Source organism: Lycorma delicatula, chromosome 12 (assembly GCF_047948215.1).
Source record: "Lycorma delicatula isolate Av1 chromosome 12, ASM4794821v1, whole genome shotgun sequence".
NCBI lineage: Eukaryota > Metazoa > Arthropoda > Insecta > Hemiptera > Fulgoridae > Lycorma > Lycorma delicatula.
Window position 1 is genome coordinate 28898957 of NC_134466.1, and position 106447 is coordinate 29005403.

General features: G+C 29.4%; 2 protein-coding genes across 6 annotated transcripts; one reads left to right on the plus strand and one right to left on the minus strand.

Annotated features, from left to right (window-relative positions):
* Positions 1-11286: 11286 nt before the first annotated feature.
* upSET (SET domain-containing protein upSET) lies at positions 11287-102710 on the minus strand. 5 transcript variants are annotated; one of them, XM_075379282.1, is made up of 23 exons: positions 102496-102710; positions 79375-79470; positions 69963-70287; positions 66156-66546; positions 65170-65374; positions 63247-63397; positions 62571-62618; positions 58580-58782; positions 53317-53504; positions 51337-51759; positions 45899-46144; positions 44053-44303; positions 41753-42524; positions 39425-39657; positions 38285-38564; positions 34834-35076; positions 34001-34157; positions 26420-26541; positions 23558-23635; positions 21297-21602; positions 16645-16891; positions 13740-13874; positions 11287-11668 (listed from the first exon to the last, which is right to left on the minus strand). In XM_075379282.1, exons 3-23 carry the CDS (start codon positions 70109-70111, stop codon positions 11304-11306), a joined length of 5193 nt encoding a protein of 1730 aa, XP_075235397.1. In that variant the 5' UTR covers positions 70112-70287; positions 79375-79470; positions 102496-102710; the 3' UTR covers positions 11287-11303. The 5 variants fall into 5 exon arrangements, with proteins under 5 accessions (XP_075235397.1, XP_075235395.1, XP_075235394.1 ...); XM_075379280.1 differs by having other exon boundaries at positions 79364-79470; XM_075379279.1 differs by lacking the exon at positions 79375-79470.
* A 457-nt stretch (positions 102711-103167) lies between these two features.
* Positions 103168-104472, plus strand: PQBP1 (poly-glutamine tract binding protein 1). Its single transcript, XM_075379738.1, has one exon. It carries the CDS (start codon positions 103329-103331, stop codon positions 104274-104276), a length of 948 nt encoding a protein of 315 aa, XP_075235853.1. The 5' UTR covers positions 103168-103328; the 3' UTR covers positions 104277-104472.
* The last annotated feature ends 1975 nt before the right edge of the window (positions 104473-106447 follow it).

Here is a 106447-nt window from a genome sequence, read left to right on the forward strand (position 1 = left end):
CTATCTCTATAGGTGATGAAACTTTTTCATGTCTTAAAATTTTCCATCTTTAAAAAGATATGAAGATATTTACGCACTATTAGTTTCATACATAATAATTAAACCATACAATAATTAATCTAAAGTATAGGTGTGACTTATATCTTAATGTAGTTTGTGAAGCAAGACATAAGCTTTGAGATATATAAATAAAATTGGTGGGTTGGCGTTCATGTTACTTCACTTTGTAGGTACACCCTAGAAAAAATAAATATATTTATTTATCAGCAACTAATCAATAACAGTATTTAAATTATAACAATTTTATAAATGACATGATATTTTTAGGAGGAAAAAGCACATGATATTCCACAATCAACCAAGCTCAAATTGAAAAAGTTTCACTTTTTATAAAACTGCAAAAAAAGTAGTTTCCAGATAACAAAACATTCCAGTCCAAGATACGGTTGCTATATTTACTTGTTATGGTACTTTAAATAATTACATTTATATTATTGAGGTTTTAATTATGTTACACATTATTTATAAAGTTAGTTGATTCACTCAAAACTTATGTCAAACTTCATATTTTTTGTTTACTGTTTAACAATAATAAATTTTATATAGGATATATTTTATTTGACTCAATTAATGATCAATATGATATAGTAACACATATTATGGCACTTAAAACATATAATTACATGCTAATTAAAAAAAAATTGGTGTACAAATTTAACTTTTTTGTATAAATAAAACAATAGAAAATACTTATATTAAAAATTATACAAGAACCTTTTTTTAAACTAAAATATCTTTAGAAGTTGCACTTTTAATTAAAAAAAAATTGAAAAAATTTGATAAGTATCAGAATACAATTTGAACACTTGTGAACTTCATACATTATAAATTTGTCTTCTTTCTTCATTACTGCAAAAAGATATTATAAAGATTATAAAGAACTTCAATTGTAATTTAGGTAAAGTTAATAGTATAGTTATTTTATTTAAAAACTTAATTTTAAAAAATACTTATCTTTTACAAAAATTAACATTTAGCCATGAAAAAAAAATATGTACTTTATTTAAGCTGCTCGTAATCAGTAGATTTATAACACACTACTTTTTCTAACTTATACTTCTCAAAACTATAATGCTACAGGATGATAAATGCAACATAGTATATATTTATCAATATTGAACAACTAATAAAACTGACAGATAGTTTTCCTTTTTATGTTATATATAGAAGTAAATTAACTCTTATATTATGATTGTCAGGTGAACCCTACATTGAATGTTTATTAAAACTGTTGTCAACAGGTAAAGGATAAAATTAGCCCTTCAATGCATGAAGTTGCCACTTGGCTACTGCATATTTAAGATGTTTTCCTGTCATTTTCCCTGATAATGTAACCATTGGCTACTTCATGCATTAAGGAACAAAAATCATTCCTTTACAATGAATTTACAACCTCACATGTAAGTTATGTCACAGTTTGATTATTTTTGTTTGGTGAATTCTATGCTACTTTATTTAGTTTAAAACAAATTACTGTATTGACCCGAATAAAAGACTATGTAGCTCGAGGTCAAAACTAAACCGACATTTTTCTAACTTTGTCATTGATAGGTTTGTTCAGACAAGCATGAATTAATTCCAAGCATTATTTCTTCTTTTTTAATGCACATATCAGCATATATGAATTTTGCAACAATGGATTTACCAGATTTGTGACGTTTTAATTTATTATAACATCATAGTCATGTGATGTACACAATTTGTTCATAACTCTGAGTGCATGTGCACTCGTACTCTGTTAATTACCACACCAGTAGGCGGCCAATAGTTTTTTCTGCCATGATAGGTACCATGGCAGAAAGTGTTGTTGAAAGGACAGCGTTTTTGCTATTGCAGATAAAAAAAGGAGAGAAGAGAAGTTATGATGTAAACTTCAAATCGTGTTTTATGTGAGGCAAAACGTACTAATAATGTACTAGCTTCAAAAAAGTTTGGCGTTTCTGAATGCAATATTCAACATTAGCAGAAAGAAGAAAGGCTTCAAAATGCCGGTGCAACATGAAAGGCATTCAGAGAACCAAAAAATGGGAAATTTGACGCAATTAATAAGCATGTTTTTTATATGTGGAGGAGAAACAAAATGAAGGCCAGTAAATCACGAAGTGATTCGAATGAAAGGGTTGGAGGTGGCATGTGAATTAAGTATTCCAGTAGCTCAATTTAAGGCAGGCTTGGGCTGGTGCAAATGACTGACGTGCTGTACAACTCCTGCTCAGCGTCTACTGGGAGATAAGTTGATCACCTATCAGCATTACATAATTAAGCTGAGGAAAGTACATAATTATCTTATTTGCCAGAAGACAAATGCTGACCAAATCCCAGTTTTTTTTTTGACATGTCATCAAATGTTACTGTAGACAAGAAGGGTGCAAAAACAGTATTGTTAGACATACGAGCAATGAAAAGTCATGCTAGTTCTGGATTCATTTCATCGGCACACACAAAAAGCAGGTTGCTGAAATGAACACAGATTTGTGGTTCCTGAGGAAATGACTTCCCAACTTCAGGTCCTTGATGTTGTCAATAAACATTTCAAGGATCATCTTCGGAAGGAATACAATGCCTGGCTGCTTGAAGGGGACCATGCGTTGACTCCAACAGGCAAGTTGAAAAAAAAAATCAAGCCTACAGCTATTGGCCAAATGGATAACCACAGCTTGGCGTGCAATAAAATGTGAAACAATCATCTTGGAGTTTAAGAAGTGTTGTGTTTCTAATAAGATTGATGGTACTGAAGATGAAAAACTGTGGAAAGATTCTAGCTCTGAATCTAATTCCAGAAGTGAAGATGAACTGGGGGAGGAGGAGGAGGTTGATGACTGAAAATGATACCTACGATCTGGACTGGGAATGATACCTACATTCTATGTTAAAATAGAATGTGTTGATTTTTAATTTTACTTTAAGGTATGTTCATTATTTAGTTATATATGAAATTTCAATGTGTTTTGACTAAATATATGTGAAAGAAGTCTTAAAGGTGACTATTTCATTTTCTCTAGTAAACAACCCTCAAAAACTCAGGGTTGTCTTATAATCGAGCCAATACAGTAAATTATTATTTTAAAATAAGATTTTAGTCAAATTTTATGATGAATATGGATGATAATGAAGAGAGAAAATTGCAATTATTGATGCTATATGATATTTTAGATGTAAGTATATAATGTGATAGGAAAGATGAAAATACTGATAACAAAAATGAACCACAGTTTGATGAAAATGCCTTGTTTGACCAAACTAGATTTAGATGAAATTGTACAACAATGCCACGAAATCATAGTAGAGAATATAAAAGTAAGTAATCTTCGAAATCAACCAATTACTATTAAGCCTACCAGCAATGATGCTGTATCTGAAAAATATATTAATAAACTTAAATTTACCTGAAAACAGGGAAATCTCCAACCCCCAAAATGAATTTTACTGGAAATGTTGAGCTCCTTGAAGAAATTAAGTCACCAATATCTCCATACGACTTTTTTTCTTTCTTTTTTGACAAAGAAATAATTTAATTAATAACTGAACAAAGTACATTGTATAGTGCACAAACTGCCCCATATAAACTGTATAATGTTACAGGCAGTGATATTTAAAAAATTATTAATTTGTTTAATAACTTCTATAGTTAACATTAAAAATGTTCATTACTACTGGAATAAAGTACTAACTATCTAGGCTTATTATCAGTGCTAGACATACTGATGGTTAATGAATTTGAAAATATAATGAGTTCATTTTAATGAAAATTCTAAAGATGTACCTAAAAGCCAACAAGGCCATGTTAAGCTATTTAAATTGTGTCCAATTATAGATCATTTGGTAAAAGGTTTGAAACCCTACCGTTTGAAGTATCCTTATCAGTAAATGAATAAGTTTGACCTACAAAGGCACATCATCACTTAAAACAGTTTATGGCAATAAGCCCCATTGATATGGTTTTAAATTATTTTTATTGAGTGGTGTATCAGGATACATTTACAACTTTGAAATATATTCTGGACAGGAAAATAACCAACATAGGAAACCAGATTTAGGGCCATCTAGTACTGTAATTGTGAGGCTTACTTGCTCAGTCCCTGATAACCACAATCGTACGATTTATTTTAATTATTATACTGGTACAATTTGAGATTCATTTAGACCTAACTGACCACTGGTTTGCTGCACACAGAGTACAACAGAAGTGTAAAATTTTATCATGTAAGGGGCTTACCAAAGGCAAATGCAGCAAGTGTTCAGTGTATTTGTGCTTTAATGAACAAAACAATTCCTTCTTAAAATACCATACAGAAAAAGAAGTATAGTTTAGTTAATAATATTCAAAGAAGCATAATTATGGTGCCAAGTTTAAATAGTGTTATGTGGATTTGATAAATCAAATTTATTATAGTATTTTAGTGCATAGTATAAAAATATAATTTATTTTAAGTTTCTAGTATTTAATTTAAAATAAAGTTATTTAATAATGAAATACAGAAATTAGCCTATTAGATAAAAACAACTGTAATATTGTAATCATGAAGTCAATATTCACTGAAATTGAGGAGTTATCAGCAATAAGTTTACTGTACCTTCATGCATGAAGTAGCCATTTGGCAACCAGAAGAAAAACAGTTTAACTACTTTTCCCTTTTTATAATTTAATTGTCTTTTTAAAGTGAAAAAAACTATTTTTTGAAAATATATTACAATCATGGACTGAAGGGTTAAGGTCTTTAAGGATTATGTCTTTATCATGAAAGTAATTTCATGAAATCCCACATCCTGTCATGATTACCTAATTATATTGCATATTAAAATTCAGGATGCAGGATCCTGGGAAAGTACTTAGATGATAAAATTAAAGTAAGATACTATCTAAATATTCTATACTAGATAGTTTATACATCTTTATACTATAGATGATCTATACTTCAGATAAATTTATATTCACAAATTTCAATGTCAAAAACCAAAAAAAATGGATTTTTTTTGTTGATAAATTTCCTTTCTAGATATCACAGATTAATTTTACATTAATATAAAAATTTTCTTTAATTTTGTTTATCAAAATCGTCTGTTAAAAGATAATTATAATTGCATTTAAGAAGTTAATTATAATGACATGTGGTCTATTGTCTTGAAGCAAAATGTAACATTGTACGTAATTTAGAGCTTCCTTGTTTGTTGCATTGCTTATGCAGCAAGTCATTGTTAAGTGTTATTTTATGAAATTAGTGAAACTTGAATAAAGATTTACCAAAATACATGCTCATGAACACAACTGTTTATAATTTACACCACATTACAATGATTTAAATTAATTTAAATAGAATGTGAATTGGTTAATGAGGTATGTAGTCAGGAAGACCATCTCCAAAAAGAAAAAAATAAACGCCTCTTATATCAGAAGAATCAATGATGTTTAAAAAGATGACAAGCAAATTGTAAGAGAAATGTCTAAACTTTAGTGAGATAAGTTTTATTACTACACCATGATAATGCACCTTTGAATCTGAGAGGATATTAATGATTTTCTACAGCCTAAAAATGAATCTTGTTCCCCTAAAACAAGAAAAGAAACCTTCTTCAAATTTTTCTAATAAAATTAAAACCGGACTGTAGAAACATTTAATTAAAACAAGACCATTCAGCAATTTTTGATTTGCTCAAACAGATCTTACTTGCAACATGTGAATATTAAAAGAAACTGATCAATAGTTAACCAAACAAGAGAAAATTTTTCTCATACAATGAATTGGAGCTGGACTCCACATCTATCTATTCAGGATGATTAGTTGAAAGTGAATCAAGAAATAAAATAATACAAGTTAATATTACAGAAACTATTAATACTTTCTGTTGAAATGATTTGACAAACATTTATGAGAGCCTTCTGGATCTAAATGCCATTAGTATAACTTTAAAAAAAAAAAAGGTTATAGAAATATAAAGTAAATAAGAAGTTTTTACACCATTTACAAAATGAAAAAATATATTTAAAAAGCTTATTTTAACTAAACCAAAATAATTTTTATCATAAATAGGCAATCCTTTTCATTACTGTTAAATAATTTGTAATTGTCAATACAAAAACAAAAATTAAAACTGAATAAAACAATTATGGAGTTAGAATTTATGTCAAGAGAGATGAAAATAACTCAGAATATTTTTCTCCTCTTCTAACTTGTGAGTTAACATACAAGATGTTTAAAATAAAGCAATACAGCTTTCATATTAAAAATATATTAAAGGAAGCTCTTTTATTATTATTTATTATGATAATTAATAACTAAATATGTAAACAATACAGATTTCTATATTTTAAAAATTTATGTCCAACTGACCACAAGTCATAAAATAAATAACAATGCCTTCTAATATGCTTCAAAAATATTCTTATTTCATTAAAAAAAAAGATTATTTAGTACTTAGAAATAAAAAATTTTTTGTTAATACATTCTTTAATAAAAAGACAATCAAACAAATTTTAAGTATACGTATTGTTACAGTTTTTCCTTCAATAAATGGAAATTATTAAAATTTAAAAATAAGCTTTCTAAATATTCACTATTGCAACGGAAGCAAGGTATTATTAAATAATAAACTATCAACTTAAAAACAAATGAATATTTTTTAACATATACAATATATTCCCAACTTTTTCACTTTTTAACCCTCTAATGACATTAGGTTAAATAAATTCCACACGTTTTCTCTCATTCAATTTTTTCAAATTGTGACAGTAATCTGCAACATGTGCTTTATTTATTTCACCAATCAATAGACTATCACGTTCTTTTATTTTTTGTATATATTAATTAATAATTTATTTAAATTAAACTTTTTGTAGTCCATATCTCCTTTGTAAAAATTTAAAACATTGTTAATATTTAAAATTTTTCTTATAACCTGTTATCTGTATTAATACAATACTATACTCCTGAACTGTACAGTACTATACTGTTATCTGTGTTAATATATAGATAACATGTTATAAGAAATATTTTAAATATTAATAACATTTTAAATTAAAAAAAAAAAAAAAAATATTGAGTGAACAAATATTTGTTCTATAGATTTTAATGTGTAAATGTAGAGAAAGAAAATTTTTTTAAAGAAAACATTACTGAAGATGAGGGCTTATGCTTGAAAGCACTATAATGATTAAAAAAAAAATTAAAGGTAACAATGTTCTTTAATTGTGTAAAAAAATATTATATTATATGATTAGCTGCTAATATTCATGAAATCTTTATACAAATACAAAAAAAAAAAAATTAATTATAACTGAAGGTAATTAATTATGAATTTTATCAAGTTGTATATGACAAATGTTGAACCTCTTTAAATGAATCTGTGACAATTTTTTCAATTACCTGTCACTGAAAAGGTTAATTTAATATCAGAAAAATTCTATAATCATTAAAATTCTAATGTTATCAATGTACTTATGTTTTTTTTTTGTTTTATAGTTAATTTCCTAGTAGTACACCGATAGGAATATCACATGTAGCATTCACATCAGTGGCATCTTGACTGAGGCAAAAACAAGGCTGAGAGATGCCTTTTGCCGAGGTTTTGAAGATTACCTTCTGTAAAACAATAAGGGCAGATATTGAGGGGGTGGCGTGGCGACTGTAACTATCACAAGGTGGGTGCTTCCCCTATGGGTTCAGGATGTACTTATATACACTAAAATTGAACTTATTAAGTTATAACATTTTTCAAACTTAAAACTTGTTAAATTATAAAACTAAGAATATATTATTATCAAGTAATAAAAATAAACATTTATTAAAAAAAGAATTGAGAAGAAAAAATGTGTAAATAAAAAAAGTGAAGGAAGGAAGGCAAAGGGAATTATTAAATAACAAAATAATTTTCCGTTCTAGTCAATTAAAAAATATTATCATATTGCCAACTTAAAAATATAACATATTTATTCTTAAATTAAAAAAAAACAAGCAAAAAATCAAGTAAATGCTGGTTAGTGAAACAATCACTATAAACACATTTTGTAATGCTGCCGAGCCGAGTTACTTTATTCAAATATCAATCTATATACAGATTTTGATGTCAAATTGTAATTATAACTTAATTATTATTTTTTTTAAGTTGACAAATATAAATAAGTTAAGGGGATCAATAAAATGAGGGGAGAGGAAAAGATGGAAAAAACTATTCTGAATTACATAAGAAACTGAATAAAAAAATATGAATTAATTTTTTATAATACATAAAATAAAATAAAAACAAAACTATATAAAAATATTTTATTTAAAAAAAAATCATATACAGCATAAAAAAAAGACTTTGCTTTACAATCAACGTTTAAAAATAAATCCAATTTTACCTTCCTCCTACAAAATAATAAATCTACAGAATGAGAGCAGCTTATACGGAAGAGTAAATATAGAATGCTAATCTTAAGTGGTGAATGATTCTTTAGTGAGGAAATAATCAACCCCTAAAATTATTTAAGCATTCTAATTTGTATTCCTAACAATATAATTGATGTAAGAACACAGAAGATATAAAATTATGAATTTTATAATACAGCATGTTTTTATAAATGTTTCTCAACTTAGAACAGATTTTACACTTGAAAAGTTTGCATCTTCATTATTTTATGGAATCAAATCAATCTAAACAAGCCAGTCAAACCATTGAAGTAAATAATGGATGTTAATTAAAATTTTAAAGAGATCAACTCACTTCTAAAAACTTATCTAAAAAAAAAAACTAACTGGAAGCAGTTAAATGATTTAAATTTTCTTTTTATATAGCAGATACGAGTTTTTTATTCCTTCATTTACAGAAAAGAAATTAAAAGACAAAGTAAACAACCAATTTAAAATAAAATATACATGAAAAATTTTCAGCTATTCAATTCTACAAAGTGTGATTATTAATTAAATATTAAAATATGCATGAAACTGATATAATGAAAAAAAGAGTTGGTTTTAGCACATCATATTAAATGTATGAGAATTATAGGCTAAGTTAAATAACTCAAAAAGATCATTGCAATAGAATTAGACCATATCTAAGATTTATGAATGAACAATCATGAATTTTAGGAAGATTTTATTCAGAAATCTTTCATAAAAGATTACTTTTATGGCAAATCACTTTTAACTAATTTTTAATGTGCTGTTTGTAATTTGTACATACCTTTTTAATCTTTTTAGTTTTGATTAAACAGCTATGAAACCATAAAAACAATTAAGAATTAAGATTTTATTTTTAAAAATTTTTCACTAAAATCAAACAATGGAGAATTGACAGAAAATTTTTACATACAATCTTTAATTGATTATGCCATTTAATTCAGCCCTAAACTTCAGTCAACAATGCTATTTGAATTGACATTTATATATATATATATATATATATATATATATATATATATATATACGTAGAAGACAAAATAATTAAGCTAAACTATGAAAATAAAAATAAATCTAATGAAAGAAAAACATTTGCAGCTGGATAAAATTTATATACATCACATGTCTGAAGAGGATGGGAAAAAATTATTTACTGTTAATGTAAACATGTAAGCAGAAATATCAAACAAATAATAAAAAATAAACAAACCAACACTTATAATGTATTTAAAAATGGGAAATAGGTTACATATAAGTTAATTGTACATTAAATTAACTTATCATTAATAATAATAATAATAATAATAAATCAAAAATATATATAGTACATAAATATATATATATATCACTTGGTTAATGTATTTTTAACAGTTTTATATATATATTTTTAGCTTTTCATACAATACTCTACAATTAAGAATATTTAATAGAAGAAAAAAAAATTTAAAATATCATTACAAGTTTATTTTTGTTTTGTACTCGCATGGCATTACTGCAGTTTTATGATACAAGTATTATAATACATATCTGAATACTTATTACCACTTAAAAAGAAATTGAATTAGTTCCATTAAAATGAAGATTCTTTATCCCTCTTTTTAACATCAACCAATCAATGAAATGTATGCAACACGCATTATAAACTATTTTCTCTCTTGAAAAAAAATAAAAAATGAGATGTAAAAAAAAGAAGAGGATATTTTGATTACATTAGATGAATTTCGGTTATTAACCACTGGTTTTCTCTATTTCACGAAAGGTCTTTCTTCATAGGCGATTCTGAAAGAGATAAAAATATGCTCTTGACAAAATTCACAAATTGCCCTGAAATAAATAAAAAAAGAATTATCTGTATTATCTAACAAAAAAGTTTTTTAGAAAATGTTAGCATATAAAGTATAAATTTTGTACTAAGTCAATAAGCTTCTTTAAGTATATAAAGCAGAATGCGACTCATAGGAATCAAAATATCTTCTTACTGGCAAGGGAGTTAGTGATCCCGCTGAGAATCAGAAAGTTTATTGTATTATAGGTGCTACTCTCAGTGACTGAAAGTATAAACATGACTGATAAACTAAACCTATGATTTCATAGGAGAGAATTTTAAGGGTGTCTAAACATCTTTCCCATGCTTTATGATCTTGCTTTTCATGAACAGTAAATAAAAAAATTCATGAGTATGAGTATTCTGCTACTGTAATTATTGAATACAAGGTAATTACAATATACAAATTGTAAATATCAAGTACATGGTAATTCCGCTAATTCAGAACAACTAAGAACTTACCTATCTTCAAACAGGACTTTGCACTATGCAATAATCCAACAAAGAGACAATTAACCAAAAGAGAAAAAAGTTCTAAAATAAAGAAATAAAATGAAATTTTCCTACTTAGAATCAAAGAGATAATCGACAAATGAAGATCAAGGGGAAGAAATAAATTCATTTAAGTTTCATTATAGTAAATTTTTTCTTGTAAAGATAAATTGAAAAAAATAAAAATTGTAATGGGGTATTTGTTTCATTCTGTCTTTCTCATATCATAACATGTTCATCTCCTTGTCAACAAAATGGTGATATTTTTAATTTATTAAGCTCCAATTTTCTTCCATTCAAATTTACTCAGTCATTTATTTTCATATAATATAACCAATATTTTCATTTATTTGCCATTAATAAATTTTATTTTCTTGTTATATTTTCCAAAATTTACCCTGAATTCCATAAAATTACTTGGTGGTCCATTAACACACTATTTACAAGTAAGTTGTTCCACACGGGTCTAAGAATCACTTAAGTAAGGGAAGGATGGGTTGATAGTTTCATCAATTTATTTTAAAATTTACTCACCACTAATCCACAAACATTTAATGAGAATGAGGAAGCTGTCCATAATATGTATTTGGTGGCCCATAATATGGTGCTGTTGAACCAACATTCACAGGTTCTAATGCCGGTGGAGGTGGGGGTGGTATTCCATAATGAGGAGGGTAGACTGGTGGGCCACGCACACCTGGTGGATAGCTGTGAAACATTGAATATCCTGGTGGTGGAGGACCAGGTACTGGAAGCGGAGGAGGTGGTGGAGGAGGGGGCTTTTTTCTCTTCTCTTTTTCCCCAACATTCCCGATTGACATCTCCTTTTTTTCTGCTGCCGTTATAGTTGATGTTCCTGCCGTTGTGACCACTGTTGACAGCTGTAAAGGTTGTAACTGAATTTCATTGCTTAAAGCTGTAAATCGAAAAATAAGTAAATGAATAAATTTCTTAAATTATAAAAAATGCTAAATACAAAAAATAAAAAAGATTAATTAGACAGTTTTACATCACCACCACCACCGTACGATTAATTCTTTCAATTATTTTAACTCTTTCTACTCTATACAATTTGAATACCAAACATTACCATAAAAATTAAGGGTTTCCTTTAAAAATCCTTATACCAAAATAGTTCTTTTACTATTATATAACAACCTATTGCAATTTTGTTAAATTAGTCTTTAATTAGATTTAAAAATCTCAAACACTTTCACATCTTAATTTGTTTGTGTATATGTGCATGTAAACTCATCATCACTGTCTACCAAAACCAACTGTCTCTATCTGCTAAAAAATTAGCTGAAATGATCAGAAATATCGTATATTTTGTTACACAAATGTGTCGTGGATGACAAACCATCATTTTCAAACACAGACATAAAAATTTAAATAGGCAATTCCCACAATATTAATGATGCAATATTTTTTAACAAGACTTGACAAAATTATAAAACCACTCATAAATATTCTAAAAACTTCTAATATAAGTACCTCTTGCCATATAATCTAGCTATCTATATATATATTTAATTAATTACTTGAATAATTACTCCATTTGGATTAACAGTAGATTAACACAAAATATGATGCAATATAAAAATTATCAGTAAAATAAGAGATAAAAATATGATTCTGTAGTGTAATTTCATATTAAATCTGTTATAATAATTAACCAGCTTATAGACATTTGAGAAATATCAGAATATTTCTAATGTGTAAGCAAATATATGTGCAGACAAAATAAAAATCAATTAATTAATATAAATCCAGCTTGAGAAAACAAAGAAAAATCAAGTACAGTGAAACTAGGATGGTTTAAAGTTGTTGAATTCACAATAAAATTTGAATCAGAATGTTTTAACTTATTAACTTTAAATGCGTTGTAATACAATGACAACTTATCTCTTGTTTTGGCCACCTATTTCCCTCAGAAAAAACTCAGTGTAACCCTAAAAAAATCCTTAAAATTAAAATGATTGCGGACCAGATTTTGATAAAATTACTGCAAATTATATTTATTTTCATTATAGAAAACCAAAATATAAAACTACAGTAAAACTAATTATGAAAAAACCAAACCTGGTTAAGGTTACCATGCCCTGCCTAATATATAATTAACCTTTTGAAATAAAAAGAATGTTGATGTATAAATTTTATACAAAATAAAGCAATCGCACATGAACATGTACAAAGCAGGTTAGCAAACTTTTGAAGTTTTTCATAAATCTAAATCTATTAACAACTAAATAAAAAAATATGTTTATAGCATCAAAACACAAAAAAAACAAAATTTCAATGTAGCATAAATTTTAATTATTATCAGATATATGAGTATTTGAAACTTGTTAAACTATAACAACCAATTTAAAATGCAATGAGAGTTGAATTTGGCAAAGTTGATGTGTGCATTACAGTCAAAAAGAAGTGGAGAGCAATTTACACTCATAGTGACCATCAATCATCAAAGTTAACCGTATGGGTTAATTAAACAAACCACAGTAGCAGCAGACTGCCATGATCTTTTAGACTGAATTATCCAGTATCATTAAATAATTTGCAAGATCATTTTAACTGGATCGTTTTTAGTAATATGCATTACAAGACATATGCCACATAAACTTCATATCTGAATTTAATTAAAACTGGAAGCCACTTTTTTTACAGAAACTATCAACACTGAACCTTTACAATGTCATAAATGTTCCCGACAAGACATTTTGAAACTTCAATATCTCTCAGGCGTGTCATTTATTTTACATACTACAAAATTCTATATCCATATTCTGTATACCACTACTACATTTTTTGTATTTATGTATTTGTTTGCTTGTATGTGTTTGTACTTTTTTTTGTATTCTTTCATGTATACCATAACTATACAGGAAAAAATACAAATAATGGCAAAACCAACAACTTTTTTTTCAATTTGAGAAAATATAATTTTTTTCTAAAAAGAGAAAAAAAAGAAAACTGTCAAAACATACACTGTCTACGGGCAGCCATGTTTTCCTCATCATCACTTAAAAATAGGCCAAATTCTCTACGTAGACGTTCAGTAAGATTTTCACGTTGCCTTTCCACCAAAGTTGGAGCACAACTGAATCTAGACACACCTGTACCTGAAATTTTAAATATGTTTTTATGAAAAAATGTTTTCAAATTTAAAAAGCTGGTAAATAAAATTATTATAAAAAAGAAGAAAACTACAATATATAAACAAAACATATTTTAAAAGATTACTGCTGTGAAATTACAGAATCAACAGAATTACTCTTTATTTATTGATAATTGACAAAATAAACATCTAATTTAGTCATGAGAAGAAAAAATTAAAAACTGTTCAAAATCATTGTCATTAATGACAATGGTTCACCATCTTATGAGGAGTGGACAGCGGCTCATTCTTAGAGTCAATTCTAAACTGTCTTAACCCTACACCCCCTTATAATTATACTATTATTAAAATTAGAATGGTATTGACAATTGTATAAAAATTGTATAAACCACCAGACATCGTGGTTTATTTCCTATATTTATTTTTAAATATATATATATTAATAAATATATATTTATTTAATTTATTTGTTAATACAGTACAACTTAATAATCTTCAAATAAAATCTAGCACGATGTAGGTTTACATTCCAATACATTCTTTTTTAGAAAGAAAGTAAATACTTAACACTAAATCAAAACATAATTAAACTACATCAGAAGTAACTAAAAAGTGGAATTAGAAACACAGCTCCGTTAATGTAAATCAGATAATTTTATACTAATTCAAAAGGAATGCATTCAATAATTACTTTTTCATAATGTAACATTTCTCGCAACCCTGTGCATTACTTATTGTTTGTATATTGAGGGTTATTCCTTTTCAGTAAAATGTAGCAAGTCTACAAACTGTCTAATTGCCAAAACCATTTTGATTTTAAAGCTAATATAGATAGTAATTACACCATATTCTGTAGTATAGCGGTTAGCACCCGGCTTCTTAATCAGCCTGGTGTGCAGTTCAATTACTGGCAATTCAGAAATTTTTCTCACTTCTCTACCTAACTCCTTTCTCTCATTAAAATATAAAAAACGTCAAAATAGTTAAGTAAAATAACTAAAGTAGGAGAATGTATAATTCTGAACTTTTTTTGTTATGTTTGTCCGCTATTTGACATCTCACTTTCATTTCTAATTTGTATCCAATCTGGAAAATTTTTTCAATAAAACTACTTTTTAAAACTAGATCTTGGCCATATTTTAAGATCTAACTATGACCAAATAATTCTCAAAACACTGTGATCATTTTATTAACAGTATGACAGGAGGTGCAAACATATTAAAATATCTTTACACGATGGCAGGTGATTTTACACCAAACACCAAATTTCCATGTGAACATGAAAGTGTTTATGATAAATAAGATTTATTTTACGATTTTTTAATAACTATAAGGACTTTCTTTGGTAGCTCTGAAAGTAATAGTTAATAGTCTAATCCGTGAGGACAACTTAAATAGTTAGTCAAAATGCTTTCATATTCTCAAAAATTTCTGATAACATCTGATGGTCAACCTGGACCCTTTTGATGCCATTCACTCCTAGTCTTTGAGTCTAGAGAAATTTCAACTGCCATTGATAAATTCAATAACAGCTCAGAGAGTTGCATCATTTGTGTAACACGTTGCTTATATTTATGCAACTAAAAATATTGATTTACATTTGATGTTTCCTCATGCACATATTCAAAATTTGTTTTTAAAAGAATATACAAAATATTTTTTCATCAATTGAAAATCAATAGTCAAAGTTTAGTTGTGATAAAAAACAATATATATTAAGCTGATGATAATATTCATCAACTTAACTGAATTTAATCATAGGCGACTAAATAATATAAGAGAAATCCTTCCTAGCTCAATGACATTTTATTTGAATTGGAGAAGCAGTTTTTGATAAGATTAAAAATCAGCGTAGATCTTACGCCTACAATAAGATTATAATTTTAAAATGAAATAAAAATGTATACATTACAAACAAAAAAAGCTTCGCATTTTCTGGGGTAAATAAAAAAAGTAAGAACCGCATAACCAAAACCAAATTCAAGTAGAAAATATTCTATAATTAATATTATTTATGGTACGAAAAGACAATAATTGCTTAAATCCTTTTGGTGTCATCTCAGTTTCATAAATAAATATTGCCTTATAGGAGGACAGATTACTGCAAGCAATCTAATGCAACAAAATTTGCCATTTTTTCACATTTTTAAAATATATAATTTAAAAGAATTATATATATAGATTAACTAATTAGAATATTTTTTTTTAATTTAAGTTAAAATTAAAAAAGTCTTAATTAACTATACCCATTATTTTAAGGATATCTATTACTTCGATTAAGAGATAACTTCATCAATACAACATATCTTACACCTTCTTAGCTCAATTGACACAATTAATCTTTTTTATTTCAGTGAACAACCATCATTCATTCAAGATTACAAATAAAAGCATAATAAGTTAGTGGATAAAGCCCACATACACATTAACAATAGAGTCACTTTCATTCTTCATTTCTCTAATGATAAATCAAAACGCTAACTGTAAACAATCAATAATTTAACAAAATTACATAATTTTACCTGCATAAGAAAGTAGCTGAAATGTGATCTGTTAGTTAAGCAAAACTTACAGTGAATGAGCCAAACAGCTTATCTCATCATAGCAGTCCAATAAAAAAGTTAATTTCTGTTACATTTATTCATTTTAGTGCATTTTTAGCACTTAAATAATAGATTTTATCCAACAATTTAACACAATGCTATCATCTAAGAGAAAGAGAATTACTCTAAAAAAGTTTATTACTATATAAAATAAATAATCAAATAACAAACCAGATTTTTGAGCAGTTGCATTTGTTTCCAACAGCAAAGATTTTGTTATTATACTATTTGAATTAACATCTTCCTCATCGGACGAACTCATAGAAGAAGAGTCTGATGTATGAGGCCTTGGCGATGAAGTCACCATATTAACATGATTACCTCCAATATCTGTGCAGTCATCTTCACCATCAACATCACCATCATGACTTTCTCTACCACCTTGTCTCTTTCGCTGACGGTATTCAGATATTGATAACTGTAAATAACAAGAAAATTTTTTTTTAAATATTAAAAGCAATTTTGATTAAATGCATAATTTAAATATATTTATGATAATAGTAAATAAACTGCATTCCTAAATACCAAATGATTCCATGACAACTGGAACAATTCAGGGAGCAGAGTCCTTGAAAAAATTAATGGTAGCAAGGCAAGTATATAAGATGTTAATGTGACCCAAGCTATATTGAATAAACCAGTTTGCTCTAAAATGATGGTAAATGTAATCATTTTTATTTGGATTAACTAACTGGCTTTACCGTCACAAGAAACAAAGTGTTTTCTTGAAGCCTCTTACAGAGAGAAAAAAACTGTTTTGTCATATTAAAACTTTATTCTTGCATTAACTATTAATGCAGGAATAAATTTTTAATTTACAGTTGAATAGTTTTAAAGTTTGATAGTTACCAGTTTAAATAAAGAAAAAAAAACTGTAGGAATTACAGAAAAATTATTTATAGTTACCCGATTTTTTATCTTTTCTTTATAGTTCAATTTTACAGTTACATAATTTTTAAAAGATTATATATAATATATGAACTCAAATAACAATAAAATAACCACCAAACACAGTAACAGAAACTAAAAAAAAAAAAACCAATACCAAAGTTGACATTCACAGGATCCCGCATCATCAGTCTGTATAAATTCCAAAATTACATCAAACAAAAAATAAATAAAATAAAAAATTAGAAAACATAACCCTAATTACCACAAAACTTGAATAACATCAATAATAGCTTTTATTAATAGCATTCATATGAGAGGTGGATAAAAATTACCGTGTTCTTGAACTGAAAGGGATATATTGTCTTGTGTTGGCAGCACTGGTTATGTTGTCTCATGCTCCCCCAGCGCAATTCTGTGTGGCATTCAGTACATGTGTAGAGTTGTCAATACAGCGTGTCCTCTAGAAGTTTCGTTCAGCACAGTAGTGCGTTCAGTATTTTATGAGCAAAAAATGACAATTATGAAATTCATCGCCAAAATGTTGAGGTATATGGTGAGAACACAATATCGCATCCCATCATCACAAAATGGTGCCAAATGTTCAGAAACAGAAGAATAAATGTGAGTGACGAACTGCACTGCTCTGTGTCCAACTGCAAAAATGATGGCTAACGCAGAAAACATGAATGAAATGATCTTGTGCAACCGGCACATTAAAATTAGAGAGACTGAAAGCGAACTTGCAGTCTCTCAGTTTATCGTTTGATCAATATCAGTTATGGTAGTGTGTTTACGATTATTCACAATCAGCTTGGTAAGATGTGTGTCACATCTGTGGACCAACAACCACAAACATCAATGTTTTGCATCTGCTCTTTCTTTTCTTCAATGTTATTCCAGGACTGGTTCACAGTTTTTGAAACAAATCATCATAGGGGATGCGAGCTGGGTGCTTCATTACACTCCTGAGACTAAACAAGCATCATATGAGACATAAAAATTCACCACAGCCAAAAAAAGTGAAAACATCAATGTTTGAAAGGTTATGCTGACAGTCTTTTTTTATTCTTAGAGTTGTTTACAGTGAATTTATGCCCCGAGGTACAACAACCAACGCCAAATCTTACTGTGAGACTTTAAAAAAATTGTGTAAAGCCATTAAAGATTGAAGACCCGGAAGATTGAGTGATGGGGTTGTTTTTCTTCACAACAATATTCCTCAATCAGCTCATGTGACAAAGGAGTTATTGCAAAAATTCAAGTAGGAAGGGTGGTCTCATCCGCATCAGTAATGCTCATTATGTTGGAGCAATTGGTGCACCCCTCCACTGCGCAATGCATAATTATAAAATTTCTTGCTCTTGAGAGAGTTCAAGTGATGGAAATTTCCCAGATATTGACCACACAGTTCGGGGACCAAAAATTGTCAAGGACTCATGGTGTTTACCTGGCATAGAGAATTCAAACAAGTGCAAAAATGAATGGAAAATCAGGAACATGATCGCCATCCTAGAACCAGCATTACAAATGAAAACATTCACACGGTTCAAGACGATCGATGGGTGAGAGTATCAGAAATTGCAGAAGAGGTCGAATAAGTTATGGGAGCTGTCAACGATCATCACAAATGACCTACAGTTCCGTCAAGTGTACGTGGACGTACACTTGACGGCCTTAGTGTAGCCACAGTGTAGTGGACGTGGGTCCATCACTACACTCCCCAGTTGAAACAAGCCAGTATGGAGTGGCGGAGCAAAAATGAGGCAGCCCCAGTGAAAGCCAAGACTCGACTGTAGCTGACAAGGTTCTTCCAACTGTTTTTTGATCGGCGAGGCATTTTGCTCATTGATTTTTTGCATCAGTAATGCACAATCAATGCTGCTTACTACTGCTAAGCCCTTGAACAAGGTGAGGGCTGCATATTGTCGCAAAAGACGAGACCAACCGATTCGAGAGACCATCCTCCTCCTCCTCCACAACACCAGGGCCCATACTGCAGCTCTAATGGTTATAAAACTAGAAGAAATGCACTGGACACAACTTGATCATCCTCCCTACAGCCTGCACCTATCACCCTGCGATTTTCATTTGTTTGGGCTGCTTAAACAAGCTCTAGGAGGACAACAATTTGAGGATGATGAGGGCATGGAAGGATTTGTGTGCAATTGGCTCCTGATGAACCAGCTTCATTCTATGATGCTGCGATAAAAAAACTTCCTTCTTGCTGGAAAAAATGTATTTCTAAAGCAGGAGACTATGTAGAAAAATAAGTTATATTTGCTTTTTATTTTTATAAATAAATCTTATTTATTGAAAATGGAAGTATGGAAAAAAGTTGAAAAAAAAGAAAATTTTCATTTAAACTGTTGGGGATATCTGTTATATTGTTAGAAGAGTACAGCCACTTTATGTAAATGTACCAAATGTATGTACACCTTGTATTTGTTTGTATGACTGTTTTGCTGCGCATACAATTTGCTTAACAGAGTTATGCGAATGAAGTTATGGAACAATGAAACAAACAAAAATAGGCATAAACAGGATATTTTCCTGTCTAGATAGTGCTGTAACTCTTGGAGGGAAAGTATGATCAGTCTAGTTTAGGCATTTGTGGTTTTCACTGGACCTTGACATTTTTACACCTAAGGAACCCAAAAAACCAGATGTAAATTTTCCAGATGTTTATGTACGTATGTACATGTGTGTTAGGTGTTGGCCTCTAAATCATCTCATATCTCCAGAACTACTGAACCGATTTTGACCAAACTTTGTGAGATTACTTCTTCCTATATATGGAACATTGATGCTATTATTTTTAACTTAAAGGTCAAGAGGAAGACTGTGACTGTAGAGCAATGTCACTCAGTTCCTTGATACTTTGCCTAATTAAGGCCATATTTTAACAATTAAAAGAACAATAATTGCAAAAAAAATCTGTTTGCACCCCCACCCCAAAAAATGCTGTTGTAATTTGCTATATTGTGATGTCTCAGGTGAGCGGTCGAATTAAATAAATAATATTTAAAGTATAAAAAAGTAAATCGGTCTGGTTGGTTTTCAAACTTAATTGCCTGGTCGACTCAGTAACTCATGCATTAAGCCTCACAGCAATAACAGTCTGCCGACCATATAAACAAAATTTGTTCTATATAAGTTGTGAAATTACATTAGTTAGTGCGGACCATCGCCGCTAGTACTGCCACACCCTAGCAAATTAAATACAGTATATTCACGCGCTTTAAAGTCATTGAAATGAATAAATAAAATATTATATTAAGTTGTGTGTGTAAGCCATGCATCAGAAACAATCCACAGTTGTACGGCATTACCAGAATGAGGTTTAGCTGCGTGATGGGAAAGTCCTACAACTGTGTTGCCAGCTTTTTTATAATAATTATGCTTAATTTCTATATAATTTTTTAAAAATATAATGTAATTCACATCAACAGATACAAAATTTAATTAAGAAAATTACTTTTTTAAACTGAATTATTTTTTTTAACAGGTGACTAAGAAATGTAACTTTTCAAAGGTAAGCTTTTTTTTTCTGTGGCAATGTATAACTATATTTCTTGCTTTTAGCAGTGTAAAGTTAACAAATACCATCAAAAATCACAATTTTTTACATAATACAACGGTTTCTTTCATTAAAGCTAAGCCACATCCATTGTTGGAACGGGTTAAGATTAAAGTTTTAATAAGACTATCGCTGACAAAATAGAATTTGAATTATATATTTCATAAAATTTGATTATTTTTTGCTTTCCTTTTGTTAAATATCTGTCAGACTGTACAAATCATTCAGAAACAATCTTTTTTTAATAATTGTTTGTAATAAACATTAACAGAGAATTATGAGTTGAATGTATTTTCCTCCCTTACAGGAAGATATATTTTTAATAAGTACAGGCAAACAAACAAATGCCACTGACCACTTTTTTACGAGCAGGTGTATTCATTTTCTTCTCCTTTTTCTCATGATGATCACTAAGATTTATGCATTCACTCTCATTTTTAATCTCCTCTTTTATAACTGCTGCCAATGACACATCATTAGATTCCACTTCATCTAAATTCCCATTCTCGTCTTCCTCTTTTATTAAAATTTCTTTTTTTATAAAATTTTTAATATCTTCTTTATTATTAAATGAATCGACTTCAGATCTCGGTTCGGGACCGACAGGTGTCCTCGGGCCAGCTGGCGAGTCTACATCTGATTCGACAGTGCTGCTTCCTGCCTGTATAATAATTAAACAAAAGTTGAATGTAGCCGGTACTAATTCTTTAAAATAAATAAATAATATAACATTTCAATGATTCTGTTATATAACAAGACTATACTCTGTTAATCAAAATATAAAATCAAACTATTCTACAGAGACTATTTCTACTTGAATTGATTTAGTCTTGTAGATGTTCTTTAAAACTATTTAACCTGAAGTGTTAAAGTAGACTATCTAAAATTAAACAATAAATGTTTTAGAAGAATCCAATATCAGAATAATCAGTGTGCTTAACTATCCCTGACTGGATGGATATCGTATAAAATAATATCTCAGCATCCCATGCAGTAATTAGATAAAATCACCATTATCTGTCTCAGGAAACATATACCCTCCTTAAATTTACTCAAATAGATGTGTCTGCCTTGTGCTGTACTCAAATTCATACAATGATAAAACATGCAATACATATTAAATATATTTTTTTCTTGCAGACAATACTTTTTTTAATGTATTTATTTCACTTAGTAATGCACTATGTTAGATTATTTATTAAAATGATATACCAAGATTCGCTTTTCTCAATGCTTGTCAATTAATGTGAATTAAAAACTCTACACAACATAGATTTAATTTATTTTTGTGAACTTCTCTCATAAAATAAAATAATAAATCATGCGTTATAAAAATAAATCTTCTATGATACCTACAGATATAATAATGTAATTCTACACATAATACTACTTGACTAAAATTCAATCATATTTTATATTGAACATTTTCTTTTAATTGAATGAAATCATTCTCACTGAAATGCTTACTTTATCAATATATAGTACGCACCTTATCAATATTTCTTTTTTAACTTGAGTTCTGTATTTTCCTTACACAATGGCAGAATGTCTATAACGTACAACAATATTTTCAGCCATATCAGGCATACATTTCAAACCTGACAGCCAAGTAATTAGGATAATTAGGACATATTTTATTCTGAATGGGAAAATAATAGAACAAAGGATTTGCATTTAAATTTTGCTTTAAAAATGGAATAAAGTGCAGTGAAGTGGTGAAGATGTTAGAGAATGCTTTTGGTGTGTGAAATGAGTAGCAGTAATGTTCCAAAACGGTTGAATTTTCAACAAAAACATCACATCAAGTGCTAGCCGAGACTCAGATTACTGAAATGTCATAAAAGGTGACAAAAACATGGATGTATAGTTATGGTATTAAAAAAAGGGTCCGATCAACCTAATGGAAGCTTTCTGAAAATAAGACCAACCATAAGATTGTAAGGTCAACAAACAGTATTACTTAGCATTTTTATTATGCTTTTACATGAAGCAATCTGAAGAAAACCACCACAAATATGGGTAAATAATTCTTGGATTTTGCACCACTATAATGCTCCAGCTCAACTTCACTATTAATTTGAGATAATTTATAACATTGTACTGATGCCATATAGCCTCCATATTCTCCAGACATGGCACCATGAGACTTTTCTTGTTCTTATTGAGAACATTAAAATATGGCAATAAATGAAATAAAGAAAAAAAATTGTCAACTGAACTCTCGGCTACACCAAAGGTTTTGCTTTCTATAAATGATTAGTGGACTGGAAAAAACACAACATAAATGTATCACATTTTAAAGGGGCAATATTAATATAAAAGTAATTCTTTTTGAGAAAAATGAAAATTTTTTGTTATTCTATCACATCTCATATATTTGTTTCTCAACTGTTGATAAAAAATTTTTTTTGTACATGAATATACCACACTACAAACTGCTTCAATTAAAACTACAGAAATGGCATGTGTTTAAGCAGACAGATCTAAATTATGTTATGCAGTAGATCTAAACCTACCGCAATTCTGCAGCAAGTGAATGCTACTGTCTGTTACAAGCTGACAAAGTAGGATTAAGAACAGATTCCTAAAATTGAAAACATAAAAAAATTTACTTACATCATTTTCATCATATTCTATCTTCAATTTGTCAGTAACAGGAACATACGGTTCCTCTTCCTCATCTTCATAATTCATCTAAAGCAAAAAATAAAAAAAAAAATATTTATATAAGTAAATAAATAATAATCAAATTATTTGAAAGGAATTATATATCAATAGATATGTCATATATGAACTAGGTGGAAATTTCTGTGTGATCTTCAATTAGGAAACAAACTTAAGTCCTTGAACAGTACAAGTGTATAGGGTCTGTACTTTATACTAAGTTGCTGCTCTGCTGGTTATCAGAAGGAACCAATACACCTGACTGAACTACCATGGCAGTCATCCAACTAAGAACAGCTAAACAGTAAGAAAAGGAAATGGATGACCATCTTGCCAAAAACTGGGTAAGGTCCTTGAGGAAGGACCTTATCTGGGAAATGTAATCTAAAAGGGAATTATAATCTAGTTACAATTAATGTGGATTTGACTAAAATGAATAGAATTCAAAGTAACATGATACTGAAATACAGAGAGAGTTAATTTATATAAACATTGAAATGCTAAAATTAGAGTAGAAGATCAAGAAAAATATTCTGATGCAAAAAGGAAGAAGGCAAGAATGTAGCATCTCTATTAATTATAAATTAACTTACACGTGGAAGAGGCAATAAAAAAAAATTAGGGAAGAAGAATATAAGCTAAAAACTTCAATGAAATTGTTTTTATAGTTGAAACTAAAAATGAGAATAAATAAAGAGTAAAAACAAAAATAATAAAATTTAAAAACAAATAATATCGGAACTAATATTAAAACAAGAATAACTACAGTAGGGCCTCTCTTAATGAGGTAATTGAGGGTGCTGTTAGCTCAGATAATGGAATCTGCATTTAACAGACTTACATTTCATTCTTGAATTCGGATAAACCATATTAATATCAAATTGGTAGCAGAATAAGCCACAAATTAAAAATGATTATAACAATATTATTATTTTTATTTTACTGTATTTATTAAAATATAATTAATAGTCACTATTCACTCTTGCATCAGTAATGTCTGTCACCTTTTGTCTTAACTGAGTAACATGGTTAAGTGAAGGATAGAAATATTGTTTCATTGTATCTGGACCATTCAATTTTTTGTTAAGTTGAACAGCCTTTTCTTGCAAAATAGGGCCAGATACTGTTACCATAAGGATCTTTGTTGCCTGAACCACAAGAAAACTGCATCATATAAAGCATACTGGACACTTTTGAATCGTATTCTCAAATTTATTTTTTCTTCAGTTTCAAATTGCGGATGGTTGTTTCTCTATCACCAAACTTAAACAATTTTCTTAATCAATTCTCCGGCATTCAATCTATTAATTTATTGTCCACTGACACTACCACCCATTAACATTTTGTATTAGTAATATCTTTGCTACAAATAGCCACAATACAGTTTATAGAAATAAACAACAACACACTACAGCTACTACACTGTATTACAGTACAGCAGATACAATCTCACAAAGTATACACCGATCTTTGGGTGTTATAATCATCAGAATCCACGTGATAACAGAAACTACAGAGAATTTATTGCTCTTCTTTACTGCCACGCGCTGTAAATATACAATATTAGTTACTACGCAATAGTAATTATGTACGAGTAATCTTCAGTAATAAGCTGTAATAGAATTCATCCATGGAATTAACGGAATCTCAGTTAATTTTTTTTTACTTTTACTGTACTTAAGACTTTTTATTCCCAAGGCTAATTATGGATTTAATGAAAAATTTATAGCACAGTGAAAAGATGCCATGCCTTAACAGGATTTGAATCTGCAACCGCCGGATGAAACGCTGAGATGCTACTTGATCACAGCAGTTGGTCATCTCGGTTAATGAAGGCCTTACTATATTTAATATTAAGTTGAAAATACAGAGGAATTCAGGAGAAATAAAAAAAAAAATTACGTTCTGTGTGGAGATTCATGTAAGTTGTGTGGATTTTGTGTTGACTAATATCTGTTGTTCCAATTACTGATGTAACCCCTATGGTGAAATACGCCACATCACTAAAAAACACATTATCCAGCATGCCCATCCCATTACTTTCCACCTGGTTGATAAACTACTGGCAGTACCTTATTTTTTTAACAGTCTGGGGGTTTCAGTACTTGTACACAACATATTTATGTATACAAGTAAATCTAACTTCTTTGTGGCCTTTTGTGCACTCCCATAAGATATTCCAGTCGACGATGATTTACGCAAACTCTTCCTTGGAGACTGTTCAAGTAACACATGTTCCTCTTCTATTTTCCCTTCTGCCAATACTGAAACATGCCTATTCTTTTTTCAGCAATACTCCCAGTCTCGAAAGCGATAGATCCGCATTACTGTTGAGTTGTCTGGAAATCTAACACGAAACTGTTCTTTAACGTAGTCAGATGATTTGCTTTCAAAGCATATCTCTATAACGAACACCTGCTGTGCTATTGAAAACTGCATGATTATTCACAAGGAACATACCACACTACCACAAGTTCTGTAATCACAGAGACCATGTACTCTGTACGCACAAAAATGATTATTGCATACTGCATGCTGATGCCACCTACAAGTAGGTTAGCTAACTACATAGCCAACACCTAGACAAACATCAACTAACTTTCAAAAATTGCTAAAACATGATTACTCAATATCAGTGCGCTCAAGACAAATGATATGTGGGATAAAATGATCACACTGTACAAAACCCACTAATACTGAAATTACTATTTTTATTAACAATTCTATATTTCTCAAAATATTAAAGTAAATACTGTCAGCAAAAAGAGAGCAACATTAATTAATTATGCTGAATCAGATATGCCAATTACTTACTTGATTTACAGGTTCAACAGGCGTTGCAGGAGGTGTAAATGATTGTTCTGAAGATACCGATTCTCTAGCTAACCTTCGTTTCTTTAATGGTGCAACATAATCTGTCGGTGATACAGACATTTCTACAACAAAGATAAGATAAAAATGATTTACATCTATTCACAGCATTTCAATAGATTCCAAAGCAATGGAAATTACCAGCAGCAGTGTAACATGATTTTGAAAATGAATGTAGCATAGTAATCAATTATGTATACAGGAAAAGTATATGAACATTTTCTAATATTTACAAATTTAATACATTAAAAAATCAACACCAGAGTGAAATCAAAGACTTTATTAACAAAACTAAAAAATCTGTTCTACAATCTCTTGTGCTATAATTTTCTTATTAGCAAGCAAGGAAACCAATTCCAAAATTCGCAATGACTTCAACCTTGTGTCTTCCTAATGAAATGTTTCAAAAAAAAAAAATTATAACTCACCTTCTTTTCAGTCCTCTATGCTACCTTTGCACTTCATATGTTTCAACAACATTTTCTGGATGGCCCATTTGTTATCCTTCAAACAATGAAAAATTTACTTCAAATCTTCAAATTTTGTTTCCATTTTACCACCATCTATTTGTCTTATGTTGTTTAATGTTCAGCTAAACACTATCCATTTTCCTTTCATCTGATATTTTCTATAAAATGATCAGTCATGGCTACAAATCATCAGAATTCTACAGCTCCACATAATTCTTTATTTAATAAAAATTTATTTCTTTATCAAACAATCCAACATTCCATTTTACTTCAGTGATAAATTTTTCATCTTAAATTAACAGATTTCTTATACTTAAATTTTCCATCACTTATTGTAAAGTAGTCGCTTCATTACATTTATTCTTTATGTAAATAATATAATTTTTTTCTCAATTGAACTTGCTAGATTCTAGATTGTTAGTGTTCTAGAACTTGCCTAGATTGCTAGGCTTTATCCTGAAAACCTTTATCACTTAACAATTTATATTCTTTTCCTGGATTAATCAAAATTTAACTTCACCTGAGAATTGTTAGAAACCTCAACTATTAAATTCTACGCCCTCGTAATAACAATAGTATTTTTTCTTTTACTTACGAGGGTGCTCAAGAAAGTAACTTACATTTGTGCCTAGCGTGGAGATGGGTGGGTATAGAGCTGCCATCTTGGGATCAAAACGTTTCTACACTCGGTATGAATCAAGCTGTTGTAGCATGTGGATTATGATTTTTCTACTTTGTTCGTTGTGAATTATTGAAATGTGCCTCAATAGAAAATTCCGTGAGTTTTGAAGCGCGTTCAGTGATAAGGATTTTGACTGGCAAAAAACCCCAAACCAATTGAAATTCATCGGCAACTTTGTGAGGTGTACAGAGATGGAATAATGAGTTAAGGTGGAGTGAGGTGCATTCAATTTAAAAATGTCGCACCAATGTTCATGATGAGGACCGCAGTGGTCAGCCTAGCCTTGTGACTGATGAACTGACAATGAAAATCGCTGCATTACGATTATTGAATTCTTGCTTCATTTCCCCCAAATTTCACAAAGTTTACAGCATGAAATTGTATCAAGGAAGGTTGGTTATCACAAGTTTGGTGCAAGATGAGTGCCATAAATCTAAGGTGGCAGATTTCTAAGAGAAGGAATTGAAAAGCTTGTGCACCATTATGATAAGTGCTTCAATTGTATATAATCAAATTTCTATTTTGATTGGTTGATTTTTCTTTCAAAACATCAGTTACTTTCTGGACAGCCCTCACTACTTTTTAACTCATGGTAAGTGATAGAATAAGATCTCCTGCGTAAAATAGTTAATTTTTTCCCCTTAAACTTGGCTGAAAATGCTAAATCCTTGTAGTTCTTATATCATCTTGACATACGTGTAAGTAAAAAAATTTTACCTTCCATATAACCCAGCCTACAAATACCACTTACATTTTTTACTAGCAATATTTACCTTCACTCATTTCATCAATAATAGTTTTTCAGTCAGTTTTTTTTTATTAAAGTTTTTACTTTTTCAAAGTTGCAGTACAATCTGTTACTTTAATATGTCATTCAAACTATCTGTATTTACATTCAATAAAACATTAAATATTCATAAATTTAACAGTTGAATACAACTAATTAACAATAATTTGAACATATGAATATCTTTTATTGTGTTGAATTCAACTGTGTGCTGTTTTTCACATTATCTCTGACAAACTATTTTTAAAACTTGACACAATTCAGATATTCTTCATAAGAAATTCACATACTTTGCACACTTCTTAAAGTTAGTTGCTAAAAAATCTGATGTTGCTAAAACTCAAATAACATGTTAACAGCAGGCAATATTTCTTGTCACTGTTCTTACAGTGAAGTAATAGCAAGATAACCTCAAAATTTTGTTTTGTAAATTTGTAAACATCATGAAAGAACCGCTTTGATTAGCAATGAGCTAACAAAATTTTTGTGTAAATATTATTAACAATACACCTACATTGCTTCAGGAACAATGTAGCATTAGTCTATATTTCATATAGTTTGTTCTATATATTTGCAAAACAACATATCCTTTAAATAATTTTCATTGTAATTCTTAAAAATTTTATGAAATTAATATTTTTCAAATGACAATTTTTTTTATTTATTTAAATTTTTCAATAACACTGTATCTTTCAGCACTCCATATTTGAAAGCACAATAAATATTTTTTAAATTAGTTTTCCATTTTCAAGCTTACATTTAACCATCATAATTTTCTTTCAAACCGATATTGTGTAATAACTGATTTCAATACCTCGATCAATGAACCCAGAAAAACCAGATGAATTTCAGCCCTAAAGATTACACTTTACACAGAAAAATAAATAAAAATATAATTATTAAGACATCGTAGCAACAAAATTAAAAAACTTAGGCTCAATAATAAATTATTTTAATCACACTTTAATAATATCAGAAATAGACAAAAAAAAATAAAAATACAAAACTTACAATGAATGTTTAAAAAAAATCAAAACAAACCAAATTAAAAATAAATAAATATAAATCCCAATGGAATTACAATTCATATCATATATCACTTGATATAAATATACCTAATTCTTTATTTACCTAATTCAATATCAAATTATTGTGAGCTACCATTAAGTAAATATTAGTAATTCATTTTGTAGAATGGTAAAATATTTTTAGGCGACTGATGATTATTTACACACTCATATTTTCACTAAGAAGCAACTAAATTCATAAATTAAAAATGTATTGATAATAAAACCTATTAATTTTTCAAATGCATTCCATTATAAAAAAAATTACTGATTATACTTAGTGATAATCACTTTGGATTCTTTCATGAGTGTACGTTACAGTGCCTTACTTTGTAAACATGAAAGCAACAAAGATAGTGTGATTATATCTTCTTATGGAGATGACACTTATCAAGGAACCTGCTTCAATTAACTGAAATTCAATACTGTTAATTAATAGGGTTGAAATTAACAATAAGGCAACTCATAATTACGTGAACATTTTTATTTTCTTCACATCTCATTAATTTTTCAAGTTAAAATACAAACAACTTAACTTACAAATTATGATAAGTAATTCTGTATTAAGAATTAACACCTATAAAAAGTTGATATGACTAATGCATTAAAGTGACAGTAATAAGTTATTCAGCAAAAAATAATGTATATTATATGTACAAAAAATTGGCTTATGTTTAATTGATAGTGTATGGTTAGTAAATGATTACCATGATTTTAAATCATCCGTTAATGTAATTAATTGTATTAAACATAGTGCCCGCTAAGATTTTTTCATTCTTTTAATTTTTTTTCTCCTGACATATTCAATACGCTCACATATGAAGGTCAATACCACAAGCTTTTTTAGTTACATTTCCACAATTACAAATAATACAATTTCATATTTATACATGTGTAAACTGCATTTAATTACTACCATGGCCCTAAATCCACATAGAATTCACTTCTAATTATACTAAACTTCCATTTTCTGATATATAAATTCCTGATTCACAAATATTTTACACGTTTTAATTGATAGTTTATACATCAATACTCAACTATAACGCCAATGTTGGATAATATTATTCATGTAATGTAATGTACTGTAACATGTTTGTGGTTTGACAAGGATACTGAGAGTGATAGTAGCACACGTAAAATTTTCTTGCAAATACAGTTTATTACTCTTAAATAATTTATAAGGTACAACAATAGCGTTTAAATTAAATACAAAGTAATTTAACAATTAAAATCTAAATACCAAAATAGAATTCCGGTTTACTAAAAACTTAGTAATAACCACTAAAAACTAATATTGAAAAATTGACAATTTATACAATTCACTTTATGCAATTATTATTCATTTTTACTGTTTAGAAAAGAACTACTCTATATATTACTTTATTCCTGTTCACAAATAACTCACCAAACAGCTTGTTTAGCTTGTTTTCAACCACTGTCCAAAATGGAATACTTGTGACGTACTCTTCTCTCATTACCAATCAAACCAAACAGTTACTAAACAATTAATGTGAATGCTACAACACACAGTAATTGTTTTTATCACAGACTAAACTGAACATGAACTTGTAACTGTCACTCAGCTGGTCCTAGCAGCACTTATATTTCTTTACCTGCAATACCAGTACCCAACCTGTCCTTTTGATTAATCAAGCCTAATAATTTTCATTGTCCACACCTTTTACGCTTTTCTATAAGTCCTTTTCTAGAAAGAATCTCTGTTGTTTCTTCTAGAGTCTTCTTCATTTTCTTTCTCTTCTCCTTGCTGGAAGCTTTTTTACTCATTACACTGTCCCTCTCCTTAAATCTGTTCATCCCAAACAGTTGCCTGATAAAAAGCAGGTGGTCCAGAAGAACTATGATCTACATTCTTGGATTGCACTGAATTCTGTAAACCACATCGTTGATTCTGTTCAATAGTGTTCTTTCGTGGAAGGTACAAATTTACCTTGCTTTCATAATAAATAATATGGTCACTGGCATGGCTGATTGCTCAGCGACAAATACTCATTACATGAAGAGAGCAGCCACCAAGCTGTAATGCTATAAAATGCTTTGCTGATAACAGGTAGAGTATTTCCAGTAACAGTACCGATGACATATGGCTGGTCTAGTGATGGAATTAAATGCTCCCAAGTCTACTGTTATCTGGCATAGACGATCTTCTACTAAACCACTGACGATCAGGCTATTGATTTTTTCCTCTTCTTATCATAGAGACGTTCAACAAGAGTTGGCAAGGTGAGATTGATGATTGTGCTGGTACAATCATCAATCTCATTGCTCCTCCAATAAGCAACGCTTCTTAATTTCCTCTTAGTCAATTTTCAAGCGCCCTGTTCCACCAAACTAGTCAAACTTTCTTCGGTTGTGTAGCAGGCACTTTTTATTCCCCCACTGTAATTGTTTTAGTAACTGGTGTCTTTACTGAATTGACTCCTCCTCATTGCACCATACACCAATTCTTCAAGACAAGACAATGTGCTGGCTGTCTCGAATCACAGAGCCTGAGTAAAGTCATCGTTGATGGACTTCACTGACCCGAGAAGTAGGTGTCTCTTGATCCCAACATTCCATAGTCAGTCGAACAAATGTGCTGCCTTCTCCTAGATGTATGCCAGTGGCAACCCACCTAAAGCCCATTTTGGTAGCTGCTCAATAACACTGGGGAGAACTCCATATCTCGTTGGTCTTCTGGACTTATTCCTGCAGCTCACACCTGTAGATTACTGCCAGGTTGTGCTGTTCAAATGGTGCACTCTGAACTTCTGTTACTTGGCCCTGAAGTGCAGTAATCAAGAATGTGGCCTTCTCCGGTGCTGTCCAACCGTTATGACTGGTTGCCACCTTGAACTGCTCCTTGAAGACAGCCCACGATGTCAAACTTGGGTGGCTACACTATCACAGGACATCTCATCAATGCACCTAATGCTTAGTCCTGTGAACTGCTAACACACAACTCCCTGACTAATCTCTATACCTTTATTTACAATAGTTCTTGGATTACTGTTAACAAATCGTTAAACCTTAACATGTTCTGGTTTGACAAAAATATTGAAAGCAATAGACCATAAGTAAAAATCTCTTACATATGTACAAGGTACAACATAGCAATTCAAATTAAATGCAAAATTAATGTAATAATTGAGTTATAAATACCAAATACAATTCCAATTTACTAAAAACTAATATTGAAAAATATACAACTCACTTTATGCGAGTATTATTCATTTTTACTGTTTACAAAAGAACTACACTACACTTTATAAGTGAATAGAATATCACTTTCATTCCTGTTCACAAACAACTCGCCAAACAGTTTTTTATTTTCAACCATCATCCAAAATGGAATACTCATGATGTACCTCTTCTCTCCTTTGTTACCAAACACTTACACCAAATGCTACCACATACTGAAATCATTTTTATCTCATACTGAACTTGCAACAAGTCACTCTGCTGGTCCCCAGCAGTGTTTATATCTCCTAACTTGCAGTACCAGTATCACCAGACCCATCCTTCTGATTGTTCAAATATTATAATTTCCATTTCCCACATCTTCTACACTTTTCTGTAAGTTCTTTTCTATAAAGAATCCACAGTTTCTTCTAGATTTTTCTTTCTTCTTTCTCAAAGCTTCTCTACCTGTTACAGTACCTTCATAAGCGATTCAATTTTGAGTGAATTGGCTCAACGCTGTCCTTTTATTCAGTAAATGTAAACGTTCTGGTAAGTATGTGTGTGTGCTGAAAGTGAACTCAACGAGAATGTTTATGGATATATCTTAATTGAAATAAATTTTAGTGTGCCTAAATAATCAGAGCATAATTTAAAGAAAAACTGAAATCTAATGGTAGACTGATAGATTAATGTCACCTCACCTTACCCAAATTCTACTCTAAAATATTTTACAATCTAGTACATAAATTTAATTTTGATGGATAACATATTCCACACATTAAATGTATAAAATATGAAATCCATCTTAGATATGAAAAATCCCATGATGGATACAATATAATTATATTCTTCCAAACAATTACCAAATTAAACATGAAATAAATTATAAAAATGTTCATTCAACCCATTACTAAGTGACTAGGTTGAAACCATGTCGCTTGTTGGTCTGCAGCTTTAAAATGCGCAAAAAGATTGTTTTCTTATAGTTTAATCAGCAAAGAGACTATCATTATTAACCATTATTAAAAACCAGATTTTATTAACTCATATTATATATACCTGAGTCTTAATTTATATTATCTCATTTACAATTATTTTTTTTAACTTTGAAATTATCGTACGAAAAAAGAAGTCATTAAAAAACATTGACAGAGCTGTTAGTAGAAAAGGAAGAGAAAAAATTGACTTATTGCATGTAATAGTAATTTTGAATTTTATCAAAATTGAGCAGCTGGCTAAAAATGGATGGATCATATACACAGGGAAAACACTTCTTTTTTTTTTATGGATCCATGTTTCTATTAAAAAAAAATAATTGAAGAACTTTAAAATTACCTGGCCTACTGGGCGATTCACATTCTTCACTGATAGCTTGTCTCAACCATCGTTTCTTGCCTGGTCCAGGTCTTGTTGGGGAATCATCGAGTCCAGGAGCCGGAACTGTTGGAGGAGAACCTGGATCTGGAGCTCTGAACCAGTTATTAAGAAGGCCCTGTAAAAAAAAATGAAGAAAAGTTACATAAAAAGCTGAAGTGGTGACAATTTAAAAAACAGAAATTTAATGGTTATTACATATATTGCAAAAACATTAGCTCTTACAAAAAGACTAACACCTTGTGTAGTCAATTTCACAAAATTCCAATTGATACATACATTAGTACTACTGTGTGAAACTAACCTCAAATATAACAGCCAATAGTCAAGAATAATTTGTTCTGAAAAAATTATAATAAAGCAATATCTCTAGGATTGAATTAACTTACTGAAGAAGACAAAAGACTACTCTATTAGAATGGATGTTTGTTCCTGAAATGATTATGCGATTTCTATTTGCCTAATGGCAGATTGTTGACATCCATTTTACTTATGTTCTATATTTTAAACAGCACCTACTGGTTCTGCTTCACTTAACAACAAAGCTTTAAAACAGGGCCTGATGTAATAATGCTTTACACTTACTTTACACATTGAAAGGATGTTACTTCCAAAATATTCCAGGAGTCACAAATCATTTTTATAAAGGAAGCAGTTTACAGACTTCCTTAAATCTCCTAATGTTCTGATAAGAAACTCAACATAGCACCATGCTCAAAAGAGCACGTTTGCTTCTCTTTGAATCATATTATCACAACTACTGATAGACATTAACTTCATAAAATTACAAAAACCTTTTTTGTCTTTGGAAATTTGAACCCAGGAGCAAGAGGTCCAACAGCAGCAGCAACAAGCAAGCATGTGTTTGACAAAGGTGTTGGAGGTGTATCACTACTACTTGTACTGTGCCCACTTGTATTTAATCTTTGCAAAGAACCATCCTCGTCTTCATCCTCTTCTGTATGGTCATCATGATCTTTGCTGTCATTCTGATAAGATGGCTGTCTATTGTAAACACTTCTGTCTTCATTGTGTTCCTTGAAACAAAAAGTCAACAAATAAATTACACAATGTTGTTATAATTAAAAAGAAAATCATACACTTGTTCATAAATGGACAGCATGAATTCTTTTATAGCAGTATAAAAATAACGTCTCATAAAAAATGCTAATAAAGCACTTGAAAAGACAATTTTTATAACTTATCATACTTCTTGTTTTTTCCATTTATTATATTCCTTAATCTTGTAAACATTAGTTGCTTTTATATGAATTTGAATACCAGATAGTGGATACCGTCATACTTTGGTAGTAGAGGTTCAATTAACCACACATCTCAGGAATGGTCTCAAAATGTGACTGTACAAGACTACACCTTATTTACATGTTATACATATCATCCTAATCCCATTGGACCATGGGGGAGTTGCTTACTGTTCACTAGTTGAACAGATTACAACATACACGTAAAGAAAATAAAATAATAATACAAATGTCCCTTTCTTAATATTTAATTTTTTTTATAGCACTTATCCAATTAAGTTGTGATCATTATTAGTGTGCCCATGTATTTATATGAAAATTAAAGAAGTAATAAGTTCTAAAAATAATTTTAATTAGTCAAAAATATCTAATAATACACTACCTAATACAATAGTATATGAAAGTTTCCTCTTACCGGACATTAGAATTTGCTAAAGCTGACAGCAGTTAGTATTACAACAATGAGCTCTAGTTTCTTAAACGTTACTTTCAGGAAAAAAAAACAACATCAAACTTAACTACTTTGTTCTTGTTTGGATTGAGGTTTTTTCATTTACGTTGTTTGTAATTATTTTCCCCAAGATATTTAAATTGCATTATTATTTTGACTTTATTACAGTCTGTTTACTTCTTTTAATTTTGTTGATTTTTTGAACATAATTTCTGTCTTCAAATGATATTTTAAGGGCAATTTTATTTGCAGTGTTATGAAGTTCTTACATTTGTGTTTTAGGTTTGTTGACGTCATTTGCTAGCAGTGCCAAGTTGGCGAAACCAAGGCTGTTGTTTTAATTTTTTGGCCTACTTTTATTTTTGAGGGGCATTTTTTCAGCCACTCTCTCATTACCATTTCCAGAGTGTATTTGAATAGTAGTGGTGAGAATCCATTATCTTGGCACAGTCCTGTTTTGATTTCAAATGGTTCTAAGAGATCACTGAATTTCACTTTTGATTTAAGTGTTTGTGAGGGCCAGTTTTATCATCTTTATTGATATGGAATGTAGTCCAAGGTAATTTTTAATGGGGATTCTCTAAGGATGCATGCAATCGTATGCTTTCTTAAAGTCTACAAACATTATCACCACATCTCTGCTTCTTTTTCTGCAGTAATCCATTATTAGCTTGATACTCACGATCTTGTCTGGACAGCTGCTCCAGGGTCTGAAACCTCTCTGGCAGTCTCCTAGTTCTTTCTTAAGTTGTGAACCGATCCCATTGAGGATGATTCTTGAAAGAATTTTGTATGTTGCCTCTAGACGTGAGATTCACTATAGTGGTTTGGGTATTTTTTGTCTGCTTTTTGTGTAGCAGGTGGATGAGGGCTGTAGTCCATGTTCTGGTAATTCTTTTTTGAACCAGATGTTCATGAAAGGGCGATTTTTGCTGGTCTTCCTGTATGTCTCCAGATCTCTACAAAGATCTGATCTGATCTTCTCCCCCTGCTTTGTAATTCTTCATCTCACCCAGTGCCTGGTAAGACTTCTTTTATTATGGGAAGGTTTGTTGATGTTTTCTGGAGGTATTGTGTTAGGGTGCTGAGTCAAAGTTTATAAGTTCTGTCAGTTCTTCGCAATTTAGTAGTTGCAAATATTTAGCTAGGATTTCTGCATTCTCTTTATTGTTATGGGCTGGATTATGGTTTTCATCCTGCATTAGTAAGATAGGAGGTTTGTATTTTTAGATTGTTTTTTAAAGGTTTTGTGGTAGTCTCTCGACTGAGTTTTGTTGACTTCATATTTAAATTTATATATGTATATCAGTAATCTCTGATATTAACATTTTATAAGCTGCTGCAGCAACTAACAATCAGCTGACTGTTCAGGTGTTACCCACTGTTTTTAAAAAACTAGCTGTATGTTAACTTTCACTTACACACAATATTATCTACAAATACTCTAATGTCTGATTAATAGTAAAGAACTAAATATATAAATAAACAAAAAAAAAACTGCTTTTGTCAATTTTGATTCTGACATTTTAATAAAGTAATCTTGGCCACACAAAATAAAATCCATCTTGAAGGAAAGGATTCTATTATCAGAATTTTCCCCCCCAGTATTATAGTAATTTTCAACACAGCTTTTCAACAGAATAACACATTTATGTAAAAATGATGCAGTTATTAAAAGAAAAAAAGTATTTTACTTTTTAAAATTATGCGTGTAAAATGTAATAATATAAGATACATCCATCCAATAAATAATAGTGTTTTCTCTGAAACAAAAATGCAGTCTAGGAATATTAATTTTCAACATTTGTATCAGAAAAATTATTTATATTGAAAAAACTTTAAGAATCTTCTTATGTGGTAGTCTTCTGATCATATCACTGTGTAACTTGAATTCTATCCTCATTTCCCCAACAAACATCCATGGCCAAACATCAGAATCTTATCATACCACTTAGTAGGACAAAGATTTTTCATAGTTATTTAAATCTTCAGGAACAGCACCAGTTTTGTTTCATAAGCTTATTTGAATCTATGTCCATTACTGTACAACATTAAAGCAAAATAAAACCTATCAATCTAAAAAAATTACAGATAGAATATAGGAAATGCTTTAACACAGAGGACACGGTTTTACAAAATTAGTATACGTTAAACAGGAGTAGCATACAGCAATGCTCATGCTGTGATGTATGCAGTGAGGGGTGTACAATAGATTATCAGCTTTACATACTTGCAAAGCACAAAATTAATTTAATTAACATCAGATACTTAAAAACCTGATAAAAACGATTATAATTCAAAGGGTAACATATTATGAAAACAGGGAGGGGTATTGATGTCTAGTATGTGGAGTATAATTTAAAAATAAAAAATAAATAGTTATTCTGAATACATGATCTAAATACATCTCACATATACATAGAATCTCTACTAATAAATTAAAAATTAATAGCTCAATTATTATTATTGTATAACTTTTAAATAAATGAAACAAAATATATTAATATAAAACAGCTGCCATGGGTCACCTACCTTAACATCTGTAAAATTATTTTGTGCCGACAAGGACATCAAAAGTCCAGCTGCCTGACTGACACCATGCATAGATTGTTTCCTAGGAGATGGTGATTCTTCATCCGCTTCATTGTCGGTTGAATGACCAGAATCTGTATCATCATGATTTTCATTATCACGATTTCGAGAAACCGATCGAGAATTAATCGATGAATTCCTCGATCTTCGTACTGCTCTTCTCGCCCTTGCTCTACTGACTGGTTGATGTACAGGATGAGATCGACCTCTTCCTTTTCGCCTTTGAAAATTAATAAATGAGCAAATCAATATTAATGCAATCAAAACTGATGTAGTTTGAATAAAGTCAAAATATCTTAAAAATTACTCATTTCTGTAATAAGCAGTTTTCATCTTTCACACAACAAAATATTAAATTTGGAAAACCCCACATATTACTTTCAAATATTTCAAAAGTTGTGCCAGCCTTCTTTTTTTTATACAAAAAATTATACGCAAAAAAATATTTATTAGTAATACATGGCTAATATTACTTAGATCTCAGATCGAATGCACAAATTAATAGTTTTTAGATTTTTATTGGTAAAAAAAATCCTTTGCTGATAAAACTTCAAATAAGAATTGCTTATCTGGTAAACTTCTATACTTTGAAATAAGGAAACAATTGAGTGTTTCCTTATTCTAAATGTCTTTTGAAAAGAGCAGACAATATAATTGTTACAATAATTTATTTTTCTTTATGTAAATCATTAAGTACTCATCATAAAGTAGCATTTTCTTATTTCCAAAATGAGGCCAGGCCATAATAGAATTTCTAAACACTTAAAACATTTTAAGTAGTTGAAAATTTTAAAATTCTTCTACAAGTCTCATTTTAAATGTCTATGTTAGAAAATAAAATTTATTTTCAAGCCTTTGCAACAAATGTATTCTTCTACATTTCTGGCAGCTAATTTTCAGGATGGCTTCTAAAATTACCAAATGGGTTATTTTAAACAAAGTGAAAAGTATTATTAAAATAAAAAAATATATATATTCTTTACTTAGGTATTATATTTTAACACATCTTTAGTTATTTACAGTGAACATAAAACAACTAGACTGATCTTATAATCACATTTGTGCAAACACATTAATTACCTTCGTCTCCTGACTGAATTGTTTTTATTTTGTGGACCAGGTTGCTCTTCACGATCTTTCTCCTTGTTATGAGCCATCTTACTTTCTGCTACAATTGATTGTTTCTCTTTATCCATATCAGTCGAATCTTTCCGTTGCTGAGCTTGACGTGCAGCCTCTTGTTTTCTTGCTTGATCTTTTTCCATTCTTTCAAATGCTTTCATTATCGCTTCCATTTTTCTTTCTTCTCTTGTCTATAAAAAAAAGAAGAATAATAATGAACATTTTAGTTTAAAGAAGCAAATTTGTAAATTAAACCGTGAAAATGAATCAAACCTAAAACTATTCTAGTTAACAATTGCTTCTATTCTGTGAAAATGCACCACCAGCATTCAAATTCAACTGAATATGAAATTAGTTACTTTTAAAAGGTAATCAGTTTTGCAGAATAATAAGTAAAATAATATATACATTTTTTTTATATACGTAAAAAAAATGTCTGATTTTATATGACCGCAAGAGCTGTATTTACAATTATTTTGTTCTATGAACAAACTTAAAACTAAATTCTACATTCTGAAATCAATTACTTTCAAACATTCTATATCATATAATCAAAATTATTCTATTTTACCAGCTCAACTTCCATTCATTAAACAAGTCACATTACCTTCTAGCGGTGGGGCAACTTTTTATTTCCATATTAAGTAAAATCACTGAATTATTTGGCCACTATCAATAAATTACTTTTTGAGAAAAGGTATTATTTTAATGGAACATTAAAAAGGAATGTATATTTTAACATTTCGGTTAACTGATTTGTTGCATCACAAGGCAGCTGTTGAATGATGCTGCAGAACTCATCATTGTAGAGATTTAACTAATGGCAAACAAGATTAAATATTATTAAATAAATAATTACTGTTAATTAATAAGCAAAATATATTGTGTAAATTAATGTAAAGTAAAATTATGCAAGTACACAAATGAATGACCACATGCATGTGTACCCAAAGCAAGAAAATAAAATTAATATGCTTTATGTAAGAGTTAACTAAGAGTAAAAATAAAAAGCTCCTTTTCATGCTGGCCAGCTAGTGCTTGTACCTTCTCACATTATATATTCCTTCATCGAGTACACATATATCCCCTCACACTCTTGCTCAGTCACTCACTATCACACACACATTGTTTTTTTTAAAGCCACATAGAATTGGAACAAATTGCTCTATAGTGAAGACATGGCTGGCCACCATGTTTGCACAGGAAGTTCTGACAAAGTTCAATCGCATGAAAATTTAACTACTCAAGACACAACTTTAAATATTTAACAATTTTAAGATTGTTATTACTTAAGGAATAACAATTAAAAAAAAAAAAAAACTGCAATAAATTTTTCAATTCATTCTTAGGTTACAGAGGAACAAAAAGTGCAGTTTTAACTTACTATCTAAAGTACAGTTACATTCTTAAAAACAAAAAAGGATACTTATTACGTTCTAAAAACAAAAAGAACATTTACCAGACATAAAATTCATCATTTTAAATTACAGTAAAGCATTCATTATCCAAATCAATTAACAATTACAATTTCATGAAAACTGCATGGTATATTGGAAAAAATTCATCGTTACAAGGCGTAAAAGATGAAGTTACATGCAATTTACATAAGTTATGTAAAGGTTGCCAAACAATAAAGCTATAAACAGACTGCAGTAAAATTTTATTTTTTTAAATTACTTATACACAAATATTAACTTTACTGTAGAGGTATTGCACTTAATAAAAAAATCAGATTATATGATTGCTATAAGAGAATAATTTGAGTTACTGTGCAATAATATAATAACCTACAGGGCTTCCAGATAAATAAAATTTCACATGCCTAATGTCTGGATAACTCAGACAACTCAGGAATGGTCGGCCTAAGTCTGTACAAGACTATACCTCATATCACATGTCTCAAACATCAACCTCATCGCATCAGGCCATGGAGGGAGGGGTTGCTTAATGCACTAGTTGAATAGATTGCAAGTTGAATTCTTAATGTAGATTGCAATTCTAATGTACTTACACTTGAAGTGAAAGTAAATAATAATAATCACCCCATGAAATAACCTGAGTATTACTATAAGAAACAAACAAAACTAATATATTTCAAACTCAATGCATATTTCAAGGTGATAAAGATGGGATTTAAGACACTACAGAATTTTTTTAAAAGATGGCATAATGACAGAAAGTTCAAGTTAACAGTAGTAATTCACTTTCAGGTAAAAAAAAAAAAGTAGATTAACACCTTCAAATGGAATGTGTATAAGTAAAATTAAACTGAAGTCATAAACTTACCATTTTCTTTTTTTTATCAGATGCTTCCTTTTCATTCTCAGCACTAGCACTATTACTATTATTATTATTATTATTATTGCTGTTGTTATTGCTGCTGCTGTTGTTGTTCATAATTTTCTTATTACCGATAACTTCTTCTTCATTGATAGAATTATTACTGTGAATATTGTTATTACTATTGTTAATATGATGGTGGTTCATTTTACTACTATTATTGTTATTATTAACAACAGTATTATTATTATTATTATTAATATTATTATTATTATTGATAACATTACTACTCGTATTACTGTTATTACTATTAGACATTTTATTTAAATCCTCTTTCTTATTATTGACACTATTACTGTTATTATTGTTATTATTATTACTATTAATATTATTAGCAGACAGTGAACCACCATGCTTCGTTGAACTCGTATTATTATTCGTCACTGATGTTATAGATGATGATGAAAATACAGATGTTGATAACGCCGATGACGATAATGATGTCTTAGTAAGACGTGACCCGCCTGATAGTGCTGAACGTGTCAATGGAGGCAATGAAGGAGGCGATGGTGGTGAGGCCGGTGATTGAGGTTGTTTATCGGAGACAACTGTGACAGAATTTGTCATTAAAGATGATGAAGAAGATGGGTTATTATTATTATGTTTTGATGCATTAGTTTTTTCAACAGTACTATTAGTATTTACACCACGCACTTCTAAAGAATGATTTTCAGATGCCGTTCGTCTTCTACCTCTTCTTCTTTTTTCAACAGTTGATCTATTAACAAAAAAAAATAATTTTATTTAATGGTAATCAATGAATGTATAAACAAAATAAAATCAATGTTTCAACAATGTATGATTATACTTTCTTAAAATATCTATTTTCTTTTTATGTGACACAACTTCAGAAATTTCTGGTAATCTGATCAAGGTCATAAACCATGCAATTTAAAAAAAAAACTCTCCCACCTAGACCACAAGTTAGGACTCAAAATTCAACTGGACAGAAAATTATGGCATATGGCCTATACAATCCAAAACAAGTTTCATATTTAAAAAACAGCAATTCCTTTTGATACTTGTAACTTGCAACAGTCATTTACAATAGCCCAATAAATGTGGTTTGTACAACCAGTTTCCCAGTGAAGTATAGCATTTTTAGTTTATTTTAACACTTAATTTTTTTGGGGAGGGCCGAATCTTTTAACATTTGATAATATAATTAATTTATTTATATAAGAATTTTATTTATTTTTTCTTATATATATTATTTTACTGAAATTAATCTTTTTAAGATTCATATTGTTCCTCTGTATTGTTAAATTATATTGTAAATTCTATAATATTAACCACCTAGTACAGAATATTGAAATAAGACGTTATCTTACCTAATTTTATCGAGAAAATACTTTCACAGGATTGTATCCTCAGTCATGACAGAATTATTTTTAATTAAATTACATACTAAACATTAAAAATACTAAAATAAACTATTCATTCTGTAACATTTTTTACATTACTGTAACAATAAAAAGAAAATTGCATATTAATCTATTATGAATACTGTTATTTCCTGTAGTTTTTATAAGACTGATTCCCTCAAACACTGTCTGATGGTTTATCTAAATGAAATTTTGTTGGTATTTATACGTGTAATATTTTTCTAATATATTAAATTTTTTGATGTGTTTAGAAGTTGTAATATTTCTAAATTTGCTTAATATCAAAAATAGAATGTTTTATTGTTTATGATATTACTGTTATTATAATGTTTATATAAATTAAAAAAATAAAACAACGATCAAAAACACAATAACAGAACACCTTACAACTACAACATACATAACAAAACAGTGAAAACATATACATAAAATAGTTACACCCTCTAATAATATCATAGAAAGCATTACTAAAACTTACAATAAAGAAATATTTAAACCAGCAAAAAGAACTAATAACTACATAAAATATTTAAATTTATAAAAATTTATGGAATTTAAAAACAATAAATTGTGTATGATTGTGATGGTATTTATATAAGAAATACAAAAATAATAAATTAAGTTTATCTAACATAGCAGACCATCAAATAAACATAATAAAAATTTTTAATATGCAATTTAATTAAATAATTCAATCATGACTGAGGATGCAATCTTGCCAAAGTACTTTCATGATGAAGTTAGATAAGACACATCTTATCTCAATATTCTGTACTACGTAGTATATATGTAGAATTTAATATAATATAAAATTATATATATATAATTAATTACAAGACATCCATACATCAAAATACTTACTGGCTATTACTGGAGGGAGCAATGTTATTGTGAACTTTCAAGAGTCCATTTTTCTTCTCTTGTGTTCTCGGAGGACTATCTCTTGTTAGTGATAATTCCTTTTCCTTTTTAATATGACAGTCCCTTTCACCACAGATGCATGGAACACCACAAGTTGAGGTATGTGCAATGGTCACTTCACTGTTTTTATCCACTGCAGCTGTTGTAACAAGGTATAGATGTAATGTACCTTTCTCTATACAATGCCTTATCTACATAAAAAAAAGAAAACAAAACAAAATGAAACAAGCTTTTGACAAAATACTCAATTTCAACCTCTTTTCTAATAACTAGTTTCATTTTATTTATTTTATTAACTTATAAGGATCTTATAAAACACATTTTTTCTTAAGGACCCACACACATTTGCACAACTGACAACTCCATTGTAGCTACAATATATAATGAAATTTCACAATAGCTGCAAGCTGCAGTCTGATGTGCAATAAAATATTTTCTCATTGACAATGTGATAACAGAAGATAAAATTACACAATTCAAATAGTTTTGTACAAAGAACAGTAGAAAAAAGAACAAAGAAAAAGTAGAAAAAAGAACAGTTTATCATACACTGTGAATTTTCAATTAAAAAACTTTTGTAAATACAAAATCTTTTATGAATTTGAAAAACTTTTTGCTCACAAAAAGAATTTCTTTAGCTTACAAAATAAAGATTATATTTATATACCACCTGTTTCTTACTTAATGTTTTCCCCCATTAGTCATTAAGTGATTCTTGTGTATTTTATTATAGCTCTTTGTCAAAGTTGATAGTACTATACAGGCAGAAATGATAAATTTTAAGAAAACAATTTCTGCTGTGTTTCTTTATTACACACCCTTAGTTTCAATTAAAGCTAATTGTGAAAAAGTAGCAAAAAATTCACTCTTTCACAGGTGGGTTTTGCAAAAAATACAAAAAACAAAGTATAATGGAGTTACTTTTTTTTACCATAAAAAAATATATATAAATAGAGCCTGTTACTGATACTATGCGGAAAAAAAGAATCTCTTTCCTTGGTCATCTCATAAGGACACCGGAAACAAGACTGTCAAGAAATATCATTGAACAGCTCTGGTTCCAAAAGCTAGAAGTAGGATGGATCAAAGAAATTAGAGAAGATATGAAAGAATTGGGAATTTCCCTGACTGACCTACAGAATAAAACTGGAAAAATTACAAAGCTAAAAGACAAGAGCATTACATTTAAACAAAAGACAGACAAAATACAACGAAGAGGGTGTTTACGGATGAAGAAAAGAAACAAGATCTGAACGGATGAAGAAATACTGGGCAGCTCGGAAGAGTAAAATAACACACTTTCTCAGAAAAGATCCAACTAAAATTGACTTAAGTGGTCCCATGTTGGCCGTAAAAGCATAATAATAATAATATTTATAAACACAGTGGAAGAAATATTTATAAAGGTATTTTATTTTAGCTCTAAAGTTTTTAAGAAGATTATAAAGGAATTATTTTATTATCACCTTATTCTCCAAGACTCAAAAGAAGCTTGTTAAATAAATCCTATCAAATGAATTATTACAACAGACTTCTTTAACTGGTTATTTTTTAAGCATTAATAAAATGTGTTTGATATCAAACAAACTGATTCTATTAAAATAAAAAGGCAATGGTAAAAAATAAGATTACATAAAATTAAACCATAGCCCTGAAACTGTAAATACAATAATAATTAATATCCATACAAACTATACAGATAAAGACTGTATTTATTTTCACATATTAATTATTTTAAAAGCAAAGAAATTAATCTTTAACATTACTGATAAAAGAAAAAAATTACCTCGGCATTTGGTTGACACGATCTTCTAACAAATCTAGCATCATTTCCATATGTTCGACAATCCACGCAAACTTCTGTGTTATCTCTTGGCAACTTATAATGAAATATATGTGGTCCAGGAGGTGGTGGAGCAGCAGGTCTTGGAGGCCTACTTAACCCAGGTCCACTGCTTCCACACAGCATATATTTACCACGTAATTCAATTAATGGCTGATTCATTGCCACATTAACACATGTCATAAGTATCTGTAATGAGAAACATTTATTTAAATAATAAGCTAATTTTAACATATATTTACAACTAGCTGACCCGGCGATGCTTCGCCATTGCAGATTTGAGCTATATATATATATATATATATATATAGATGAAATGAACGCAAATGAAAGTTTGATAAAAGATTAAAAAACTGAACATTACAGAACTTCATAAAATTTAACTTTTCCCTTTTTTCATTTTCACAAAAAATATCTCTTTTCATGTAACTAATATATATTCTGAATATGAGCCAAATCAGACCATAAATACAATTTTCCAAAATATCACGACCCCAGCAGATCCAAACTAATTCAGAAACCTTTGCGGGGTTTTGTCTTCTTTTTATTGTGTTAATTTTAATAATTACTTCTTTGATAACTTATGTTAGAAGACATTTTAGATAAACATGTGCTAAAATAAATGATAACGAGTTCTTTTAGGTGGTTTATAATCCTTAAAAATACATAATATACATCTCGGAATTGTACATGTTTTTAAAAAAATTTCTAAAAAGCAAAAGATTCTCAAATCAACAGTATGGTTTTCCATGTTTAAACCTTCACTTTCATCCAAATGGAATGAGTTTGGTAATTACTGTATTCTAATTACTGTTATTAAATTCCTCTGGGTGTCCCATTGTAAGATTTTCTACAAAAGATTTTTTAAATGAAAAATTACAAAGGAAAAAAATTGAATAAATTTTCTTTTTTTAAAGAAAATATTAGTCTGTTGCAGGATTGGTGCTACTTATAACCTCATGTCATTTTTGGAAGTCAAAGTATTTTCACAAGTCACTTAAAAACAAAACAAAGCAGGTAAACTTTTCTGTCATGAATATATAATAAAAAAACTATTTATATTTTATTTGAACAAACATGTAAAATTTAGACAAAAATAATACATATTTCCTTATTGTACCACAGTTCATACTTTATACTGTATCCTGTTTCTAAATTTGAATATAATGTAAGTTTCATGATTATTGTGTTTATTACACAATAATTTTTATTATACAGGCAGTAAACTGCTAAGAGCTTCCATATTTAAATAAAAAACTAACTTCAAAAAACAGACTTAAAATAATGCACTGGAGGGTAATTTTTTTTTTAATAAAGATTCAATAAACAAAAAAAAATTGTCAAACTAAATTTATTTTAACGATCAAATTAAATATATATTTACAGAAATTAATCTTTAAGATTCAGAGATGTTGTGGCAAATTGATAAAGAAAGAAGCATTTGGCAAAATATAGTTAAAAGAAGAGACAAACTTACATACAGACCACATCATATTAAGGCATTCTGGATTAGGAATATTTAATATTGGAGGGATATCTAGATGGGGAAAATTGTGCAGGCAGGCAATGTTTGGAATACATAAAATAAATTGTTAGGGATTAGGATGTAGGGGGGATATACCAAAATGAAACAACTGGCACTAGATAGGAAATCTTGGAGGGCAGCATCAAACCAGTCAAATGACTGAAGACAAAAAAAAATCGTTTTTGACTAGAAAGAATTTGAATGAAATAGCTTATTCCGATCTCTCAGAAGCACTTTCTGCAATTGTTAATTGACAATTGTACTTTATAAGGCAACGAACCATGAGAACATTTTCAGCAGTAGCACTTGTCCTTGGGCAACATTGGTGACCTTCATTTTCATATAGTCTCGTCCTTCCGACAACTGCTATGCCAATCATACACTTGAGTCTTTTTAAGTGTGTTGTCCCCGAACTGTGTCTGAAGTCTTCTCAAAATTTCAGATGGTTTCACACCCTCTGCTGTGAAAAATTTAATAATACATTGTGCAATGCAAAATGATACCTCCTGCCAGAGCAGGAGGTATCATTGTGATACTCACTAGAAAAAAGTAGCGAGCTGGCTTTCTAAGAATGGGATCCCCTCCACGCATCCCTACATACAACACTGAGAAGCCACGGGTCCTCTCCATTAGCTGTGCGCAAGGACAACAAAAATTCCGGTTTATATTTGATTCACCCTCATATGTAATAAAATGTTGTAATAATAATCAGTTGATAGTAAAATTCTTTAGTTTATATTTATTTACTTTTTCTTGTATTATTTATTATCAATATTATTATTTATTATTATCTTTTACGACTGCATAGGATCCCTTTTTTTTGTCTTCGGTCATTTGACTAGTTTGATGCAGCTTTCAAAGATTCCCTATCAAGTGCCAATCATTTCATTTCGGTATAGGATCACTTTAGTCACTCATTATCCAAGTCTCTTCGATGTTGTTATGTTTGGGCCTTGCAGTCCTCCCAGTATGTTTTCATATGTTCTGATCTTTGTGCCTATTCTAGTGTTGAAAATGTTTGTGTTGTGAGTTTTTTCTTGTGAGTATGAAGCGAGTGTTTTTCTCCTTGATTTTCTTGTTAAGTTTTATCTTTCTGTTGTTTCTTCTGGTGTAAGGCCAATTTCCTTCAGATCCTCTTTTATTTCTCTGACTCACCTGCATCCTGTTTTGGTGATTTTTCAAGTCAAGATTACACTGTACTAGCTGTCTCAGAAGTTTTGAATCATGCATCCTCATATGTCCAAAGAATCCTAGTCACCTCTTACGCATGATATCATTCATCAGTTCTAACTCTTTCTATACGACTTTGTAGGACACAAACCACCACTGCCTGTCTTTCTGATACTTTTTATTAATGCAGATTTTTCTTTCGATTTTCTGGAGTCTATCTGTCTTTAATTGTTTGTTCAGGTGTAAGAGTATTTCTGCTGTATAAATGGCTTCGGTTTTACAACTGTATTATAGTGTCTTATTTTTGCATTTATTGACAGGCATTTTTTATTTTAACCAGGTTAATTTTGTAAAGCCAGTTAACCATATTAATTAACCAAGTTACTTTTTTTGTACCAGGTTAATTTTTTAGCTTTAGCTAGTTTGTTTCTTTATATTTGGATTGAGGTTTTTTCGTTTAGGTTGTTTGTTATAATTTTTCCGAGGTATTTAAATTGGATTAATATTTTGATTTTATGACAGTTTATGTTTACTTCTTTTAATCGTGTTTGTTTTTGAGGCATAATTTCTGTCTTTTCAAATGATATTTAGAGGCTAACATTATCTACAATGTTTTGAAGTCCTAATATCTGTGGCTTAGCTTCGTCAATGTCATTTGCTAGCATTGCCAAGTCATTAGTATTTCCAAGACAGTTTGTTTTGATTTTTTGGCCTATTTTTACTTTTGGGGACATTTTGAGCCATTCCCTCATTACCATTTCTAGAGTGCAGTTGAATAGTAGTGGTAAGAGCCCATCACCTTGGTGCAATCCTGTTTTGAACTCAAGTGGTTCTGAGAGCTCATCTATGAATTTTACCTTGAACTACATGCATGAGGGTCAGTTTTATCATGTTTATTAATTTGGTATGTAGTTTGTGGTGTCTTAAAATTTTTAGTAGGGATTCTATGTAGATGCAGACATAAGCTTTCTTAAAATTTACAAATGTTATCACCATGTCTGTTTCTTTTCCTGTTGTAATTCATTATTAGCTTTATGCTCATGATCTGATCTGGACAGCTCGTCCAGGGTCTGAAACCTCCCTGGTATTCTCCTAGTTCTTTTTCAAGTTGTGAACCGATCCCATTGAGGATGATTCTTAAAAGAATTTTCTATGTTTGTCTAAGGAGTGAGATTTCCCTGCAATTGTTAGGGTCTGTTTTGTCCCCCTTTTTTATGAAATATTTAGTTAGGATTTCCACATTGTCTTTGTTGTTATGGGCCAGTTTACTATATTTTCATTCTTTATTAGTAGGGTTGGGAGTTCACATTTTTGGAGCTGATTTTTGAAGGTTTTGTAGTAGTCTCTCAACTATGTTTTACTGAATTCTTCTTCTATTAACTTCAGTGTGTCTTTTGATGTCGTCATTTTATTATATTCTCCTTAGGGTTCAGGTAGTTTCTTTTCTTTGTTTTACTAGATTTTGGAATGATGTTTCTGATTTTTGGGATTGGTGAAACTGCCATGCTTCATATGTTCTCTACTATTTTGTCACATTCCCTGTTCCACCATTGATGTTTTTTATGAGATTTTATTGGGGCTAATTCTTTTGCAACTTGTTTCAAGGTTGTTGACTAGATTTTCGAGTTTATCTGAGATTGTTATTTTTTCATTCTTGATTAGTTGGGTAAGGGTCTTTTATTTTTTAGTTGGGGACTTGGTTTTGTTGTTTTCTTTGGGGAGTAAATTTAATTTTATTAATTCTGAATTCTGTGCGTAGTGATCTGAGCCTGTCTACTCCTCAGACGACTTTTACGTTGTAGATCTCCTTGTGGTGAGTTTGTCCATGAAGACATGATCTAGCTGCCATTCTCCTTTAGTTTAGTCAGGGTGTTTCGAGGTTTTGAGTTTTCCTATTGAAATATGTGGATTTTGAGATTAGGTTGTGATGTCTGCAGAGATCGACGAGTCTCTGTCTGTTTTTGTTTGTTTTCTTTTGGGCAAGCCATTTTCTGATGATGTTGCAGTATCTTCTTTAACTGCTAGTTGAGCATTGAAGTCTCCAATTAATTATTTGGCATGATTTTTAGAGATGTTATTTATAGTCAGGTTGAATAGATCTCGGAATGTTTTTGTTTCTTTAGTCTTTTGGAGTTATTTGTATTATTAGTGGGTGCATGGAAATTTATTATAGTATAGACTTTATTACATGCTTTTAGGGTGAGTGTTGAGATTCTTGGGGATTGTGACTTAAATCCTTGTATGGAGTTTATTATTTTGAAGATTATTAAAAAGCCTGCTCCAAACTGTGGAACATTTTTTATCAATCTTTTCCTGGGTATACCCTTGTAGAGCATATATTACTTACAAAATTTAAAATTTTAATTAATTTTTTATTTATTTACTCCATCAGTACCTATCCAATGACAGACTAAATTTTAGTCTTTCATTAGTGATAGTATTTTAACTTCTTAACTACATATACATATAAAAAAACTAAAGTTTATTACTGTTTCTACAGCATCAAATCTTACTAACTACATCTGAAATCTAATTAAAGTTTAATATATACTAGATTATATATATTTTTTTTCTAGTGAGATCAATCAGTAATTCAATAAAAAAAATTGTATGGTCAGTTTCTTCTTCCAACTCTAGCAAGTTGAAAAAAAAAAAAAATTAATTAAAAATAAATTTAAACAACTACCTTAATGCCAGAAGGCAGAAGAGAAATACGGCACTTTGGAGTGGCAAGTAGATTCGATGGTAGACGTAAATCAGAGTGAACACCATTTACTTTAATATTAGCGATACGTGCTCTAAGTTCAGGTGAATAATGATTTGTAACTGCTTCTTCATAACTATCAATCCACTGACGCAATTGTTGTACACTATCAGCAACATTTGTGTTATTTGTTGGTGAAGTAGAATTCTTATCATGGTGGTGGTGGTGGTGCTGATAATGATTCATTTTCTCGGTCAATGATGATGATGAAGAAAGTGAAGATGAAGATGATGATGACAATGATGATGAGGAAGATGTCGAAGAAACAGATTGAGTAGAATTCTTTTTCTCAACATTTGAACTATTGTTACTGTTGTGAACAGAGTTACTATTTGATGCTGCATTCTATAAATCAAAGAAAAATAGATACACAATTAAAATTTTAACAAAGATTCAAGAATACATGGGTTAATAATAAAGTCATAAAAAATTCATATTCAAATAATAAAATAATTTTTTTTTAAATATTCTAAATTTTTAGTTAAGTATTTTTTACTGAAGAGCCACTTCAGACGGCCATTCTACTATCAACCTTTCTTATTAATAATGCAATAAAACACCTGGACCATCCTTTACACAACTTATCTTAAAATTAATTTTTATTATTCTTGTAATAGTATGAGTTTTATAAAGAATATGAAACTTACAATAATTTTTACAAACAAATATGTTGATTTACATTTTAAAACTAATGTTTGAAATTAATTGAAACCACAAGCAATTTTTAATTGCTAGCATTTACCTAGCTGTAAATCCAAGTGGTCCCCAAAGTTTGAGACTAAAGGTTATACTCGCCTCCCAAAAACAGACCAGACCTGAGGTCCTATGGGACATAGGACCTTTTTTTTTCGCTGGTTGGTACACCAATTACTAAATTTTTATTAATATGCCGTCATGGTACGAAATTACTGAAATAATCGTATTGTAAAGTGGGTACATATGGTTTATGTGGTGGTAGAATGGTAATAGAGTTAGGCGCACAGGGTCTTTGATCTTCCACGGGTAGCTGTTAGTTTAGCAGTTCCTGAGGGCTACGTGGTAGTGTTAGGTGTCTGATGTCTTCTTTGAAGGCAAAACCTGACTAAGGAGGAATTTACTGACGTGAATGTCTTTCAAGGCATTTGCATCAGTGGCATCTCATGAGGCCGACTGTTGACTGTGGATGTGATCAGTCTGAGGGCAAGAAGATGTCCTCCGATTAAACACTTATGGCTAGGAACAGAGGGGGTGGTGTGGCGACCAGAGACATCACAAGGCGGGTGTTCTCCCTCGTGGGGGGGGGGGGGTGTATTGAGATTAACATAAGACAATTCTGGACGTATCTCAACACTCTTAAGTAATGGTTTACATCTTACCTAAAATATGAAGTGTCAGACTGGAAAATTTTTATATCTACAACAGCCATTTTTAATATTATTATTAACATACCAATCTAGCTGAAAACGTTCCAGCCCATATCAGAGAAACAACATTGTTATTATACAGGACCAGTGTTTGGGAATGCATAATAAAATTTACAGCCGAAATGTTTCAAGGCATATTGCCACCCACGCTTAATAATTAGCTGTAACTAGAAATTATTATAAATATACACTGGAATGTTCTAGTGTACCAAAAAATTAATAAAGAATAAAATAATTCTGAAAGTGCTGTATAGTTTTTCCACAGAGGGGAAAGTGGGAGAGCACGAGCACATTAATTACATGGAATCATATTTTTACAAAAAAAAATAAAAATATATATATATATTTATTGGAAAAGTATAAAGATAAAGGTTTAGACCAGAATGAAATAGATATGTTAACGGATGTAAAAAATTAAATAAGAGAATGAGAAATACAGCACTATAGTTAATGATCAAACATGAGTATATTTGGAAGAGGATTATATTTCTTAAAATACCTTTCTTCTTGCTGGAGGTCGTTTATCAACATGCCTTTTTCGATTAGTTTGCCTATTATTTTGTCTAGATGAAGGCTGATTGGAAACTTCTTTTGCAGATTCACGACGGGGTTTTGCTGTTGCACTGAGAGATGACTTTCTAACAGGTTCACTACGACGCCTTGCAACAACAGCTCTCTTTCTAACAGCTGAAAAACATTCATAGCAATAAATAAGTAAAAACTTTAATTTCTACACCTTTTTGTTTACATGAAATTCTTCACTTTTCAAAATGAAATTTAAGTTTTTTTTTTTTAGAAAAATCAAACCATGAATTTTCATTAAGCCACAGCAAATTAATTTAATAACATAATTATTCATAATTGCTTATTAATATGTTAATGATTGGTATTTAAATCAAACATTTAATCTTGAATAATTTAGGATAATTTCATAAGCGAAATATCAAAATCAAATGAAACAAAGTAAAAATACTTTATCTTTTATATATAATCATAAATGTTTTAAAAATTATAGAAATAACATCACTTTTAAATCAAGATCATGAACTATAAACTATCTAAATGGAATTTAACTTCACATTTGAAGACAGTATAATGCTATCTATACCTTAGTAATATTTATTCATAATTCTATTAGAAAAATTGTTGTACAGCATGACTCTTTATAAAACAATAAATTATTCATTTATTTTTACTTTAACAGTATTATTTTTTGCTCTGATATTGTACATTATGATGATAAACTCAGTTTAAAGATTTAATCCAATGACAATCCATACAATGTTTTGTGAATAAACAAGATTTACTTAATGAATGCGTTGTTCAAAATCAAAACAACATAATTTTGTCAACAATGTACTTGATCCAGTAAAGTATTTTAACAACTTTATACCATTTCATCTGTTTGTTTACATTTTTGATGCAGTCATTGCAAAATGCATTTTGGATTTTTTTATAGTATTTAAGTTCCTAGGTATTAGAATGAAACATTTAATAAATAAATAAAATAAATAAATTTATATATTCTTAAGTACAGGTTCTCTTGTAAAAGCTGTTGATATACAATATATTGTAATTTAAGAGAAAAACATAGTTATGAGGAGCATACAATCTAAACAGTAATCAATCACTGATGTCTAACCAATAACTCTGGAAATAAGCAATTACAACATTGTTAGTACTATAAGATTATTTTTGACAATGACTATATTTTCCACACTCAATTACATGAACAATTCACCTTTATTTAATTTCAATTTTTGAATTTTGTTACAGAGCTAAGTTTTTTTTTTTTTGTCTTCAGTCATTTGACTGGTTTGATGCAGCTCTCCAAGATTCCCTATCTAGTGCTAGTCGTTTCATTTCAGTATACCCTCTACATCCTACATCCCTAACAATTTGTTTTACATATTCCAAACGTGGCCTGCCTACACAATTTTTCCCTTCTACCTGTCCTTCCAAAATTAAAGCGACTATTCCAGGATGCCTTAGTATGTGGCCTATAAGTCTGTCTCTTCTTTTAACTATATTTTTCCAAATGCTTCTTTCTTCATCTATTTGCCGCAATACCTCCTCATTTGTCACTTTATCCACCCATCTGATTTTTAACATTCTCCTATAGCACCACATTTCGAAAGCTTCTAACCTTTTCTTCTCAGATACTCCAATTGTCCAAGTTTCACTTCCATATAAAGCGACACTCCAAACATACACTTTCAAAAATCTTTTCCTGACATTTAAATTAATTTTTGATGTAAACAACTTATATTTCTTACTGAAGGCTCGTTTAGCTTGTGCTATTCGGCATTTTATATCGCTCCTGCTTCGTCCATCTTTAGTAATTCTACTTCCCAAATAACAAAATTCTTCTACCTCCATAATCTTTTCTCCTCCTATTTTCACATTCAGTGGTCCATCTTTGTTATTTCTACTACATTTCATTACTTTTGTTTTGTTCTTGTTTATTTTCATGCGATAGTTCTTGCGTAGGACTTCATCTATGCCGTTCATTGTTTCTTCTAAATCCTTTTTATTCTCGGCTAGAATTACTATATCATCAGCAAATCGTAGCATCTTTATCTTTTCACCTTGTACTGTTACACCGAATCCAAATTGTTCTTTAACATCATTAACTGCTAGTTCCATGTAAAGATTAAAAAGTAACGGAGATAGAGAACATCCTTGTCGGACTCCCTTTCTTATTATGGCTTCTTTCTTATGTTCTTCAATTGCTACTGTTGCTGTTTGGTTCCTGTACATGTTAGCAATTGTTCTTCTATCTCTGTATTTGAACCCTAATTTTTTTAAAATGCTGAACATTTTATTCCAGTCTACGTTATCGAATGCCTTTTCTAGGTCTATAAACGCCAAGTATGTTGGTTTGTTTTTCTTTAATCTTCCTTCTACTATTAATCTGAGGCCTAAAATTGCTTCCCTTGTCCCTATACTTTTCCTGAAACCAAATTGGTCTTCTCCTAACACTTCCTCCACTCTCCTCTCAATTCTTCTGTATAGAATTCTAGTTAAGATTTTTGATGCATGACTAGTTAAACTAATTGTTCTGTATTCTTCACATTTATCTGCCCCTGATTTCTTTGGTATCATTACCATAACACTTTTTTTGAAGTCTGACGGAAATTCCCCTTTTTCATAAATATTACACACCAGTTTGTATAATCTATCAATCGCCTCCTCCCCTGCACTGCGCAGTAATTCTACAGGTATTCCATCTATTCCAGGAGCCTTTCTGCCATTTAAATCTTTTAATGCTCTCTTAAATTCAGATCTCAGTATTGTTTCTCCCATTTCATCCTCCTCAACTTCCTCTTCTTCCTCTATAAAACCATTTTCTAATTCATTTCCTCCGTATAACTCTTCAATATATTCCACCCATCTATCGACTTTACCTTTCGTATTATATATAGGTGTACCATCTTTGTTTAACACATTATTAGATTTTAATTTATGTACCCCAAAATTTTCCTTAACTTTCCTGTATGCTCCGTCTATTTTACCAATGTTCATTTCTCTTTCCACTTCTGAACACTTTTCTTTAATCCACTCTTCTTTCGCCAGTTTGCACTTCCTGTTTATAGCATTTCTTAATTGCCGATAGTTCCTTTTACTTTCTTCATCACTAGCATTCTTATATTTTCTACGTTCATCCATCAGCTGCAATATATCGTCTGAAACCCAAGGTTTTCTACCGGTTCTCTTTATTCCGCCTAAGTTTGCTTCTGCTGATTTAAGAATTTCCTTTTTAACATTCTCCCATTCTTCTTCTACATTTACTATCTTATCTTTTTTACTCAGACCTCTTGCGATGTCCTCCTCAAAAATCTTCTTTACCTCCTCTTCCTCAAGCTTCTCTAAATTCCACCAATTCATCTGACACCTTTTCTTCAGGTTTTTAAACCCCAATCTACATTTCATTATCACCAAATTATGGTCGCTATCAATGTCTGCTCCAGGGTAAGTTTTGCAGTCCACGAGTTGATTTCTAAATCTTTGCTTAACCATGATATAATCTATCTGATACCTTGCAGTATCGCCTGGCTTTTTCCAAGTGTATATCCTTCTATTATGATTTTTAAATTGGGTGTTGGCAATTACTAAATTATACTTCGTGCAAAACTCTATAAGTCGGTCCCCTCTTTCATTCCTTTTGCCCAGCCCGTATTCACCCACTATATTTCCTTCCTTGCCTTTTCCAATGCTTGCATTCCAATCTCCAACTATTATTAAATTTTCATCTCCTTTTACGTGTTTAATTGCTTCATCAATCTCTTCGTATACACATTCTACCTCATCATCATCATGGGCGCTTGTAGGCATATAGACGTTAACAATCGTTGTCGGTTTAGGTTTTGATTTTATCCTTATTACAATGACTCTATCGCTATGCATCTTGAAATACTCCACTCTCCTCCCTATTTTCTTGTTCATCACGAAACCTACTCCTGCCTGCCCATTATTTGACGCTGAGTTAATTACTCTAAAGTCACCCGACCAAAAGTCGCCTTCCTCTTCCCACCAAACCTCACTAATTCCTACTATATCCACGTTTACCCTATCCATTTCCCTTTTTAAATTCTCTAGCCTACCAACCTTTTTTAAGCTTCTAACATTCCACGCTCCGACTCGTAGAATGTTATTTTTTACTTTTCTGGTGACCCCTTCCTTAGTAGTCCCCACCCGGAGATCCGAACGGGGGACTATTTTACCTCCGGAATATTTTACCAAGGAAGGCGCCTCCATTATTGTTTTTGAAAATGCAGAGCCACATTTTCTTGGAAAAAAAAAACAGCTGTAGTTTTCCATTGCTTTCAGCTGCGCAGTACTCAGAGGACTGAGTGATGTTGATACGGCCGTTTAAGTCATTGTGACTTACGCCCCTAACAACTACTGAAAGAGCTGCTGCCCTCTTTCAGGAATCATTCCTTAGTCTGGCTCTCAACAGATACCTCTCCGATATGGTTGCACCTTCGGTCCAGCTACTCTGTATCCCTGAGCACTCAAGCCCCCTCACCAACGGCAAGGTCTCATGATTCATAGAGAAGGAGCTAAGTGGACATATGTAACTGTTCATATGTATGGATTCTATACTGTAATCAGTAATTATCTCAAATAGTATTTTTGGAGACTGTAGTTCATGAAACTGTCTTGTAGCATTAAAGTACGATACTAACATAGTGTTAGAGACCATCAACTAATTTTTTTTTTCAAAGTGTGTGATTTAAAGAGATTTTTCCATTTCATCTGCAAACAAATCTATAGAACATTCACATAAGATTCCATATAATTTACAAAAATGTACAACAATAAGAGTTTTACAATATATTTCCCTCTAAAACTCTAAATCTGGTATTTATACCTTTACCGATTAATATAACTTAAAAAACTGCTTTCTTTCTTTTAAAATAATCAACAACCAATTTTAAGCACTTTCGTTATTTCCAATGCAGTATAATTTAATCAGGAAAAAGTCCCTTTTAAGGAGTCTCAAACAAACAAGACAAGTCAATGAATACAACCAAATTATATTTCCATCATCGATAGCACTTTTTAATCTGTTAAAAACAACTCTCCCCAAAAATGTGATTGATTTTTATCAATTATACTAACTACTTTTAGAATTTTTCAGCAGATGTTGTTCAATTTTTCAGTAAAACATGTTTTTGGTCTGTGAAGAATGGAGTGAGGTAACAGAATCAAAACCTGACTGTATTTTATTTTAAAATAAACAATTCAAGAACACATACCAGGTTTAACAGCAGCTGGATTATCTGAGCTAGAAGACGTTTCACTCGATGAGTCTGATGTATCAAACAACTCCCTTCGTTTTCTAATTTGTAATGCTATCGCTCTCTGTTTTTCTACACGTCTTGGTTGACATTTTTCACACAGATATTCATCAGGAATATTTCCTCTATCAATACCCATACAATCAACATGCTGCCACACCCTGTAAGTTACAGAAATTATAAATAGTTACAAAGTTAGCCAACTAATTAATGAGTAATGCCACTAATTAAAAATGTTAATATAGCACACAAATATTTTGTGTGTATATGTAAGTTGTTGCATGATCATAGTTAAACAAGGATACTGAGAGATTTGCATGTATAAATTTCTTATAAATAGTATTTAGTACTTTTAAATAACTTATAAAGTAGCAATTAAAATTAAATACAAATTATAAATACCAAAATACAATTCATTTACTATAAACTTTATAATAACTAATAGAAACTAATACTGACAGAACAGTAAAATAACAACAAAAATCAACAATTCACTCAATGCTAGAATGATTCATTTTTAATGTTTACAAAAGAATTACTTACATCTTATAAATGAACACAATCACAAATCTGAATGAAGGATCTGTCAATCATTTTTTTTTTTGATTGACAGTAATACTTCCTCCTTTCAGTTACAGAAATTTAAATAAAAATAACTAATCATCCATTTCCACAGTCTAATATAACACTATGCTGAGAATTATAACAAAATACTGCTTGGTAATATTACCAACAATACACATGCTAGATTCTCTACACAGTGCTTTTCTAATCCAACATTACCATGCAATGTAAGCAGACGTACAGGCCATACAACTGTATGTTTTCACAAGGTAGATTTTTGTCAAAGTACTGAAGGGAAAACAATGAAAATAAAAAACTTGTAGATTCATTCCTAACAGTATACATTTTAATTAAATCAGTATCAGTTTATTTAAACATTTTACTTTGATGGCTAATGGTTTTTCACACTTCTGAATTTTTTTTCTATAGCAATCAGACAACTCTGTAGCCATAGCGTCGTTATCTTGTTTCTATTTAACTTCGTAATTCTCTATATTCATATCCCATTTAACACAGGGTATAATTTAAATCACATTTATGAAGTGTATTACTCATCGCTTTAGAAATGTAATTTAATAACTAGTGAAAAATAGAAATTGCTGAAAATTAAAAAAAAAAAAAAAAATGAAACAAACCAAACGCATAGAACATCTAATTACACAGTGATTAATGAAGGATTGGGTAATGCTTGGTTGCAGAGAGTCTTTGACAAATTCCAAAAGAGAACAGTTACTTGTACAGGAGACAAAAATAGATGTGGCAGACTCTTCATAAGGTCAAAGCAGGAGACATCAGCAAGAATGATATTATAATTTCTGTATGACTGCATCATTTCTAGCCAAGTACTAATTACACAATTTCAATAACAAATTGTTATAATACATTGTCTAAATAAATGCACCCTAATAGGAACCTACACACAAAGCAATAACAGTTACCTAAATTAGTATAATAATAAAAGTAATTAAATTTAACTATGAGCAAAATAAGTGACCATAAACAATTTCCGCAGTTCATTTATATACACATTTCTGTAATTACATTAATTATGGATTTCTTTTCAGCTCATAAAAGGTTTTTATAACTTATTTGGCATCCCTAATATATAATTTGTAGTTTTACATTCTGCTGTTTCTGTTTTCTGCTATTTATTGGTATTTAACATTATTTTTATTAATTGCCTGTGTTTCACTTAATACACCTTCTTTTTCTTTCATCTCCATTTGTCGGATACTATTGACTTTTTGTTTTTTCTCTTTCCATCCTCTCTGTTTGTGTTTTATAGTGATCTACTCATTATCTTCTTTATTTTACTTTTTTATATCTTTAGTTCTCTGATTTATCTTTAATCATTTTATTCACTAATCATCTCAATTACTGACAGTTTTGTACTACCTATAATGGAGAAAAAAATTAATTTGATGTTTTGACATATATAGAGATTGAGGAAAACATTAAATTGCATTGTAAAAAATGTGCTGCAGATCACTGTTGATCATATAAACTGATCAAAAAACGTCTATCAACCCAAATAAATGAACTGTTTTTGTAAAACACCACTCGAAGAACAAGAAAGAATTATGCTTCTTTGATTGCCATTTTCACAAATAACCAAACCATTTTAAAAAACTTCCAACCGACTTCACTTAAAATAAAATTAAAATATTTGCTTTTACAGAACAATGTCACAATTTTCTTTATCTTTAATTATAACATGAAAGTAATATGGGTCAAGTAATTTTCATTAACACAAATTGTTACTTTTGTACTTACTTATTACTCTGAGGATGAATGCAGACTTCATACTGTGTGTTTTATATAATTCTAGCTTAACCATTTTGTTTAAAAATAATAATAAAAAGTGAATAAATTTTAAAAACATTTTCAAAGTAGATGCAGTTAAGAAGGCACTAACAGTTTTGCATTTGATTTTTTCTAGATCAATAAAATAATACTATTTTGTTACCGCTTAGAACAAAAAATAATAGTAAAAATTACTGTTTGTAGAGAATAAAAAATGTACAAATACAGTTTTTTTTTTTTGAAAATCTTTAATGTAATACCGACAGACAAAACTAACAATTAGAAAACAGAATAAGAGATATGCAAAATATTCAAAATCAAGAATAACTCATGAGTCAACATTGAGAACTTACTCGTAGAGAGGAATCTTAACTTAGAATCTTAACAGCACTCATAATCACTATTGGTTTAACTTAACATATTTAATGTAATAAAACTGTCAAATACATTTTACTTGGAAAAGTTGTACTGTTTTCTTATTTTCACAAACAAGTTGTGTAAAAAAAAATTTTTATTACACTTCTTTAGCTTTTAATAATTGGTTGTATTTCAATACTGGGGGAAAATGATTTTGCAAGTAAGAAATATTTATTTTCTTACATATAAGAAATTAATATTTTGTTCTGAAATGATATGGCTACTATAAAATACTGGTTTCTATTAAACTATATTATTCACACACACACACACACACACACACACACAAACAATTTTTTTTAACTTCACATAACCAATGGTTATGTGAAGCAGTGGTGGTATGGTTATGTTACAGCAGTTAATTTACTCTAAAATTTGGGTATTATATATGTGTGTGTGTGTGTGTGTGTGTGCAATTTTATACAAATATAGGTTCAGAAATGCCTTGTTAGTTGGTGAGATATTTTGTCCTATTTCTGTGCCTTTGGTTAAAATTAATTCTGATTGTAATTATTGAGACCCAAAATAAGGAGTAAATTTTGTGATTTTACATGAAATCTGACCTGAAAAAAAAAGTCACAGAACTAGATTTTTAGTAGTTTTTAAGAAAACTGGAGTAAAAGAAAAAATATTGGGGTAAAAAACCAACTATTTTATGTTTTGTGTGAAACAACTTAAGCACATAAAAGTTTTTAACAAAAGTAATTAGAGAATTTGATTAGAGTAAATGGTATGAATAGTACATAAAAAGTGAATAAATTTAAAAACATTTTCCAAGTAGATGCAGTTAAGAAGGCACTAACAGTGTTTATTTTATGATGCAGCTCTGATCAATCTTTTACAACATTTTCTATTAATTTATTTAGTCAAAAGCTGGGACCTTTTTATCGATGGAATATCATGAATACCCATTAATGTGGTCTACTCAATGTATAATAGGCACCAATCAGAATAAGAAATTTATTTATTTTTATTTAATCAATTTTAATAATTTCCTTTTTGAGTAGAATTATCAATTTAAATTAATTATCAATATAAATTGAGTATAGGTCTCCCAACTAGAAGAAAGGGCATTTTGAAAGGGTTCATATATACACATGTATAAATATGACGTTAATAAATATTATAATGAAATAAATAAAATATCAATTCAAAAAATACTTACGAGCACCTATCACAACAAATCATATACCCATCATCATGTTGGAAATCACTGTAACAAAAAAAAAGATATAAAGCTTACTTCAAGGTTACAAATATTATCTATAACTTATTAATTAAATGCATTTAATATATCTATTGCATTTACATCTAAAATTACATTTACTGGAAAGTAAATCTAGTCAATGAAATAAGCCTATTAACAACATACAATAGCATTGAAATCTCAGTGGTACTGATAGCTGTAATGAACAAGTGCAGCACTGTAACACGCACCGTAATTTCTGTTAGTAGATATTTTGAAATCACTTAAGGTTAATTTTAAAACCTGATAAATAATTACCAATAATATTTTAATTAATTATCTCTAACTTAACAAAATAACCTTCTAAAAAAAACTCTGTGGGAGAAGAATAGCACATAAATTAAAATATGCACCATTTTCAGAATGGTATCTGTTACTTCAGACACCGTTTACAGTTTTAACGATTGTGATTGGTTATTAGTAAGGTGTGGGAATACTTTTTTGTGGTAACAATTTAAGAGAAGGCCATGTTTACCCAACAGCCATTTCATTCATAGGGGTAACTGGATGAATTAGTTCTTCAGCTTGAAAAAGAGGAAATGGCATATGCAAGACAATTAATAATATGGTAATTAATAAAAGATGGGGGACTCACCATATACAACGTGTAACACTATCCTCATCATCACCATCACCTTCACCCTCAGGTGCCGTTTCTGTTTCTTCACCTTCAGGTTCAACTTCCCGTTCACCATCGCTACTAACATCACTTTCCACATCATTTGCAGTAGATGACACACCAGTAACTACAATAGATTAATATTAATAATAATAATAATAAAGCATAAAAAAAATTAGAAGCATCCAATTTACGATACAAATATTATATTTAATTTATATTAATTAAATACAATTAATTTTACATTATTTAAAAAAAATACTAATATTAATTAATTAAAAGTAATTTTTTTTTTTTTTTTTTAAGTTTACATATACTTAAATTTTTGTTTTAATTTATATGTAAAAAAAACCTTTCACTTATTTGCTAGGGAATTAAGAGAGAAGATAATGAAATAATTACCTGAATAAAATCTTTTGTACCTATGTGGACCAAAAACACTCAAGAACATTTGGCCCAAAATAAAAATAAGTGTGTTCCTTGACAAAACAACTTTTTGTTTAACAGTTAATGGACCAACATACCTGCTGCAATGACCAATTAAACTTTCCACAACAAAGTGGAATCGACTCTTGGAAATTCATAAAGGCTCACATTGTTTTTACAAACATAGATATGGCAGAATATTTTGAGTTAATTCTTTTAATGACAGTTTAAACAAAGACTGCAAAATGACAAGAGCACACAATTGTTATATATTAAAAACAAATGTTAGTGTACATTCTTCATGATAGGGAATTTAACACTTTTTGTTTAAAACTTCAATTCTTCTCTGAGTAGGCTTAATGGCAGCACAACATGCATGTTATTAATATATATATTTACACACAATTCTTTTTAATTATCAACAAATTCTTTTATTTATTTTTGACAGGCTCCTAACAAACAGATGTGTACAAACCATCATACTGACATGTCAATGTGAAAAAAGAAAATTCATCTACAGCCTGTGAAATAACGTATGTAATTAATATGAACTACTTCCTAGATAAAAAAGAAAGAAAAAACTGAACCCTACATAAACAAAAAGCTGCAATTACATGAACACAATTTACTGTTTCACACTTTACAATATAAACAATCCACAAAAACCAGAATTTAACACTTTTTCCTTAAATAAGACATGATAAACAAGCTGCTCACTGAAAAAACCAGTAAAAAATATTTAAAAAAAAAAAAGGACTTCTTATATATCTTTAGATCATACAGACCAACTTGAAGGAAGTTTGTCTGTGTGAACCACACACGTTATCTTCTTAACTGGACATGATAAAATTACGTATCGCATAAAAACTTGCCCTATTCAAAATGGGTTATGTCACCTACTTTGACAATGGTTTACATTTATCAAGATTCTAAATTAGTATATCAGATTCTGGGTCGCTAAGTAAACAGGAACTAGGATAAATTATTCAGTAGATTAGTAGTGTAAAAAAAAGTATTTTTTGGCTGAAGACTGAATAACTAGGTCTGCTCTTTCTCAATTTGAATCTTAAAAATCTCCTTATTGTAGTACAAGATTCAGAATTTTGGATGTTTACGAGGACAATAAAATAAGTGAAAAATCAACAAGGGAATGAGAAAGAAATAAAAACCAAAAGAATCTGGATTTAGGGTACCATATAAAGGTGAAGGATGAGTATAAGTCTGATCATTACAAATGGCACAAAACAGATGAGGATGAAATAAAATCATAATAGGAAGAACAATTCAAGAATAAGGTGGATAATGTGAAAAAGAAGTCTTGAAAAAATCTTAAGGAAAGATAGGTCAGAAGAAAGTGAAATCACGCATAAATTGTTCAGCTTTGTTAAGCTACTAGATAACAGGAAAGAATTTGTGACAGATGAACAATGAAAACAGTAGTAATAATAATAATAATAAAGTCACATAACCCACCTTGTCTTGAATTGTTGAACATAACAGTTGATGAATAACTGTTATTCTGCGAGTGCGTCGGTGACCTGCCGTGAACATGCCCATGACTATGACTGACTGATATACCATTACTTGCCGGCATACCATTAATAGGCGATTTAGAAGGTGAAACTGCTGGGGGCGTAGGTGGTGGTGGTGCACCATAATTATGATCCTGAAGGACATACTACCGAGAAAAAACCAAAAACAAACATTTACAAAATTATACACCATCAGTACAAAATTTTTATAAGCATAAAAACATGTTCAAATTCCAAAGAAAAGAAATAATTATATAAATTACAATGAACAATATATATGACACCCTTCCTTCAGTAATTTCTTTTCTAGTATAAACAATATAACACATTTTATTCCAAAATGAAAGGATATAAACTAACAATCTTTGTTTCATTATCAATCATCATAATAAACAACAGTATACTCAGAATCAACAACTACATCATTAATCTAATTAACTTCAAATTTTGCTCCTTGTTTATTAAAATATCTAGTAAAACTACATTCAAAACTATAAAACAAGTCTTAATTTAACAATTCTCAAAGACATATCATAAAAAAAAGATTTTTTTTTTAATGGAGCCTTTGCATAATCATTATATAACATCCAATAAACTTAACAGTAGTACAAATGTTCAAATCTAGTTAAGAAAATAGGAAGTAATGTATTATTAGAAATATGAATTGAAGGTGATATTCAGTAACACTGGAAATTTACTTAGCAATTTATTACCAACTGACAAATTTACTAGCTATTCTAATAGCATTAAGTAAAAATTAATTCTTTACTTACAATAGCGTCTATATGAGATAATTTGTCACAAATATTAACTAATAGAGATTTTTATAACTTAGACATACTAAACAGGTCATGTAAAATTACAAATACACAACAAATCAAATTAAATTTAAACAATTACAAAAAAAAATTTTATCCTGTGACATACCTGATAATTAAGTGGAAGATGTTTGTGATATTTTGGCCTCTTTTCCACCACACCCTCAAGAAGATCATCATCGAGACTAGCATCTTTAACTGGGCTCGCAAGAACTCTGCCGGCAACGACTGGTGTGCAGTTCTGATTGTTTTGAACCTGGGGTATTGTCGAAGAACTTGTTGTCATCACTTGTTGCGTTTGCTGTATCGGTCGAGCAAGAGCAGCGATGTTTCTAACGGGTAATGTGTGTTGTTGAGGTTGTCTGTTTATGGTCATCGGTAAACGATGTTTGGCGACCTGAATTTGGTTTGCATTGACCATACGATTAGCCGTACTAGCTGGTGCATGATTTGTAACTGCGACTGACCCCACGCTGGTGCTATTCAAACCAGGCGTGTATCTATATCAGAATGACAACTAATTAAATCAAATATTTTAGGTCATTAAATATCATAACTGTAACAGCATATTACAAAAATAATAATTACTAAAGCATACAGACAACATAAATTCAGTTAAGTAAAAGAAATCTGAAAAATTAAAAAATCTAATCAACACTGAAACCACAAAAGCCAACTGTATTTTTGTAACCCCAAAAGCATATTTTATTGCCTAATAATGAAGTACAGATTATGATCCACAGATGGGTATATGTATTATTTGTATATACATATATACTTTACAATATGAATAGCAGTGGTAAATTTATTGCCAATTAGGGATTATTTTTTCTTTTTTACTTGTTATATAAGTATACAAAATTATCTGTACACCATTACATCAATAAGTTTGTTTCTCTGACACAAACTATTACATATTAGATAACCAATGCTGTGATCAACTACACCTTTTTTAACCTTTGAAATGTCATGTGACACTTTGACAGCTTTTCTTATTATTTTAAATTGTAAACAGGATGTAAACTACTCTTCAGACAATAGTAAATTTAATTATTTCCAGTGGGAATCTGGCTGAACAATTTTTTTTCAAGTGGATTATTTTACCCGTCAACAATTCTTAGGTTGAGGTTTTTTTTTAAGGAAGATTCAGGGAGGGACTTTTGAAGCATTCCTTTGGGGTTATTTTTCAATTCATAGTCTATCTGTGGGTACATCACACCTTTCTTAATCACATTTAACCAGTACTCTTGATCCCCCTTCTTTCCAGAGTATTTTCAGTAATTCTTGTCAGGGCTAATCTAAAATGAACATCAACTCTAAAGCCTCCAAATCTTTAGATCATATCCGGTATATTGTTGTTTGTTCTTATTATAAGTATGTATTAATTTGGTGAGGGAAGGTTTTCCCTACGGATATTTTCAATGACATGTTACCTGTTCAAAGACTGTATAAAAGCCTAATGTAAAGCTGAGGTTATTACTGAGAAAGCTAAAGAACTTTTAATACAGACACATAATTGATTTTAATCTGTACTATAAATAATAAGTACATTATTGTAAGCCCTAACACAGAAGCAATACGATACATAATGTGATTTTTAATCAATAATATTAAAAAATGCACATTTTTTAAAACTGTCACTTTTTTTATATAATTATACACATACTTACAAAAAAAAAAAAACAAAAAAAAAAGGATTGCAAGATAATAATTAGAAGTGAACCTTCATGGTGTAGCAATAGAATCTCTGATTTTCATCCAATTAAGTTCCAAATTCAAAAAAAGATTAATCAGAATTGAAATTACTAAGAAACCAAACAACCAATTTCCAATTAGATTTTTTCCACATAAATTATAGGACAAATAATTACAACCGGACATAGAAACCGGTAAAATCATATCCAGAAGACATATTGTAGCATCAAGATAAAATTAATATGGAACACATTACTTTACTTAACTAATTATTTAATTTTTTCTTAAATATATATTTTTTAAAGAAAAAAAAATCTAAAATCTGGAATATTGAAATATCTTGTGAAGAAACTAATACAGCAATAATATGAAATTTACAATAAACCTTGATGCATATTACTAAATAGTCAGTACTTCACGTTTTACATTAAATATTACTAATTTACAACTGTCAGCATTTCTGTAACCAGCCAAATCAACTGTCAAGGTTGAATTCCTTCAACCAGAACTTTACAAACAAAACAAAATAAACTAAATTAAAATGTCATCTAAGACTAAGTATAAAATTATACTCTTGTATACATAATTGTATGATATATACATACTCATCCTCACACCCACATAATTAAGAAAATAAATTTCTTCTATATCTTTCTTTTTCTATACATAAATATTAAAAGCATAATAAAATGAGTTCATATTTAAATATAATACAACATAACATATTCTTAATATAATCACATTTGTACTGAAAAAAAAAAGATATAAATTATACGACAATCTGCCGGCTGTTTCAACGATTATGAACATCAACAACATATAAATGAATTTGAATGGGATTATAAGTGCCTAAAGTATGTAAATATTTAACAGCTGAGAGAAGACACTGAAGTTAAAATTATTTTGATTCACAGTAAATATTAATCCCTATCCAAATGTCTTTACTCTAAAATTGTAATCATAAAAAGCAAATAAAAATTTTAAAATAAATTAAATTGAAAAATAAAGTAACAGTAATACTAAAAAGGCATTTATCTTTAATAAAAATCGGAACTAATGATAAATAACTCAAAACATCTAAGACGCCGTGTGAAAACTGTTATAAAAAAATTCACTAAAATCTTTTACAGAAGAGTTTTAGAAGGTGAATTTGATTTGGTTGTAAAAAAAATAAATAAAATTTTTGTTCAACATAAAATGTCTGAAATAACTTTTGATACAGATCATAACACTGTGGTAACTAACAGATTCACGGCCACATGTTGATATTAATGAAGCTTTTACTTACACATAGCAGCACCAAAAATCAATCTCTGCATCTCAATACTTTGTATAAAAGCAGTTTTCTCATATTTGCCAACCTTCACTCACACCCTTCATTTATATTTAATAAGAGCTTCCATAATTTTAAGGGAACTTAATAACTGATGTGAAGGATTAGAACACAGTAAAATTTTTTTTTGAAGATATCATCAAAAACAAGATTTACACAAATTTGAGAGACTAAAATGATGTAACCTCGATTTTTTATAAATATTTTTTTTACAGACTCTCCAGGAACACTTGCATACATACATTACTTATATTTCCGCATAGAACTCTAGTAATGACTATGGGTAATTACAATCACCTCTAAATCCAAAATGCTATGTACCTCAGCCAAATCAGGAATAGACAAATCCCAGCATGACAATGACATATCAAGTCATTTTGAAGGAAAAAATCCCACTCCTCACTTCTACCAAGCTATAGAGCTGGCCAACAACACAATAACCAGAATTTTTCAGCAAACTGCACACTAATTATAGTGTATTCAGTGTCACACATACTTCCTCTTCTAAACCGTCTAAGTAACTAGTAAGCATCACTTAATTTAGGACTGCCAGCCAGCCTCAATGAAAATGTCAAGAGTAAATTGTACATAAAAAGAGGACAATATTAAAACAGTATCTGATAATAACCATCAGCATCGGTTCAAACCATTTTATGAGCAATTAATCAAAAATGGTAAAACGAACAGTTCTCCTGGCATTATTTAAAAAAAAAAAAAAATTTTGTGATTCAAGGAAACACACTAAATTGTCAAAGAATGTGTAAACATTTTCTTTTATATACAGTGGTGAAAAAAGGAAAAACAAATTAAGGATTAAGTAAATAAAAAAATTAATAAAATAACTAAAAAGGTGCAAACTGAGTTTTAAAAAAAAATCAGTATAATTACCCGACACTTGTAGTGCCCAACTGAACTATAAGACTCATACTATCAGCAGGTGGTTCAGGAGGTTTTTGTTGCGTTTGAACAGGGATCGAAAGAGTTGGATGTTGGTGGCTGCTAGGGGCAGGAATGATGGTCGCAGAAGTCGCCACCATGCGGGGCAGCAGGCGGGGGGGAGCATCAGAACTCCCCCCACCGCTTCCCGCAAGCTTGATAACAGATGGCACCGACGTCTTGACCAGTCCTACCACTATCCAGGATGAATACTGCTTGACAAAATTTCACAAATAAAGACTACGTTTCTACCACTGTACCGCTCTTCTGTGCAAATCTGAAAAAAAAAATCACTTTAGTTGGTTTCAGGAAAAAATCTGCATTAGCATAATCTTATTCTGGAATCAAATATAATTTATACTAAATCTAGAGCCCACAATATGAAAAAACCAATGTATTGATAGTCATCCCAAAACAAAAAATTATCCTATTCCCTTTTCATATAAATGGGAGGCCACCAGATTTGTTTCTTTATTTTATGTTACTTTATGTACTACAACTGGTGTATATACATCAGTTCTCTGTAATCCTCAATTCACTTCATCCACTTCAGCAATTAAAGAATATATTCCACTCTGGTTATTACAAAAACAATGTTTTAGACAATTGTATAACAAATATACTGCCGAAGGTGTTTATTTATTATACTTCTGATTGCTAAGTCCGAGATTAATTACCTTTAATTGCAAGATCAAGCAGAGTATGGAGGCTTCACAAAATTGCAATAGATAAAATTTGTCCAGGCTTCACTAAACTGGTTACAAAAGTCTGTTTTACCATTCATCAAAATTCCACTGCCAATCTGTAGTATGAATAAATGGCAGGCATGTAATACTACTTTTATAGGGGGGATGGAATACAGAATTAAATAAATAGTAACACAAAAGAAAAGTTTTTAATAAAACTTGTTATTTATCCTAAACTTGATTAAGTTACATCCTACCTAGATTACATCAACAATTTTAGAATCATTTGATACCCTCCAATGAAAAGTTCTTTTTTTACATAAAATTGTAAGTAATATAGAAAAAAGGACAACTTATGAGAAGTCACATTTCATTCATATGGCCTAATTTTTTTATAATTTATCAATCATTTCTTTCACTGATAAGAATCATGTTGTAAAAAATAATGCTGATTAATACTATTGGCGCATTTAATAAATTTTATGTGTACTTGTTTTTCAAAATTATTGCCATACACAAATAAAATTAACAGATTGATTCATTTATCAAGGCATGAAATTTTACAAAAATCACAAAAAAAATACCAGACTGAAAATATGACCAAGATTTAACAGAATGGATGAGAGAAACAGTTTACATATTGTATTCAAAATCTTACATTAAAAAGTAAATCATTTGTTTATGTTCAAAATAAAGACACAATTACTGAAAAAACTACAGAGGAAGTTTTGAGTTTTGCCCATGAAATGATGTAATGTTCAGAGAAGTAGATGAAGTGCACAGGATAGTACGAAACAAAAATGTTTTGTCTTAAACTCTTAAAAAGATTTAATGAACTTAATAAAAAAACAAATTTTAGTAAATTAAAAGACAAAAATTAAAAAGTACAGCTCTATTAAATACATGAGCAATTTTTTCTGCCATGAATATAATTGACTACAATACTATCATTAGCTTTTTTTCCCATGCATATTTTAACTATAACTACACTAACATTTATGAATCCTGAAATCTGTAATTTTCTCCAATTCATTATCCCTATGTTTCCAAAGGTAAAAAATTATGGGCATTCTATTGTATTAATTAAGAACTTCATTTGTTTCTACACCGCACAATTTTTTTTATATACTCATTCGGGAAGCTGTTATCATATAATTTTAACGAAGAAAAATTCCTGATACAACTAGAATTTTCTGAATGATTACCTCCTAGCATGAGATAAGAAACAATAAAACAAGGTCAAATAAATAAGAAATAAATCATACAAAACAACATAAATTTATCCGCATGTATAAAAAAACATCGTTTGTTTTCATTTTAATAAACTTGATATGGATCTTATCACTCCACATTGTAATCATATTGATTAAACTAACACCAGTAACAAAAAATAAAATCTTCTAATTTAATAACTCATTTATAAATATTGTACTTTGAGATTTTCTCCTATTTTACTTGTACGTAGATAAAAAAAAAGAAAAAAATTTTTTTTAAACTATCACTTAAATATCATTTACATGAAGCTATTAATCTAATTGCTGTGAACTACTTGGCTGTTATCCAAACCTTAAAACACCAAACATTCTTTATTACTATATAATCCTACAAATAATGTAACAGGCAACCATTAAAAGTTGAAAAGGAAACAAAAAACAAAAATTAAAACATGCAACCTGTGTAAGCCACTGCAATAATTAGCAAATAAAATACATACACTCTCTTATAAAATAAAATATTTTAATGCAAGTTAATGATGTAGCCCTATTATTATTATAGAAGTCCAGATTTCAAAGCCGATATTATAACATAAAATGAAATCAGAGACTAACATAAAAATAGCTTTAAAATAAGTGTACATCTAATAATGATATTATTTATAATAAAAAAGATGTTCATTGTTTTTAACTAGGTCTTTATTAAATGCTCATTAACTAATTACATCATAATTTTCCCACCCTGAATTATTTCTTGCCAACCTCACAATAAAAGAACAAAGTACATATGTCACCAGTCAGTTCTTCTTTAAATAAATAATTAATCTAATCTAATAGCAGACAAGAACAAGATTAATTTAAAGAATAATCCACCTTGATATAAAGTCATAACATTTTACAGCTGCTCAAGATATATAATTTACCAACTGTACCTAACATAGGAATTTCCCTAACATCTAATGCAGCACACAAATTGCAACTTTAATCCCTGTAAAATTACTCTGATCATAAGAATTACTTATTTTCTAGAAACTCTTTTTAACACAAATCATATTGTAGGGCATTTTAAAAAAGGGTTGCAACACATAATTTACAATTGTTTTATCTAATCGACTTCTAAAAATTTGTTTAAAGTTCTTTAAAAAAAAGTTTATTTGAAGGAAAACCTGTGCACAGGATGGTAACTCAATGCATTCAATAGTTCTTATATAACATGATTTTTTTCACTACTTATCCACATCTTTTTTTTTTTTGCTATCTTAAGAGGCAAATTAGAAAATTAATAATTTTTTATATCCTTGGATGTAAAAACAAAATTTTACCGGATGACTTTATATAATCGATAACCTCATGTTAAATTAAAGTGTTGTTGGACAGGGGGGAAACAAGTCCTAATAATTGATAATTGAGATCAACAACATTTAAAATAAACTAATAATGTTCCTTGCCTGAAAAAGAAAATAGCTTCTGTTTTTTCAAAACCTATTAACAAACTCAGGGATGATTTTGTTATTCCATTTTCACGGACTGCAAGACTTTTTGGAAATTTAAGTAAGCCTAATCACAAATAAATTAGGCTATGAATCTGAGAAAGTAACACAGTACAATTTTATACAATGAGTATAATATGTTAAAGTTCTTGTAGAAAATCTTCTTTTTTTTTGTAAACAAAGGACTATTTTTATTGTTATGGCTGTCTACTCATTGGGGGAAATTATAAGGTATCTTACTTTACCTTAATATTATGAAATTTGTGGAGTGTCAACACAAACCAACAAACCAAACCTATGAAGGTACAGCAATAGAGTATTACAGCTGTGTACAGGCTGCAATCCCAGCAAGTCTATAAATTCTGGTTTATTTTGTACAGCTAGCTTCCACGCAAATGTAGATCAACCTTTCTCATAACCCACCTTTTTTCCTTACTTTTTTATTCCTTCTTTCCATTTCTCAGTTCTGTGGACGCAGTTCTTTTCCTCTAGATAACTAGGATGTAGGGAGGACTGTACGCGCATCATCTGAGAAATTAATTTCCTGTTCACCGACTAGACAGTAGGACTAATGGACAAAGTGCTTACCACGTAAAGTTGGGCTTTGTAATACCTTCAAAAATAAAATCATGGTGAGATTAAATTAATCATATGTTTCTTAATTTTGGCTTAACTTTTAGCATACCCTATCGGTCACTTAAGAAAATAATGCTAATAAACTAAGCCAGCTCTACTAGTACAATCTAATTCAAATGCATTGTCTACAACGATTATGGCCAGAGAGCTTGTGCAAGATTTGATACTTATGAATGAATATCAAAATTAGTATCATTGTTTTTTATTTTCAGACTTCAAGAAGACCTATACAAAATAAAATTCATATCAATATAACGAGAAAATCATCATGAGATGATCTCTTTAAAAATTTTTCCCTTTTTAAACTTTGTCTCTGAAACAAGACTTAAAATAAATAAATACATATATTCAAAGCGTAAATAAAAAATAACATTTGTTTATAAGGGAATATACATCAATCAAAATTTTATTAAAGTTAATTTTTTTCTAGCTCTGTTCTGTTAATCACTGCCAGAAAACAACGTACGGGTGGAAGCAACTTGTAAGACAAGATCACAAGTAATTTTTTAATGTTTAATTTTCAAACAGACCACCACTTGCAACTAATTTAAGATTGAATAGTATAGCATGACCAAAGGCTAAAATAAAATATTAATTTATACTTCACCGATTAGTTATCATCAAGCAATGAAGCAAATATTATATATATATATATATATATATATATTTATATATATATATATATATATATATTTATATAGCATTGATTACACAAAAAAAAGTTAATTACTGATAACAAATTATTTACAATAGATAACACGCTATCACATATTAAAAATTTATTAACACATCAATAAAATAAATAATAAAGCTGATGATGCGCAATATGGATGCAATTAGATGCAAATTTTTATTTCACTTCACTTCAGCACAATAACCAAGATGAAAATCATTAACCATTCTATTTAAACACTTAAGTTTAAAATAGAAATTAATCGTCCAGTGCATTAAATTTTATTAATAATTCTTAATATAACTGCAACAGTCAATAAAAATTATGACTATACTCAAAGACATCAAAAAAGCCAAACTTCTGATAAAATTCAAAGCATGAACACATTTTGACTATCCTGAACACAACTTTTACATCACAACATCACAAAAAGCAAAATCTATCAACACAAGTTTGTTGAACTGACTAAATCTAAAATCGTTTAAAGAAATAACCTTGTTTTCTAGCACCAATATAATTCTTTATATACATTACTAATAAAATTAGAAGATCAATAAAGATATGACATTTAACTGTTTTTCATAATAAGAATTTTAATGAAATAACATTTTTTGAAGCAGTTATACCATTTGTAATAAACAAAATAATAACAGTAAAAAGTCAAGATATATCATATATGATGTGGGTCTAGCAATGAACAACAAATACAAGTAGTAATTTTATCATATAAATATTTTTCCTAAAGCGTATTAAGACTGTATGTATGTATTTGCATTTTCTCCACAAAAAGGAATACATTAATATATTGCTTTAGACAATCTGCCAAGAATACTTCTCATTAATTTTGATGTATGTAAAGTGCTTTGATGCACAAATGGCGGCAGTCAGGAGTTGCATTCCTTGAGAGTAAAGATTTTAGTATAAATCAATCCCAGTGCATATGTAACTTTTAGGGCTTCATAATCAACTATATTTCAGCAGACTGGGCATGATGATGTGTAACAGTATGTTCAATTCAGTGAAGAAACCAAAACAAAACATTTAACTCCTTTTTCTCTCTCCAAAGTCTTACATGAAATGTTCATTTTTCATTTTCACGAGTAACTTGTGGTTACATCCACCGGTTATAAAACTAATGCATAATTGTTTGTGTGATGTAATCTATATAGTTTTGTACATTACTGAAATAAGTTATAAAGATGACAATGAAATGATAATTTATACTTTTACTACAACTTTCATCGATTTTCAAATCAAATCATAAGGACTTTTTATTAATTCTCTCAAACAGACCAACAGGATATTCTGTTTTTAAAACTACAAAAATGGAGGATATTTTAAACTATTTTTAAGATGCTTAAAACATGACCCATTCTATATTGAATTAACGTAAAATTTTAATAAAACTAAAATGAAAATAAAACCTACCATAAGAAGAATAAAAGATCACAATAAATATTGAGAGCGTGAAAAATCAAGTTATTACTTCCAGACTGTATATAAAAAGGACATTATGGATTACAGGTTACAAGAAAACAATTACAACACGATGAAAACATACACACATTTTTTTTAAATCAATTATTTAATTTTAGAGGAAATTTACATCTCATTATTTTCACTTAATTCCTTCTTTCCATTCTTCAGATATATGTACATATTCAAAAAACAATTCAACCACCAAAACACAGTAACAGAAAAATCTAAAAAAAAAACTGATAGTATTAGTTTTTGTAGGTTTTTCTGTTATTATGTTTTGGTAGAGTTGTTTTTTTTTTTTTTTTTAATTTAATTAGAACAGTTGGTCAGTATGTTGATGAATTATTTGAATTTTCAAAAAATTGTAAAAAAAATACTAATATATAATTGTAAAAAAATGTTGTGTGTGTGTGTATATATATATATATATATAGAGAGAGAGAGAGATAGAGAGAGAGGGTGGGAGAAAGGGGGAGGGAGAGAATGTGTGTGGGAGGGGGCGGGTGGTGAGAGAGAAAGGGGAGAGGAGGGTGGGAGAGAGAGTGAGCTCACACATTCTCTTATCTCTCTTTTGATCCATTTTATTAAAGACATGAAATCACTCAACTTTAAATAGTAAATGCAACAAAAATAATAATTCAATCTTTTGTATTATTGTAAAAAAAAACCTTGAAGTAAGAATTCATTAAAAGAAAAAGTGAGGAAACCGGTTTTCAACTACTGATCGGATGAATAGATCACTTACAAACTGTTACGGACATAATGAACCAAAGGGTTATAAACACATAAATATAATGCCTCTTTCCCCTGAAAGTTAAGTCATAATTAAATGTGCTTTTCTAAGGTTAAACTTTATCTTAAAAAAATAATTTATATATATATATATATATATATATATATATATATATATATATAAATAAATAAGTCAAATTAAACAATCAATTATAAGGAAACCATCTTGTAATATAAAGAGCAAAATTATTCGACAAAATTCAATTTCAAGAGCTTTGATATTTATATGGATTTACATAATTTTTATAACATAAATTTTTAGCTCCATAGATCAACTTCCATTCATCTATCATAACTAAAACTAAACAAAACAGCAGTAAATCTTGCACAGATATTAGGCAATTAAATTGTTTATTAATATTATAATCTCTTAAATTTTCACAATACAAGAAAAAAAATAAACTGACGTGTGTTGTCAAAAAAAATATATATATACCAGTTATAGAGGGTGAGGTGAAGGGAAAAAATAAAAACGAGATAAAGGCTAATAGGCGGTACAAATAAAGAATACAATAGAATAGAACATCATATGATTCTATTTCAAAGAATAGGCTACTTCAAAATTTAATAATTATTCAAATTAACAAATGTTAGAAGCCAGAATATTAATTAACAAACCAAAGCAGAACTTTTGCTAACAAGGTTGAGAAAAACCCATGGTAGAGAGTTAGTTAACACAAACCACATGAAAAGTTGTAGTACTGGTTGATTTCAAGCACTGTAAAGTTTAATTTTTGTAACATGAACAGTACTAATACTATGTCTGACACATTTACCTCATCCCTTTTGCATAAATACTCAAAAGCTTGGATTCTATATAAGGAATAACCCACATGTAGCTGTCTTGTCGCTCTCTCTGTGTGTGTGTGTGTGTGTGTGCGCACGCGCACATGTATGAGCAAATTGAAGCAAGAGTTTAACACAATGTTAATAATTCAATTGCTATTTCCAGATAGTTCTGTAAATTTTTTCCTGAAGAAGTTTGAGCCTTTTCTATGTGTAATGGAAATCTGTTTGCAGCAATATACATTTCGGTAGGTTAAAAGCAAAATGAAAATGTTCTTCAGTAATGCACTACTTCCATCCTGAGAAAAAATCCTCTTCACCACAGGTTACAAGGATGCAAATCCCCTTAATCCACTTAAGGCACTCCTTAGTTTGTGATTGTTTAATTTCAAAATCAACATCAATATGGGTATTTTACCTATCACAATTAACTGTCTTTCCAATTAAACTTAATCTTTTTCCCCCAGTAGTACTCCAGATTTTGTCCAGACACTCGCTGAATATAGTTCTTATATAATTATTTCTCTAACCTTGGTCTTTATTACATCATTAGAAGTGAACAGTTCCGTTTATATTACTTGATGGGAAAATAATTCTTAAACAGAACTTATTTGTATTTCTAAAATTAAAAAAAAGATTATGCTAATAAAGTAGAAGAAATTTATAATAACAATATGGCAAGGCAACACTGCAGAATTAATGGAACCCTGCTGTAAACAAATCTCAGTGACATGTACTATGCATTCTGGTGACATCAGTATTGGAGGGGAGGCAGAAATAGGATAACAGGAATAAGATGGAGGATCAAGGATGAGTGTTTGGAGATTGTCAACATGACCTTCTATGCGGTACATAATAATTTGAAATACATGTAAAATGGTAGATTACAATGCACTAAGGTTGGAAAATATGCACTATTTACAATCATGGTTAAATATAGTAATTTTAGCTATTCTATTGTCATAATTTAATAACAAAAAATCTTTTTACAATAATCCAGCAATATCATGTTACCACATCAATATCAACATAAGTGAACAAATAGCCAACACACACACTTGCATGCATGCATGCATGCATGATATACTTCTACTACTAATAAAGTAGTCAATCATAAAATGATTTCCAACATGAAGAAACAACATTAACAGACTACAACATAAAAAATAAAAGGTCAATGAACTTTTATCCTCTATCCAGAGTAGGCTATGCAGTGTATGTGATTGTGCATGCGCGCGCGCGCGCATGCACATATATATATATATATACTACTTTACTTGTGTTGATGTTGCTATTAACTACAACAAACACACCATATTCTTCCAATTCCTATAACTGTTAGCTAACTACATAACTAATCTAACTAGTCTCTGCTGCAAGTAGTTATTTTACTTTCACAAAAGTATTTACTTCAACATCAGCAAACAGCAAAAGACCAGAAATCATTTAACTATCTAAATATTAAATAAATATTCAATTAACACATAACCAATATTATTCAATGTTGCTTGAATGATATGAAAAATATTGTTCCAATGAAAAAAAAACCCTCTAAACAAACAGTAAATTTTATACTTTAACTAGTAAAAAATGAAACCTGAAATATACTCAATCTCCTTGACAGAATAATAGCATTTCTCCCTTTCATCTGAAAGTATTTTCACCAAATCATGTTAATTCTTGACACTGATTAGAGGCTATACCCTGAAATGAAGTAACAGTAATATGGTATCAGGCAGTAATCACTCAAAAGGATAAATAAACCAATAAATAATTCTATTTCCTAATAAGCTTTAAGATAAGTCTATTTTTTCAAGTTCCCTAGGAAAATAATTTTATCCCAAACACAATCAAGCGTAACACATAAGCAAGATTTTTAAATGAAACATCCCCAATTACTTCATTAGTGATTATCAATCACTACCTTATATGTAATAAATCATTAAAAATCCTATTCATTGTACTTTCAAGATGTTAAAGAATTTTTCTTATATGTTAATACATTGAAAATTACATCTTCTGTAAAGGAAAATAATTATCCAACAAGGAGGTCAAAATATATCTTGATAATCCTCAGAAACAAAGAAATCTGTTTGCAGCAAAATACATTTCTAGCGTATTAAACCTATAAAACAATGCAGTTTTTCAATCACGGTTAAATAAAACCCTGCAAGTTTCATTAAGATTGGTTTGGTTATTCTGATGTACAAACAAACATAGTCAAGTGAGTGGAAAGACGCACACACAACACAACATTTTGTATTAGTTAAAAATTGAAATCCCAGTTAATCACACCCGAGTATCTCAATCGTAATAGTACAATGCTTATTCACTTCTTGTATCTTTCTGAGAAGAGTTATTTTTTCTGGTAGTCACATCTCTTATCTTCAATTACCTGTAATAATTGTTTAATTTTTTTAAGTTCCCTCACAGTCCAACAAGACATCCTACTAAAACATAACCAATTTGATTTACACTTCAGATGAACTAACAACCTCTAATTCTTTAATCGCTTAGATTTTGCTGACTAAACTTTTTCACAATTATTCTTAATCCTTAATAACAATTTTCTCCTTTATCTAATATCTTTTCTCCTATACAGTTTTGATGCAATATATGAATGCATCGTTTCGGAACAGAAAAAAGGTACATTAATTTATTTTACATCAGCCCTGTGGCTGAAAGAGATGTAACGTAGATACATAAAAGATACCTATGATAATCACAGTTATTTTTCTCAGTAATGTTTTCTTATACAACCTGTGGCAAACAAGAGTGAATATGTTATCACTTAGAGGGCTGAATTGCCTACATTTTGGTGGCAGACTTGGCACAACATATATATTCAGCGTGAAAAAGGCAACAGTTAACTATTTTATCCTCAATCAAATTCTTTTAACCAACCATAATTAATTAATCGTGTATAGTACGCTTTTTTACCTTCAAAAGGATTATAGCATCTTCAGGAGACTATATATAAACAAACACCTGTTATGTCAAAATATTACTTAAGTTTTTTTCTGGTCTAGCTGCAATATATGGCAGCAAAATATATGAAATTCCATCGGGGTTTTTTTTTTGAACGCGCAATATAGTTAGCAAAATTGCCCCTTGGGAAGTCCTTGTAAACCAATAACATCTACAACATATTACAACTCGATGGGTTTCTGTACTTCATGAAAAATATCCTACAAAACTAAAAAAGAGAGGACTGCTACAAAAACAACAGTGACAAAATCGACATCGATAGATAAAAAACCAATTTGGTTTGTTCACAACGGACTGTCGCTAAACGACTTGAAGATGCTACTGTTTTATACCCAAATAAATTACGTAAAACGTTCACAATATTCTTAAAAATTAAAATAATTTCTTTTTCAAATGAACATGATATTTAACACCTGGAAGAATAGAGAAAACGGGTAAAAATGAAGGATATGATTACTGTTTATTTTCAAATAAGTAAAAGGAAGAGTTTGTTGATAAAACAGGAAATAATTTTATAATAACGAAAAAAATCTTTTTTGAATAGACCGAATAATTATCGTCCAATACGAAATTAGTAGTGGCCTAATACTGATAATAATAATTATATAACAAGTGAATATTGGTTCCATTACATTTCGAACAAAAATTACCATTTGGCAACAACTCTCTACTACATACACAGAACACAGGAACAGAGCACCGAGGCCATTCAATAGGCTCATAATGGAAGGGGAAGAGGCGGAGGAAACCGCTGTGTATTAATGTGTACATGCACGTATCTACGCGTGCCTCCGTCAATGTAAATGAAAAAGAAATAAAACACGAGTTTGGGTATGGCAGAGAAGGGATAAACAATCGTGTTGTGATGAAAGAGGGGGTACTGATGAACAGAGGCCCCGATTGGGGATACCGATGCAGATGGAAAAGATGGAACACTACAATAACAACACGACATACAAGTACAGACGCGCCGACGACGAAATTGTAATACAGCTGCTAGCCGGTTATTTCATATCCAGGTTAAAAACTAATTATGTCTGTAAACTACACCCACGTACATAAAGATAAGAAAATTAGTATATTTATACTTCTACCATTTACAACTCGGGCGATATCATCTTAAAAAGGTAAGAATTATAAACCCTAGAGCAAAGCAGAAATGTTCCAAATGATATTGTTGCATAACAAAACTATTTTATCATTAATCTTTGTTACTACACAAAATTAAATTAGTTAGTTACCAAATTATGATTTCTATTTTTTTTTATTTCTTGCAAAAAAAAAACGGTATGGACTGACTACATTAAACATCACCACGGCTTGGATGCCGGGGAAGGGGAGTTAAATGCATTATTTCTAAATATACAAGTAAAAAAATGCAGACTAACAAAACCTAGTCGTACATCGAAAAATATGGTCGATATCACTGTTGGATATACACAAGGCAAATGAAGGACCTCCAACATATCACTTTATACGAGAATATTTTATTTTTTATTAAAAACAGTAAACTAGGCCCTAAGTCCCGTACAAAACGAAATATGTGATCACGATTCTTATAGTTACAAACGAATACACCAACATGTAACGCCTTGTGAATTTATTACAAATCATATACCATCGTAATCTATTGTAACAAACACAAGTTTTAGAAAATCAAAATATGACAAGAATAAAGCTTTTATTGAAATTTCTTACAACAAGCATCATCAGATCTAAGATACCAAATTACATAAAGTAGTAGTTGGCTCTACAAGCCTGGCCGACATAATATATTACTATTGCAAAAGGAAAAATCATCATAAAACCATTTATTATTATTTCTGGTAAGTTTTTCGCATCTAAAATGACAAACCTTGTTCGTCATTTTAGCAATGTTTGGTAACATTGCCAAGAAAATAGATAAAATCTATTACAATGGTTAAAAACATCTCAGCTTTTTTTTTTTAAGACTGACCGTCAGACGAAAACGTTTTAAGTATTGGTTCAGAGTCGTCCAGGATACATTTCAAAACAAAATATTCAGTTAAATACTAACTAAAGAAAAGAAAATTTTAAAAATTACAAAGGTTATAATCTTCAATAACTTGAAAAGAAAACGAAAGTATTATTAATATTCAAAATAAAGTTTTAATGGTAAGTGAGAATAACATAAAAACAAGGCGAGACACAAATGTTATACATTATTAACACGTACTGCAAAAAACGTTTGGTTTTCTTTCGTAAAGAAAACATTTTAAAGAGAAAAAAAGAACGCCATTGAATGCTTAAAATTCCGAATTTCTTATTTAAAGAAAAAAAAACTTAAGAGGCAAAAACAATAACAATGATAGAAGAAGTAACAGCATGAGTAGAAGAAAAGAGGTTTGGAACATTAATCAATAATATAACAAACGGTGTAATAAAATAATAATAAAACATGCAGCGAGTGGAAATACGCACGCAGTACCATTATAAAACCATCTTAGTCAGTCAAGTAACCGGTGGCGGGAATAGGGATGAAGGAGAAGACATGCCCTTTCGATTGTCCACAACTACAAGCATAACAACACGGGACATAGTGCCACACTCGTTGTAGGCCGAAGCGGACGGCAACAACACCACCGTCGCCACCGACAACCGATCCCGACGCCGTTCACTGTTGCTGCTGCTGAAAATCTGAGATGCCGCGGAACTCCGCAGAGAGGCGCGACAAACGCACACAAGAAAAGATATACACACGCGAACGTGTACGGATGGGAAGATGGCACATATATATATATATATATATAGACAGAGGGGTAGACCTTTGGTATAGTACAAAACTATGCTGGCTAAATTGATGAAAAAAACAAGTCCACAGCAACAAGCAGACGCAGGCAACATCGCATCGGTTAGCGTTTTCACGAAGTGGCAACACGGTTGCAGTCTGTTGCCCCGCCTCCCACCATTGCAAACATAGAATGAGTGAGGGAGTATGTACCATTAAACTTATGCGCGCGCAGCGACCTCTCTCACTGGGGCACACCGAACCGCGCTCGTATTTATTCCTCTCCTGCTTATACGCTAGCAATACGCGATTGTAACCATAAAATCATTAAATTAACAAATTCATACAAATGCAACCATGTAATAAGAGACGCTAAAGTGTGTCTGGAATGAAGTTATTGCATATTATTAAAAAAGAAAAGATTACCGACAAACACTTTCTGAAAATTCAACCGTAAAAATGTGTTATTAATTTATATTACAATACGTAATTAAAATCTATGCGATTTATTCTACAGATATTCATATTATTCGAGTAACAGTTATAGTTATGTACTATTTGTGATAATTATATTAAAAATGAAATAAAATATAATTAAATTCCTGAACTCTAGGTTAATTGCGCGCGCGCACAAACACAATTATATCTACATAATTCTGTAATACATATATTACAGACAACATCTACAAATAATTATAAAAATGATTTGACTACGGGTAATACTAGTTTTACTTCTTTTTTGTTTGCGTTCAGAGGCACCGTTTCCAAACCATAAGCCTGAAAATGGATAAATTACGACCGGTAATTGAATTTCTAAGTCTGAATGTAAAAGAGTAGTTTTGGAATATAACAATATAAAAATTTAAAACATATTCTTAAAGAGATTAAAATTGGTAAATAAAGAATGATAAAAAATTTTCTGTACGAGACTTATTAAAATCAAATTTTAGAAATCAAACCAAATTTTTAAACTAGAATTCACTATTTTTTTAGTAATTATTTTCGCATTAATTTTTTTTTTTACGGAACAAAAAACAGAGAAATAATATATTTACAGAATATACTAAGCTGCATACTACCGTAAAATTAATAACAGCCTAAAACGTTGTAGAATTAAACAAAACATCCTTTTTAACATATTTCTTGTGGTTTTTAACTTATTCTTCAAACAACTTGGTACATTGAACTTGATCCACATTTTACAATAAAGTTAAAGTGTCATATAACATTTATTTAGTATTGCTAGATATATATATATATATATATATATTTAGTGAATCTCCCCGCCGGTTAATACAGTAAGCGTGCACGGTGATTTTGAACAAAAAAAAGCCCGCGCTTTTATTTGACACCAATATTACGAAACCGCACTTCTAACCCGAATTAATGATTGTTATAGATGACTCGAACAAACAATTTTAGTACGATATGGAGCAAGAAATTCATATTTGTTTCTCTAACATAAAACAACAATGAAATTCTTCGGGCTTATTTACGATTCCTTGATAATAGTTTTTGATTCATTAAAATTTAATGTATACCTCAATTGGGATTTCCTTAAATTTTCAAATTCTTCCTTAAATTCAAGCCAAAAGTTAATTTATGATCCGAACATTGCATAATAAAATGTTAGTAAGTTAAATCTGACTTAAGAGCGATCTGAAATTCGCCACCACGAACGGGCCCAGAAGCTCCTTTTGGAAGGGCCCCCGATCCCTGTTTAAGAAAGACAAACTCCCTTAGAAATTTTTTTTGAAATTTCTGAGAGGGCTATGATACCCTCCTTCAAAACATTCATTTTGTAATATTATCTGGACAGTGAAAATAATTAATTAGATGAAGTGGAATTTGAATCTTAGTCCCAAATTGTATTTTGATATACAAACAAATCAAGCGATAACATTTTAAAAATTAACAAGAGAAAGCACTAGGGATGCAATCGATTCATTTTGGTTAAAACATTACTCAAATTATTTTTTTAAATATCGATACGTAGAAAATTTGAGGTCAATCTTTAACTAAATAAGCAAGAACGTGTATACACTAGGAATCCTACATACGGCACTTAAAATGTAAATCACTAGGACGAATGGAACTTATGAAGGGTTTTTTTTTAATAATGCCACGTAATTTTTTTTTAACGGGATGAGTTTTCAACATTCAATCCCTCATTACTCGATAAAAAAAAGTAAAAAGGATTCCGTCTAAAATACATACAACCGACCAGCTAGTATGATGTATTTACAGTCCTGGTTATCCAATCAATTAGTCGCTTAAATTGTCCCAGAATTCTACTGTGAATCTTTTCTCCTGCAATCCATCACATCAGGATAATTGTTATAAAATGTAATTCAACAGAAATCTAGTACTCGCAGACAGTGATAAAATAAATATTAAAATCAACAAAGGATAAAGCTAAATGTTAAGAAAATTACATCGTTTACGTTTTATTAACAATGAAAATAAATTATAATACGCGTAATTTGTATGTTAATAAGATGGCAACGAAGTCTTACCGATTTTGAAAAATTATTATTAACACGTTCATCACAAACTGAATAATAAATGTTATAATTAAATCATTTTCTGTTTTCCAGTGCTGTTGTATGCATTTATTTGAAAATGCACATTACTACAGAGAGTTAAAAAAAAGGAATCCCCCGAAGGTAAAGCCGACATCAAAGATTATATTTACAAATATACCCCCCTAAGCAGAGTACTAAATATAATATATATATATATTTAATAAAAGAATGTACGTAAAAATAAATTAATAAAATCATCCGGGACACTTCCAAGGTCTAGGATTAAACACTCCTCTTCAATTAATAAACAGAAATGTGTTGCTAGGAAGGGGTGAAGAGGAGTTCAAAAATTACATAGCACAGAAAAGAAACAGAAGACAAATGAAGACAGGAAAACAACCCACAAGTTGTCATAGCAACCCATCAGTAATGACGTCACAACTATTTTATACAAGTACTGCCAACAAAGCTACGCGAAAATTCCCTAACAATCACAGCATACACTAAAAGATTAAAAATAAATTTATTTTATGAAAATAGAATAACAAAAACAATTACTTCCAATATTGTACGGTTCAAAAATTTATTTTTAAAATAAAACATGTCCAACTAAATTAAATTGTCACAAAAAATAAAATCTACCGTCGGAAATAAATTTTTTATTTGTATAAATACTAAGTACATGAAAACTCAATGATTCATCCATTACTGGGCTTTGTGAATGACAAAAACCAAACAGTTATCCCAATAACTATTATTTTTAATTTTGCGAATAAACTAAAAACAAATAAAAGATAATAAATAAGTTTTATTAACAAACACGCAGATTTAAACGATTAAAGAATAAAGAATTTACATATTAAAAGGCGGCTATCAATAAACAAAAAATCAGGGAAATGAAAGTGTTTAAAAAACTATTATATTTGAATTTGGTATATACGAGCACAAATGTGGAGAAATTAAATTAATTTGGTCAGGTTTTTTATTAATTAAATATAAACTACAAATAAATCAATACATCTTTAACCAATAGTACTAGTTGTACATGTGTTATTATATTTATAGTATTATGAAAAACAAAATTAGTTACATAGCTTAGTTTCTCTTAACAGTAGGAAAACATCAACATATCTGCTACCAAACATTCTATACGCAGGAAGGTTAAATTTCTGTGATATACAACTAGTATTTTGGAAAGCTAGTCGATTTTTAAACCATTATTAAAGAAAAAAACCAGTACAAGCAACGGAAAACTTTCGCAGTTTGTATATAATTTTTTCCATCAAGATGAGTATCACATGGCAGATAAAAAATAAACACAAAGCGAACAATTTAAATCTGATTATAAATAAAATATAAAAAGCAAAAATAGAACGGAGTAAAATAAACAGGGAGGGAACTGCGTGAACGAACGAACATGAAGAAAGAAACGAAAGAAACGATGACAGCGAAGATAGATAGGAAAAACAAGATAGAAAGACCAATAAATAAATTTCCCCAACGACTGGCAAGACTGGTATAAGGATAGAATGCAACAGGATCGATTTTCCACCCCTAAACTGTGTAGAGAGCGAACCGAAGTCGATATAGCTCTCAACTCAAACACAGAACACAGCCGACCAGCACAATAAAGGCAGCAGCTTGCCGTTGCCGCCATCCCTACTTTAATGTTAATAACCTAGTCATCAATTCAACAACTATCTACCTATGCAATAGTTTGTGATGTAGGCTTTCAATTCACTTAATACGGCACAAAACAAGACTCGGATTGACATTCGACAGTCAGGAAAACCGATCAATCTTAATTCAATACCGCCCATGTAAATATAATATAAGTAGTAAACATGATGAAAATTCAACACATACAAAACGTAATTTTCTATATATTTATTATTCAAAATACTGAAAATGCCAAGCAGAAGAGCAGAAAAGAGTAGTCTGTAAAATCCTTACTGTATACTTTTCCAATAAATTATACAGAAAGAAATTAAAAAATAAGAACTAGTATCTGCACCAAATAAAAAAAAACCAATAACAAAATATTGTATGGCAGATAATTTCAATATTAAATATATTTTTCCTAAAACAATTTACATTAAAAAAAGTAAAATTGATAACTGTTCAAGGTTCCCCCAAGATACAAAACACGCAGAATCAGATTCATAATGTTAACATATTTTTACAAATATAAGAACAAACTGTTAATTATAAGAAAAGTTTAGTTTCAGAAATAGTACATAAAAATATTTCACTTAAAATGCCTGTAATACAAAGCATTAAGAACTGAATATTATTTATAAAAGTTGTAATTACCATGACAAGACAAATATATATTAGGAAAAAATTTGAATCTTAAATGGACTATTTGTAAGACCATCAGATAAGAAACATGAATACATCAACATGGCTCCATGAACCACTAAACTACAAATATAAACGGGCACAGTCAACTTACAAGTCCCCAGATCCTTAACAATAATTCAACGGGCATCTAAGTAAAACACATAAAGACCGCAGAGAAATGAGAATTAAGAATACAGAAAAAAGATAGGATGATGTATAATTAATCCACGGAAGGACTGCAAAATGTTACAAACAAACCCAGCCACCAACAACCTCTGTGTAGTGGAGATGTACATACTGTTTGCAATTATTCAGGAAATTGGGGGGTGACTATCTAGGAATTAAAGCACAATACATTACTGAATTAAAATGTTGTATAGACTAGCACATATTTAGGGAATAATAAATTTATTCTATCTCCTCCAAATGTCATCAGTGAAAAAACTCATGCTTGGCTAAGGAAACCGGATAGAACCATAATCATCTACCGATGCCAAAATGTGAAATCTCTACTGAAGAATTTGAAAAACATCAAGTTCTAGCCCAACATTCCTGTTAATTCAATCAGTAGTAATGTAATATTTATAACGTATAGTGTCTTCAAAAACACAAACATTCAATATCACACCAACCAAATTTTTATAAAATACTCTTAAAATAAAATTTTGTTACACACTTAAACGATATTTTTCAATAGAATTTCAAATTAAAAATAAGGGTGAATTTTAAATTCTAAAAACAAAGTTAGGAGGTGTAAGTTACTTTTCAGCCACCCAGTACAAACACTCACTCACTTGCTCTCTCTCTGCGTCAGGTAGCTGAAAAGTAACTTACACCTAATATTTTTTTTTTTACAATGAGGATTATTAAACAAGGGTTTGCAGCATTCTTCCTTGTACCAAGGAGCTACTTCAATGTACGTCTATTTCACTCTAATATTTGGGCGATGGTATGTGGGGGGGACAACTAAAAAATTTCAAATGGGACTAATGGTAATTTTAAAGAGCTCAATGAGACGAGAAAAATGATACAATTAAAACTAAATTCTGATCACCCAATCCAAAATAGGGGCCAACATGTTTGATAGCTAAAACTACATTTGTATGCTCCACTAATATTTTTATTTCCTGATTCACTTGTTAGAAATCTTCTCTAATAAAAGGGCTAACTCAGTAAGCCCGATTTATAGTATTAGCCCTTCAGGAAGGGGGCTCAAAAATTTTAAATTGACATATGATCATATGATACAATGTGTGTGTTGTGTGAAAGAGAGTGTGGCAATGCTTTGTAATGTTGGAAAAAGCAAAATTTAATTTACTGGAAAACCCAGCAGTTTCATTTTAACAAATTGTTCTCAAATACATACATTCAGTTATAAAAATAATCATACAGTTAGTTACAAATCTTTATTCATAAATGGAAAAAAAGTTTTACTTAGAAGTAAAAAAAGTATAGTAATAAAACCCCAAATACCAACATGATTAAAAGAAGTAAACATAGAGTAATAAAATCAAAATAGTAAGTCAATTTAAATACCTTGGAGAAATAATAATAAACAACCTAATGTAAACCTCAATCCAAATAAGAAAAAACTAACTAGCTAAAGCTCAAAAATTAACATGATACACTCACAAAAAAAATTCCTATCAATAAATGCAAAAACACGACGCGCTACAACACAGTTATAAAAACCAGAAAACACATAAGCAGCAGAAACACCCTTCCACCTGAATGAACAATCAAAGACAGACAGACATTTGTCTGTCAAAGACAAATCAAAAGAGGAATTGTAAAAACATGCATCAATAAAAAGTACCAGAAAGACAGGCAGTAGTGAATTGTGTCCAACAAAGTCATGTACAAAGAGTTAGAACCAACCACTAACATCATGCATGAGGAGACTAGGATTCTATGGACATATGATGAGGATGCAAGATACAAGACTTCTGAAACAGCTAGTACAGTACAATCTCAACTTGAAAAACACCAAGATAGGATGCAGATCAGAAAAAAATTGCGTTACACCAGAAACACAACAGATAAGATAAAATTAAAAAAGAAAATCAAGAACAAAACACTCGCTTCACACTCACAAGAAAAAACTCGCTACATGAACATTTTCTACACTAGAAAGGGCACAAAGATTGGAACGTATGAAAAATTATTGGAAGGAACGCAAGGCCCAACAGTCCCATCAAAGAGACTTGGATAATTGACTGACTTAAGTGATCATATGCGGTCATAAAAGATGATAATAATAAAAGGATAAATATATCCTTTATGTTATTTTCCAGGGAAAAAAAAGAATACACATTAATATAATCAGAATAAAGTAATTAACAAAATGTGTAGAAAGAAAACAGACAGGCAATAACAAAGAAAAAAAACAAAACCCTATTACATGTGCACATAAACCACAATGAGCTGTGATATTCATTTTTTTCTTCTCTCTCTAATGAAGAAAACAATACAATATGAACAAATAAATAAATGATTATAACAATAAAATATAATGCGAACCTGGTAAAATGTAAACAGCAAATATTAAGACCATATAAATGTGCACGCATGCACACATGCAAATATGTATGTAAAACAAAAATACAAATAGAATCAAGATATGATAAAGTGTGTTGTGTGTGTGTGTGAAGGTTAAACAAGAATGGATCACTATTTAATCCTGCAGCCACTTTAAGAATAACAATCAACTAGATTACATCAAGTAATGATGGTAATGGCACACACTGTAATTTACTACAAATATACAAACACATTTTTTTATCCTAATATTTGCAACATTGTCATTTATATTTTTAATTGCGTTTGACATGACATGACATGAAAATATAACCGTTTCAATTTAATTAATAGTTTAGCTAAAACTAGACTTCATCATAATGAATGCTCAAGAAATATATATTCACTTAATTTTTAAAGTTCATTCACTATGGCCATAAAAGAATACTAACAGTAAACAGAATAGAAAATAATCATTGTTGATGATGCTACTGTGTCAATTTGAGCAATACTGTAATGAACGTCTTATTTTACTACTAAGGACTTGCACATATTGGAACAGATTGATAGAGGAAAAATATTCACTTTAAAAATTAGACACTATATACAAAAGAAAGAACATAATTTTCACAGAAATAATCAAGACAATAGTGGAAAAATCCAAAATTAATAAACAACAATTGAAACTGTTACTTTGTTTTAAGTAGCATTTGTGAAGAGGAGGCATCTTCTCCATTCTCCATACCCTAAAAATTAGATAGTAATTTGAAAAGCAGTAGCAGTATATTAAAGAGAAATGTACAATATAATATGGGTGCCCAACTCTTAAAAAAAATTAATAAACATTCATTCAGACAACTAAAAACTGATCTATTAACTTCTGATTTTGAAATTTGATACATGCATTTATTTAACTGGTATGACACAAAAGACTGTAAGAAAATTATTGTATCGAATAACAAAGTAGAGGAAGATGATCACAAAAGAATCTAGAAGTAAATGTGATAAAAGTATAAAAACCAAACAAAATTAACAATAAAAGTTAACAATAATAATAATGATAACCTTAAGAGTTGATACTGATCACGAGAATTAATAATAAATATTTGAGAAGTTGTGCTATAGAACATACTAAAATAATTAAAATTACATTCCAGACATAAAACTAGATAGCGGCTATCAAACGTGAAAGAATACCCCAAAAAAAGTCACAACATGAAAAATTTAACAATACAATGTGGGATGTTACAATACAAGATATATCCTAAAATGAAATTACGGAAGCCACAGAAATACAACTAAAACTTATATTGGTGATCAAATTGCAAAAAAAGCATAACCAAAGAAAGATATGCTAGACTTTGTATAGGTGAAACTTAAATACAAGAAATAACAGAAAAATTGGAAAGTACAGACTAAAAGAAGGGCAGATACATAAATTATGAAAAGGCAAATGGATGGAAATCTGACAAATGGATAGTGAACAATTTTTCTTATGGTCAATAGGATATGCATGAAGACAAAAGGTATAATTACATGAAATATTAATGCGGTAATATAGGGAAAATGTATACATTAACCCACCCGCATAAATATATGAATCTTTGTCCATCCACAATGATTACTTTCTGCGTATACACACGAGATCATCGCCCATGTACTGTATATTTAACACAGTTGAATTTTTAGGCAACAGATAGCAGCAACTTCAATATTTTTACTATGGAAAATTAATGCTCATTACACAGATACAGATGCGTCATGACAATTACAGATTCTGTTTATGTATGATGTTTAGCATTGCAGAATGTTCTTATAAAATGTTTATTAATTGTAGCTTATTCTCAAATTTATTAAAAAGTGAATGGAAATGATAGATTTGCATATGAAAACAAATAATATTATAGATTTACAATTACAAAAAATTTTAAATAAACACGATCAAGTTAGACAGCAGTGACAAATTTGATTAAAAAAAGGAGGGGAGGATTTCAAGTGATACAGAAAATGTAGGGATAAAACACTGAAATAAATAGATATTATACATAGTTTGGTACTATTTATACATAGTTATTAGTATGATTATTACTTAAAACTTATGAACCTCTGGGTTGATCCCTTCCCTTTTAAAGAAACAGCAGACTGTTGGTGGCATGAAAATTTGTAACATGTGAAAAATGCCATTGCTGACCGAGATGGTTAATCAAATGGCAAAACAGTGGATCACTGGAAATCTTGGATTTAACATCCTGTAAATTATGATATGTTATAGACTTGAAATATAAATTATCTAGTCACATACAATCAACTTGTTCCCGTAGATCACCAAAACTAATAAAAAAATTGTAGAAATGCTGAAAAGCTCATCAATTAGGCTGTTATATAATTATAATAAACAACCAATCTAAAAGCCCAATTGATATATAAATTAACAGCAACAAAACTTCTCACAAACATAAAGAACACTAACTCAGTAATAAATTTTGAAGTAAATTCTTAAATACACAACTGAATATTTACTTTTTAGTGTTTGCAAGGAATAAAGATCCAATTCTACGATAGAATTTAATTAACATGAGCAATTTACTTTAAAATATGCACGGTAATAAGAAAAAAATATATAACTGAAACCATTCAATAGTTTGAAGTGACATTTGTAAAAAAAATTAAAATAAATAATTTTATATCCAAACAAATGTATACTAATGATTATTAAAAATAATTACTTGGAAAATTATCAGTTTAAAACAATGCATCATTTTTACAATGACGAAAACAATGAACAATGTAAAAAATATAAACCACTTACAATTACAATCTGAATCTTAAAACAACTTACTATATACTTTTAACAGTGAGCAACCAAACCTGGGGTACTGAAAATCTACATTTTTTTGAATGTCCCCTACACCCACAAAAAATAGGCTATGATGTGGAGTTTCAAGGCGATGAAAAATAAACCATTTTTTTAATTATCTGTGGATGCTGCTGTCTACCAAGAAATTAACCAACAGTTCATAGCTTTACTGCAACAGAACAGCACCACTTGCCATACAACTCACTCAATCATGAAGATGGTATAAGATTTTTTCAATAGAAGTATCATTTTTAAAGGATTATAGCCACCAAAATCCCTTGATCTGACTAGTCCAGACTTCTTTCTGTAAGGTTTCTTAAAAAAAATTGTTTATATGAGCAATCACTGTGCCCTGCAGGAACTGAAGACAAATCCCACCCAGGAAACAGACAGGATACAGCTAACAAGAATAGCCAGAAACATGGTCAAACGTGCTGACAAATGCATAGAAGTGGATGGACATAATTTTCTGTAAATAATTATTCAAGTAATTGCCAATAAATTATTATTTATAAAATTATTATTATTATTTACTAAATTAAGTGATGGGGCCTCTTTTAATTCGAACACCCTGTTTGTGTGCGTGTACATTACAAAAAGAAAATCAATAGTTTATATCTATTAAAAAAAAAATATTTCTTTACAATAGAGTAAACTAACTAGTTAAAAAACCAACTGGCAACAACCACACTAACCCTTAATAATTTGATGCAGATTTCAAAATTTAAGCCATTTAAACAGTATTATTTTTTAATTAACTTTTAATAGTAAAAATAGTTTACAACATTTTCTAATTTTATTTCAAATACAAAATGGCCTAAAAGGTCAAGTTTATAAGTTAAAGCAATTCACAAGAGAATCAAGAAAAATAAGAAACTGACTACAGAGAAATGTAAATCCTAAGGCTGTCTGTAAATTTCCAATATTATTATCTTGTAATTTCACATGTAAATACCTTAAACATCAGAATTATTTCAAACTGTACATCATTATTTATACAGATTTAATACAAGTAATAATGATAGTAAAACCAATAAAAATATATCTTTTTTAACTTTTTCATTTTCAATTTCTTTTCATTTAAACAAATTTTCTGTTATCGGTATTTAAAATAATATTATTACATTTGACCACCAGAACTTCCTTCAAAAAATAAGAATTATTAAAATCTATGCTTTTAGTCATGAGATCCTTATTTTGCTGAACAGAGTTAACACAATGCAATTAATATAATTTTATAAAGAAAGAATTTAGGATTGTTCAATGTTATATGATACAAAGTTTTTTTAATTAAAAAAAATTGTTTTTAAATAACAAAGTAACTGAACCACCACTCAATTTTTCCAGACATACTATTCACATATTATAAGAGGATTGTTAATATGTAATTTATTAGGATTTAATCACTTTATTTTTAAGAAAATATTTTTTTTTTAATTACAATTAAAAGCTAAAATTCTGACCCACACCATAAATCCATTTCTATCAAATAACTTATCATTATCAGCAAAACACTAAATTCTCTCACATTAAATTCCATCTAATCATATTTAGGAATGAACGTGATGTATTCACCAAGAACACACCCCAATAAATTGAAATTAGTATAAAACGGGTAGAGTCTGTTTTAATACCATTAAAACATACCATAGCCAATGGTATAAAATGGGATATGGTCAGAACAAACAGTGTAAATAAAGAAAAATTATCAAAATTTTTTTAAATATAAAAAAAAATAATTTATTTTAAACACACATGTAAAAACCCTTAAGAAGCTACTATTTAGCTCATATTTCAGTAGTGTTGCAGATGAATCTGTTAGTAAAGACAGTCTTAAAGTGGTTGTAAGAACTCTAGTATGTGGCCAAACATTTGATTACTGGTTGAGTTTTTTAGTTCGATTACATAATTTTATTAAATATCTCATCAAACTTAATGTTTTCAGTGTTAGTAAATTTCACTTCATGCTGACTGTATATGGTTGCGTAGTTTTTAGTTCCGGAGAATAAACATCCATCCAGTCTGTTCGATATAATATTCAAGCATCATAGATTCATGGATAGCTACATTTACAAATGTATTTTGTTATATGAATGAACAATTGTACGTAATGAAACCAATAAACATTCTCTTTTCTTAAATAATTGGCAATTTTGTGTAAATAATTATAATATACATTAGAATTATTCATTTTACTGGTAAAATGTGTTTTTGATTTTGTTTTGTATTTTTTGTAATATAAACTGAGTAAGTAGCTATTAACATATCCTAGATATTTCATAATGTTTAGTATTTCATCATTATTGGCTGACAAGGATTGATTAGATGCATTAACAACTAAGTCTATCAGTCGTGAGTTTTCTATATATATACTGAAAATTATGATTGCTGTTTGACAGTGAAATAAACATTGGGATACAATTTATCAATGAAATTGCTGCAATGCTGCATTTGTATAGGAATATGAGTCATCAATATGGTGCTGTACAAAATTTGTGTCAGTGTAAATTGTGTAACACATTTGCACTCCTGAAGAATTGTAGAAATATTTCTGCTGGGAGACTAGAAGCAGGAGATCTGTCATATTATTATTATTTTTTTTTTTTTACTGACTTCAAACATGCTTCTGCATATTTAAAGATGACATGATCTAAACAAAAAAAATGAAAAATTTATTTTTATGTTAATTGTTTTTTTCCTGTAATGGCTTGAGTTAGGATGGTGATTTAAGCTGTTTTACTGCTATAGCTTTTCATGTATCTTTTAAGGACATGACAGCATATAGTTTTTCAAACGATATGAAAACAAATGTGTGGAATTTTAAGTTGTTTTATCTTCTTCAGGTAAGAGTATCTAAAACAGCTGAGTGTGCAAGAAGTAATAAATTTGGGCCAAATATTGTAATTGTTAGACAAGAGCCACAATTATATTCTTTCTCACTCTTGTAGCACACAAAAATTAGAAAAAAATCATACATTATCATGTTTTAGCATCTCTCACACTTTCACAAATCAATACTTTTTAGAAACATTTTGTTTTTTATTACAAAACCTAAAAATGTTAGGGAAAAAATCATAACCCACCCCCAGGAATGAAATCTTAAATAAATAATTTTTTATATATAGAATAGAAAAGAACCACTTAAAAAATTATAAAATTTATAAATAAAAAACAGAATTTATTAAATTAATTTAAAATTCTGCAAATAAAATTGCAGAATATTATTTTATGCAGGCTTAAATTTATAACAAGGAAACATTAAAATGATAAAATTTCAGTAAGTTAAATTTAAAACCTTGTTAAAAAATGAATTATTAAAAAAAACTAAATTACTTACTAAAATGAATTATACGTTAATATTTGGCCATAAGAAAAATTACCACATAAAAAATTTTCATTTTGACTGCAGTTTGACTCCTGTAAAAAATGTTTAATTCCTCCACTAAGAGGTAACAGTTTATTGTAGCAACAAGACCAATAAAAAAAGGAAGTTCATTAGACTTGAGCTGAAGTAAAACAAAAAATAAAGTGGGCCAACCAGCTAGTATATTTTTCAATACCAGATCTCATCTTGAATACTTCTAACCCCTGAAGAAATCTAATACTATAACTCGGAAAGAAATGTACAATATTTTTCCATTCAATATAACTGCATGTCTTTGTATTAATTTTAACCAAAAGTTTGCTATAAAAAGTCCTTTTCCAAGAAGAATAAAATAGCAACTTCCAGAAAAAAATTATCACACCGTTTTATAAATGAGCAAAATCCTCAATTAAGGTCTACCAAAAAATTAAAATATTCAAAAACAATTAGTAAATTGGATTGCAGACTCAGAAAAAACTACAAATTTCAAAAGCATATTTCATTAAGAATAAGTATTATTAAGTAATTAATAATTAATTTCCCTACAGAACAATTTCATACTAGCATTATTATAATAGACTGTTTTAATATCAAAGTAGAAACCGAAAAATTTCTAACAATGCTATGGTACACCTGTCTAGACAGCGTACAAATTTTGAATCTTTTAAAGTATATTTATATGTAAAGATTTAAAAGCTTTAAACTTGCATTTTTAATTTTGTAAGAACTAATGAAATCCTCAAAATGAAGAAATAACAAATTGTACAATTATGTTGAATGATGATGGTTTACAATGATCTAGACCCAAACAATGTAATAAAAAAAACTGGCCTTTTAAAATTATCAATGTTAACTGAATGATAAATACACTTAGCAGAACCCAAAATCATTACGAGTTTCTATGGCACAGTTTGCCAAGTCACATTCCTAAAAAATATAACTCACATCAACAAAATAAAACTGTATTATACTATAGTATTCATGTTTGTATTGTTTATATAGTATTCATATTCATGTTACTTACATGTTAGTATTCAATTTATTTACTTTATTACCAAATTTCTATCTATATAAAACGCACACGAGATTTTGAAATGTTTAAATTTCTTGAAAGTTTTAACTATTTTGAGGCAAAAGGAAAACGTCTCTTCTTAAAGGCAACTCTGCCAACTTTTAAATTTCAACAGCCACAGAGTATAAACCAAATCCATATAACTCTACTTTTCATTCCAATAATACTGCTTTCCTTCTTACAAGTAATTTAAAGAAAAATCTGAAATATTTATTCAAAGTACATTAATATTTACATCCATATTTCAAGTTTCTATCACTAACCTAACACAAGCAACATGAAGGGATCTACCCTTAACCGTGTTTCTTCTTGATATGGGATTACTTAAAAGAAAATCCCTACCCTATTTTTAACCACCATCAAGATAAATATTTTTGCAAATTTAAGATATACAAATATTTTTTTACCACCTTAAAGATGAATGAGGGAAAATACTCTTAACAGTGGTTTACTAATTATGAGGATAAATCTTGCCCTGCAGTTCAGTTCTAACTTTAGACTGGATTGTAGTCTGTAAATGCAGGAACAACCATTACACAAAAGACAGCCACATTATATGCATTAGCTAGGGTTTTTTTTTTTAACTAAACATATATTTCAATCAAAAAATAAAATGAGCAATGAGCAGTGGAATCCCTAAATCTCTAAGATCCAGAGCTTTCGTGCAGAAAGCTACACTGGATAATTTGGAGGTTATGAAATCCCAGATGGGAAACTAATTTTTTGGCAGTCGTGAAGGCAGAGCTGCTATTCTAAGAATGACAACACTCCCAATTGGAGGCTACAACTTAAGTTATTATCAGGGTACTTTACCATTTTTCTGTGATGTAAATAAAACATTGTTGTAATTTTAATTTCCAAACCACTAAATGTTCGAGATATTGTCACAAATCAGCAAGTAATATTTCACATTAAAGGTCTAACTACTTAAAAGTGATAAACTGCACTCTATATAAAAACCACACACAATTCTAGCAACAAAACAACTAAAAAGTTTAAAAGTATGAAGATCTGATTTTGGATGATTGAAATTAATTCCCCCTAAAATTCATTAAAAAAAATTTGTCATCTGCAGTTTAATACCAAAAATAATTTAAACCACACTCTTTTACGAGCTTCTCCCAATCAAGCTGTTTTGGAAATCATATCTAACTCTCATTTTTTTTCTACAGAAGTAAAATTTTTTCAACTATTATACAGAGCGTGCATGGAATCCTGATGCAAAATTTCAATTCACAGACCCACACACTAATGACACTATTTATAAGGCAATAAAAAAAGTATTAAAATATTCTCAAAGATAGATTAATTTATTTTAAGCTGGTGTACTTTGCTACTGATTATAGAATACATGTGCGTGTGCGCATGCAAGATTGTGAACAAACACAGAGTATTTGTTTACTATATACATCAGAAAGTAAAACTTATTTACACAATAGGTTTAGTGAATTGATTTCTATAACTTTACAATACACAGGATTTTAATTATAACTATCATAACAATTATAATAATCAGAATTATTATACATTTACAAATTAGTACAATTCCTCAATTTCATTAAAGATAAACATATTCATGTAACTCTGTAATTAACATTCGTATTAATCAATTAATATCTTACATTAACATTATTTAAAGAGTGACATGCTTCAAACAAAAAACGGAGAATGCAAATGTAATGTTATGTGAAAACTTTAAAAATAAGGCTGATTGATAACAAGTACAAACAAAAACTTAATTAGAATAAATAAATAAAAAGAAAAATCGTATATTGTGCAAAATATAACTCAGACAAATAGGATTAATCAATTTTGCAAATGAAGGAAATCTATCAGAACAAACATACAAATAATTAAAAGATGTAACAAAAAATGTTAAAAAAAAGATTACATGAAACAAAGTAAAAAATGGAGATATGTTCAGTACCCAAATAAGAAATTGTGATGCAAAATAATGAAATCTCACAAAAAACACAAATAAAAAAATTAATGAACGAATTACTAGGTAACCACCATACAATAACATAAACCTATAAAGTAACAGAATAAGTGTTTTTGTTTAGAAATAAAATATTTAATCAATTATAACCATGCAATTAGTATATCATATAACACAGCCTATTAAAACTTTTTCAAATTCAGAATCATTATAGGTGGGTATTACACCAACGCAGAGATTGGTTAAATACATCACATTGTCTGGATGCTATATTAAAATTTAATATTGGAAGTCTATAAAATAAAATTTAATTCTTTGCTATAAAAAAAAATACTCAATATGGCAGTCAAAGATTCAAATTTATTTTATTTAACGGTTAAAGAAACAAAAATGCTATTTCATTATACCCTAAAACACCAAAACAAAAGAAATTCGTAGTACATAACCAAAACAAATATTGGTTTGACCAGAAATATAAAAATAAAAGTATCCATTAAATTACACAAAATTATTTTGTAAAAAATGGCATACATTTCCAAAAATAGGCAACATTGATGGGTCATTCAGGAAAACCACTAAAATCGTTCAGAAAATATTATTAAAAAAAGTAAATATGTTAGAAAAATTAAAATATATTTAAAATTACACCAGAAGAAAGTAAGTATAAAGGTATACCTTTATACTCAGTCAACAAGATGTTTATGTTCAGTCAACAAGATGTTGACGGAACTCCTTTAAAAAATTGTTATCTGGTCAAATTAAACAATATTATTTATCATCATCTATCTCTTCAAAAAATTATTACATTTTTTTATGCAAATACAAAACTTGGGTAACACTAACACTTTGATGGCAACCTCTTATCACTGTAAGCTAATTTGCAATATGACCTTTCTTCATTTAAGTCTCGTAAAACAATTACAATATAGTTAAAAATTAAAAATATTCCTATCACCAATACTCTACCTAATAATTTCATTTTGAATTACATTAATAGGTAGTAGTAAATCATAAAAATTAGTTTGTTAAAATTAACTACTATAAAAATACATAACACTTTCATGTTATATTACATAGCAAAAGTATTTTCTTAAACTAGTTATTATTAATTAGAAATATATAAATTTTCTGTTGAAAACAGAAAAAAGAACACAAAAATTAAAAAATAATTATGCATAGAAACTTTCATTGAATAAGACTGTAAATTACTATAATACAAATTGCAAGAAAAATTATTTTTTCAGATTCTTAATGATTGAATTTTAAATGGTATTAATACAAAAAAAGCATATATCTAACCTCTTGATAAATCCTTTTAATTAATTTGTTTTAATTTACAAAATGGTTAAACTAAAAATATTGAGAACCAATAAAAAAACCTGTTTATTTATTATTAGAATGTTAAGCGACACAAATAACATTAACACTATGGAATTCTTTTTACATATAAGAACTTCTAATGTTTTATAACTTATTAAAGAAAAAAGATTTATGTTACTAAATGTAATGTTAAAACAAATATTTACAAAGTACTAATATTAAACTAAATCATAATGTAAAGTAAAACTAATATTTACAGTACCCCCAATGACTTGATAACATAAAAAAATTGTATTTTCTAAAGATAAATATAATAAATTTATAGAAAAAAAATTTCCAAATAAATCCTTCACTACAATGTTGCATAAATGAAAACCTTCCTTTTCACCAAATGAAATGAAGTACTAAATAATTTTAGTTAGTAACATAAACAAAACAAGCAAGTTAACCACAAATAAGAATTCATATAAAAATAACTGCAAGCAGATTCCTACTACAATAGTAAAACGGTAAAAAATAATCATGGAAACCCAATTGAAAATGTAAAAATAAAGGCAGCAACCATATTTATTTGAAAACAAAACAATTCAATAACAAAAAAAAACAAAACAACTAAATCCTCATGAAGAAATAAAAACGTTCCAGAAAATCAACTACAAAGACGTACAACAAAAAATAACTTCATTCCACGTAAAATAAAACAGAGTAAAAAAATACTAATTTGTATTATTTAATTTCTCATGAAGCACTTTAAACAAAGAAACATCTACCTCAACAGTTTTTATTAATGTCAGTCAAATTTAAAAATGTATAGATGTACCAAACTGAATTAATGTGAAAGAGTAAATCAAAAAATATATTCTCAGGCTTTAGCCTATAAGTTCGAATTGTTAACACACAATGGCCTACTAAAATCAAAGCCAGGGATAATATGGCATCAATTGATAATAATACCGCTCAAAAAAAGTAAAATAACAATAAAAAACAAGAAAAACATCACAGATAATTAATTTAAAACAAAAAACATATTGGTGTAAATATTATTGTTTTCTTACCTGTAAGTGTCAGCAGACGAAAAGACAAAATTTAACATAAACATAGTCATTTAATCGAGACAGCAAAAATTAAAACCCACAGTTTATATTTATAACAATACTTGTTCATGTACTTAACATTTATCACTTCTTATAACAAATAGTTTAACACATTTTCACAGTAATATCTTCATTTAAAATCTACCAACCGAACATTCGCTGTATAACCTAAAGATGGCGGCCATTCCTTCAATACAAAAACAAAGGTTCACACGAGTAGTTTCATGTAGTCCCTTAGTCTTGAACCCAAAATTCTGCTTCCTAAATAATTATAATTATATATTTTTTCAAGTAGTAGGTATTAAATAAAAACGTAATTTTTTGTAGAAATAATGCTGAAAATTTAGCCTCTTCCTGAGGAATCTATTTTAAATAAATTATCTAATTTGCAACCATAATTAAATAAGTAAAATATAAAATATTGTCTATACACTTGTTCAGTTTCGTTTATTCCTTCCATATTATTTAAAATAACTAAATAAGTCTGGAAAGAATAATTAAAGTAAGCAAATTTAACTTTACTAACCGAACTATTTACCAAAATTTAAGGAGTTTAAAAAATAAACTTTTAAAAAAAGCCATCAAGTTAGTCGTGGTTTGTTTTTGGTTAATTCAGGTTAGTTATTGATGTTTTTGTAATAAAGAATGTGATACATGTTGCTATTGATACTAGGTAATTTAATGTTGTGAACTAATTGTCATCTTAATATTGTGTATCTTAATTACTCAGAATTGTTTTTAAAAAATTTAGAATTTCATAGATGAATAGATTACAGTTAAAATAACTAATAAAAATGCCACTTCCTTCGGCCCTTGCCGCACGTTTGGCTAAGCGAGGTTTAATAACTAAAAATGTAACTGTGGAAGAAAAAACTAAAACGGACAATGCACGAGTACAAAATAATGCTGAAATCGAGGAAGAAGTTATTGCTGAAAATTACGATGACCAGGAAAATCAAGGTAATTCTTTAAACAGAATAAATAGTCGTACAGTAGATGACGAATTAGACGATAATGAATTAGCGAATAGAAAATATAGAGGTTACTCAGGATGTCCGAATAAATACAATGTATATCATGAATGTACATTGTTCTGTAAAGAACATTGGAAAGGCGGCCATAAAGAACCGGATCCGAAATATTTGAAACGCAAAGCGGCTATGTTATCAAAACACCCGCTTCCAAGTCACTGGAAAGAAATATATGATCCTGGAACTGGTCGCCATTACTATTGGGAAACGGACAGTGATTCTGTTTCCTGGTTACCTCCAACCCATCCAAAAGCTATCATTTCTGAGTCTGCTGCACACTTGAGAGAAGAACAAGGTAATGGAAAAGGAAAAAGAGAATCAAAAGATATTGAAGATGATGATGATTTAGAAGAACATAAAAGCAATTACAGTTCTGAAGATGAAAGTGATGAAGAAATAAAAAGACGTGAAGAGAAGCGTAGGCGTAAAGAAAATGAAGAAAAGCGAAGATCAAGAGGACGTATTAAAACAAGAGAGAATGATTTAGATCCAATGGATCCAGCATCATATTCTGATATACCTCGTGGTGGTTGGTCTGAAGGATTAAGCAAAGGTAATGAGGCAAAAACAGGAGCTGATGTCACTGCAGCAGGTCCTTTATACCAAATGCGCCCATATCCTAATCCTGGAGCTGTATTAAGAGCAAATGCAAAAACTTCACAGAAGCCATCTAAACAGTTGGAGCCTGATAAAGATGATGAATCACCATAACATTTTTAATATATGCTATCTATTATAGTCAACAGTGAATAATTAATTTTTAAATAACATCATTCCATCAGTTTTTTTAGTAGAAGTTAATAAAATGTGAAAAAAATATATATTTTGCGAACTTTGTGAAATACATTTTACTTTAAAATGATTTCCATGAACAAAATTAACAGCAGTAAACTTATTTTCATAATTCTTCTAACCTGTTAAATAATTTATTATTTAAACAGGTTTATAATGTGTAAAAATCTTAATAAAAAAGAAAACTGCTTAAATGCACTACCACAATATTTTTATTTATTTCAGTTACTACAAGAAGATACTTCTTTAATTATGCTGTATATTGGGTATTAATAATGGGGTTTTTACAGGATAACACTTATTATTTCTCCAATGAACGAAACCCAATTCAGTGTGAGTATAATCAGGTTAGTTACTCGAATTAAAGCTCTGGTTGTAAAGTATTTTGTAACTGAAGGCTATAGTAGTAGGTTAGTAGTTATACCTATCTTTAAAGTGAAATATAATAAGTCTTCATAGGATTGGCATAAATTCCTAGTGAAAAAGGAATTGCCTCTACCATAATAGGATATTTTTCAGTAATTTATTTTCTTATACTACTGAAAGCAGAAAGTTACAAATTTTGACGTTCAAAAATTTATCGGTACATTAGCATAATCAACGAAAATTTAATGTTTGATAGAATATTTGTACATTTATAAAATAATACAATCTTTTATTATATATCTTAAAAGTTCTATGTATAATAGAAAAGGATTCATTCAAGAGATTATTTTAAAATTTATTTCTATTATTTAAAAAAAGTTAACCAAAAATGTATTTATTGTTATTAATTTTTTATAAATACATATAATTCAATATGTTATAAAGTAATAAAGTTATATGTATACAGCATTTTTAAATGCATGTATAAGTTCTTCATTATTGTATATAATTTAATATTTTAGAAAACAAACTCCTAAAATTTACTTGTATTTAAAGTTAAAAAAATTCTTTTATAACAGTTTTTTCTGTCAACCTTTAAATTTATTAAAGCCTAAAAATTTTAATACCTATTGCTGGGCTTATTTAATTAGAAGTCGTTTTACAATAAAACTGTATGAATAAGAATTTGTAATTTTTTTTATTTTTGCGCTATTTTATTTCAATTACCAGTTACTTCATTATTTGAATTCAATATTAATAAATTTAACTGTATAAAACTGTATAAAAGTCTTTAAAAAGTAAATACTATTAAATTAAATGTAATTATTATTTAATAAATATCATCAAATAATTAAGTTACACCAACATTCAAAAAGAAAAAAATATTTTTATTTTTAATCTAGTAAAGCATTTTAACAATAAGATTTTGTATTTTACACTTAAAGTGGAATAAAATAGTTTTTTTTAAAACCATCTTGTTATATAATATATTTTTTTAAAAAACCCTGTTTTAAAACTAAGAATTAATTTGTGTATTTATTACTTCATTGTTTACTGATACAAAATGTTTCTGTTCCACTACTAAACAATAAGCAACAACCCCTCACGACCCAATGAGATGAGGATGATGTTAACGTGTATGAATGTAAATGAGGTGCAGTTTTATACAGACTCAGGCTGACCATTTCTAAGACTTGTAGTTAACCCCAACTTCCAAAGTACCCTGGTATTCACTATCTAGTGTTCAAACCCATATAAATTCAACTAGCTTTTACTAGGGTTCAGAACCTTCAACTTCAAAAATCAGCTGTTAAACAACTGATTTGCAATGATGAGTTAACCTCTAGACTAACCCAGTGAGCTACATTATTTAACATGTGAATTCTGTATAAGTAGAAAAGTGAGAAAAAAAAGAATTTACAGAACTCCAAATTCTTAAATAACTATATGTTTTTGCTAAATTTGTTTTACAGTGTTTAAATGTGCTTAACAGTTTGAAAAAATATATTAAAATATAAAAGGAGTTATCATTAAACATCAGTGCATTCATTAATAAAAATCTATTTGTAATGAATAATGTGAAAGTAGCAAAATCAACATGTATGACTGTGGAGTAATACTTACATACCTGGGCATCAAATATTATAGATTATATTTGTTTTATAAATGTAATGCTGAATAATAATTTTATTGTTAAGAGATTAAAATTAAAACATATTCTAAGA

Bases quoted from the DNA above. Each gene is read 5' to 3' on its own strand.
- PQBP1 (XM_075379738.1), top strand. From the start codon at position 103,329: ATGCCACTTCCTTCGGCCCTTGCCGCACGTTTGGCTAAGCGAGGTTTA.
- upSET (XM_075379279.1), bottom strand. From the start codon at position 70,111: ATGGTGGCGACTTCTGCGACCATCATTCCTGCCCCTAGCAGCCACCAA. The intron at 26,542-34,000 runs GTAATTTTAAAG...TCTTTGTTGTAG, and splicing joins TGAATCGCCCAGTAGGCCAG to AAATGTCTGTATCACCGACA. The intron at 23,636-26,419 runs GTAAGTAATTGG...TTTTTGCTTTAG, and splicing joins CTGTTGAACCTGTAAATCAA to ATGAATTATGAAGATGAGGA.